Source organism: Homo sapiens, chromosome 12 (assembly GCF_000001405.40).
Source record: "Homo sapiens chromosome 12, GRCh38.p14 Primary Assembly".
Classification (NCBI taxonomy): Eukaryota; Metazoa; Chordata; class Mammalia; order Primates; family Hominidae; genus Homo; species Homo sapiens.
Window position 1 is genome coordinate 94,752,461 of NC_000012.12, and position 143,756 is coordinate 94,896,216.

General features: G+C 41.8%; 1 non-coding gene and 1 pseudogene across 2 annotated transcripts, besides 15 other annotated features; both read left to right on the top strand.

Moving 5' to 3' along the window:
• Positions 10,059-10,108: a silencer, noted in NCBI's record as "silent region_4731". NCBI's record gives its function as "represses an Ori minimal core promoter by ATAC-STARR-seq in GM12878 lymphoblastoid cells {active_cell/tissue: GM12878}" and the evidence as "EXISTENCE:reporter gene assay evidence [ECO:0000049][PMID:35858748]".
• Positions 10,429-10,488: an enhancer, noted in NCBI's record as "active region_6797". NCBI's record gives its function as "activates an Ori minimal core promoter by ATAC-STARR-seq in GM12878 lymphoblastoid cells {active_cell/tissue: GM12878}" and the evidence as "EXISTENCE:reporter gene assay evidence [ECO:0000049][PMID:35858748]".
• Positions 18,061-18,620: an enhancer, noted in NCBI's record as "NANOG hESC enhancer chr12:95164297-95164856 (GRCh37/hg19 assembly coordinates)". NCBI's record gives its function as "activates a minimal SCP1, AML or CMV promoter by ChIP-STARR-seq in naive H9 embryonic stem cells {active_cell/tissue: H9 hESC(naive)}" and the evidence as "EXISTENCE:reporter gene assay evidence [ECO:0000049][PMID:30033119]".
• Positions 63,351-63,990: an enhancer, noted in NCBI's record as "OCT4-NANOG-H3K27ac hESC enhancer chr12:95209587-95210226 (GRCh37/hg19 assembly coordinates)". NCBI's record gives its function as "activates a minimal SCP1, AML or CMV promoter by ChIP-STARR-seq in naive H9 embryonic stem cells {active_cell/tissue: H9 hESC(naive)}" and the evidence as "EXISTENCE:reporter gene assay evidence [ECO:0000049][PMID:30033119]".
• Positions 63,511-63,600: an enhancer, noted in NCBI's record as "active region_6798". NCBI's record gives its function as "activates an Ori minimal core promoter by ATAC-STARR-seq in GM12878 lymphoblastoid cells {active_cell/tissue: GM12878}" and the evidence as "EXISTENCE:reporter gene assay evidence [ECO:0000049][PMID:35858748]".
• Positions 65,581-66,100: an enhancer, noted in NCBI's record as "active region_6799". NCBI's record gives its function as "activates an Ori minimal core promoter by ATAC-STARR-seq in GM12878 lymphoblastoid cells {active_cell/tissue: GM12878}" and the evidence as "EXISTENCE:reporter gene assay evidence [ECO:0000049][PMID:35858748]".
• Positions 78,539-78,588: an enhancer, noted in NCBI's record as "active region_6800". NCBI's record gives its function as "activates an Ori minimal core promoter by ATAC-STARR-seq in GM12878 lymphoblastoid cells {active_cell/tissue: GM12878}" and the evidence as "EXISTENCE:reporter gene assay evidence [ECO:0000049][PMID:35858748]".
• Positions 78,739-78,948: an enhancer, noted in NCBI's record as "active region_6801". NCBI's record gives its function as "activates an Ori minimal core promoter by ATAC-STARR-seq in GM12878 lymphoblastoid cells {active_cell/tissue: GM12878}" and the evidence as "EXISTENCE:reporter gene assay evidence [ECO:0000049][PMID:35858748]".
• Positions 78,959-79,168: an enhancer, noted in NCBI's record as "active region_6802". NCBI's record gives its function as "activates an Ori minimal core promoter by ATAC-STARR-seq in GM12878 lymphoblastoid cells {active_cell/tissue: GM12878}" and the evidence as "EXISTENCE:reporter gene assay evidence [ECO:0000049][PMID:35858748]".
• Positions 81,339-81,840: an enhancer, noted in NCBI's record as "H3K4me1 hESC enhancer chr12:95227575-95228076 (GRCh37/hg19 assembly coordinates)". NCBI's record gives its function as "activates a minimal SCP1, AML or CMV promoter by ChIP-STARR-seq in naive H9 embryonic stem cells {active_cell/tissue: H9 hESC(naive)}" and the evidence as "EXISTENCE:reporter gene assay evidence [ECO:0000049][PMID:30033119]".
• Positions 81,841-82,340: an enhancer, noted in NCBI's record as "H3K4me1 hESC enhancer chr12:95228077-95228576 (GRCh37/hg19 assembly coordinates)". NCBI's record gives its function as "activates a minimal SCP1, AML or CMV promoter by ChIP-STARR-seq in naive H9 embryonic stem cells {active_cell/tissue: H9 hESC(naive)}" and the evidence as "EXISTENCE:reporter gene assay evidence [ECO:0000049][PMID:30033119]".
• Positions 81,938-82,053, top strand: MIR492 (microRNA 492). Its single transcript, NR_030171.1, has one exon. It is a non-coding gene; the product is annotated as a microRNA 492 (primary transcript).
• Positions 81,994-82,568, top strand: KRT19P2 (keratin 19 pseudogene 2; annotated as a pseudogene). The gene has a single exon (NR_036685.1). The product of NR_036685.1 is annotated as a keratin 19 pseudogene 2 (transcript).
• Positions 118,491-118,560: an enhancer, noted in NCBI's record as "active region_6803". NCBI's record gives its function as "activates an Ori minimal core promoter by ATAC-STARR-seq in GM12878 lymphoblastoid cells {active_cell/tissue: GM12878}" and the evidence as "EXISTENCE:reporter gene assay evidence [ECO:0000049][PMID:35858748]".
• Positions 120,675-120,794: a silencer, noted in NCBI's record as "silent region_4732". NCBI's record gives its function as "represses an Ori minimal core promoter by ATAC-STARR-seq in GM12878 lymphoblastoid cells {active_cell/tissue: GM12878}" and the evidence as "EXISTENCE:reporter gene assay evidence [ECO:0000049][PMID:35858748]".
• Positions 120,855-121,464: a silencer, noted in NCBI's record as "silent region_4733". NCBI's record gives its function as "represses an Ori minimal core promoter by ATAC-STARR-seq in GM12878 lymphoblastoid cells {active_cell/tissue: GM12878}" and the evidence as "EXISTENCE:reporter gene assay evidence [ECO:0000049][PMID:35858748]".
• Positions 121,475-121,574: a silencer, noted in NCBI's record as "silent region_4734". NCBI's record gives its function as "represses an Ori minimal core promoter by ATAC-STARR-seq in GM12878 lymphoblastoid cells {active_cell/tissue: GM12878}" and the evidence as "EXISTENCE:reporter gene assay evidence [ECO:0000049][PMID:35858748]".

Consider the following 143,756-nt stretch of genomic DNA (forward strand, 5'->3'; position numbering starts at 1 on the left):
GATCTGTTTGTCCCACCAGATTGTGAGCAGGACCTATTTTTTTGGAGCCTTATTAGCTAGGTGATCATGGTGAGCCTCAGTTTCCTCACCTGTAAAAGAGGATAGTCATGCACTCTTTCCCACCCACCAAAAAGGATGCTAAGGAGATCACACCAGGCAGTACTGTGAAGATTTTCTGTGCAGCATAAAGAAAATGATTTCAAATTCTATATCTGCCACCTAATCCTAAGGAACGAAAGGCAGTCACATCATCTTAACCCTTTGAGGCTCACAGTCAAATGATAGCTAACATTTATGAATATTTATGGACACTGTACTAGACAGTTTATATGCACTTCTCATTTTATCCTCATTACAAATGAATGGGACAGAATCTAGTATTATCCTCACTTTCCAGAGGCTCAGAAGACTAAATAGATTTCCCAAGTCTACACTGTTTCAGAATATGCTGCTGAGCACCCAGTGCAAGCCTCTTCCCATAAAAAAAATGCCCATACATACATCCACACAAAATAGTGCATACAATTTCCAAGTTCATGAGGCCCCTGAAGCCAAACTTCTTTTGATCCCTATTCTAGGCCTTGCATGCAGTAAAGTGAATTCTCCAGAGAAGCTCAAAGATTTATACACCCCACAGGGCTGGGAGGTTATGGGAATAAACTGTGTCAGCAAAAATTCTGGAGAAAACCTTGTAGCCTAGGAATGAGTTGTAAATCTTGAGGTCTCACTAGACACAGTTTCCTTGGCAACTTAAGTCACTGGGCTGACTGAAGACTCTTGGCCCAAGTAAGAGCCACATGGCATGAATCCTGTATTCTGATAAGCCAGGTGCTGGGAGAAGCTGGTAGTACTGCCAAACTACAGCCACCACCACCGACAGCCAGATACTTACTGGTATAGGCAGTTGCTGAAGATACTCACTGCTTGATGTACTTCATATACCGGAGAAACAACAGCTAAATGGAACATACGAGGCCTAAAGGAGCCAACGTGGGAGCAGGAATTGGAATTGATCAAACCATCTGGCCTGAGACTGTGCTAATCTCAGAATGGCTTTGGATGCAGTGAGGCATCACTGTGGGTGTGAAAGGTGTGTCTCACACTGAGCAGAGTGAGAGCCAACACTTGGGTCAGAGGGAATGGCGCAACACCACCCTCTGCAGAGGATTCCGTGGGATTGTGCCATGAGCCAAATAAGCAATGAAAACGTGAAAAGCAAACCGGTGAGCCAGGCTGCATTTTTCATTGTGGCACTGTGTGGGCAAAGCCTTGGAGACCACCTGGGAATGGGATAAGATGAGCCAAAATGGTTTCCATGGCGAATGCTCCCAAAATCAAGAAACAAAGGCTTGGGGAGAGTGTGGTGTCCAGAAAAGCTGCCTGCTGAGCAGTGCAAGCTGTGACGGTCCTCACACGGAAGATGATGGAAGCCAGCAACTCTCCAGATCCCTTAGAAGAGGAGAAACGGGATGCAGCTGAAGAGACTGGTTGGGGTGAGGGTAAGGGAGAGCAGAGAGAACTCCCCACCCCTGAGAACTGTCAAGCTTGGAACTAAGCTACCAAGGGGACACACACAGGAATGGTGCCACAGCAGCCCCTAAATGTCGGGGAGGCAGGCATTTTGGTGGAAACAAAGTTTATTTTGCTTTTTAAACAAAAGAGGTGATAAGGGTCCTCTCTCAAACATATTTTTTTGATGGTCCACAAGTTAAACTACCGCCAGTGCAAAACAGGAGAAAATTATGGGTCCACAATCCTTTATCTGCAATTCTGAAATCCAAAACGTTCTGAAAACAGAAATTTTTTTCCTAAGTGTGTGCAAATCATTTGGAAGCAAAATCTGACCTGAAATGACATGAAGTTATCATAATCTTTACTTATCCCCATCTAATATGAATATGTCTTACTGAAGACACATTAACATGTCTCATTGCAAAGTGCTAACCCCAAGTCCCACTGGAGGCGTTAGATAAGGTGTAATAAGCAAAGAATTTCCTCCAAAACTTGGGGTAGGCAAAATTGTGGACACACATCTCCTTTTCTACAGGTCAGTAAAAACAAAAGAAATGTTTGACCACCTGGAACAGAATGAATGTAATAAAAAAAGGAACCTACCAGATCTCTTTAGCCTCCAGGTCGGAGGATGGCTTTGGGGCAATCGATGATATAGGTGTCCTCATGGGGTCCATGAACCAGACTACCCTTCTGTTTCTAATTCTAAATTATAATTTACATATTGTGTTTAGTTCTATTAGACTCTAGCTTTGCACCCATATAAATCCAAAGCAACTCCAGATTTTTCATTCATGCAGTGAAATCTGGGAGACTCTCTACTGGGATGAAAATGAAAATATTTAATAGGTAATACTGTCATTGGCTCTCCTGCTCCCCCTCCAGGAGAATATGAACTGGTAAACTTGATCTCTTTCATTTCTAGAGATCTATGATTTTAGAGGGGGAGAATAAAACAAAGTTAAATGAAGATGATGTGTTTTCTTGGAGATCTGAATAGTGTTTTCTTGATGAACAAGAGAAAGGACTCCAGATTTCCCATCAAATGATCCACTTTTCCTGTTCCATAATAGAAGGCCCATTTGGCAGGTTAAAGGATAAGAAAGGAAGATTTAAAAGGGAGTACACAATGGAATACTACTCAGCCATAAAAAAGAATGAATTAATGGCATTTCCAGCAACCTGGATGGGACTGGAAACTATGATTCTAAGTGAAATAATTCAGGAATGGAAAACCAAATATTGGATGTTCTCACTCATAAGTGGGAGCTAAGCTATGAGGATGCAAAGGCATAATAAAGACAAAATGGACTTTGTGGACTCAGGAGGAAAGGGTGGGAAGGGGGTGAGGGATAAAAGACTACAAATGGGGTGCAGTATATACTGCTTGGGTGATGGGTGCACCAGCATCTCATTAATCACCACTAAAAAACCACCTGTTCCCCAATAACCTATGGAAATACAAAATTTTAAAAATAAAATAAAAGGGAGTACAGATGGCTTTTAGCCAAAAAGACCTGGATTCAAAGCCAGACACTACCACTTAATAGCTGTGTAACCTTGGAAAGTTTACTTCACTGTGGCTGAATATCATCTGCAACCTAGAGAAAAACAATATTTTCTTCATAGGGTTTTTACGAGGATTAAATGGCATGTAAAACATACCTAATACATGGTAGGCACTCAATATATGGTAGCTATTATTATGGCTGTTGCTAGATTCGGGAGTTGAACAGTGCCTGGCTTCACTTCTTATTTCACCAGATTGCCTGGCTCAGCAAATGCAGGGGATATTGACTTCATGAGCACAGAAACAGTGGATAATAAACACACATAGCAACAAATCACATCGGTAAACCAATCTACCTCAGCTAATAACTGCTTTCCAGGCTCCTGCATTTGCTTTGTTAGAGGAACTAAATAGTTCCTAATGGCTATGGAACGAAATCATTTAGAAGAGGGTGAATTTCATCAGCTTTAGAGTTTCTGTTGAGGGCAGTGTAGGAGACTGTGCAAAGCCACCTCTTTTTAAAGAAAGCTAAGCAAAAATAATCCATAAATCATGTGAGTACCTATTACAGGTGCTTATGTAACTTACCATGTTTTCTAAGGAGAGGCTTATTTCCCATTCATTGAGGTGACATTTACTGAGCATGTCCAATGTACCAGCTACCATATTAAGTGCTAGAACACAAAAATAAAAAGACATAGGCCGAGCACAGTGGCTCACACCTGTAATCCCACTTTGGGAGGCCAAGGTGGAAGGATGGCTTGCGCCCAGGAATTTGAGACCAGCCTGGGCAACAGAGCAAGATCCCATCTCTACAAAAAAATTATTTTTAATTTAGCTTAATTTTTAAATGCATAGTGGTGCATACCTGTAGTCCTGGCTGCACAGGAGGCTGAGACAGGAGGATCACTGGAGCCCCAAAGTTGGAGGCTGCAGTGAACCGTGACTGCACCATTGCACTCCAGCCTGGGTTACAGTGAGACCCTGTCTCTTAAGAAATAAAATAAAAATAGAAAATCAAAAAGACATGAGCCCTTCTCTCCAGGAACCCAGGCCTGTGGGCGAGTATGTATGTGTTTTTTATGGTCCATGCTGGAAGTGGTAATGAGAGAGGGGTGCACAGGATGATACAGGGTGACTATCCAAAATAGACACTTCCCTAATGTAAGATAGTTCCACGACGCTGGAATTATATACAGTGAACACGTGTTACTTTTAAAACTAGGAACAAAAAAATGTAAAAGGAGAAACAAAGAACTCAAAGTCCAGTGGTGGAAACAGATTATATAACAAATATTCAAATAGTGGGATGAGTACCAAAATTCAAGGACATCAGAGTGTTTTGGGGGGAGTATTCTTCCTTTAGAAGAAAGGAAGGGCATTCCATACTGCCTGGGGGTAAAGATGACAAGGCAGGTTTCCTTAAGAAGGTGACACTCAAGCTGAGACCTTGAGACTGAATGATTTGCCGGTAGGAGTGTGTAAGTACAGTTTCTCTAGAGGGCAATCCAGCAATATTTATTAGTATTTAAAATGTGCATACTCCTTGAACCAGATGTTCCTCTTCTGGTATTTCAGCTGACAGGAATGCCAGAAAACATATCAAAAGATCTCTGTAAAAAAGATGTTTATCACGTCAATGTAATAATAAAACACTGGAAATAACTTAAATGTGCATCAATAGGACATTGTTTAAATAAGCTATGGTGTAGCCATATGCTAGAACAATAGAGTCATGAAAAAAATAAAATTTATATATAGCATATTAAGTTTTAAAAGGTAAGTTACAGAATAATGTATCCTTGTTTTTGTAGAAATAATTTTACATATTTTTTACACATAAAAACGTTTGCATATAAACAGAAAAAGCCTGAGAAGATAAACAACAAACCATTAACACTTAAGGCATATCAGACCTGGTGGGGTAGGGGTGGGGAGAAGCAATTTCATTTTCTTATTTACTCTGTATTCACATTTTTTACAATGAGGATATCTTCCTTTTATATTTAAAAAATAATATTTTTTGGCTGGGCGCGGTGGCTCATGCCTGTAATCCCAGCACTTTGGGAGACCGAGGTGGGTGGATCACAAGGTCAGGAGTTCGAGACCAGCCTGGCCAACATGGTGAAACCCCGTCTCTACTAAAAATACAAAAAAATTAGCCGGGCGTGGTGGCGGGCGCCTGTAATCCCAGGTACTTGGGAGACTGAGGCAGGAGAATCATTTGAACGCAGGAGGCGGAGGTTGCAGTGAGCTGAGATCACGCCACTGCACTCCAGCCTGGGCGACAGGGCAAGACTCCATCTCAAATAATAATAATAATAACCTTTTTTTAAAAAAAAAAGTATACTAATTGGAAAGTTATGGGTACAAAACGACTGAGGTTTTAGAGAAGGCATCTGCTCAAAACAGCTTAGCACCGCTGGAATACAAGAGCCACATGAGTTCAGGAGACAGGACTGAAGGAAGACTTTGAAGAAGAAACAAATGTGGGGTGTTTCAACTAGGAGAGAAGGTGTTTCAACTTGAAGTGAAGGGAGTAAGAGCTGTGGGGCAGTGTGAGCAAACAGTAAAAGTACAAGAACTGAAGGATGGTGTTCAAAGATACGGGACACTGCAGAGAAAGGGGCTTCAGGAATTCTCAAGGGTGGGAAGCAGGTGTCTCATTCCACAGGACTCATCTGAGGAGAAGGGCATTCTTTTAAAGGAGAGCATCTGCGAAAAACCAAGTTTTCACTAAATATCTGCTCTACATTTCTTAGTTTGGCCAGAGAGAAAGTCAGAGCAAGAGAGAACTTTTTTTTTTTTCCTGAGCAGAACACCAGGGAATACAATGAATATTTTATTGAAAAATAAGCTAGATTAAATCATTAAAGTATCCATTTACTCAGAAATTGTTCCATTACAAATACCACTGGCACAGTGGAAAAGGGCCCTTTCTTTTTCTTTTTCTTTTAAATTTTTTTATTTCCATGGGTTTTGGGGGAACAGGTGGTATTTGGTTACATGAGTAAGTTCTTTAGTGGTGATTTGTGAGATTTTGGTGCACCCATGATCCGAGCAGTATACACTGAACCCAATTTGTAGTCTTTTATCACTCACCCCCTTCCTACCCTTTCCCCTGAGTCCCCAAAGTCCACTGTGTCATTCTTATGCCTCTGTATCTTCATAGCTTAGTTTCCATTTATGAGTGAGAACATACGCTGTTTGGTTTTCCATTCCTGAGTTACTTCACTTAGAATAATGGTCTCCAATCCCATCCAGGTTGCTGTGAATGCCATTCATTCATCCCTTTTATGGCTGAGTAGTATTTCATATATATATATATGAATTATATATATATAAATATATATGAATTATATATATATGAATTATATATATACATATATATGAATTATATATATAAATATATATATGAATTATATATATAAATATATATATGAATTATATATATAAATATATATATGAATTATATATAAATATATATATGAATTATATATAAATATATATATGAATTATATATATAAATATATATATGAATTATATATATATAAATATATATATATAATGGAATTCACAATGGAATTGCGAATTGTGCTGCCACAAACGTGTGTGCACATATCTTTTTCGTATAATGACTTTGGAAAAGGTCCCTTTCATCCAAGGCGAGTTTTAGACCAAACTGTGTTGTCCTCTACACCCCAGTTCCTCCTTTCTGGGTTTTCTTTCCTCTTGGTGGATCTCACTTCATCCCCTTTCTGGAGCTCAATCCTCCTCTCAGAAAGATCTAATGTAAAACATGTACACTTCTGTGTGAGTTTATAATCATTCTTCCCTTTCTTCCTTCCTTTCTTTTCATTTTTTTTTTTTTTTTTTTTTTTTGAGACAGAGTCTTGCTCTGTCGCCCAGGCTGGAGTGCAGTGGCACGATCTTGGCTCACTGCAGCCTCCACCTCCCGGGTTCAAGCAATTCTCCTGCCTCAGCCTCCCAAGTAGCTGGGACTACAGGCACGTGCCGTCATGCCCGACTAATTTTTGTATTTTTAGTAGAGACGGGGTTTCACCATGTTGGCCAGGATGGTCTTGATCTCCTGACCTCATGATCTGCCCACCTTGGCCTCCCAAAGTGGTGGGATTACAGGCATGAGCCACCGCACCCAGCTCCTTCCCTTTCAATGTATTTTAATTCTAGGCCCTATCTCTAAATAAAAAAATCCTTCATTTAGAGAGCCCATCTTTTTAAAAGGAGTTTTGAGCATCAGGTGACAGGTGGAAAAAGAAGGAGAGAGAAGATTCTTGGAGGCCACGCAGCAGAAGGTCACCTACATTTGGAAGCTGGTCCTCTTTTCACATGACTAAACCAGCAGTCCTCAACCTTTTTGGCACCAGGGACATAGATGAGGGGAGGGGAATGGTTTCAGGATGAAATTGTTCTCTATCATTATTAGATATCATATCATTATTAGATTATTAGGCATTAATTAGATTCTCATAAGGAGTGTGTAGCCCAGATCCCTCACATGCACAGTTCACAATAGGGTCCTCGCTTCTATGAGATTCCAATGCCACTGCTGATGTGACAGGAGGCACAACTCAGGCGGTAACACTTGCTCGCCCACCGTTCACCTCCTGCTGTGTGGCCTGGTTCCTAACAGGCCACAGATCGGTACCGGTTCATAGCGTGGGGGTTGGAGACCCCTGGCCTAAACAATGTAGGAAAGCCCCTCTCAGAACTATCTTGACCCAGGATCCATAGGATGAATTCTAAAATGTGGAAGGAGTGGGAGGAGGAGAAAATATTATTCTCTTGTACCACTTCCTTAAAACACATGAGCAAATGAACTGAAAACATGGCAATTTTCTCATTAATCGATTCTCGACAAGAAACTAGATAATTCTGCTGAAAAAAATATCCCTCTGGTGGTTAAATTATCTCTTCGGCTGTCTACATCCACCAAATTAACTCAAGAACTGTAACCTCTATTTCATATTGTGTTGTGTTAATATTACTGTGGCAGGTTTGAATGCAGAGGACCTGAGCACCTCACCATTCATCCCTTCTGAAAGGAGGGTCTAAAACCAATGCCCTTCTGGTCACTGAGGCGGGAGACCAGAAATGGCACAGTTCAAACACTGCCCCACTTTAAGCTGCAGCTTCAGTTAGGAAATGTTATGATTTCAACTGCTTTAAGTTGACTTTACATTTCCCAATCTAAAAATAAATAATTTTAAGGCACTTGGCAATGGATCGAGAGATGTATAGAAGGTTAATTTTCCTACACTACAAATATTTGAAATAACAATACAAAGATAAATAGACTGCAAACTTTTTTTAAAGTCTAACCTCACTTGTGAGAGTAACATGAGTTATCGTTTTTTTTACCTATCAAATGGGCAAAAAAGTTTGAAATTCTTTCCAGTGTGGGAGAGTATCTAAGAAAGCAGATGCTGGTAGGAGTATAGATTGCAACATTCTTTCAAAGTAATTTGAAATCTTATTTAAAACATTTGTCTAACATGCAGACCCTATGATTCAGCAATTCTGCTTCTAGGAATGCGTCCTAATAAACATGGACACAAAGAAATATGTACAAGACAATCTTTCTAGTGATGCCTATAATAATAAAAGCTACTAAAACCACAAATGTCCATTCATAATGAGCTGTGAGTAAATTATGTTATAAAATGGAATAGTATGCAGTCATTAAAACTGATAACACAGTTATTTTGATTTAGAAATATATTTATGTTATTAAAGAAAAAGGTAGGTTATGAAACTATATATTATATAGCATGTGATGTCACTTTTGTTAATACATACACAATGACCATAAATTAAAATGTGTTAAGCAATTTATACACACCTACACACACATATAAATCGAAAAAGTGTCTCTAATTCTCTTTAAAATACTCCAGCACAAACAGTATGGTATATAGGTGTATGAGTCTTAATTTATACTCTAGGGGCAGTTGCTTAGCATTTGAAAGACTTTAACAAAAAATTGGTATTTCCAAAAAAATTGGCTATTATAAGGCTTCGGCTGCCTTTATCTTTAATAAACATCAGACGGTTTGTTAATAAGCATAGTGGATATTAGAAATTATTTTGGATGAAAATAGGTGTTCAAAATACAGTTATGCACTGCTTAACTACGTTTCAGTCAATGGACTGTGTAGAAACAATGGTGGCTCCTTAAGATTATAATGGAGCTGACAAATTCCCATCCTCCTCTAGTGACTCACAGCCGTCATAATGCTGCAGCGTAATACATTACTCATGTGTTTGTGGTGTTGCTGGTGGAAACCAACCTACTACTCTTCCATTTGTGTAAAGTGTAGCACATACAGCTATGTACAGTACATAATACCTGATAATAAAACAACTATGTTACCAGTGTATGTATTTACTATGCTATACTTTTTATTGTTATTTTAGAGTGTACTCCTTCTACTTATGAAAAAAAGAGGTTAACTGTAAAACAGCTTCAGGCAGGTCCTTCAGGAGATATTCCAGAAGAAGGCATTGTTATCATAGGAAATGACAGCTTCAAATGTGTTATTGCCCCTGAAGACCTCCCAGTGGGACAAGACGTGGAGGTGGAAGACAGTGAAACTGATGATCCTGACCCCGTGTAGGCCAAGGCTAATGTGTGTGTTCGTGTCTTAGTTTATAACAAAAAATTGAAACAGTAAAAATATAAATAATAGAAAAAAGCTTACAGAATAAGGATATAAAGAAACTATTTTTTGTATAGCTATCCAATATATTTGTGTCCTAAGTGTTATTATGAACGTGTCAAAAGTTTCTTAAAATTTATTTTTAAAGTTACAGTAAGTTAAGGTTTATTATTAAAGAAAAAATTTTAAATGAATATAGTGTAGTCTTAGTATACAGCGTTTAAAGTTTACACTTGTGTGAGTGGTCACATTCACTTACCACTCACTGATTCACCCAGGGCAACTTCCAGTCCTATAAACTCCCTTCATGGTAAATGCCCTATACAGGTGTGCCATTTTTAATCTTTTATAACCCACTGTGTTTTTACTGTACCTTTTCTGTTTAGATATGTGTAAATACACAAATACCACCATGTTACAACTGCCTATTCAGTATGGTAACACTTTGTATTGGTTTTTAGCCTAGGAGCAACAGGCTACAGCATATAGTGTAGGTGTGTAGTAGGCTATGCCATCTAGGTTTGTATAAGTACACTATGATGTTTACACAATGACAAAATTGACTAACGATACATTTCTCAGACCATATCCCTGTTGTTAAGCAATGCACGACAGTGCAGTAAGGGCTCACTTCATGTCATCAACAGGAAACTGCAACTTTCAGTGAAACAACATATAGTGAAACTGATTTTGCCACAGGCTAATTGAGATCAACAAGAGCTAAGTTCTTATGGCATATTTCTGATCACAAAAAAAATCACAAAACTTCTAAATAAAAACCAAAACATTTATAATATTAAACACTGAAATACATGTGAGCTATACATACATTTAAGTAAGGTTAATAAACACAAGGAAGATAATTATTTGCCCAGTTATTCCTGTTTCAGGGTCAAGGGTAGCTGGAGCCTGTCCCGGCAGCTGAGGCTGCAACATTGGGACCCATCCTGGACAGGATACATCCCCTAGCAGGGTGCACTCAGACCCACACCCCCACCACACACACCCCTGCCACACACACACACACACACACGCTCTCTCTCTCTCACTCAGGCTGGGACCACATGCCAGTTAACCAAACATGTACATCTCTGCGATGTAGGAGGAAATTGGGAGACCTGGAGAAAACCCATGCAGATGTGGGAGGATGTGCAAACTCCACACAGACAGGGGCCCCAGCCAGGAACAGACTTTCTCATCAAGGTGATCATGAAATGACACCGATTGAAATGACATCATTTGAGGACTTGCTGTATATGGATCAGCTGGAAATGCTGTACAGGCCACTCCGCCTTCTTATGACCAGGGTGTGAGAATTCAGCAACGCCAGCAGCCTCCATCCCTCCAGTCTTACGTTATGGAGGATTCTGTGGCCTGCGTGACTCTAAGTAAAGTTAGCTCAATGCTATGGCTACAACACTGCTGCTGCACAGGCCACAGGAGAGCCTTTCATGCAAGGTGTTTGTCTAAGCGGCTGAAAGCTGGGAGCTTGGGCCTCTCCAGCGCAGTTTACAGCACAGGCTGTGTGCCTGCTTGGTCATGCATGTTTGTCCCCGTAGCAGGATTGGTTTGAGAACTGCTCTTGCTTTCTCCTTTCACCCTTACAGAGGTTGTGGAGTAGAGATCTGTCATCACTGGAGGCTCCTGGTATCAACCATACATAACCTATTAGCTGTGAACCACTAAACTGGCTTAGGTCAGTTTACCACAAAGGCTGTGTATGCCTGAACTTCAGCAGTGATTATCTACAGATGGTGGGATTATACAATTCCAACCCCCACCCCCCAACTCCCTTTGTGCTTATCTGTTTTCTAATTCTTCCTATAATATGTATGTATTTGTACAAGGTGGGTGGGTCACTTGAGGTCAGGAGTTCAAAACCAGTCTGGCCAACATGGTGGAACCCTGTATCTACTAAAAATACAAAAAAAATTAGCGGGGTGTGGTGGCAGGTCCCTGTAATCCCAGCTACTTGGGAGCCTAAGGCAGGAGAATCTCTTGAACCCGGGAGGTGGAGGTTGCAGTGAGATGAGATCCCACCACTGTACACCAGCCTGGGCAACAGAGCAAGACTCTGTTGAGAGAGAGAGAGACAGAGAGAGAGAGAGAGAGAGAGAGACGGAGAGAGAGAGAGAGAGAGAGAGAGAGAGAGAGAGAGAGAGAGAGGTATTATTTAAATAATAAATAAATAACAAGAGACTTAAGTAAACTGCACAGACAGCACTGTCACCACCTACTGGCAAAAACAGAGAAAGACCATTGTAGGTGAACGCTGACTGCTTAACAGCAGAGAAGGCGGCTTGCAGTTAGACTTTTCAGTTTCCAGTTGTTTTTAACTTCGAAGTATAACATCTGGATTTTAGGGAGGGGAGAAGATCACTCCTCTTGAAGCATGTTACCTTGAAAGAGTTCTGATTTTCAAAAGCAAAATATAGTTCTGCTGACCATGGTTTAAGTCTGAGAGAAAATCATAGTCCCTGCTATGTATCAGTTAGATACAGTAAGTATCTAACTATGATGCCACCGCAGGCAGCAGCTTCAAATGAGAAGCCAAAGGCTGATCATGGGTTATAACAAGTATAAGTCATTTTAAAGGTCTCGTTCTTTGGATGCTTCTAATTAGGCAGTTGCCAAAACTGATGCAATCAGTAAGGCCATAATCTCTCTGGTCTTATGATTTCTGCTAAATTTCTAATGGGGACCTAAGAGTCCAACCGCAGTTTGGGTTCTATAAGCAAAGCAAACTCGGCACAGACACAAACAGCGAGAAAGGCAGCAGTTACGACAATGTTGCAACAGGCTAACTTCTTTCCAGGCTGATGCCTGGGGCACAGGAGCCTCCCTGTGTCCAGCAGCACTTGAAGTGTGGATCCCTCCACAGATGACCTGCCTGTCTCTCCTCTGCCAACCCCTGTTCTCCTCCTTGCCCAACCTCTGACACCACCTATCTCAGAAAATGGGGAGGCTGCTGCCCCCCAAATGCTCATCCTGCCATCTAGGAGCCACTGCCCTCAGACCCCTCCCATCCCTATTCTGTCTCCAATGGAAGAAACTACTACAGAAACACCCTCCCCCTAGTACCCTCTACTCCCCCAACCATCTCGTTCTCCTATGACATCCCTTATACAGTGCTCACCATATCTAGAAATTATTTTCACAATCTTTTTTTTTATAAATATGATACTTGCAATCCCTATTTGAAATAAAGGGAAAACAACACACAAATGCTTTTTACTTTAGGGTAGTATGCATGACACATCTGCATTTGCACTGGGGACCAACACACACACACACACACACACACACACACACACACGCACACACACAAGAGTGGGACCAACTGCTCTCATATTATTCACACAGGAGGCAAACAAGATTTTACTGGCAACTTTTTTTTTTTTTTTTCCAGACGGAGTCTCATTCTATTGCCAGGCTGGAGTGCAGTGGCACAATCTTGGCTCACTGCAATCTCCGCCTCCCAGGTTCAAGAGATTCTCGTGCCTCAACCTCCCAAGTAGCTGGGATTACAGGCACACATCACCATGCCTGGCTAATTTTTGTATTTTTAGTAGAGACGGGGTTTCACCATGTTGGCCAGGCTGCTCTTGAACTCCCGACCTCCAGTGATCCACCCACCTCAACCTCCCAAAGTGCTGGGCTTACAGGCATGAGCCACCATGCCCAGCCAGATTTGGGGGCAATTTTTAAAAATCATCATCTATTTGGGGAAAAGATACTTTAATCTCAAAAAAGAACATGCTATCAGAATGACAATGAACCAACTTAGCTTTGGGAGAAACTCACTTCATTGCATTTACTTTGTCATGGTCCTGCACTAGTTTGGGGATGGACTCAGGAGTGCATCTTGGACTCTAGTGACCTTCTAGGTAGTTCCAAAACTTCAAACACTTCAAAAACCAAAATTTCAGTAATTCAAGAACCACTAATATATCATAACTGTACTACTATTTCCTTAATATTTCTCTTAAATATACTCACATTTTTACTTATATAGTTTTGTTTTAAAAGGAGACTTTGTGTCACTTCCATAAAAGAAAAATCAATATCATGTGTCACAAATAAAAGGTAACCTATGAATAATGCAATAGAAACAAAACATGTTATTGAAGTCCAGTTAGACAGTGTTGCTGGCTGAGGCCTGATCTCACTGTGTAGACCAGGGAGGCTGGCAAGTGGTCAGCAGTGATTAAAGACCATCATCAAACCATGCTTTTCTCTTTAATAACATCAGAGGGATTGAAAGTAAATTGAAAATAAAAGTACTTTCACTCAAGGTGATACAATATTATCCAGTGCTAGACTCAGGTCACATCTAAAGTCATCTCCAGTGGTTCATATCCCACTCTTAGAGTAACAAGAATCATGATACTTTGGTGCATGAATATTGCTAATTCATCCAGCCATTTGACACATTTATTGAGCATCTACTACACTCCGAGCACTGTACACAACAGAAGAAGGAATGAATAAAACAGGCATGGTATTTCTTGCAAACCTTCCAGTGGTGAAACATACATTAAACAAATGGTTACACAAATTATATTTGTGTATATTTGTGTTGTTTTACATACATGTAAGCATACTGTGTGCATATATCTGATATACATATTATATATATGTGTGTGTCTATATGCATCAATTTGGTAAGTGGTTTTGTTTGTTTTGAGATGGAATCTTGCTCTGTTGCCCAGGCTGGAGTGCAGTGACACAATCTTGGCTCACTGCAACCTCCGCTTCCCAGGTCCAAGTGATTCTCCTGCCTCAGCCTCCTGAGTAGCTGGTACTATGGTTGTGTGCCACCACGCCCAGCTAATTCTTTGTATTTCTAGTAGAGATGGGGTTTCACCATGTTGGCCAGGCTGGTCTCGAACACCTGACCTCAAGCAATCTGCCTGCATCAGCCTCCCAAAATGCTGGGATTATAGGTGTGAGCCACCATGCCCAGCCCAATTTGGTAAGTGTTGTAAAGGAAAAATACGAGACGTTATGGCATGGTTTCACAGTAAGACCGTCTTTAGGTAAGGGGCCAGTAAAGACATATAGATAGGAGGATGTAACAATTAAACTGAAGCCTAAAGGTAAACAAACTTTAGCATGTTGAAAGGGTGGGTAACCTCCACACAGAGGTAATGATGTAGAAAAGGTTTGGTTCCTTTGGGGAACTGGAAGAAAGATATGTGCTGAGAGGGCAGCAAGCAAGAGGAGGGTGGAATCAGTGGGCAGGGGGTGGGACAGGGGTGGCGGGGGGGAAGCAGTCTCCTAACCTTTGCCTAAAGGGACCAGAAACTTTCTAGTTCTCTGTGGAAAGATCTTCCATCTTTGTATATCACCCTATAAATGTTTCCTAAAGAAAAATCTGTCTGTTGTTTTCACACACTAATAAATCAGTTCAACACTTTTGCATCATGTGCAGAGGAAGTTTAATTCCTCCTCCATGTGACAGCCTCCAAGTATCTGGAGATGGCCAAGTGTTATTCCAGAACTTTCCCTTCCAGGATGAACACCGTCAAAGTTCCCATGCTCCCTGTTGTCTGTGTCCCTCTTAAAAGGAAGGGTGGCTGGGAGCAGTGGCTCCCACCTGTAATCCTAGCACTTTGGGAGGCCGAGGCGGGTGGATCACCTGAGGTCAGGAGTTCATGACTAGTCTGGCCAACATGGTGAAACCCCATCTCTACTAAAAATATAAAATTAGCTGGGCGTGGTGGTGGGCACCTATAATCCCAGCCACTTGGGAGGCTGGGGCAGGAGAATTGCTTGAACCCGGGAGAGAGGTTGCAGCCAGCTGAGATTGTGCTATTGCACTCCAGCCCGGGCAACAAGAGCGAAACTCCTCTCAAACAAACAAACAAAAACAAAAAAAAGAGGAAGGCAGATTTTCCAATGTCCATTTGTGTTATGGGACTTGAATTTCCTTCTCTGCATATTCTTTGTTTCTAACTGCCTTTCTGGAAAACACCCAATAAGTTATGGTCAGGCCTGAATTCCTTGAGAACTAGGAAATTCTCAAATGCATGCCATCAAAAATATTTATTTCTTCTTTCATGTCTCTTTCCTGCACCTTGGAAGGCAAATTCCATTCGTAGAGGGGAGGGAGGGGGCGCTAAGGAACTTTTTCAAATAATGGAATGATGGCGAACATTCATCTATGCTAAACTCAAAGACATGCCCAAAGTTTGTGATAGAAAATTTAAATACAATATTTACTATTTGAACTGATGTTCCATTTGTGGGTACAGGAATGCTACATTCAGGGAAGGTGAGAATAATGCAAAATCCCCACTCTTGACTGCTGTGGCTACAGACCCAGATTCCCCTGAAGTGAGGGCAGGGTACTGGGGTGGTGCTGTGTAAGCAGGGCACTCTGCCAGGCTCGGATCACACATCTCCTCTTTGAAACTGGTGTGGAAAAAGACACATGAGAGCTTCATGAATAATACAGCAGCCCTGACACGCTGAATGCACATTTCAGCCAAATATATGCACATTTCAACCAAATAAGTTGGTCTCTCCACATCCCCACCCTTTCCTCTCTCCTCCCTCCCTTCAGTGCTCTTTCACCACTTTCGCCAGATTTCTAGGTTTTCTTGCTGCCTCCTGTTGCAAAGTGAATTGTCCCAGGGAAGGAGGGCTAGCTTCCGGATTCCCCCCGTTGCACCTAAAGCCTTCTCCTCCTCTGCCGGCCTTCCAGCTCCCTGACTGCAGCATTGCCCATTAGGCTTCATCAGAGGAGGCTGTGTGTGGCCCAAGGGCAGCAGGTGAAATTCAAAGCAGACAAGTTGCTTCTCCGCATCAGTGCTGATATGTTAGAGGCAGGCAGCCAAAGAAAATGAATATAATAAAGAAAGTCTGGTTTAAGAGCATCTGTTGCTTTTCTTGGAAAATTCTACCCTTTACGCATTAGCCTGCCCATAAGAGCTCTACCTCTGCACATAATCGGAAGAAATAATATTCAAAAAAAGTTTTCAAATACGGGTGTAATAACAATGCAAACAGCATTAAAACTCAGCAGAGTGTAGTGCCGGACGCAAGGTTCTCTCTCATGGGGAGTGCCCCTTATGTAAAGCAGCAGGAAACTGTGCTGGCCATAAAATTACCAACTCCTGAGGGAAGAGACCACATCTGCTTATCTTTACGTTCCTTCAATGGTTGATGCAACGTACCGATTAGTTGTTCAACAAAATATGTTGCATGAATTTGATTCTTAAGAAGAATAACATATACAGGCACTGAAAATAGTTATCTTCTGGGTGGTAGAGCGAAGGTGATTTTTATTTCTGTCTTTGCCTTTTCCACATGTTCCTGATTTTCTCCAGTGAACATGAATATATTTAGTGAGAAAGTTATCAGTAAGAAGGAGATTTTTAGAATTGGAAGGGACCAGAGAAATTAGTCCAATTCTCTTATTCCTTACATGTGGAAACTGAAGCTCAGAGAAGCTAAATGACATGTCCAAAGCCATGTAGCTTGTTAAGGAGAAGGCTGAAAGAAAACTGAGGCCATTCATGTTTCTCGGCCTACTGCCTTTCTTCCCCTATACATATCCTTTGCCTTTCCTGAAAGACAGTTTAGGTGAGACTCTAATCTAATGTTTTGAAAAGGCTTGGACCCAATTTAAAAGCAAACTGTGCTATCCAGTGAGCTTATTCCCCACAGAAGACACTATCTTAGAAAATGCAAAGCATAATTTAAAAGTCATTAAGTAAAACATCCTCTGCTGCTGTGACAGCAAAACGTTCGGCCACTCCTTCATGACAGATGGCCCCATGCATTGACACACACCTCAAAATAGCCTCTGCAAGGAAGCTTAACATCCGAGAAAGGCGGAATAGTGAATGTCACAGAAAAGGGAGAGTTTGCTTGTGGGTTTGCATCTCCAGAAGTAAGAAGACTTAAGAGATATTTACTGTGGGCTCATCTTCCACCAAACTTTTATTGATGTGTGAACTTGAAACTTCTTATCATAAAAATTTCTAACATACAAAAGAGAGAATGTTAAAATGGATTCCATGTAACCAGAGTACAGCTTTATTAATCATTAACTTAGGGTCATCCCCCCAGCCACTGCCTCCCTCCCCATGGGTAATTTTGAAGTCAATCCTGAACATTATAACATTTTATTCATGAGTAGTTTAACATGTACCTCTAAAAGATAAGGACCTTTGTTTAACATAAACATTCAAATGTCATAATGCCTAAAAAATTGATAATAAATCCTTGATACAGCCAAATAACCCGTTTGTGCTCCACTTTTCCTGATTACCTCACAAAAATGTTTAAGGCTGGTTTAATTTGTCAGGCACTGTGTATTATCTCAGTTAATCCTGACAATAACACTATATGGGGGCTGTAGGTAGCCTGGGGGAGCAAGACACATGATCAGGTTAGAGATGTAGGTGGGAGCCTCACTCCCCCAGGCTCTAGACACACTTGACTTATTTTCTTTCTCCTTCAAAAGCCAAGCAGGTGCCTACTTCAGGGCATTTTCATGTTTATTTTTCTTCCTGGTCTTTCCATAGCTGTGAACTCCTCAGAGATCACCCCTGACTGCCCAGTCACTCTCTATTAAAATACCCTGGCTATGTTCCTCAAAACATTTGGTACTATCTACAATTCTCTTGTTTGTTTATCTGCTTGTGTTTCTTTCCAACAGAAGAGACGCTCCATGACAATCGGCTCCTCATCTGTGGAGCTGAGGCTTCTGTACCTACAGCCCTCAGCACAGCCTCTGGCAATGGTAAGTGCTCCATGGTTGTGTGATGCGTGGATTAACATATGCCTGCAAACACAACAGGTATTTGTTGAATGAAATAATGCACACACGCACACATGAGAAAAAGAACAGCCTTGTTTCTGCTGAGCTCCACTCTTGGGCTCTCAGGCACTTGGCCGAGGCCTTTAGCCAAACTGCACTTTTATTACTTTCTATTGTCAACGGCTTTTTATAACTACAAAGGCAGTATGTGTTCACTGTAGAAAATTTGGGAATCCACAACAAACACAAATTTGAAGATTCAAAGAGCCTAGAAATAGCCACTGTTGACATTGTTTTTATGCACATATTATGCAAAATTGGAGTCATGGGATTCTTATTGATTTGTGATCTACTCTTTTCATTTAACAATGTGGCATTAATATTTCATAGGTCACTTAACTCTCTTCTAAAATGCGTTGTTTCAAGGCTGCATTGCATTCCATTGTACGGCCAGACAAGGTTGTCAATAACACCACATTACGGGACATTTCACTTGTTTCCTTTTCTTCTTGGCTACCATAAAAAATAACAATAAACATTCTTGCGTGCTTATGCACATTTCCATTATTAGTTTCTCCAGATAGATTCCCATAAGTGGACTTGCTTGACAAATTGAAATACAAATTAGAGCATTTGTAAGTATTGCTAAATTGATCTCTAGAACAACTGCATCAATTAATACTCCCAGCATCAGTGTTTAAAGATGTTCATCTCCTTTTCCCTTTACCAACAATGGATGCTAATATTTTTTAAAAATCTATAACACTATAATCTATCTTTTTAATTAGATCACAGATTTCTTGCGAGCCCTTTCTTTTACTTCTGTATTACTCCCGATATATAGCAGGCACTCCTTGTGTATGGATAGATGAACTGCATGAATTTTGTCAAGGATTACCAGGAAAAACATTGAGCAACATGAACAAGTTGTCTTTTTCCTGTTTCAAGAGCTCTCCTGCCCAGTTTACATGCGCACCTGAGCACAGTCCTTCTTCCCTGCTAAACCTTGCTGAACGTCCTTTTGCCTTTGGTTTGGGAATGTTGGGCGCACATCCCACCAGATCCAGCTCTCCCTCCCATTTAGCTTCAGCAGAAGAGGTGGCAGAATTACTAATTTTAGCTGACATGATGTTTACTGCTGCAAGTATCACTAATTAATGATGTAACCGCAGAATAACAAGTCCCAGATTTCCCTTAGCAAAGCAAAACTGAGAGTAAACCCCACACTGGACCACTCCACAGCATCCGAGCCTACCAACTGGAAAGAGACAATCACCAGGGGCTCAATCTGACCCAGAATTTGTGCTAGGAGAAATTTAACCCCATAATGCCATGTTAAAGAGCTGCCTGCTACCCACTCACCCCATGTGCAGATCCCAGCTTGTCAGCCCTCAGGGAGCCCTCAGGGAATAGGACCAGGTCTTGTTTGTTGGTACAGCCCTGTGCCCAGCATTGCTTGACATATGGTAAATACCTATTAAACATCTGGTGAATACACAGACACCAAAGAGAGGGAACAGACGATGAAAAGATTCATGGAAGCCTGGGCAGGGAGAGGGCAGGGTGAGGAGTATTCTCTGATGTTCTTCATTGTCATCCACATGGAGTAGAGCAAATGGACACTCAGGGAAGAAACAGCTGGGGCCACAGCTGGGCAGCTATATAGCTTGTAAATTCTGGGATCTGGATTTGGTCTTAAGTCAGAAACAACTTCATTCCCTTTGCCTGTTCTATGCTGCCTTCCAACTCTAGAGAAAAATGTCTAATACCCTCCATCTGAGAATTTGTGTTCAATAAATGTTTATTACAATTTTAAAATTAAAATGTCTTGAATAATCAACTTATATTCCAGCTATTGTGAAGACGTTCTCACAGCAACATTTTCCCTGAAATGGCCCTTATATGCTAAAGTGGGCCCTATATGGTAAAAAAAAAATATATATATATGGAAGTGAGAACTATTGTCTGCCTACACAAATTGACAGTAAAATCATAGATTTTCTGGGCTGGAAAGACAGAGAACAAAATGAACAATAGACTCTCCAATGCATTTTTGTTTTTTAATGCACATCTTCTTTGGCTGGAGATAAGAGTTAACCATTTTAGTAACACTGAATGCCAATAACAGCTTATGTGCAAATACAGCAGAAGGAGCTATATAATTCATTTATTCATTTATTTGGTGTTAGACACTACGGAAACAAAAACAGTATGTTCCTCCCCATTCTCATGAAGCTTACTGTCAACCAGGGAGATCCACAAGCACTCTATCACAACAGCTAACAGAGGCCTGTGCCCACTGGGTTACAGAAGTGCTTTACCAGGCTTCTCAAGGAGGTGAGAAAAGAAGGAATTCAGAAAAACTGAGATGAAACAAGACTTATGCTAATTGAAAATATATTAATAATACTAACAGTTATCCATTTATTGAGTGGCCTACTATGAACGCAGTACTAATAACAATTCATTGATTACAGCATTTTGGGAGGTCAAGGCAGGCAGATCACCTGAGGTCAGGAGTTTGAGACCAGCCTGGCCAACATGGGGAAACCATATCTCTACTAAAAACACAAAAATTAGACAGGCACGGTGGTACGCGCCAGTAGTCCCAGCTACTCAGGAGGCTGAGGCGGGAGGATCACTTGAACCCGGGAGGCAGAGCGTGCAGTGAGCTGAGATTCCGTCACTGCACTCCAGCCTGGGTGACAGAGCAAGACCCTGTCTCAAAAACAACAACAACAACAACTACAAAAAAAAAAAAAAAAAAAACTCATTGAGGGGGAATCTATTATCTCCATTTTACAGAGGAAGAAACTGAGGCTTTGAGAGTTTAGTTTACCCAGCTCATAAGGTCCTAAACAAGAGAAGAACAATCTGGATTAGAGTTAAAAACTAGCATATAACAGTCATTGTCCCAAATGTCACTTGAAAAATAGGTGCACATCTTCTATTGAGTATCTATTGCTACATAACAAATTATCCCAAAAACTTAGTAGTCTAAAACAACAAATATCCTTTATCTCAAAGTTTCTGTGGGTCAAGAATTCAGAGACAGCTTAGGTGGGTTGTTCTGGTTCAGGATCACTCAGATTTGCAGTTCAGATGCCAATCAGGGCTGTGTTCATCTGAAGGCTTGACTGGGGCTGCACAATCTACTTCCAAGATACCCCACTCACATAGCTGTTGGCAGAAAGCCTCAGTTTCCTTGCCATGTGGGCCTCTCCATAGGGTTGAGTGTGAAGCCGTATGGCAGGTGGCTTCCCCAAGAGCTAGTAATCTAAGAGAGGGCAAAATAGAAGCCACAATGCCTTTTACAATCTAGTCTCCAAAGTCTAGCAATATCACTCCTTTAACTTTCTATTAATTAGAAATGAGTCTTCAAGTACAGCCCATGTTAAGGGGAAGAGAATTAGGCTCCATCTTTCAAATGGTGGAGAATTTGTGGTCATGTGCTAAAACCATCACTCTAGCTCAGACTGGAAACTAGAATTGAGTAGGGGGATCCTATCTGGAGAAAAAGGTTTGTGTTTCAAAAAGTAGTGGGTAGTAAATAAACTAGCTCTTGAGTGTTGAAAAAATAAGATGGTATCCACAAACCAGGCAAAGGAGGTTGCTCATCTACCAAGTGCATAAGTGGAATTTTTTTTTTTTTTTTTAGACAGGGTCTCACTCTGTTACCCAGGCTGGAGTGCAGTGGTACGTTCCCAGCTCACTGTGGCTTCGGGCTCCTGAGCTCCAGTGATCTTCCTGCCTCAGCCTTCTAAGTAGCTAGGACTACAAGTGTGTGCCACCACACCAGCTAAGTTTTTTTTTTTTATAAGATGGGGTCTCACTATGTTGCCCTGGCTGTTGTCAAACTTCTGGCCTCAAGTGCTCCTCCTGCCTCAGCCTCCCAAAGTTCAAAGTTCTGCATTACAGGTGTGAGCTACCACACCTAGCCATGGTGTAATACTTTTAGGAAAAGAGGTTGGCGGCTTGGTAAAATTCATAGTTTTAGGAAGAGAAACATGAAGTTTAAAAATACTTTTTGGTTATTAACTCTTTTTATTGTTTTCCCTGCCTTTGAGCAAAAATTCCTTTGAAAATGTCAATTTACTTATTAGATATGCCTTAAGAAAGGGGTTTGGGCTACAAAGACAGGTGGGAATTAGAATCTCTGGTGGACCAGAGGAAGTGGGGATGGTTGCAGGGATCAAAGGGAGGGAGCACAGAGGGGAGAAAAGGAAGAGCAGGGTCTCCTAGGTAAGCTGTTTCCACCAGAAATTCTCCTTCAGGGCTCTCCTTGGCATGTCCCAGACTTCTGAACATTCTGTGCTCTGTTCAAAAAAGGAAGGCTCTTCCTTTTCAGAGCCTAGATAAATTAGATAAAATGAACTTCCTAGCATAGAAAGCTGAATGTCAAAAAAATCAATTCACATGACCTTACCAATGCAAAATACAAACCATGAAATGGTCTTAACATATCGAAGGCAGCATTTGCACTGTGGAGAAAAAGATAGACAGCAAAGCCCAGAGCCAGCCCAGCATCGCCACTGAACGGAAAGCGCTGCGGTGGGGCCTGGGCTGAAACCCAAGCGCCATCTATAACCAGCTGCGACACCTTGGGAAAATTCATCTTTCTCAGGTGTGGTTTCCTTTTTGTAAAGATAGGGGTACTAGTAATTTCTTACAAGGTTGTGAGGGTTTAATGAGAAACGTAAGAGCTCAACGAATGTCAACTATCATTAATGCATGATAGGGACTAAGACATGAAGTTAGCCATTAGGAGTAAAATTAAAGAACATGTGTTCATTTTCTGCATCTCAATGTATGGTTTTATCTTGAACACTGTTCAGAAAGCAAATGGTAAATCACTGCACCTTCTCTCCCTCCTTCAACTTCCCTAACTTCCCATCCCTTCGCTCTCCAGGGAAAGGGGAGGGACCTCATCACTCAGATCAGACATGGAGAAACACAGAGAGCTGCTGTTTCCCGAATCCCAGCAGCATTTCAGAGGCGGTAAGTCCCGGGAAGGAGCCATGGCAGCGGCTTCCCATGGCTCCTGAATTCCGTCTTTCTGAAACCACGTGTGTGTGTGTGTGTGTGTGTGTGTGTGTGCATAGCAATAGCCCTATTCAACAGCAGCTTTTCCAAATCCCAGAAATTAGGCACAGGGGAGCCACTGGGGGACTCCTTGGAATTCTAGGGAAAGGGACCCCAGGAGAGGTGTAAAGGTTGGTAAGGACCCTCTCTGGAGCAAAGGGTGGGAAAATCATCCCCACATGGCTTTTATCTCCTAATCAAGCCTCACGTCTCAAACCACAGAGCAACACAAGCTCATGACCAGCAAGGCTGAGGTTGTTTCCAGCAGCACAGTTCTTGGGCCTTTAAGAACAGGAAAACCAATATGCATTAGAAGGTACATAAGAAGGTACCTGAAACACACTGATGAAAGAATAATTGTCAATTCCCATATTACATGGCCAAATGCCAGTAGATTAGATGACTGCTGTGGTCCCTCATACCCATTTTCCAGCAGGGAGCTATTGCCCAAGCTTGGTCAGAACCCTGCAGTCAGAAACAGGTTAAAATTCCCTTTCCAGATCTGGTCCTGTAGCATCCCATCAGGGAAATACTCCCTGATGCTCCTGAATACCTTGCCAGCCAAACAGGTACCTTTAGGCCCACACAGCCTTACCCATTTAATAACTGAAGCACTTTTCTAAAAGCTGCCAAGCCCAGTTTTATTAAGGGTCCAAATATAAAACCTTCATCAACTATTCATGCCTCTCAGGGGCTTAACTGGGACCTTTCAGAGAACAGTGTGAGAGACTCGGTACTTAGTCACAAACCCTGCCTAGGAAATCAATTTATTCTGGATTCTTGGAGGAAGAATAGAGCATGTTGCTATTTACTTTTAATAACAAAACCCCTTGGCGTCTCAAGCCCATCTCTTAGTCAAAGAGAATTGTTATTCATCATTACAGGGTAAGGTCTGACCTTAAAAGCCTGCCTCCACTGGACACATTCCTAGATATATACATGTCGGGGAACCTCAGATGGACCCTCCGTGGAGTCAGGAGAGACACCATCACGCACCCATCAGGCTTCTGTCACTGATTCAAGGCCATCAACTTCTGGCCCTTGTCAAGCAGCTGGAATTGTTTTTAAGTTCTCGCTGTGCAATACTTTCCTCAGCCTCAATAACCAACGCCACCACTCAGTGAGCCTTATTCTATGCCAGGCACTGCTCTAAGTCCTTTTGGGTATCATCGCTTTTGTTTTTCACCACTACCCTGAGGGGCAGGTTCTATAACACCCCCATGTTTTACAAATGCAGAAACTGAGATACAGGGGGATGGATAAGGAAGCTGCCCAAGGTCCCACAGCTAATTAAGTAGGAGAGCTGGGATCCAAACCCACAGTCTGGCCCCAGAGGCTGTATACTTGCTGCTGTGTTATTCAAACCTGTTTGCTGTATGGGTTTCAGGGTTTTTTCGTGCCATTTAAGGATGAAGCCCCTCTCTCCTTTGGCATCTTAGCAAAACACTGGTTTGGCATTAGATGGTAGCCATCTAATACTTGCTCAGTGGCCATGCCTTAGCTGTTTCTACACTGTAAAGAACTGCCACTTCATGATTCTTTTTTTTTTTTACTTAATGTTGACTCTTTCAGCTTTCTTACCCTAAATGGTATTCTAGTGATGATCAAAGCTTCATTTCCCTTAAGAAGCAGAATAAAATAGTAGAACATGGATTTTGAAGACAAAGAGAAGCCCTTCTACTACTTCAAGATGAGTTACCTTGGGCAAGAGAATTAACATCTCTGAGCCTTAGCCTCCTTGCTCATGATATGCAGGTGGCCATATTTACCTTTTAATATTATTATGAGAAAGAAAAGATATAAAGTATATAAATGACCTGTTACATGCAATAAAGAGTAACTCCCTGAGGTTCTTTCCTGTTCTAAAAGTCTGTAACTACCTTTACTGCTTGGGTGATTACATATCCCCAAGGAAGAAAAGATTTGGGTTTACTGGCTTGTTTCCATCAAAAGCATGTCTCTCGGGTGTAGAAAATCAACAGTTACTGACATCTACCAGTTCTGTAGTCTCATGCTAAATTCAGGGGACATACATTCCAGGGAGCAATCAGATGCACATGCGGGGGGAAGCTAACAAATAATTCCACAAGCAAATGACCAAGCAGGAAACCAGCACTGAGCAGGAAACTAACAGAAGGAGAAGATCCTTCCGCCGGCCCCTGTGTGAGGTCAGATAAGAGAAATTTTCAGGAAAGAGCAGATTGGGGCAGGCAGAGAAGATGAGGGGGGAAAAATCCAGGAATGGCAGAGTAGAAAGGAGGGAAGAAGGAAGAGAGAGAGAGGATAGAAAGGAAGAGAGCGAAAGAAAGAGAGAGAGCAGCACACGCAAGCACTAAGATCTGGAATGTAAAGATGGAAGATCACAAGATGTACCCAGTCAACAGTAAGACAGCTAGCTGGGCAGGAAGTCAGGATTAAATAATCAATTGATGGTGTACATATTGTTGCATTTTGCTTTACCACTTACCAAGTGCTCTACATGTGTAATCCTACTTAATCCTTACAAAGGCCACGCTAAGCCTATACTATCCCTATTTTTCAGTTGAGGAAACACTCAGAGAGACTCAGATTCACGATTTCCACAACCGATTCTCAAAATAATTCTGAGATGAGTAGGCAAGCATTATTTCCATTTCAAAAAAAAGGTCAATTAAGGCTCAGAGAACCCAATGATCCATCTCAGTGCTTCTCAATGCTAAAGGTGCAGCATCCTTTTTTTTTTTTTTTTTTTTTTGAGATACTGTCTTGCTGTGTCGCCCAGGCTGGAGTGCAGGGGCATGATCTCAGCTCACTGCAAACTCCACCTCCTGGGCAAGCAATTCTCCTGTCTCAGCCTCCTGAGTAGCTGGGATTACAGGCACCCACCACCACACCCAGCTAATTTTTGTATTTTTAGTAGAGACAGGGTTTCACCGTGTTGGCCAGGCTAGTCTTAAACTCCTAACTTCAAGTGATCCACACTGGGATTATAGGCGTCAGTCGCCACGCCCACCCAGCACCCTCGTTTTATAATTAATATTTATAATGCCATCATTATTATCTTCAAATAAAACAAAACTCAAAAATAATATAATAACCATAATTGTGACAACCAAAATTGTCCCCCACAAATATCCAAGCACCCACCAGGGGATAAGACGCTTCAGGCTAAAAACTATTCAAAGACAAAGGTAGGACCAGTCCTCAACCTTAGGTCTCCTTTCAAAGAAGGGCTCTTGAAAAGGTGGGGTGTGGCCACAGGGTGGAGGACACAGACCAGCAGAGCCATGACAGAGAAGGCTGGACATCAGCAAGGTCAGGCCTTCAGCCTCTTTCCCTCTAACGCTGGCCACCAGTATTGAGAAAATGATGGCATTTACATCACAACCACTCACCACCTCAGCTCTTTAATCTCTGAAACTCATCTTGCCGAAATGGAAATTAAGCACTGTCTTCTAAACCCTTTCACGGTACATATTCCATATGCCAGTTCTGATGCAAAAAACACAGGGACTTGAGAAGAATCACTTACGCTCTTCACAGCTAACTCAAATTAACTCATAGTACAAAACAAAACATCCGGAAACAAGACTTTTGTTTTAAAAGTCTGTGCAAGGCCTTGGATTCGATTTATCTTCCTCTTGGTCTAACCACTTGACAGGACTGATGGCTTTGATCAACCTGCCAAGAAAAACCAAAAAGACATCCAGAGCTCACATTCCAGGGGCGCCTGTGGGAGATTCAGGGCTGACAAATTGTATGCACAGATTCTCAGGAAGAAAAGCCAAACATCTTCATTCTTGAGGTTTAATTTATGTGATTTAATGCCATGTTAGCACGCTTGTAAACCTATGTCATGATCAATCAAGCAGGAGGCAAGACGTCCTTCTCTCAGTTGGCTGTGCCACATTGTTTTAGCAGACATTAGATAATAAAACAAAGCTACTGGCTGGGTGCGGTGGCTCACGCCTGTAATCCTGTCACTTTGGGAGGCCGAGGCTGGTGGATCGTGAGGTCAGGAGTTCGAGACCAGCCTGACCAACATGGTGAAACCCTGTCTCTACTAAAAATACAAAAATTAGCTGGGCATGGTAGCACACGCCTGTAATCCCAGCTACTCAGGAGGCTGAGGCAGGAGAATCACTTCAACCTGGGAGGCAGAGGTTGTGGTGAGCCAAGATCACACCACTGCACTCAAGCCTGAGTGACACAGCAAGACTCCATCTCAAAGAAAAAAAAAAAAAACTGCCATGAAGAAACTGCTGGCTCACATCCTAAAGTTCCACCTAAGTGGAATTATACATTCAATGAATGACTACAAAGCACCTACATAGCGCCAGGCGCTACGAGAAGTTTAACGACGTCCCTGGTCCTCCCTCCCAGGACCCCACAACCTGGTGAAGAAAATGTGCCAGGTACGCAGGCACAAGGCCCTGAGTGAGCGGCCCAAAAGGCAGTGAAAGCAAAAAGTCAAAAATAAATCCAATCAGCCTGGGCACAGTGGCTCACGCCTGTAATCCCAGCATTTTGGGAAGCTGAGACAGGCAGGTCACTTGCAGTCAGGAGTTCGAGACCAGCCTGGCCAACATGGTGAAACCCTGTCTCTATTAAAAAATATATATATACGAAAATTCACCGGGCACAGTGGTGGGTGCCTGTAATCCCAGCTACTTGGAAGGGTGAAGCAGGAGAATCTCTTGAATCTGGGAGATGGAGGTTGCAGTGAGCCGAGATTACACCACTGCACTCCAGCCTGGGCGACAGGGTGAGACTCCATCTCAAAAATATATATATTTTTTAAAAATCCAATTAATGTTTGGCTATGTGGTAACCAAAGCCAGGAATAGGGGGCATACATAAAATCCACAGAAACCACAGATTTAAATTAATTTAAGGTAAACCCTTTTCAGAATATTAACAGGTAGATCTCTCTCAATTAGCCTTTAACCACACCTTCCAACAAGACTAAGATTGACTTACTAGGCAGAAGGAAAGGGACTGTTGGTTTATCCAAGGTCAGCTGAGCAGCAGAGACCAAACACCAACTGAGGAAGAAGAGCCATGTGCAAAAAGGAGATAACTTTAGATGGAAATTCTAGACATACAGTGACATGGAAGCATATTACCTTGCCTACAAAGCAAAAGAGAGAAAGATTCCTATGCCAAGGGAAAGACAGACCCAAAATAGCTTTAAGGTTTGTTAAAGTCCTCTGATGCAGAGTTCAATTGCACTAATTCTGTCCTCATTTTTGAAAGAAGACATGCCACATTTTTAGGAAATGAATAAATATTGCCAAAATTTATTTTATTTCTTATAAACTTGGGAAACGTTTTTCCCTAAGTTTTTTCCCTGTATTTGCAATGACAAACTCCCTAATTTCTTCTCCAAAAAGACTATGGCATCCTATTTCATGGAGGGTAAAAAAGGCTATTTTGATGATATGACATCCACAAGGTGAGCAGGTGGAATGTGCAATAATGCCGCTAAAGTTTTTCCTTTTTAAACAGATTTATTAAGATGTAATTCACATACCATCAAGGGCATCCATTTAAGTATACAATTCAATGGTTTATATACATTTAGTATATTGCAACCATTACTATAATTTTGGAACATTTTCATCATCCTCTAACAAAACTTTATATTTATTAGCAGTCACTCCCATTTTCTCCTACCACCTGTCCCCTTCTCCTACCCTAAGGAAATACTAATCTACTTTCTGTCTTTATAGATTTGCCTCTGCTCAACATTTTATATAAACAGAACCATACAATATGTGGTCCTTTGTGACTGGCTTCTTCCACTTAGCATGTTTTTGAGGGTCATCCATGTTATAGAACATACCAGCACTTCATTCTATTTGTTGCTGAATAATATTTCATTATAGGGATATACCATATTTTGCTTAACCATTTATCAGCTGAAAAAAATTGGGATTGTTTCCACTGTTTTGGCTAATATGAATAGTGTTGCTATAAAGATTTGTATACAAGTTTTGTGTCGATATGTTTTCATTTGTTTTGAGTATAATATGCCCAGGAGTGGAACTGCTGAGTCATACAGTAAATTTATGTTTAGTTGATTTTTTTTAGAGACAGGATCTTGCTATGTTGCCCAGGCTGGCATTGAACTCCTGGGCTCAAGAGTTCCTCCCGTCTCAGCTTCCAAGTAGCTGGGATGACAGGTGCACACCACAGTGTCCAGCTATGTTTAGCATTTTGAGGAAGTGTTAAACTGTTTTCCAAAGTGGCTGCACGATTTTACCTTCCCACTAACAGTGTATGAGGGTTTCAATTTCTCCACATCCTCACCAACACTTGTTATTGTCCATTTTTTTATTACAGCCATCCTCATGGGTATCAAGTGGTATCCTGGTGTCATTTTGATTTGAATGTCCATAAGGACTAATGAATGACATTGAGCATCTTTTCATGAGCTTACCAGCCTTTGTATATCTTCTTTGGAGAAATGTCTATTCAGATCCTTTGCCCATTTTTAAATTGAGCTGTCTTTATTGTTGAATTGTAAGAGCTCTTTATATATTCTAGATACAAGTCACTTATCAGATATATGATTTGCAAATATTTCCTCCCAATGTATGAGTTGTCTTTTCACTTTCTTGATGATGTCTTCTGAAACACAAGTTTTTTATTTTGAAAATGTGAAAGGTTTTGAAAGTACTTAGTACATATCTTACAGGGGAGGTGAAATTAAGATAGGGGCATATTTGTACACCCATGTTCATAGCAGCATTATTCACAATTGCCAAAAGAGGAAGCAACCCAAGTGTTCATCAACAGATGAATGGATGAACAAATGTGATACGTATATATAATAGAATATTATTCAGCCTTAAAAAAGGAGATTCTGACACATCCTACAATGTGGATGAACCTTGAGGACACTATGCTAAGTGAAATAAGCCAATGACAAAAAGACAAATATCATACAATTCCACTTATATGAGATCCCTAGGGTAGTCAAATTCATATAGACAGAAAGTAGAATGATGGTTGTACAAAAATTAGAAGGGGTAAATGGAAAGTTATTGTTTAATGGGTACAGACTTTCTGTTTGGGAAGAAAAAAGAGATGAAAAGATGAAAGGAGATTGACAGCAGTGATGGTTGCACAACGTGATTGTAATAAATGCCACTGAACTGTACACTGGAACAGTTAAAATAATAAGTAATAAACAGATGAGGGGCCGGGCGCGGTGGCTCATGCCTGTAATCCCAGCGCTTTGGGAGGCTGAGGCAGGAGGATTACCTAAGGTTAGGGGTTCAAGACCAGCCTGGCCAACATGGTGAAACCCCATCTCTACTAAAAACACAAAAAATTAGCCGGCTGTGGTGGCAGGTGCCTGTAATCCCAGTTACTTAGGAGGCTAAGACAGGAGAATTGCTTGAACCCAAGAGGTGGAGGGTGCAGTGAGCCGAGATTGTGCCACTGCACTCCAGCCTGGGTGACAGAGCAAGACTCCATCTCAAAAAAAAAGTAAATAAATAAAAATAAACAGATGAGGGCAGTAGCTAGTTCCCAGTCCTCGGGTTTTAGCTTATCATTTGCTCTTCCCTGCTAACTTCTATGCCAATAAGTAAAATAAGCCAAAAGCACAAAAAGTAAACGGTTCAACTAATCCAAAAACAAGCAGCATACAAAGTTCAATGAAACAGCAAAATGTGAAAATAAATTCCTTCTGCTGACTCCCATATTTGTAGAAGGTCCATACTATGTGAAGAACAATGCTGAAGGTGGAGATTCAGAAACGCTTGAGATAAGGACTCTGTGCCCTAAAGGAATTTTCAGACCAGGAATATATTTTCAGTCCCGTGAATGGCACTCAGCCTAATTCGACCTGCATGCTTTTTGAATGGGAATCTTGTAAAGACTGGATTGAAGAACACTGCAATCAGAGTTAGACTACATCTAGGGAAGCTCTTGTTTCTTCTTCTTCCCTCCTCTGACATAGCAGTATATCTTTCAACTCTATGAAAATTTAAAGCTCTTACTCATCTGTTAAATATAAAAGGAGGATGATTATGCAATTTGGAATCCAGATAGTCATTTTTCTGAATGAGTTCATGCATATGCTTATTTACAACTATTTCATTTTTTCCTGAATGCACGTAAAAGATCACTGCAGCTTAACAGTATGCAAATCTATTCCTACTGTGAAATCATAACAGCAGCACCAGCCTGCTGAGAACTAAGAGGAAATGCCACATATGACCAAAGACTAAATTACCTACCAAATCAAGCCTTTGAAAAGCACAGACACATTTACTATGGAACAAGAATATGCAACAATAAGAAAAAGTTCTAGCAGAGGGATTAGTTAGAATAATACATGCCGAAAAGTGCTTTAAGAAGCAGAAACATCTTTTGGACAGACAGAAGTTCATTCAATAACTTAAACAATATTTATTAAGCACCTATTATATGCCAGGTACCATGCTAGGATCTAGGAGGTTAAAAATAAAAAAGAAGACTTAGTCCTTCCCAACCCTCTCCCAGAACCTCAGTGTCTACCATGGGGAAAAATAAGCAACAAATTCAATAAGATGTGATAAATGCTGTGATAGATAATGTACAAGATGCTATGAAAGCAATAGCATTATAGGATAGCATGGAGGGATCAAGGAAAGTTTGCTGAAGGAGAGGAGACCTAGGGTGTGTGGAAGTAGATGGGCGGGCCAGGCACAGTGACTCACACCTATAATCACAGCACTTTGGGAGGCCGAGATGAGAGAAGCACTTGAGGCCAGGAGTTCAAGACCAGCCTGAGCAACATAGCGAGATTTCATCTCCACCAAAAAATAATAAAATCAGTGGGGTGTGGTGACACTTGCCTGTACTCCTAGCTACTTGGGGCGGTGAGGCAGGAGTATCGTCTGTGCCCAGGAGTTCGAGGTTACAGTGTGCTATGACTGAACCACTGCACTCCAGCCTGGACTACAGGGCAAGACCTTATCTCTAAAAAAGTAAAATGAAATAAAAAATAAAGTAGCTGGGCAAAAAAGGTAGAGAGGGTCAGTGTTCTGTGGAGAAAGACTAGTATATGCAAGAAGATGGCTCCCCTACAAAAGTAAGACTTTGGGTTCCGGAGTCAGGAAGATCCAGGATAGAGTCCCACTCTACCACGTGTTAAGTAACCTTCACAAGCTAATTTTTTTCCAGCTCAATGTTCTAATCTGTAAAATGGAGATGGCAATTTTACCTCCTCATTGTGGATTAAATGAAATAAATACATAAGTAGAGTTCCATACACACAGCAATTATCATGAAGATAATATTTTTTAAAATAGGGGGAGTATAGCAAGAAAATAATTGAGAGAGTTACAAAAAGAATTGCATTTGATCCTTGCATTTTCCTTTGACTTTGGTCTCAAGTTTCAGCCTAACCGTGAAATATTCATGTCCAATAAATGATAATGTCTTAACCACTTCAACTGTTGATATAGTCTCTTTTATATGAGCACATGTATATCAGTTAGGATTAGATTCAGTTGAGTAACACAGACTCAAACTAATGATTTAAACAAAATAAAAATGCATTTTTCTTATATGTGAAAGTCCAGAGGTAGGCAGCACAGTGACAGGTATGCAAGCTCTGGTCCCTGAAATCTTCACAGAACCAAAAGCCTTCCAGCTCACCATTCCAACATCTTTAGAGTTTGGCCCTTCTTGTCATGATCCAATATGGTGGCTATAGCTCTAGTCATCACAACCATGTTCCAGGCAGCAGGGTGGAAGAAGGTATAAATAAGAGAGGGCAAAAGGCACACACCACTTTTTTAAAACAGGATTCCAAAAGCTACCAAACAATTCTTCTACTTGTAATAGTAGAATGTATTCTATTGGCCAGAACTAGTCACCTGGCCTCCTCTGGTTGCAAAGGAAGCTGGGAAATATAGTCCTTTTTTTCAAAGTGTATGATTTTCTAAGCACATGTGGAACCATCACATAACTAAAATAATGAACATATCCATCACCTCCAAAAGAGGAAATATAATCTTTATTCTGAATGGCCATGTGCCCAACTAAAACTTGTGAGTTCTAAGAAAAAGAGAATAGATGTTGGGATAAGAGTCACTGTCACAACAATTGATGTGCTAGAAACTCAAAGTACAGAAAGTAGGGTTTTTTGTTTTGTTTTGTTTTGAGACGGAGTCTCACTCTGTTGCCCAGGCTGGAATGCAGTGGCGTCATCTCGGCTCACTGCAAGATCCGCCTCCCGGGTTCACACCATTCTCCTGCCTCAGCCTCCTGAGTAGCTGGGACTACAGGCGCCCGCCACCACGCCCGGCTAAGTTTTTGTATTTTTAGTAGAGATGGGGTTTCACCATGTTAGACAGGATGGTCCCAATCTCCTGACCTCATGATCCGCCCGCCTCGGCCTCCCAAAGTGCTGGGATTACAGGCGTGAGCCACCGTGCCCGGCCCAGAAAGCAGGTATTTTTAAAGGAAGGCATTACTAAGTGCCCACTATGAGAAATCTGAAGAGCTCTAGATACAAAGATTGACACGAATATCAGGAAACCTGGTACACAGAGGTGAGCCACAAAGGAGATAAAAAGAGCTGTTGATAAAATGCATGAAGGTAACAAAGAAGGGGCTATAGGAAGAGGATGTGAAAGAAAGTTAATTGCTGCTTTTAGAAAGTAATACAGTGACCAAGTAGGCACATTCTTTGATTCCACAAACCCAATTCTTGCATTTTCTTCAACAGGAAAACAAACTTATGCACAAATATGTTTGCTGATGACCATTCAATGAGAAGAGAAAATAAATATTTAACTGGACAACAGGATAGACTTACTATACAAAACACTGTAGTATATTATACAGTCATTAAAAATGAAAACCATGTACAAGCAAAAACTTTGCCCTATGGAGTGAACAGAAAGTTTTTACTGATTATTATTAGATATACATTAAATGTATACAAATGAGGACATGAAGTTAAGTCATACGCACTCATCAGACCTCAATGCACACATCACTCTCTCAGAGCAACCTTCTAAGGCCTTGGAATAGCTCAGGTGTTGTAAGTGCTGATAGCACCGTTACCTTTCTTGGGGCCACGCAAGACCGTGTGTAACTGCAGTTTTTATCTGAACTTCTCCCTTTGGACTTTAAGCTCCTCGAGGGCGGGGACCTGCAATGGGCACCTGTGTTTTTTTCCCTGACCAGCATCCTCCTTTTTCAGTAACATAACCTTGATACCTTGGCTCCAATGATGGACCATACCCCAAGCCTGACCAATCAGCCCATTCCATGCTCTGGTTGCTCCATGCCACAAGCCTCCTGAGTGCTAGGTCCTTGTTCATCTTTGTCTTTCCAGGGCCTAGCACAGAACAAGTTTTACATAAATGTCTGATGTCCATGAATAGATGAATCGATGGATGCTCTTCTACCAACCCAGGTACGGAACAGAATTTGACTAAATAGATGTGTGGGTTGATGCTTTTAAGGAAAAATGTAGTGTTTAATGGAAAAATGTATTCAAAAGCAACAATTTATTTTGCTCAAGGGTCATTTAGACCCGGGCTCCAGACCTAGCCCCACTCTTTGCTAGATTGTGCCTCTGCGTAAGTCACACAAGTTCTCTAGGCCTGTTTATTCATTGGCAATGAAAATTACAATATCTACCTTACATGACTGTGTGCAGGTTACCTACACATGGAAACAAATGTGGTATGTACATACAGTGGAAGGGTTTAGCATAGAACCTAATACATGACACCTGCTCAATGTCAGTGGTGCTGTTATTATTATACCTGGGAATAGCTACAGGCAAATATAGAGAGACAGTGGGTGGGGATCTTCTCTTTGACATTTGTGTGTTTAGTATTCCCCTTGACCAAATGAAGTTATATTTAACTTCTCCTTTCTCACTTTCCTTGGAAATTTCACTGGGCTGTGGCTCTCTGTGTCTTAGAGGACAATTATTTATCTTCCAAAGTGATGCCTGGCTTATTTTATTTACCTGTGGTAGATTGGACAATTTAGGATCCATCTAGTGACCACCCCCGGTCCCCGCAACAATCACTACTCAGGAAGCTTGTCACCGGTAGGGCGGTGACCACACTAGGGCGGCTGACTATGCTAGGACAGTGCAGAGGAGGGATTTATTTTTTCCTTTTGCAGATAGATGGATAGCAATTCCAAAGCCAGGCTGGTTACCAGAAAAACCAAGGGAGCTTAAAGCCAAAACAACAAATAAAAACCACATCCCTGGGCCTCACCACCTGAGAATCTAATCCAGTCAGTGTAGGATGGGGCTTAGTGGTCTGTATTTTTAAAAAGCTCCCTGGGTGATTCTAAAGCTCCCCCAGGCTTGGGTACTAGAGAAATAAAATCAGTTTTTTCCCAATGTATGGGTTAATATATGGTCACTCCCAGACCAAGCATAGAGCTTTCACTTTTTAACACTGACCTGCTACATAGGGGCTCCAATCCTCAGCCCAGTGCAAAACTAGATGAGCTTTATATGACGTCACAAGGATTTTTTAAAAATATAAATAATTCTCTCTTCTGTTGTCTTGGAGAATATTTATTCAATCAATAGATAGCACAACGTTAGTTAAAATGACATATCATGTATGACTTTAACCAGAACTATAATTGGCTACAAAGCTGACTGTTTTGCATTTACCTGCTTTCCCTTCTCTGTATCACCTGATGCACCAGTAAGCAGTGCAGAGATGATGAAGCAAAGGAGTAACTTTAACAGGTAAAGAAACAACAAGGGAAAGAAGTAAGCAAACTGAATGATCAAAATTGAATCACCAGCTCCAGAATAACAAAGACTTAAAACTGCAATCTTTCAGAAAAGCTTTGTCTCTTTTGAGAAATTGGCATGCTCTCTCTTTTCCAAAAGTATGAGTTATGTACCTTATCATGTTTTCCTTTTTGCCACAGCTACCAGGAAGTTCCAGGTAAAATCAGTCAAAAGCTCTAATTTAACACTCTTGGATAGTAGTTTGGCATTTTCTTCTTTTCCATGGTCCTTTTCTCTCCTTTTTTTTTTTTTTTTTTTTTTTTTTTTGAGAAGGAGTCTCACTCTGTTGCCCAGGCTGGAGTGCAGTGGCATGATGTCAGCTCGCTGCAACCTCTGTCTCCCAGGTTCAAGCAATTCTCCTGCCTCAGCCTGAGTAGCTGGGATTAGAGGCATGAGCCACCATAACAGCTAATTTTTGTATTTTTAGTAGAGATGGGGTTTCACCATGTTGGCCAGGTTGTTCTCCAACTCCTGACCTCAAGTGATTCACCCACCTCAGCCTCCCAAAGTGCTGAGATTACAGGTATGAGCCACTGCATCTGGCCCTGATTTTCAATTTCTAGGTCCACTTTATTAATATTATTATTCATTGGTTGAGAAGTCACTCCAAATTTGTTTTAGGAAGGAGCAGGCTAAGTCAAATCAACCAACTCCCTGGAAGCTTTTTTATATTCCATCAACATAGCATACCGCCTAGCTCCTCCCAAGCAAGCTCATCAGAACTATCTACTGCTTAAAGCTCTTAGGACATGTACTTTTTTCCTAGGTTTAATTTGGTATTCAAAGGCCACAGCAAAAATTATATTCATTACAGAACAGACACTGCTTGGTGGCCATGCCAGCTGACACAACACCACCATCTCCTCTGGCAGACATTTTACCTTAAAGCACAAACACTGTGTTTCATCCTGATATAGGGCCTGTGGCTAGAAAGTGATTGTTATCATTTTCTATTCATGTGTTCTCAACAGAAAAAAAAAAGGACATTCCCTTATAATTCTCTATCACAGACAACTTCAAACCATCTTATGTCCCTTTAAATCACTGAACTAGCTGCTTTCATAAAGACTATTGATTTTCATCCTGCATAAATTATTTTACAAGATAGATAACAAAGGGAAAAGTACCAGGAGATTCAATAATTCTCTCTGGTTTTATTTAAGGGAAGATATATTCTCTTCCCTCTACAAAAACACATTGCTTTTCCTGTCCTCCCCGTGCCTTTCATGCTGTGAAAATCAGATAAGATACAAACATTCCAAACCCTGCAAAACACTAGATGGTTCTCATGAAAACCAATTATTATTTTAACGCATAGGGAGGATTTCTGACACATCTTTTGGTGGCACATTCATTTATTAATTTCTTTCAGTAAATATTTATCAAGCACCTACTATGTGCCAGGAACTATGCAAGGCATAGACCCTGCCCGCCCCTTTCCTATACAATGTCATTTTGGGGAGCACAAAGGGTTTTGTTCATAGCTGCTTTCCTGCTAGCATGCTGCAGTATGGCTGTGCCAGTTCCTCAATTGTTTAAATATTCTTGTACCTCAAGTCCCCTCAGCATCCCCTACCGACTGATCTCTTTTCCAGCATGCCAGACCTTCTGCTTGGATTTATGTCTGATCCAGCTGGGACCCCAGGGCATGCTCCAGCACTGTGGCCTTCAGCCCTTCCACGGGATAGTGCTGCTGGGTACCAGCTGATAGGTATCTTTAACAGATCCTCCTCATTTCAGGACTGGCCTATGGACCTAACACTGCACTCCCATTCACCTACCTCGCCCATTTCCTCCCATGTTCTCACACCAACTCCTCCCCTGGCCTAGACACAACAAGCTCTGCAGGAGACCAAAGACTTTCTCTCTTTATGTCTCAAGAGGATCAGGGTCTCCGTTTCTCCATTTTACTATCATTGAACAAGACCAGTTGGAGCTTTTGCCTTCCTCCCACCCAAGGTGATGTTCACAGTGTCCACTTTGTCAGCGGTAGCAAGCAAGTGAAGGGTGTCTTTCCTCTTACTATTTTGGCAAATGTAGAATCATCACAGGGACTCTGTTTAAAACGAAAATGTGCAATGAAGAAAAAGCAACTGTGGGTGACTAGGCAATCCACACCAGGGTTTGAAAATGATTTAAACCAGTAACTAGAACTTTGCATGGGCAGAATTCCAAACAGGAGAACTGCAGGGCGAGAGTGACAGGTGCCAAATCTGAGCAATAGTTCCTGCAATGATTATGCAAAGCACTGGCCATTCATGCTTTGATGGTAATGCACTCATTTCTCCAACTTCCAGCACACTAAATGCAAGTGTGGCTTAATGACGGCAACTGGATTGAAAGGTAATTGGGAGCTGAAAATAGAGACTTTGCCTCATTATCATAATTCTCTACCAGAAATGTTTGTTATGTCAAAAAGCACTTTTCCCTGGGCACCAGTTTAAAGGAATATCCATTAAAGATTTTAAGGGTGTAAGCATTAACAGTGTTTTTAAGCCATGAATGCTAAGCTTATACAAAATAGATATGAGGGACCTTGGATAACTGAATGTATTTCAGGCAAATAAGATGTGAGAGCAGTAAGTTCAAGCCATGAGTCTATTCTGCTCACCTGACTTCCCTCTAATATTTTTTCCACTCCCCTCATTTCCTTTCCATCTCCAATGCCCCTTCCCTATCTCAGGTACCCCCACCATACCTTGTATAACCTCTTGTAAGAGGCAAGTTGTGTTGAAGAAGAGAAAGAAACAAAAGCCTTCAACATTTCTTCTCTTCTGCCACTTCCGCACCTCTGACCAGCCCATGGTGATACCTTGGGGATGACAGTGATGATGGTGGTAATCATGACAGCAACTACTATAACGAATCTACTTTGTTCCAGACATGTTAAAAATATACTCCCTTGTTGAACAATGAGAACACATGGACACAGGGAGGGAAACATCACACACTGGGGCATGTCAGGGAGTCAGGGACAAGGGAAGGGAGAGCATTAGGACAAATACCTAATATATGCAAGGCTTAAAACCTAGATGACGGGTTGATAGGTGCAGCAAACCACCATGGCACATGTATACCTATGTAACAAACCTGCACATTCTGCACAAGTATTCTGGAACTTAAAGTAAAATTTAAAAAAATAAATGTTATATATATGTATATATATACATGTGTATATATCTCATTGCATATATATACATGTGTACACACATATACACATGTACACACATATACATATGTACATGTGTATATATACATACGTACATGTGTATATACACATATGTACGTGTGTATATGTACACATGTACGCGTGTATATATACATATGTACGCGTGTATATATACATATGTACGCGTGTATATATACATACGTACACATGTATATACACATACGTACACATGTATATACACATATGTACGCGTGTACACACACATATGTACACATGTGTGTGCACGTGTGTACGTAAACGTGTGTACGTACACATGTGTGTATATATACACACACACATTCTCCCTTATTTTCACAAGAAGTCAATAAGGAATAAATACTTTTAAAACCATTTTTGTTGTTGTTGTAAATAACATAAAATATGGCTAACAGCAGCTTCCATAAATAGGGGTCCATTTCCTTGCATAACAAGAAATCTGAATGTAGACAGTACCAGGGGTGCTTTGGGGAGACTCAATGATGGTAGGACACAAGGTTGGCACCTCTGTGATTCTCTTAGTCTTCCCCCTCATAGTCATGAAATGGCTGCAGCAGTACCAAGCATCGCATCTTAGCACGGCTGCGTGCAAAGCAGAGTGCAGGAAGCAGCACAGGCAGAGGTTCTCCTCCTCTACTTCCCTCGGATGTAGGAAACAAATTTTCTCCCAGAAGCCCCCCACCGCCACCAATTTCCCCTTACATCTCTTGAACCAGAAGACACTCACCTGTCTGCCCCTAGAACCAGGGGCAAGGCCCACCTTTCCCGAGTTTGGGTGACCTCTGCCTGGTTTTGCTAACAAGGAAAGAAAGAGTCATGGCTTTGTGGCAAATGACAGCTGCCGCAGTAGTATTCTCTGTAATCTACAGTGAGGTGACGCAACAAGCCAAAGCTTTATTCCACTGAGGGGCCTCCCTGCCTGCTGCAGCCCTCGGCTGAGATCCAGTTCCCTCCATCTAGAAGGCTTCCTCCTTTTTTTTTTTTTGTTAGTGCTTATTTTTTCTTAAGCTAACCATACTAAGTCTGTCGCCTGAACTGAAGAAGTATTCAAATTTCACCCAGGACCGTTCAGTTCTGCCCCCTCCCACTCATTTATAAGAACTAAGTCCAAATCAGTCAGGTCAAGAGCACCCCGAGGTGCAGACAGAAACATTTTGTGCAGAAAACAGCCGTTCCCTAACCAACTTGCAACAGGGCTGGAAACTGCTCTCACCAGGGTCACCAGGGGAGCTGCCATCCTGTTAACCGAGCTCCAGGAACTCACTGGCAACTGAGACATGGGGCAGGTAGAGCCTGACAAAAATGTCATCCTCAAAAACAGGAAGGGGCGAAACCCTTTTGTAGAACTCTGAAAATGTCAAGCGCCTGCTTGCACCTCCGTCAGGGTTAGATTGAATTTCACATTTCACTGCGGTAGGGCCCTGGAGGCACTGCGGCAGCGGGAGCAGGCGGTGAAGGTTGGAATCCCAAGGCTGACACTGCCGGTGTGGAATTCCTATTCCCTCTGTGCTTCATCATCCTTCACTGTAAAACAGACATAACAATGGAATCTATCTCACCGCATATCTTTTGAGAATTAAAAGACATAATATATGTTAAGGGATTAGAAAAATCTTTGCTCAATGAACATCAGTGTGTTAGCAATACTGGTAGCAACAATACCAGCAATAGAAACAAAACCAAATGGTCTCCCTGTAATGGCCAGGATTTATTTTAATGACTTAAAGGTACTAGCAAATCAGTCTCACTGTCACCTCAGTCCAGAGCTTGAAAGTCTAGCTACCTTCTCCCTAAACTCACTCAACAATGAGCAATCACCCCAAAACAACAAACAAGCATAAAAAGTAGAACATCTGATACCATGCAGTATCTTGTTTTAGTTTCATTTTATTCTTGGTATATCTTGTGTGAAATATTCCAAGAAATCAAGAGAATGTACATAACGTGTATCCACATTTTAAATAAAATAACAAAATACCTATGTACCCATCCCACAGTTTAAGAAATAGAATGATGACGCTGTGCATCCTTCCATGATTCCAGGCGCCCCAACCTTAATATGCAGGTAACCAACAATCTGAATCTTCAATTAATCATTCCTTTTCTTTTCTTCTTTTTTTTTTTTTTTTGAGTCAGGGTCTGGCTCTACCGCACAGGCTAGAGTGCAGTGGCACCATCTCAGCTCACTGCAACCTCCGCCTCCTGGGTTCAAGCGATTCTCCCGCCCCAGCCCACCAAGTAGCTGGGACTACAGGCATGCGCCACCACACCTGGCTAATTTTGGTATTTTTTATAGAGACAGGGTTTCACCATGTTGCCTAGGCTGGTCTCGACCTCAAGTGATCCACCCACCTCGGCCTCTCAAAGTGCTAGGATTATAGGTATGAGCCACTGTGCCCGGCCTCCTTTGCTTTTCTTTATACTCTCCTCGTCACATATATATGTATCCCTAAGCAATAAACCATCTAATTTTGCTATATTAAATTTTATGTCCATAAAAATATAGAGCAGGTATTCTTCTGTAACTTGCTTTTTCATTCAGCATTTGTTTAGTTTTATCCATGTTTACACACATAATTATACTTCATTCATTTTCATTGTTATGTAATAGTATTCGATTTAGGAATATACCACTATTTATTTACCCATTCTCCCATTAATGGATATTTGCCTTGTTTCTAGTCTAAGACTTCTCACCCGAGGATGGGCTTACACAGATCCTATTTAGGGTAACCATATAACTTACTGTCCTAATTGAGACACTTGTGGGAAGGAAAGAGAATGCTGTTAATAATGACACAAGGACAACAGGCATAAACAACTACACTGTATGGTCACCTTGTACACACTGAACATGTCTCAGGGCTTCTTAATTACTCCCCTAAAGTGCGGACTGAGACATTTAAGCCCAACTCTTCATAACTGATGGTGAATTCACATCTTAAATGCTGCTAGCTTCTCCATTCAGATGAGAACCCTGAAGGAAAGCCCAAACAATTAATTACTCCTTCTATCCCAGGAAGAAAAAAACAAATTCTTTAAGACATAAGACGGAAAAAATGCATGACTTCCCTGCCTCAGCCATCTCTGACTTTCACAGTTGATCATCACTGTGTGAAGAAAATTCTAGCTCCAATGATAACTGCAGCAAAGAGAAAGTGTAAAAGGCCTCAAAATCTGAGTCCTTCTCCTGAGTTAAGACGGGGCTAAAGGCCTCGCACCCACTGCCTCCTTTCATCTTTACCACAACCCTGTGTGGCAGGTGTGGGAAATGAAGCTCAGAGCTGCAGCAATGTGTTCCAGGTCACAGTGCACATAAGTGACAGAGCCTCAGTCACTTTGTCTAAGTAGGGAGCCGTATACTTTGTGATGCAAAGGAGTAAAAGGGGGTGATTTAACAAGTGCCAGGAAAACAGTTGTAAACTAGTCTTCCCCAGGCACACCCGGACATGGGACACCCTAGTTCTAACTTTACCATATGCACTTATTTTCCAAGAGCAGATATAAATGATTTGGGGGACTGATGAGATGTGGGACCCAAATCTCTAGTGTTGACACTCGTCTTGTGTGGCGATACACTGTCCTCGCAGAGGTCACAGGGTGTGCAAAGTCCCTCCCCTCTTCCTCCTCAGCAGACTTGCAATGCCTGGTGACTTCCCAGTGGCATCCTTCCATCCACCACAGCAGGCTGGAGAGGATCATGACTCGCTTCCCTGAAATTCACAATTAAACTGGAGAGGCACTCTTCCTCCCAAAGCAGCTCCTGCTGGTGGCTGCCAGCAGCAGTGTTATGTCGCTCTCACTGGAGCAATCTTCTTTCACGAGGCTGCGCACACATTCTCCAACGTGGGGGATTTGTAACCCTGTCCTTCAGCAGGGCCCCTGAAATCCCCAGCCTCGCACCTTTCTGCATGTGTGTGTGGCCTCTCACACACACACAAACACACACAATAGTTTTTTAAAAGAAATATTTCAGCCAGCCACAGTGGCTCATGTTTGTAATTCCAGCACTTTAGGAGGCCAAAGGAGAAGGACTGCTTGAGCCCAGGAATTTGAGACCAGCCTGGGCAACATAGTGAGACCCTGCCTTTACAAAAAAAAATGTTTGTTTTTTTTTTAATTAGCCAGGCATGATGGCATGCGCCTGTAATCCCAGCTACTTGGGGGCCTGAGGTGGGAGGAAAAGAAATATTTCAGATATGGAAAAATAGAGAATTATATAACAGCATCCCCTGGGCCTGAGCACATACATATCTTTTGCTATACAAAAATGTTCTGGCCAGGTGCGGTAGCTCACACCTATAATCCCAGCACTTTGGGAGACTGAGGTGGGAGGATCACTTCAACCCAGGAGGTTGAGACTGCAGTGAGCTGTGATTGTGCCACTACGCTCCAACCTGGGTGACAGAGTAAGACCTAGTCTCAAAAAAAAAGAAAGAAAGAAAGAAAAAAAGTTCTGTTCCCAACCACAACATTCACAGTGGCCCCAAAGGAGAAACAACACAAATGTCCATCAACAAACAGCAAAATGGTACATTGTGGTACAATCACACACATAAAGTATCATACAATAGGAATGCTGTCCAGTAAGAAAAATCCACAAATTGCTGCTACACACAATAAGGTAATCTCACAGTCAATATATTAAGGGCAAGAAGCAAAAACAACAAAGAATATGTGCGCTATAATTTCATATATATAAGTTTCAAAAACAGGCAAAAATGACCTATAATGCTAGAAATGAAGACTATTACTTTTGTGATTGAGGTAAAGGATATTGATTAGGAGAAGCCTAGAGAGTTTGCTTCTAGGATGTTGATAATATTCCAATTTTTAATCTGGATGTTAGGTACAGAGGTGGCAGCTGTGGTAATTCCTCAAGTAATATGCTTAAAGATGTGGACACCTTTCTGTATGTATGTTACACTTAAAGAAAAAAGGTTTAATTTAAAATAAATCCAGAATGAAAGCCTCTTTTAGTCAACTATTATGTTATTTATACCCAAATAATTATCTTCACTATCAAGCCATCTGTGTGACCTTTGGAAAATCACTTAATGATCTGTGTCTATTTCTTTTTTGGCGGGGGATGGAGTCTCCATCTGTCACCCAGGCTGAAGTGCCGTGGCATGATCTCAGCTCACTGCAACCTCCGCCTCCTGGGTTCAAGTGATTCTCTTGCCTCAGCCTCCCAAGTAGCTGGGATTACAGGCACATGCCACCACGCTCGGCTAATTTTTGTATTTTTAGTAGAGACGAGGTTTCGCCATGTTGGCCCCAGGCTGGTCTCAAACTCCTGAATTCCAGCAATCCACCCACATCGGCCTCCCAAAGTGTTGGGATTACAGGCGTGAGCCACCGCGCCTGGCCTTTTCTTTATCTGTAATGGCGTATGATGTATAGTGGTGATGTGAGAAGTACTTGATATAAATATGAAACATGCTTAGCAAGCACTTGGCACACAATTAAGCACCCAAAAATGTTAGCCATTTGAATTAGTGGTATTCTATCCACACCTCCCCTCCTTGTATTTGGGACTTATCTCCACTTATATCCTTCTGGACTGGGCAAAGGCATATTGAAACGAACAGGTTTGCCTATGTGTGTTTTGGGGTAGGAAGTGGAATGGGTAAATCCCTTCTGGAAGACAATCTGGCCATATATACCAAGAGCCCAGAAAATGTTTGTACCCAGTAATTCCATTTAGGAATCTACCCTAAGGAGATAAGACAAGTAAAAGAGATTTATGTGCTGCAATGCTGTTACTTATGTTATTTATGTACCATTGCATGTTATTTATAAAAGTGAAAAACTAGAAACATTTATTATATCAGGAAATAGTCAATAAAATAATGGTGATGAGCACTTTTAATGACATGAAAAGTTGAATATGAAAGAGATCTAACTATACCAATTTTTAAAATAATAAATACATATAAAGAAGATTAGAGGAAACTAAACCAAAATTTCAGCTAATTATCTCTGGGTGGTAGGATTATAGGAATTTAAGTTTTCTTCCTTATACTCTTCTGTATTTTTCAATATTCTTCTCTGAGTATATATTACCCTTAATAATGACAGATATAAATGTTAAAGAATTTCTATCCTCTTCCCCTAAGGCCTTTGTCTCTGTGGTCAAGGTGACAGCTGGCTGCAATCCATCACATTTAGGAAGGATGCTATACAATGAAATGTGTCTGAAGGAAAGTGACTGACAGGTTGGCAAAGTGCTTCAAAGATAAACCCCATGAGGAATGGCTGAAGGAACAGGGATGTGTACTTTGAGGAAGACTTGTTAACAGGACAGCTGTCTTGGAACACCTGTCATGTGGAAGAGGGATTACACTTGCTCTACCAGCCTCCAGATGTCGGAACCCTGACAATAAATCAAAGTTACAAGGAGAAAACAAGGGGAGGGTGAAGAGTATAGCTCAAGAAGCATCCAAGCTGCATGATCACAATATAAACTCCAGGTTTCCTTCCTGTCCAATAGTAAGCAGCTCCCCTGGAGGTGTCCAGTGAATTTTCTCGTTAGCATTTGGGCAACCACATGGCTCCATCCTGAGGCTGTGCTCTACCAGCCTCCCAGATCACAGCCTTCTCTGTGGACAAACCCATGAGTTAGGATCTCTGTATTCATAAGCAAACACCAGCCTGGGGATATGCAGGTTAATCCCTAACCCTTGTCCTTCAGCAAGCTCTTCAAAATTTACATAAATTGGTCTACTTTTCTCCATTTTTTCCACTTGACCATCTTAGTCTAAGTCGTAATCACCTCTCTTCCCTGTACAACTACAATGTCTTCCTAATTGGTTTCTCTCTTCTATTCTTGCTACCTCCACTCCCAATCTATTCACTACCTAGAAGCTAAAGTAATAGTTTTCCTAGGGTAAAGAAAAAAATCATTGACAGACTATAAGACTCAAAGTGGAGACTACATCTCCAGCCTTCACTGGATGCCACACCCCTTGCTTGGTGTACTCCGGTGAAGGTCCCCACCTTTTAGGGCCCACATTCATGCTCAACCTTTCCACCTCAGGACACTTGCACATGCTGAAACACTCTCCATCACCTTCAGAACCCCAAACCTCAGATGTCATTCCCTAGTTTTAATCCTATAATGGGATCCCAAATTGGGAAGGAGACTTTGTGTGGCTTATCAGACTTTGTGTGACCTAGCCACAGCCGACCAGTCTGCACCTACTATCTCTAGTCTCTTAACTAGGCTCAGTATGAATGAGCCTCAGCCTCACTGAGGAATGAGGGAGATGTTGGTGCATTTGAGGAACTCAGAGGCATGTACCAACATCCCCCTCATTCCTCAATCTTTAGGCATCCTGCTTCCTACGCCTGGAAAAATCTTGTGGCTAATTCTTGATCACCTTCAGGGCTCAGCATGAAATGTCACTTCCTCAGGAGGTCTTACCTTACCTCCAGATACTGGGTGGGTGTCTCTGGTGTGTGCTTACAGCAACTCTAATTATTCCATCAGAGCATTTTTTTTTTTTTACTATTCAACTGTAACTGTATTTCCTGCTATTTGGTAAACTATATGAAGGCAGGAATCACATCTATATTGCTCAGAACTGTTGAGCAAATGACTTTATTCTTTAAATATGACTTTCCCCCCATGAATGAGCATATTAAAGTCAAAAAGAACCCAGGAAAACCATAGATCTCAACAGGAAGCATTCCAATAAGTGGTATTTCTTCCTGGAATAATGAAGCAAATCTAGACTTCCGACTCAATTTCCCATGTCCTAAGGGAAGGTTCATGTGTTGTCATTTTTATTTTCACTAGCTGGCATAGTAATTATTCTTTACCAGCATTCGAATGCCCGGGGGCAATCTTCAGTAGGCACACAAAAGGATCGATAAGTACTAAAGAGACTAAAAAGATAAATAATATTGAATTCATAAAATGGCAGGATAAAAGAAAAGTAAATTAGGAAAACACTGGAGGATATAAGACTAATAAGCAAAAAATAAATCACCCACAGTCTGCTTCCCCCAAAAGCATAAGCAGCTGTTGTTAATTTGATAAAACTGCTTCATGTGAAAGACCTTCAGAATCCTAAAACCAGAGCCCTGGTCTGGACCTTGGTGTGGATTCAGGGTAGAAATACAACAAACAGAAGCCAGGAGACAGTGCCCTGTGTCCCCTTCCCTGCTCTACCTTTTGTCAGCTGGGAGACTTTGGACAAGTTACAAGTCTTCTCTGAATTTCAGTTTCTTTACCTAAGAAGGCTACATAAATTCATGTGGTAGAAAACTGCTAGTTCTCTACGCATTCTCATTCCCTTCTCCTTTCTCGGTAACGGAACCCGATTTTTAGCTGGGCACACTAATGTCCCATTAAAACATAACATTTCTCAGCCAACCTCTACAACTAGGAAGCCAATGAGATGTAAGTAGACCTGTTGGGTGGGTCTACTGGAAAGTTCTGAAAGAAGAGACTGGCCATTCATCTTCCCACTTCCTGGCACAGAAATGTGACTGATGGCTGAGACCTTTCAAACTGTAAAAACAAGAGCAGCACCAGAAAGGCCAAGAAGAAGAAAGCTGGAAGAAACTGGGACCCAAATGACCTAATGAAAATACCACAACACATTCTGGACTATCTACTTCTAAATTCCTTTATGTTAGAGAGAAATACACTGCTCATCTAGTTTCATACTGGATGGCTTCGTAGAAAGATTTCCCTTTATATTTGGCCCCAGTTGGCCTATTTGGGTACATTGGTCCTGCCTCTCTCCTCGGGAGCAAGACGTTCCATTCTGTCCTCCTTAGCGTGCCAGCCCCATGGATATTTAGAAACACTGGGAAGTGGTCTGAGAAAACCTGAGTTTCCATGGGATCTCGGGCAAGTCGCTTAAGTGCTCTAAGCCTTGTTGTTCATCCATAAAATGAAGGTTACTTCCTTTATTTCCCCAGAAATATTGTTTAGAGGAAAGAGCATAGGTTTCTGAGTTACATATGAATTCAAATTACTTAATGGCTATATGATCTTAAGCAAGCTACTTAACCTTTCTGAATTTCAGTTTTCTCATCTTTAAAATATCTTACTTCACAGATTATTATCTAAGGATTGGATGAGATATCAAACACGAAACACTTAGCCTAAAGACTTTTATTTGCAAGCCCAATACCTTACCATAAAATAGTAGTTACTGTCATCTGTTTTCATTTTGCAGTGTTGTATGTAATGGTAACAACAGCTAACAATCACTGAGCACTCATCGTGTGTCAGGCACTGTTCAAGCACTTTCCATGTATTAAGTCATTTAGTTCTCACAACAATGAGGTAAGTACTCTTATTATCCCCATTCTATAGATGAGGAAACAGAGACGCAATATGTTAACTGCCTTGCCAAGTCACACAGCTAAAGAGGGAAGCCAGACAGTCTGACCCCAGAGCCCCTGCTCCTATATTTCCAGCGTACACCATATTGCTTGCTGTCTGGGGGTAGTGTCATGTCTCCCCAAACAACATGCTAGCGTCCTCAGGGCAGAATCTGCATCATATATGCCTCGGTGTCCTCCCTGGTGGCTAACAGGGAATCTTACCCACCACAGGCCTCCAAGCACCAGAGAGAACTGAATGGCAGGTAAGTAATAACTGAGCCACTTCCTAAAATACCTGTATCACAGATGACCTTGAAGAAGACCATTTGTCCAATGAACCAAGGTATGCCTGAAGTGAAACACAGAGAATCCCTTTCACAGGGGGTGGAATATCCCTCCACCCGAAGTGCACCTCTTGGGTCCTCAGAATCAGATTCCCTAAAGGCTTAAAGGACTCTGGGAACAATTCTGGCCAATGTTTTACATGCTTCCAGAGTCTGAACTGAGTTTAAGGCCTCTGTCATTCATTCAAATTAAAAATGCCTGCCAGACAGAATGAAATGTGTCAGAGTTTGCCGGCCTATAGAGAGTCACCATTTCCTCCTAGGTGCTGACGGACAACAGCTTTCGAAAATAGATCTATTTATGTTGTCATGATCAAGAACACTGATTGAGTATGTCACTATGCAAACTGAGTGTGTCACTATGCTCGGGATGCAGCTGATAGGACACAAACCTCATTAGCACAGACTTCATTAATTTGGAATATGTGATCATTCTTAGTAATGAATTTTATTTTTTGTTATCCATAAAGAAAACAATATGCAAAATAAATGAAGAAACAAGACCAATTCATCTCTTCTACCAATATTCATTGTAAATCTAGCACCAGGGTGGTAGTCATAGATGTTATTTTGTGTAATTCTCATTAAAAGAGAACCCTTTAGTGCAGAAGGTAATGTACCCATTTTAAAACAAGTTAGAAGTCTGGAAAATTAAATTACGGTACATCCATACAATGAAATGCTATGCAACTATAATAAAACCAATGGAGTACATCAGCTGGTGCTAACATATTAACAAGAACAAATGCTGAATGAAAAAAAGCAAGAGGTGGAACCCTCTTTAAAGTATCTCATTTGTATTAAAAAACAATGAGAATAGATTATAATGATGTATACATACATAAATGGATATACAGTGAAATTCTCAGGAAGGGCAGTCAAGAAAAATGGATGGTCTAGGATGGAAAAGAAACTCATTTTTCACTGTACTTGTGTAACATGGAGTTCTTTACCATTTTCATGTTACTGTTTATATTAAACCTAACAAAAAGAGGTTAGCATTAATTATTATTTATTGGCCCATGCCTAGTGCAATGTCTGGCATATAACTGGAATTCCAGTGTTAATTGCATGAATGTAAAGAAATGATACCACTAATTACCATCTAAGCACATTTATCTTTTCTATTCATACATCAGGTCCCACCCTAACATTAAATGCAAAAACTCTCTGGAGTAAATTCAAGTTCCTGTATGTGCTTAAAGAAATACACTTGCAACAATTTTGAAAGATACTCTGTAATTCATCCTTCCCCTTTATGTTCCCCACTCTCTCCTTTCTCAAGCTCTGCTCTCCACACAGGCGAACACACACACACGCACACAGGCATGCAGAGTCAGGTAAACAGTTCACTGACCCAAAAAAAAGGACTGGAATTCAGAAATGTTTTACCGCTATTGCTAGAGGTTTGGTATGATCAATAATTTTTTTAACCACATGCTGATTTGAGAAAGTCTATAACCACACACTACCACTTCACTGGCACTACCAATTAATTTTCCAAGTATATTTTGAAAAGAGTTGGTGCAGATTCATTGGAAACAATCTGCATTATTCCTAATAGTAACCACAAACATGTTCTAAATAGTCAGAGCAACCCTTAAGCATCTTGGAGGTCTATGAACACTTACCTGCCAGATATCAAATTCGCAGGTATACCTGACACGTGCAGCTGCTCCCTCCCGCTGCTATCTCCCTACGCGAGTGACAGCAAGCCAGGGAATTGGAAACTGACAGTTTTGTTTTCTCAGTGCTGACAAAGGGGAACAAATTTCATATTTTCCCTGAGTGTGCAGTGTGTTGTTTTAAATTTTGTCAGAGTTTTTCCCCTAGTAGCAGCAACCAGGAGAAAAAGAAAAAGACATCTGGTAACTTCTTTAGAGTATGTCTTAACAGATCTGTTGGTGTGACTCCACTCATCTGTTTCATAAATAAAACGCAGGCAATGCCATCAATTAAAAATCTTTCTAAAGACGGTTTTAACAAGAGCAATATCCTGGAAACTACGGTCCCAATATCCTAATAATCACAAGAGCCACCATATATGGAACACGCTTGTGTACTGGCACTGTGGGGAGCACTTTATAAGCAAGCGGCAGCTTAATTCTCACAATTCTATTGGGTGCCATCATTATCCCCATTTTGCAGATGAAGAAACTGAGGCTCATTGAGATGAATTGGCCAGCACAAAGTCATACAGCTAGTGAGTGAAAGCGCTGGGATTCAAACCAGGTTTTGAAGAACTCCAAGCATTCTGGAGCTCTGTGTTCCATCTATGTTCAATGAGTTTATCTGACAAAAAAAAAACAGTAAGAATTAGAGGAACAAGGAAGGAGCCATTCTCTCTCTGCTCCAGAATTGATAGTCTATGACTTTCGGCACACAGGCCAGCTGTGGCAGACAAAACAGTAAGTCTGGCATCAGGAATCCCAGAATTGCCGTCCTGACTCTACCATGAACAAACCTGCTTGTCTCACTTAACAAGCAAGCCTTGTTCTCCACAGCTCCGAGATGAGGCAGCTGGATTACAATCTCCCTCAGCTTAAAAACTGCATCTACAAAGCCAGGCACAGTGGCTCATGCCTATACTCCCAGCACTTTGGGAGGCCGAGAAGAGTGGATCATTTGAGGTCAGGAGTTCAAGACCAGCCTGGCCAGCATGGTGAAACCACATCTCTACTAAAAATATAAAAATTAGCCAGACGTGGTGGTGTGTGCCTGTAATCCCAGCTATTTGGGAGGCTGAGGCAGGAGAATCACTTGAATCCGGGAGGCAGAGGTTGCAGTGAGCTGAGATCGTCCCATTGCGCTCCAGCCTGGGCGACAGGGTGGAACTCCATCTTAAAAAAAAAAAAAAAAAAAAAAAAAAGGTCAGGCGCCATGGCTCATGCCTGTAATCCCAGCACTCTGGGAGGCCGAGGTGGGTAGATCACAAAGTCAGGAGATTGAGACCACCATGGCTAACACGGTGAAACCTGGTCTCTACTAAAAAAATACAAAAAACTAGCCGGGTGTGGTGGCAGGCGCCTGTAGTCCCAGCTACTCAGGAGGCTGAGGCAGGAGAATGGCGTGAACCCGGGAGGCGGAGCTTGCAGTGAGCTGAGATCACGACACTGCACTCCAGCCTGGGCGACAGAGCAAGACTCCATCTCAAAACAAAACAAAACAAAAAACAAAAAAAACCCGCATCTACAAGGATAGGTGTATAGAAACATTTTGCTGGGATAGTAAAGCAGGACAAAATGGAATATAAGCCACATGGTGTACAATTGAGCATATAATGTCCACTTTGCAGAGAAAAACCCTGACAGATGGCATTAATCAGCAGTCAGCTTCCAATGAAATTGCACCAATGACCTCCAGTGCCCACTGCTAAATCCAGTGGTCAATTTGTGGTCATCTCAATGGGCTGATCAACAGAAATCCACAGAATTAACATTCTCTCCTCTTGAAATCTCTCTAATTGACTTCCAAGACACTAATCTCTACTATATTTTCCTCTTCCTTCCTGGATGCGCCTTCCAAGTCTCCTTCGCAACTTTGTCCTCATCTTCCCAACTCTTGGAGTGCTCCAGAATTGAGTCCCAGTCTTCCTTGTCTACAGTAACTCTCTTGGTGCTCTCATCCAATTTCACAGATTTAAATGCAATCCACACACTGATGGCTCCCAAATGTGTAATCTCTACCCCAGAACCAGACTTTTACATCCAGTTACCAACTTAACACCTCTGCTCAGATGGCTAATGGGCATATCATGCCCCCAAATGAGCTCCTGTATCTCCCCAACTCCACCCTCAGAGTCGTTTCAATAAACGGGCCCTCAGCCCTTCACGGTGCTCTTTGCAGTCCCAGCTTGTCTGCAGCCACCCCAGCCAGCTCCAGCTTATGCACTTACTATTCCCATGACTTGGTGACTTCACCAGGTATCCATGAGGCTCCCTCTCTCACCTTTCTCTGGTAATTATTCAAACATCACCTTTTCAGTGAGGCCTTTCCCTGATCATTCCATTTTAAATTGTAACCCATCCCTCAAAGCACCTTCTTTCCCTTCCCCTTGCTTTATTTTTCTCCATAAAAATTTCATCGCCTGATATATTTTATATTAGATTCATGTACTTCTTTATTGTCTATAATCCCCAACTAGAATGCACGCTCTAGGAAGAGGAAAGAGTTTGTCTGTCTTGTTCACTGATACATCTCTAACACTTAGAACAATGCCTGGAACATAGCAGGAATTCTTTGGGGGGAAATGATGTAATCTACAAGCATCCATGCATAGCCTGAGTACACCAGAGCATGCACAGTAGCCATTTCTCTCTGAATAGGAAAATGATGAAATATCTGTCTCAGACACTAGTTTCTTTTCCTCTTGTCTAAAAACTGAGGTCATTTTTGGATGTAAGAAGTATATATTGTAGTGCCCCATTTAGAAATCACAGCCCCCAAAGAACTAAGATAAAATATAATAATATCATAAAAATAACTTTAAAAAATAAATTAGAATCAGTGTGTTGTTTTCATGTGTACATTAATTTTTAACATATATAATATATGATATGTAGAGAAAGAGACATAAATATTTTTTCCATAAAATTGGGGAACTAGCCATGCCAGGATTTCTGTGGTAATCTTGAAACTGTCTTTATGTATCAACAGCCAATAATGTTATTTGTTTATCTATAGCTAGTTGTGTGTCTCATTTTTCTTTTTCTTTTTTTTTCATATTTGAAATCTTGTATTTCACCTACCACTACCCTGTAATGGCAAAGGATGGTCACTGAGTTAGTGGGTCAAAGCTCAGACATTAGCATCAAAGAGACTGGGCCTAATTCACAGATCCCATCTATGAGAACTCTGAAAACATTCTTGACCCCTGATTTCCTCACAGATTCACCATCCAGCAACATTTCTGTGAGGATCAGTGAGATAATCCGCATAAAACCCTTAGCACAGTGCTTGGCACACAGAAAGTATTCAGTATACATTAACTATTATTAATCTTCAGACCTTATCTGACATCTTTGGCTCTCAAAATTCAAAGGTCTTATTGATCTCAAATGCAACTCCTGCCAGCTGCAATTAAATACAGTCATGTGTTGCTTAACAGTGGGGCTTAATGGCAGGGCTACATGCCGAGAAATTTGTCATTAGGTGATTTCATCACCGTGTGAACATTCTAAAGTGTACTTACACAAACCTAGATGGTATAGCCTACTACATACCTAGGCTACATGGTATAGCCTATTGCTCCTAGGCTACAAACCTGGACAGCATGTTTCTGTTCTGAACGCTGTAGCCAGCTGTAACACAACGGTAAGTACGTGTGCATCGAAACATGTCTAAACATAGAAAAGGTAATGTATTGCCCTGCAACATTACGATGGCTATGATGTCAGTAGGCGATAGGAATTTTCAGTTCCATTATCTTATGGGATGACCATCCATTATTGGCCAAATTGTCACTATGTGGTGAATGACTGTATTCCCTTCTTCAGTTTATACCTAATGAAAATGCACCCATTTTCAGTAAACACGAACAAATCAAATCACCTTAAATGTCCTAACAATACATGTGAATGTAGGTTTTAAAGACAAAACTATTGAGGGTTAAGAACTGGCTGATAAGTAAATGAACCAAGTGTTCGCATCTGAAATGACATAGAAGGAGGTAAAGACCATGAAGAAAAGAGGAAAGAAAAATGCTATCTAGAAAAGGGGTGAAACGAAAAACGAATCAGAAGATATAGGTTCCGTGCTTACCAACGCATTCTTTTAAAACAGTGACAAAAATAATAAATAACGCCTACGTAGGTAGCATAGATAAGAGTGCCCAGCATTGTTCCAAGGGCATTATGTGTATTATTAGCCCATTTTGTCTTCACAGTGTCCTCTCAGTGGGTACATTATTATCCCTGTTATGGGGCACAGAGATAACATGTCCAGCAGCTGCTGAGTGGCACAGTCAGGATTGGAACCAGGCAGGGCAGGTCCAGAGCCCAAGCTCATAACCACCACGGGACATACATCCTCATGTATATTCCCTGATTTCAGAGAGAGAGGTGTGTGTTGTTATTCTTTGGGAAATTGCCCCTTTCCCTGACCCTATGTGGCTCTAGAAGGCTTGACTCTTCCCCTTACCCTATGTAAGCCACAAGTTATGGGGGCAAAGGTAACCCAATATGACCAGACAGGGTCCATTCTCTGAAATTTTTTTCTACTGCAGCTGGAAAGAAACTGTCCTTATCTTCCCTTGGACTGAGAGCTGTAAGGCTATGATCCCAAAGCAGCTAGGACCCTTTTGCCCCACTGCATGGAGGTACAAGGAAGTGCTTAAAGCATGGGCCTTTCCATGAACAGGGACCAAAATGAGAGATGGACAGACAGAAAGAGGGAAGGGGTAAGCTGTTTAAGTCTCTGGATCCAGGTATCCCTGAGGTCTGCTGTACCTCCTCCTTTCTAAATTCCATTTACCTGAGTCAACTACTTTCTACCTTGTTATTTAAGATATTAGTTTCTGTTGCTTATAGCAGAAGAATCCCAAGGAACACATTTAACTAGACATTTAATACCTCCAGGATGAGCTGGAGAAAACAACCTGCCTGCTAGACAATGAAGTAGGTTTATAGCTAAAGGAACATATGTTCCTAGACTGAACATGCATCTTCTGAGCACCCATCCTCTGTCCAGGACCGTGCTAGACACAGGGGAATCATGAGAAATAAGACACTGTCCTCGTTCTTGAGGAGCTCACAGTCTAATGTAAGAGGACACACATGAAAACAAATAATCACAAGACAGTGAGCTAGGTGGTTAATAGAGTTCCCGCCTCGGGGTCTTTGTATTTTCTGTTTCCTTGCTGGAAACACTATACTCTCAGACCCATAACTGTCCAAGGCTGGTATATCAGTTTGCTAGGGCTGTCATAACAAAGCACTACAAACCAAGCACCTTAAGCATCAGAAATTTATTGTTTCACAGTTATTAAGGCTAGAAATCCAAGATCAAGGTGTTGGCAAGGTTGACTTCTTCTGAGGGCTGGAAGAGAGAATATGTCCCACCTTTCTCTCCTAGCTTCTCGTGGATATCTTGGCCTGTAGATCTCTGCCTTCATCTTCGCATGCCATTCTCCCCATGTGTTATCTGTATCCAAATTTCTCCTTTTTCTGAGGACACCAGTCATACTGGATTAGAGACCCACTCTATTCCAGTATGACCTCATCATAACTAATTATATATGCAAGGACCCTAATCCTAAATCAAGTCATATTCTGAGGTACTGCGGACTAGAGCTTTAACATATTAATTTTTATGGGACACAATTCAATCCATAACAGCTAGCTTTGTCTTGCCATTCAAGTCTCAGTCCAAGTATTACCTCCACAGAAAGGCCTTCCCTGACCACCCAATTGAAAGAAGCTCTTCCCCAGCCACCAGTCACTCTACCTCATTGCCCTACTTGACTTTCTCCATGCACTTACCACTACCAGAAATCATCTCACTTGTTTGCCTTTGGTCTGCCTCTCTACACAAGAACATAAACCTCATGAAAGCAAGGACTTTGTCTTGCCCACTTGTCTCCAGAGCTGAGAGCAGTGCCTGTGACACATGGTGGTGCTCAATCAATGTCAGCTGAATAAATACATACATAAGTTAAATGAAAATCACTTGGCCATTCATAAATGTAATGCCAGGGAGTGCCACAGCTATGAATAAAAGTCAAGCAGGGTAAGAGGGTAGAGAAAGGTGTGCTGTTCTGAGTATGGCAGCCGGGGTAGGCTTCTGAGGAGCTGACACAGAAGCAGCAAGAGCGGTTTCAGTGAGAGTGAGGCTGATGGTCTGACTGGGGTAGGACCGAGGCATGAACAGGAGGCAAGGAAGTGGAGACAGCAAGGAGACATGCCATAAAGGGAAGCTGAGAGTGGGGGCATCTGCATTTACTACCCAGCACCTAGACCTTGACAGCTGGCAAAGACTTTGCCATGCCTGGGGAAATAGTTTTCACTTATTCCCGAAGTTTTTACAACAGCCCTGAAGCCCTCCCTTCTCTGTCCCCTGAACATTTTGTTCTTGTTTTGGCACTGTACTTCTAGAATTTCTGTGGAACTGCAAGCTTTCCCTTTTACATGGCTCTTTCCTCCTCCAAGGAACTCCTTGAGGGCAGGGACCCCAAGAGGTTCCCAATAGATATGGAAGGAAGGGAACTTCTGGCTGTTGCTTCTCCCTGTGGGTGCCCCTTTCTACTACAAAAAAACAAACAAACAAGTTTTATCCCTTTACAAACAAGACTTTGAGATCTGTGTGGTGAAAATTATAAAACATTGATGAAAGAAATTGAAGATGACACAAACAGAAAAGTATTCTGTGTTCATGGATCAGAAGAATCAATATTGTCAAAATGTCCATATGCCCAAAGTGATATGTAGATTCAATGCAATCCCTATCAAAATTACAGTGGCATTTTTCACAGAAACAGAAAACACAATCCCAAAATTTGTTTGGAGCCATAAAAGACCCCCAAATAGCTAACACGATCTTAAGCAGGAAGAATGAAGCTGGTGGCATCACGCTCACTGATTAAAAATTATACTACAAAGCTATAGTAACAAGACAGTATAGTAGTGGCATAAAAACAGACACATAGGCCAATGGAGCAGAATAGAGAGCCCAGAAATAAACCCACACATGTACGGTCAAATAATGACCATGTGGACAAAGGTGCCAAGAACACACAATGGGGAAAGAATAGTCTCTTCAATAAGTGGTGCCGAAAAAACTGTATATCCATGTACCAAAAAAGTGAAATTGAAACTTTATCTTATGCCATACACAAAAATCAATTCAAAATCGATGAAAGACTTAAACTTAAGACTTAAAACTGTAAAACTTCTAGAAGAAAACATAGGGGGACAGCTCCATTACATTCGTCTTGGCAATGATTTTCTTTTTTTCTTTGATACGATACCAAAAGCACAGGAAACAAAAGTAAAAACAAACAAGGGAGACTGTCCCAAACTGAAAAGATTCTGCACAGCAAAAACACAGCAAAACGAAAAGGCAACCAAAGGAATGGGATAAAATATTTGAAAACCATATATATATGAGGTATTAATATCTAAAATATATAACGAACTCATATACCTCAACAGCAAAAAATAATAGTAATAATATCCCAACTTAAAAATGGGCAAAGGGGCTAGGCGCAGGGGCTCATGCCTGTAATCCTAGCACTTTGAGAGGCTGAGACAGTAGGATCCCTTGAGATCAGGAGTTTGTGACCAGCCTGGGCAACACAGTAAGACCTTGTCTCTAGAAAAAACATTTTTAAAATTAGCCGGGAATGATGCTGTGCACCTATAGTCCGAGCTGCTCGGGTGGCAAGAAGATTGCTTGAGCCTCAGAAGTCAAGACTGCAGTGAGTTATGATTGTGTCACTGCCCTCCAGCCTGGGCGACAGAGCAAGACCTTGTCTCTAAGAAAAAAAATGGGCAAAAGACTGATATTTTTCCAAAGATGACATACAAATGACCAAAAAGTATACAAAAAGGTGCTCAACATCGCTAATCATCAGGAAATGCAAATCAAAACAATAAGATATCATCTCACACCTGTTAGGATGACTATGATCAAAAAGTCAAAAGTTAACAAGTGTATGGCAAGGAGGAAATTAACAATCCTTATGCATTGATAATGAGAATATAAATTGGTACAACCATTATGGAAAACAGTATGGAGTTTCCTGAAAAAAAATAAAAATAGAATTACCATATCATCCAGAAATCCTCCTTCTGGGTATATCTCCAAAGAAAATAAAATCATGTTCTCAAAAAAGTATCTGGATTTCACGTTCAGTGCAGCATCATTGACAATAGTTAAGATATGGAAACAATCTAAGTGTCTAGCAACAGATTTATGGATAGAGAAAATGTGCTATATATACACTGTGGAATATTATTCAGATTTAAAAAAAGAAGATGAAATCCTGCCATATGTGACAACATGGATGAACCTGGAGGACACTGTGCTAAGTGAAATAAGCCAGACACAAACAGACAAATACTGCATGATCTCACATAGATGTAGAATCTAAGAAAGCTGAACTCAGAAACAGAAAATAGAATGGTGGTTGCCAGGGGCTGGTCACTGGTCAAGGATATAAACTTTCAGTTATAAGATGAATAAGTCCTGGGGACCTAATAACAACATAGTGATGGTAGTGTATAACAATTTACACTTGAAATTTGCTAAGACAGTAGATAGATCTTAAGCATTCTCACCACACACATATGAAAAAATGGAACTGTGTGAGGTGATGAATATGTTAATTAGCTAGATTATGGTAACTGTTTTACAATGTGTGTGTGTGTGCATATCTCAAAACATCATGTTGTATACCTTTAATATACATATTTGTCAATTACACTTCAGTAAAGCTAGAGACAAAATAAACAAAAAATAAAAATCAGGCTTTCAGGAGTGATGTCATGCAAACTAACAGAGCAAGGAGCTCCAGGAGCTATCTCTCTACTGAAACAACCATTGACCTGGAAGGAGTGACTAGAATCAACTATTTAGGAACGGTGGAACCTAACTAGACACTTACAACAACCAGGGGAGGGCTTGATGAAGGGAGGGACTGCTGATCTTTCCTAAGACAGCAACATAAGTGAACCAGCTACCATTCCCATCACAGCTTTGAAGATAGCAGCCCATGTTCTAGGAATGGCTGACTCATACCAGAGTAGGTAGTGGGGACTTTCTCTTCCAAAAATTGATGTTGTACATTTTTGTTGGTCTAGCAGTGTCTGAGGGGTTGACGCAGACACCCACTTTGGTTTTGGCCCTCTTGGTGGCAGCAACTTCCCCTGGCAGCATCCATATGAAAATTTTAAGTAACAACTCCTACCCACTTTTCCCTTTTTGGAACCAGTAATTTAAAGAAATATTTTTCAGGTCACTGACTGACCACAGAGATAACAGAACAGAAACTTCAGTGACCACACAAAACAAGAAACACGTATTTGCAAAAAGAGTTTGGAAAAGTCACAAATTAACAGCACTAGCCCTTAATGGAAAAAAGTCAGCAAGTCCTGAGAAGTGGGAAAATGGCATTTCTAGAGTTATAATATTATAGTACTCAGAATTTCCAATTTTCAATAAAAATTTGCAAAGCATACAAAGAAATGGGAAAATATAGTCATTAACAAGAAAAAAAGAAATTTGTCAGAAATATTAACAAGCAAACCCAGACAATAGAATTACTATCAAGAGTGTTACATCAATTATATTAAATATGGTCAATGAGCTAAAGGAAACTATAGACAAAGAACTAAAAGGAAGTCAGGAAAACAATGTGTGAACAAAATGAGGATCTCAGTAAAGAGATAGAAATAATTTTAAAACCCTAGAAATTCTATAACTTAAAAGTACAAAAACTACCATGAAACTTACTAGAAAGGTTCAAGAGCAGATGTGAAAAAGCAGAAAACAGGATCAGCAAACTTGAATATAAGACAACCAAAATTATCCAATTTAAGAAACAGAAAGAAAAAAATATGAAGAAAAGTAAACAGAGTCTAAGGAACCTGTGAGACATCATCAAGTAGACCAACATATGCATTGTGGTGACCCAGAAGGAGAAGGAGAGAAAGAAGCAGAAAGAACTTTGAGGAAATAAATGCCAAAAACATCTCCAAATCTGATGAAAGAAATTAATATACAGATGCAAAAAGCTCGATGAACTCCAAGCAGGATAAACTCAAAGAGATCCACATAGAAAGGCATATAATTAAAGTGTGAAAACCCAAAGCAAATGAGAAAAATTTGAAAGCAGCAAGAGACAAGTGACTCTTCGTGTACAGAGGAAACTTAATGAAGATTAACAGCTGATTTATTATGAGAAACTATGGAGGCCAGAAGACAGTGGGATGACATTCAAAGTCCTCAAAGAAAAAAAACTTTGAACCAAGAATTTTATATCTGGCAATTCTATATCCAGTAATTCTATATCCAGCAAGTCTATATCCCACAAAACTATCATTCAAGAATAAAGGAGAAATTATGACATTTCTATATAATTAGAAGGTAAAGGAAATCATTACCAGTAGACCTGCCATACATGAAATGATAAAGGTAGTCCTCTGGGCTAGAATGAAAGAACACTAGACAATAACTCAAAGCCATAAAAAGGAATAAATAAATTGGCACAGTTAACTAAATAGGTAAATATAAAAGCCAATATTATTGTACTTTTGCTTTGTAACTATGCTTTTTTTCCCCAAAGTGATTTAAAAGGAAAATGCATAAAACAATAAATCTGTGTTAATGAGCACAAACTATATAAGGATATAATCTGTGGCAATAACAATATAAAGGAGGAAGGATGGAGATCTATAGGAGCAGAGTGTATACTATTGAAACTGAGGCAACATTAATCAAACTAGGTTGCTCTAAGTTTTCTTTCAGTTTGAAATGCTAATTTTAAAATAAAGTGTACAAGACATACAGTATCATGATGGAACAACTAGAAAAACAAGGCAAAAAACTGGAATCACCTTAAGTCATACCAGCTTTATCTTGGTTGAGCTGAAAATTTTTTTAGTGACTAGATCTTTTTCAGAAGTGCCGGAATAAAGAGGGGAGCATGTCAGACAGCTGGAACAGTATGGGAAAAGAAGAATGGCAGAAAAGATTTTTCTTTCTTTTCCCTCAAAGAGATAGGCTCTTTTTTGTGTAAGATTTCTCCAAGTACTTTGTATATCAAAGGCATTAGAGTATAATAGTTAAGAAACAGACTCTGGGCTAGCCTAACCAGGTTTGAATTTGGTTCTATCACTTACTAGGTATGTGATGTTGGTCCATCTCTCAACACTTACTTATTTTATTTGTAAAATGGAAATAATAATAGTACCTACTTCATGGGTTATTAAAATGTTAATGCCTGTAAAACACTGAAAATCGCTCCAGGTATATAGGTAAAGCCTAATAAATACTGGCTTTTACTATAATCATACAATCATCTAGATACCCTAAGTGGCACCAATGAGGACCTACCAAAGTCTATGGCTGTAGCAATAAAAAAATTTAAAAACTACTTACTCAATTTCAGAATCTAATCAATTAACCCATTTCTTACCAGATGTAGACAATTTCCACTTAACATCTATCTAGGCCAAGTATAACATCTGAAATATTTTGGTGCTTTAAAAAGGAAGTCTTCCATCAGAGTAATAATGCAGTTAGTTCTGAAAGCTTTTTTCTAAACCAGAATTGGAACATCTGTGTCTTTCTGTCCTTGCTGTTGACACAGGATCTACCACAGGACCAACTCCCATGATGTTATCTGGAAAGCCAAAATGTCTAGCCATATGAGATTTATTCATTTATGTATTCATTTGTCCAACAAATATTGAGTGTCTTTTATGTGCCAAGCACTGGGATATGGGAATATACAAAACAGATAAAAATCCAGGGGACAGTAGTGCAGACTTCACAGGGCTGTGGTGAAATTTAACTGAGTTAAGGAGATGAAAAGTACTTAGAATAACATCTGGCACATATGAAACATTCAATAAACATTTTTCAAAAACAAAACCTCCCAACATTGCTTTTGGCCAATTATTTCATCTAGAGAGTATCGCTAAACTGTGAAATCACACAATCCGTTAGACAAATGAATATTTAATCATTACAGCACACCAAATAGCAACTTGGATTTCGGGGGCATGGCACTTTCAGATTACAGTAAGGGCCGAGGTTGGCTGCTAGAGTTGGCTTCTCTAAGAAAGAGCTCAGAACCCTGCCTACTGACTTAAAATGAGTCTTGGTGCAGAATTTCCCAGAGACATTGGCTCCTATCCCCTCCCTCCCCCCTGCTTTCCTTTAAAGTTGATTCAAGCAAGGAAGCATGGGCTTTATGGCCAGGGCCTAATATGAGTAAACACAGGCCTCCAGGGCCCTGGCCCCTGCTCACCATGATCAATAACCTAGTCCTGGCCAGGTGAGGTGACTCACGCCTATTATTACAGCACTTTGAGAGGCTGAGGCAAGCAGATCACTTGAGGTCAAGAGTTTGAGACCAACCTGGCCAACATGGTGAAACCCTGTCTCTATTAAAAATACAAAAATTATCCAGGTGAGGTGGTGCACACCTGTAATCCCAGCTACTCGGGAGGCAGAGACATGAGAATCACTTGAACCCAGGAGGTGAAAGTTGCAGTGAGCCGAGATCACGTCACTGCACTCCAGCTTGGGCAACAGAGCGAGACTCTGTCTCAAAAAGAAAACAAACAAACAAACAAACAAGAATAACCCAGTCCTCAGTGTCAAATGAGTTCCATCACAGCCAAGCACACTGCCAGCCTTTCTCTTTCCCTCACGAGAGAACTCTCCTGCGCTCAGCTTTCCTCTCTTCATTTGCATTACAAAAAGCACACCTGACCCTGTTGAAAAGGGCATTTAAGGAGATCATCAAAGGGGCCTGTGGTGCTCCTTTCACAGCACATGATCTCTCTCCCTGATAAGCCCTCTCCCCAGCCTTAAGAAACCCACATTCGGGAGCAACATTACGCTACCAGCTGCAGCTGAGGGCTCTGGGTGAAATCGAGCCAGGGCTGGGGAACAACTCAAAAGTCATCTGAGAGGTGTGACACCTCCCTGGCGTCCAGACCCACGGCAGGCAGCCTACAGACTTTTTCTCTTTGACTTTTTAAAGTAAGATTTATGAAACCACTTTTCCTATCACGGCATAAGAAATGATAACTGCTTGAAGGATTATACCTCTTTGCCATTTGATGACATCTCTGTAAGTACAGGGAACTATGGGCTCTGTCATCTTTGCATCCCTAAAATCAAATTCAGAAACTGGCCCCCAAAAAGGCTGTTGAATAAATACATAAGTAAATTCCATTTTTATACTATCTACTGATGTCTAAAAATTCCAAATTAGAAGTTAAAAATCCTATGATAGATATCTAAAGGAGAACAAAGTAATCCAAAATTAATTATATATTACATGCTACCTAGGATTTTATGAAACTGAGCTCAATCTCAAAATTAAAGAACTGTACTATAGGCTGGGAGCAGTGGCTCACGCCTATAACCCCAGCACTTTGGGAGGCCAAGGCAGGCAAATCACTTGAGGCCAGGAGTTCAAGACCAGCCTGGCCAACATAGTGAAAACCCATCTCTGCTAAAAATACAAAGATTAGCCGGGTGTGGTGGCTGGGGCCTGGAACCCCACCTACTTAGGAGGCTGAGGCACAAGAATTGCTTGAACCTGGGAGGCGGGCCATGAGCCTAGATCGCACCACTGCACTCCAGCTTGGATCACAGAGCGAGACTGTCTCAAAAAAAAAAAAAAAAAAAAAAAAAAAAGAAAGAACTTACTGTAAAATCTGCTTTGCTTTGTTACTCACTCTTATGAATACAGAGCCAATCACTGGTTCTAGCCTCACTATTATGCTATATTAAGGGAGGAGACCACCCCTCATATTGTCTTACACCCAATTTCTGCCTCCAAATAAAGAAGTAAAAACTAAAAGGCAGAAATGAAATCCACAGGCAGACAGCCCAGCGCTGAGCCCTGGGCCTGGTAGTTAAAGATCGACCCCTAACCTAAGCGGTTATGTCATCTATAGATTCCAGACATTATATGGAAAAGCATTGTGAAAATCCCTGTCCTGTTCCGTTCTGATTACCAGTGCATGCAGCCCCCAGTCACGTACTCCCAGCTTGCTCAATCGATCACGATCCTCTCACGCGGACCCCCTTAGAGTTGTAAGCCCTTAAAAGGGACAGGAATTGCTCACTTGGGGAGCTCAGTTGTTGGAGACGTGAGTCTTGCCGACGCTCCCAGCCGAATAAAGCCCTTCCTTAACTCGGTGTCTGAGGGGTTTTGTCTGCAGCTCGTCCTGCTACAATATTACTGTATATATGTAAAATATGCTATATTACTATATTTTCTCATTTATAAAGTGGGAGTAAAAATAACAGCTACCTCATTGCATTTTTGTGAGGATTAAATTAGTTAACACATGTATAATAGTTATGGGACATAGTGACCACTTAAGAAATGTTAGCTAGTATTATTGTTGTTGTTACCAGGCACTGTTCTGGCTAACATTCTATTAGACCAAGTTAAATATTAGTTCATTTAGTTAATCTGCCCAGAAAAGTATTAATAGAAGCAAGTTGCCCATATAACCTGTCCCCTTGACAACAAAATTTGCCTTCTGAAAGCCATTAATGGATTCTCAAGGTACAAGAATTGCCTATGAATTGTTTACTTTTTAGAATATGATTTCCCCTTGAGGCAGAATATATATTTAACAGGTCCTAAATGTATACCAGAAAGAACTGAATCGCCAGCTTCACTAACAGGTTTCTCTAAAAAGAAAATCAGACAGCAATTTTACCTTCTGTTCAGGCCAGATGATGTTCCTAATCCTGCAAGGTCTGGGGTACTTTCATCTGATAAGAGCCCATGAGCTTCTGAGAGCTTCAAATGACTACTACTTAGGTTAAAAATAAGCACCGAGAAACAAAAACTGAGAAACAAAAGCAGAAGTATTTCTAAAATTGCTCTCTTCGCACTGTCTCGCTGCGGGTACTTTCCTGTCTCTCAGATCACTGACCTTCAGTCCAGCAATTTCCAGTGTCCTGCAGGCTGCTGATCCCAAGATGCTCAGCCACACAAAGGTGTTGCGGCCAAGTAAGGTTGGGGAACCCATACTATACTCCCTTTTGCCACAATACCTTTTTAACCAGACTCCTTTTGTGATAGTAGGTAGCTAGTTAGACCTGAGCAGGGCAGAAGAGGGCTCCCCTGCCCCACTCCAGGAGTGTCAGGCAACCACTGAGGTCAGGCAGTTGTTAACTGTCTCTCTAAAATAATAATTGGGCCGGGCACGGTGGCTCACACCTGTAATCCCAGCACTTTGGGAGGCTGAGGCAGGCGGATCTCTTGAGGTCTGGAGTTTGAGACCAGCTTGGCCAACACAGTGAAACCCCATCTCTAATAAAAATACAAAAATTGGCAGGGCATGGTTGCGGGCACCTGTAATCCCAGCTTCCCCGGGAGCCTGAGGCAGGAGAATCGCTTGAACCTGGGAGGCGGAGGTTGCAGTGAGCCGAGATCGCACCACTGCACTCCAGCCTAGGCTACAGAGCGAGAATCTAAATAAAAGAATAAAATAAAATAAAATAATAATTGGTCACAGCCAGCACCAGAGAAAGGCAGTCTCCCAATAGATAGAAACACCTGAAGCTGGGAATCAGCAGTTTCCTGATAAGATCTCAGGAGTTGGGCCAGTGGGCTCAAGCAAAAAAGAGGCAAAATGGCAAAGTTTAACTGGTATATGACCTTCTAGGAACATTCAACTGGTAAGAGAAGAATGCCTCGAGTGAGCATGCGTACAACTCCAGTAAACATACCGTGCATGCATCACTCCTAAGTGCTGGCAGCCACTGCGGATGCGGAGAGCCCACCCAAGGGAAGAATCAGGAGACAAGGGACACAAGCTCCTGGAAATATGACAACATATAAAATCCCAAGTCAATGGGGAATCCATGCACTTGATCTCTCCAGTCACCCCCTTGGCCCTCTTCCAAGTTCACTTCCTTTCATTCCTGCTGTAAAGCTTTTGAATAAACTTTCATTCCTCTAAAACTTGCCTTGGTCTCTGTGTCAAATATTTTCTTCTGAAGAGGGAAGAATTGAGGTTGCTGCAGACCTGTATGGACTCACCACTGCTAACACCTTTTTCAAGGAATATCTACTAGAATCTAGGTGTTGGAAATGCTGAAATAGTCTAAACTAACCAATTATTTCCACCTTAAAATGACTGTAGGCTCATTCACCTGGCCTGGCAAAGTCAGCACTTACTTAAAAGCAGATGGGAGAGAATGTTGACCCTATACATACCCACAGTCCCTGATCAACATACATTTTCATGAAGAGGTATATCTTGGATCAAGTCAAAAAGAAACTATCCCCGGATCCATCTGAGGTGTGTCCCATACTCAGGGAACACACCAAAAAATTCAGGAATGGCTCACAGGGAAGCATGATTTCAGAAGATCGGGAGCATAAGAAAAAGGAAGATGATGACACTATAAGAGAAATCCTATCAACAAAAGGAATATAATTCTCCTCCTGTTTTTTTTAAGTCAAGGAGAAGAATGCTGGTGCATTACAATCTAATTGGAACATGTCCAAAGTGATGGGAGAAATCCACTGACACCAGATTAAAGGAGTCCTGAGCAGAGAGGAAGCTGGATGGTGGCAGGGTCCTCGAAAAACTATCTCCAAAGACTCCAATCTCTAGAGCATTATCTTAGTTCTATGACTGGAAATTTTTTCCAGAATCCTCAATATCTATCTGTAATGTAAGGCTCCTTTTTGCTAGCACCAGAAGCTTACATAAAATTAGGCACTTGGGGAAGCATCTTGACCCCCTCATCAGGCCACCCAACCATAACTGCCCCAATGGCCAACAGGTGGGGATTATGGGAACTATAATTCAAGATAAGATTTGGGTGGGGACACAGTCGAACCATATCAATGGAGGAATACATGGATATACATGCAGAAATCTGGGTGGCTTTAATTCCTTCCATGAGGTCTTACAATCCTACCATCACTATAAACTAGCCAAAATTAAAATATATCTGGGCAGACAGGAGACCCAGATGGGTAGGAACTAAATATACAAACATTTCTCTCAGTAGAGAGAAAAACCAAGAAAAGGGAAGAAATAAGATTCAAAATGATCCCAAGAGGCACATCCTGGGGAAAACCCAACAAGATAAATATAGTAAGTCCTCAAAAGATGCTAGTTACTAGTATTATCATTAATGTTAAATAGTAATATTAACTGTAAATCCCTGCATTTATATTGAAGATAGCAATTACATAAGAAAAGATATTAGAGAACTGGCTTAGCCAAAATCCACAGGAGAAAATAAAATTTGCGTTTTGGCTAATCACAAGCCCAACACGTGTCAGCACTGCAATGTAGCTGATAAGTAACTAACACCACTGGGCAGCCCTCACCCAGAGCAAAGGAGCTAACAGGCTCACAAAACTCTCCCAGCCAGGCCATATCTGATGTGTAGGTTTGATTTAGGCACAAAAGATATAGACAATCGGAATTGCATCTAGCAAGAAGTGACTATCACAGCTGTAAGTCTGGAATCCAAATTAAACACAAAATAGTTGATAGAACAGGTGGCAACCATGGAAGTGATGGTTTAAGGTACTCTTCGATATTTGAAGAGCTGCCAATAAAGAATGGCACTAGTTGTTTTGTGTCACCAACGGGTGAAATTTACAGGGGAGGCTAAGTTAGGCTCCATACATAAAATGATTTTCCAATACTTAAAATTATCCAAGAATTGATCCCACGGGCTTGAAAAGTTTTAAGCTTTCTTTTTGAAAGTGCCTGGGAGCCAGAAGATTATCAACCAACAAGAGCAATCTAAGGATTCCTCTGGTGGGTGAAGGGATGCACTCTGAAGTTTCAAGGCCCCTTTCAGCATCAAGAATCTGCAATTCTATGGTTCTGACTATAGCTGAGCTTCATCAGATTAGTAGACAGAGCCCAGTGCTACCCTCTCCTCCCACTCATTTTTGCATGGTGAATGGTAAATATTCTTGGGGCGAGGCGCAGTGGCTCACGCCTGTAATCCCAGCACTTTGGGAGGCCGAGGCAGGCGAATCACAAGGTCAGGAGATCGAAACCATCCTGGCCAACATGGTGAAACCTTGTCTCTAAAAAAAAATACAAAAATTAGCTGGGTGTGGTGGCATGTGCCTGTAATCCCAGCTACTTGGGAGGCTGAGGCAGGAGAATTGCTTGAACCAGGGAGTCGGAGGTTGCAGTGAGCTGAGATCGCACCACTGCACTCCAGCCTGGCGACAGAGCAAGACTCCATCTCAAAATAAATAAATAAATAAATTCTTGGTAGACTCTGGAAAAAATGATCAAATAATACTTGTGTCTCCAATATTAACTAATTTGTGTTAAATACCCTTTTATTCTACTTAAACTCTTGTATTTCTTATCTGCAAAAGGACCTAAATGAGAAGATAAAGGTAAATTAACTCTGAAAACCTTTAAAGCAATGTAAGGGATATTTTTATAATTATTGATGTTTATCAATAAGTAGAGAAGCACTCAACTAATTTTTTAAAAAAGAAAAATTTGCATATAAAGCAGTCATTTTTCTTATCTGACTTCAATTGTAAATTGCTGAGGAAGGTCTAATTTCACCTTCTATCTCAAGATTTGGTAGCCAAAGTTACCAAAGGCCTGCATAGTTACCAAAGGCCTGAACACACAATTCCAGGAAGGTGCCCAACACAGTGTATTAGCAAGAGAACTTGGAGGCTGGGCTTTGCCTTCTGTCCTCAAACAGGAATAAATGTAGATCCAGGGAGAATGAAAGAGTAAAAATTGGGACATCTAAACTAAGAATAAACCAAAGAGACAGGAATATTTGGGTGCTAAGAGGCAAAGGCCAAACACAAACTATAAAAGAAAAAATTGATTAACTGGACTTCAGAATTAAAAGCTCTCTTCAAAAGTCACCATTAAGAAAATTAATTAATTACTCTACATATTTACCAGTGAAAGAAAAGGAAAATGAAATGCAAGCCACAGATGGGTGAAAATATTTATAAATGATATCTGATAAGGCACTTATATCCAGAATATATAAAGAACTCTCACAACTCAATAATAAGACAAGGAACTCAATTTAAAAATAGGCCAGGCCGGGTGTGGTGGCTCACGCCTGTAATCCCTGAACTTTGAGAGGCCAAGGCAGGCAGATCACCTGAGGTCAGGAGTTCAAGACCAGCCTGATCAACATAGTGAAACTCCGTTTCTACTAAAAATACACAAATTAGCCAAGCATGGTAGAGCATGCCTGTAATCCCAGCTACTTGGGAGTCTGGGGCAGGAGAATCGCTTGAACCTAGGAGGCAGAGGTTGCAGTGAGCCAAGACTGTGCCACTGCACTCCCACCTAGGTGACAGAGCAAGACTTCACCTTAAAAATAAATAAATAAATAAATAAAAATAAAAATAGGCCAAAAATTGAATGGACATTTCACCAAAGAAAATATATAAACAGCTGAGTGGGTTCCAAGATGGCCGAATAGGAACAGCTCCAGTCTACAGCTCTCAGCGTAAGTGACCCAGAAGACAGATGATTTCTGCACTTCCATCTGAGGTACCGGGTTCATTTCACTGGGGCTTGTCAGACAGTGGGTGCAGCCCAGGGAGTGTTAGGTGAAGCAGGGCGGGGCATCGCTTCACCCGGGAAACACAAAGGGTCGGGGAATTCCCTTTCCTAGCCAAGGGAAGCCGTGACAGATAGCACCTGGAAAATCGGGACACTCCCACCCTAATACTGCGCTTTTCCAATGGTCTTAGCAAACAGCACACCAGGAGATTTTATCCCACGCCTGGCTCGGAGGGTCCCAAGCCCACGGAGCCTTGCTCACTGCCAGCACAGCAGTCTAAGATCGAACTGCAAGGTAGCAGCAAGGCTAGGGGAGGGGCATCTGCCATTGCTTAAGCCTGAGTAGGTAAACAAAGCGGCCCAGAAACTCGAACTGGGTGGAGCCCACTGCAGCTCAAGGAGGCCTGCCTGCCACTGTAGACACCACCTCTGGGGGCAGGGCATAGCTGAACAAAAAGCAGCAGAAACTTCTGCAGACTTACACGTCCCTGTCTGACAGCATTGAAGAGAGTAGTGGTTCTCCCAGCACGGAGTTTGAGATGTGAGAACGGACAGACTGCCTCCTCAAGTGGGTCCCTGACCTCCAAGTAGCCTAACTGGGAGACACCTTCCAGTAGGGGGCCGACTGACACCTCATACAGCCAGGTGCCCCTCTGAGACAAAGCTTCCAGAGGAAGGAATATTTGCTGTTCTGTAATATTTGCTGTTCTGCAGCCTCCGCTGGTGATACCCAGGCAAACAGGGTTGGAGTGGACCTCCAGCAAACTCCAACAGACCTGCAGCTGAGGGTCCTCACTGTTAGAAAGAAAACTAACAAACAGAAAGGACATCCACACCAAAACCCCATCTGTACGTCACCATCATCAAAGACCAAAGGTAGATAAAACCACAAAGATGGGGAGAAACCAGAGCAGAAAAGCTGAAAATTCTAAAAATCAGAGCGCCTCTTCTCCACCAAAGGAACGCAGCTCCTCGCCAGCAATGGAACAAAGCTGGACGGAGAATGACTTTGACAAGCTGACAGAAGTAGGCTTCAGACGATTGGTAATAACAAACTTCTCTGAGCTAAAGGAGGATGTTCAAACCCATCACAAAGAAACTAAAAACTTTGAAAAAAGATTAGACGAATGGCTAACTAGAATAAATGCGTAGATAAAAGCTTAAATGACCTGATGGAGCTGAAAACCATGGCACAAGAACTATGTGATGCATGCACAAGCTTCAGTAGCCGATTCAATCAACTGGAAGAAAGGGTATTAGTGACTGAAGATCAAATGAATGAAATGAAGTGAGAAGAGAAGTTTAGAGAAAAAAGAGTAAAAAGAAACAAACAAAGCCTCCAAGAAATATGGGACTATGTGAAAAGACCAAATCTATGTCTGATTGGTGTACCTGAAAGTGACAGGGAGAATGGAACCCAAGTTGGAAAATACTCCTCAGGACATTATCCAGGAGAACTTCCCCAACCTAGCAAGGCAGGCCAACATTCAAATTCAGGAAATACAGAGAACACCACAGAGATACTCCTCGAGAAGAGCAGCTCCAAGACACATAATTGTCAGATTCACCAAAGTTGAAAATGAAGGAAAAAATGTTAAGGGCAGCCAGAGAGAAATGTCAGGTTACCCACAAAGGGAAGCCCATCAGACTAACAGCAGATCTCTCAGCAGAAACTCTACAAGCCAGAAGAGAGTGGGGGTCAATATTCAACATTCTTAAAGAAAAGAATTTTCAACCCAAAATTTCATATCCAGCCAAACTAAGCTTCATAAGTGAAGGAGAAATAAAATACTTTACAGACAAGCAAATGCTGAGAGATTTTGTCACCACCAGGCCTGCCCTACAAGAGCTCCTGAAGAAAGCACTAAACATGGAAAGGAACAGCCAGTACCAGACACTGCAAAAACATGCCAAATTTTAAAGACTATCGAGGCTAGGAAGAAACTGCATCAAGTAACGAGCAAAATAACCAGCTAACATCATAATGACAGGATCAAATTCACACATAACAATATTAACCTTAAATGTAAATGGGCTAAATGCTCCAATTAAAAGACACAGACAGGCAAACTGGATAAAGAGTCAAGACCCATCAGTGTGCTGTATTCAGGAAACCCATCTCATGTGCAGAGACACATATAGGCTCAAAATAAGGGATGGAGGAAGATCTACCAAGCAAATGGAAAACAAAAAAAAGCAGGGGCTGCAATCCTAGTCTCTGATAAAACAGACTTTAAACCAACAAAGATCAAAAGAGACAAAGAAGGCCATTACATAATGGTAAAGGGATCAATTCAACAAGAAGAGCTAACTATCCTAAATATATATGCACCCAATACAGGAGCACCCAGATTCATAAAGCAAGTCCCTAGAGACCTACAAAGAGACTTAGACTCCCACACAATAATAATGGGAGACTTTAACACCCCACTGTCAATGTTAGACAGATCCACGAGACAGAAAGTTAACAAGGATATCCAGGACTTGAACTCAGCTCTGCACAAAGCGGACCTAATAGACATCTACAGAACTCTCCACCCCAAATCAACAGAATATACATTCTTCTTAGCACCACATCACACTTATTCCAAAATTGACCACATAGTTAGAAGTAAAGCACTCCTCAGCAAATGTAAAAGCATAGAAATTATAACAAACTGTCTCTCAGACCACAGTGCAATCAAACTACAACTCAGGATTAAGAAACTCACTCAAAACCACTCAACTACATGGAAACTGGACAACCTGCTCCTGAATGACTACTGGGTACATAACGAAATGAAGGCAGAAATAAAGATGTTCTTTGAAACCAATGAGAACAAAGACACAACATACCAGAATCTCTGGGACACATTTAAAGCAGTGTGTAGAGGGAAATTTATAGCACTAAATGCCCACAAGAGAAAGCAGGAAAGATCTAAAATGGGTACCCTAACATCACAATTAAAAGAACTAGAGAAGCAAGAGCAAACATATTCAAAAGCTAGCAGAAGGCAAGAAATAACTAAGATCAGAGCAGAACTGAAGGAGATAGAGACACAAAAAACCCTTCAAAAAAAAATCAATGACTCCAGGAGCTGGTTTTTGGAAAAGATCAACAAAATTGATAAACCGCTAGCAAGACTAATAAAGAAGAAAGGAGAGAAGAATCAAATAGATGCAATAAAAAATGATAAAGGGGATCTCACCACCGATCCCACAGAAATACAAACTACCATCAGAGAATACTATAAACACCTCTATGCAAATAAACTAGAAAATCTAGAAGAAATGGATAAATTCCTGCACCCACACACCCTCTCAAGACTAAACCAGGAAGAAGTTGAATCTCTGAATAGACCAATAACAGGCTCTGAAATTGAAGCAATAATTAATAGCCTACCAACCAAAAAATGTCCAGGACCAGACGGATTCACAGCCGAATTCTACCACAGGTACAAAGAGGAGCTGGTACCATTCCTTCTGAAACTATTCTAATCAATAGAAAAAGAGGGAATCCTCCCTAACTCATTTTATGAGGCCAGCATCATCCTGACACCAAAGCCTGGCAGAGACACAACAAAAAAAGAGAATTTTAGACCAATATCCCTGATGAACATCGATGCAAAAATCCTCAATAAAATACTGGCAAACGGAATCCAGCAGCACATCAAAAAGCTTATCCACCATGATCAAGTGGGCTTCATCCCTGGGATGCAAGGCTGGTTCAACATACGCAAATCAACAAATGTAATCCATCATATAAACAGAACCAAAGACAAAAACCACATGATTATCTCAATAGATGCAGAAAAGGCCTTTGACAAAATTCAACAGCCCTTCATGCTAAAAACTCTCAATAAACTAGGTATTGATGGGACGTATCTCAAAATAACAAGAGCTATTTATGACAAACCCACAGGCAATATCATATGGAATGGGCAAAAACTGGAAGTATTCCCTTTGAAAACTGCCACAACACAGGGATGCCCTTTCTCACCACTCCTATTCAACATAGTGTTGGAAGTTCTGGCCACGGCAATCAGGCAGGAGAAAGAAATAAAGGTTATTCAATTAGGAAAAGAGGAAGTCAAATTGTCCCTGTTTGCAGATGACATGATTGTATATTTAGAAAACTCCATCGTCTCAATCCAAAATCTTCTTAAGTTGATAAGCAACTTCAGCAAAGTCTCAGGACACAAAATCAATGTGCAAAAATAAGCATTCCTATACACCAATAACAGACAGAGAGCCAAATCATGAGTGAACTCCCATTCACAATTGCTTCAAAGAGAATAAAATACCTAGGAATCCAACTTACAAGGGATGTGAAGGACCTCTTCAAGGAGAACTACAAACCACTGCTCAACAAAATAAAAGAGGACACAAACAAATGGAAGAACATTCCATGCTCATGGACAGGAAGAATCAATATTGTGAAAATGGCCATACTGCCCAAGGTAATTTATAGATTCAATGCCATCCCCATCAAGCTACCAATGACTTTCTTCACAGAATTGGAAAAAAACTACTTTAAAGTTCATATGGAACCAAAAAAGAGCCCACATTGCCAAGACAATCCTAAGCCAAAAGAACAAAGCTGGAGGCATCACACTACTATACTACTTCAAACTATACTACAAGGCTACAGTAACCAAAGGCTACAGTAACCAAAACAGCATGATACTGGTACCAAAACAGAGAGATAGACCAATGGAACAGAACGGAGTCCTCAGAAATAATACCACACATCTACAACCATCTGATCTTTGACAAACCTGACAAAAACAAGAAATGGGGAAAGGATTCCCGTTTAATAAATGGTGCTGGGAAAACTGGCTAGCCATATGTAGAAAGCTGAAACTGGATCCCTTCCTTACACCTTATACAAAAATTAATGCAAGATGGATTAAAGACTTAAATGTTAGACCTAAAACCATAAAAACCCTAGAAGAAAACCTAGGCATTACCATTCAGGACATAGGCATAGGCAAGGACTTCATGACTAAAACACCAAAAGCAATGGCAACAAAAGACAAAATTGACAAACGGGATCTAATTAAACTAAAGAACTTCTGCACAGCAAAAGAAACTACCATCAGAGTGAACAGGCAACCTACAGAATGGGAGAAAATTTGTACAACCTACCCATCTGACAAAGGGCTAATATCCAGAATCTACAAATAACTTAAACAAATTTACAAGAAAAAAATCAAACAACCCCAACAAAAAGTGGGCAAAGGACAAGAACAGACACTTCTCAAAAGAAGACATTTATGCAGCCAACAGACACGTGAAAAAATGCTCATCATCACTGGTCATCAGAGAAATGCAAATCAAAACCACAATGAGATACCAGCTCACACCAGTTAGAATGGCGAAGTCATTCTAACTGTTCATATGGACCAAAAAAGTCAGGAAACAACAGGTGCTGGAGAGGATGTGGAGAAATAGGAACACTTTTACACTGTTGGTGGGACTGTAAACTAGTTCAACCACTGTGGAAGACAGTGTGGCGATTCCTCAAGGATCTAGAACTAGAAATACCATTTGACCCAGCCATCGCATTACTGGGTATATACGCAAAGGATTATAAATCATGCTGCTATAAATATGCAAAGGATTATAAATCATGCTGCTATAAAGACACATGCACACATATGTTTACTGTGGCACTATTCACAATAGCAAAGACCTGGAACCAACCCAAATGTCCATCAATGATAGACTGGATTAAGAAAATGTGGCACATATACACCATGGAATACTATGCAGCCATAAAAAAGGATGAGTTCATGCCCTTTGTAGTGACATGGATGAAGCTTGAAACCATCATTCTGAGCAAACAATCGCAAGGACAGAAAACCAAACACCGCATGTTCTCACTCACAGGTGGGAACTGAACAATGAGAACACTTGGACACAGGGTGGGGAACATCACACACCAGGGCCTGTCATGGGGTGGCGGGAGGAGGGAGGGATAGCATTAAGAGATAGACCTAATGTAAATGATGAGTTAATGGGTGCAGCACACCAACATGGCACCTGTATACATATGTAACAAACCTGCACATTGTCCACATGTACCCTAGAACTTAAAGTATAATAAAATATATATATAAACAGCTAATAAGCACACGCAAAAATGCTCAATATCATTAGTCATTACAGAAATGCAAATTAAAACCACAATGAGATACTACTACACACCCACCAGAATGGCTATAGTCAAAACGACAGACAATATCAAGTGTAGAATGGGATGTGGAGCAACTGGAACCCCCTCATACCCCAGAGATGGGAAGGTTAAATGGTACAGTCACCGTGGAAGGCACTGTAACAGCTTTTCAAAAGGTTAAATATACATCTACCATATGTCCCAGGAATTGCAATTCTAGGTGTCTACCCAAGAGAAATAAAAACATTTGTCTACACAAAAACTTGCATACAAATGATTATAGCAGCATTATTCATAATAGCCAAAATGTAGAAACAACTCAAACGAACATCAACTGGTGAATGAGTTAACAAGATGTTGTATATCCATATAATGAGATACTCAGCAACAAAAAGGAACTACCAATGTACATTACAACAGTGAAAAGGGTCAAAAACATGCTAAGGGAGAAAAAGCCCGTCACAAAACCCTATATTAAATCATTCCACTTATATGAAATTTCTAGCAAAAGCAAATGTATGAAGATAGAAAGTGGATTAGTGGTTGCCCAGGACTGGGGGTGGGAGAAGAGACTAACTGCAAGTGGGCACAAGGCCACCTTGTGCTGTAATGGGCATGTTCTATAAACATGGATTACGGAGATGATTGCACAACTCTACAAATTCACTAAAAATCAATGTATTTACAATGGATGGACTTTAGATATGTAAATTATACCTCAGTAAAGTTATGGGCTCAGTTCAGAGGGCAGATCTTCCAGTCATATTCATGATGAGTCACAGGCAATCCAAAGATAGAAACAAAATGGAGAGAAAGAATACATTTCCTTCTTCTTCAATTTTATTTATCAAAAGCACTTTCTTCAGGTATCTCAAAATTTAAAGCTATAAGCCAGGCACGATGGTGCACACCTGTAGTCCCAGCTACTCTGGAGGCCAAGGCAGGAAAAACGCTTGAGCCCAGGAGTTTGAGATCAGCCTGGGAAACATAGCAAGACTCTATCTCTCTTTATTATTTTTTTAATTAAAGCTAAAATACCCAGATCTCTTTTTTTAATTATTATTAATTTCTGAGACAGAGTGTTGCTCTGTCATCCAGGCTGGAATGCAGTGGCACAATCTCAGCTCACTGCAACCTCCGACTCCTGGGTTCAAGCAATTCTCCTGCCTCAGCCTCCGAAGTAGTTGGGATTACAGGCGCCTGCCACCATGCCCAGCTAATTTTTGCATTTTTAGTAGAGACAGGGTTTCATCATGTTGGCCAGGCTGGTCTCAAACTCCTGACCTGAAACGATCCACTCACCTTGGCCCAAAGTGCTGCAATTACAGGCATGAGCCACCATGCCCGGCCCCACATCTGTTAAAATATGATTTTGCAGGCAGTTTGCCTGGAGGTTAAGGGTTGGAACTGTGGACTCAATCTGTGTGTAAAACCCAGCACTCCTACTTACTAGCTGACTTTAGCATGTTACTTAGACTGAGTTTCAGTTTCTTGTTCTGATACAAAAAATTAATACATACTACAGAGTTGTTTTAAACTAGCACACTATCTATTAACAGCACATGGTAAATACTCAACAAATGCCGATGTTATTTTTTTATTATCAACACATCATCATTACCATCACTATGACTGTAGTTTCCTTGGGAGACTTGAAAACTTGACTGATATGTGTATGTTCCTAATGTACATTTAGTGCTTCATCACTGCTATATTCAATTTAATTGACTGCCCAAACATAACCATGTTCCCTTATAACCCTCATTCCTTATCTTAGGGACCTTATACTTTGAAATAAAATCCCTGGATCATTTCACTAACAGAACAAAAGCTGTGCTATTCCCTGGCTAAAGCAAGATATTTTCCAATTCAACCATAGGAAAAAAACATTTTTAAAAGGTGCAGTTTTTGTTTGTTTCTAGGATAGGAGAACTGGACAAAGAAAAAATGTCAGCATCTCCTCAGAGAAGCCTGGCAAACAGGGGAAATAACACTAAACAAAGAAAGCCATGTGCAGAGGACCTGGCACAGGAACACAATTGCCAGGCCTTGCACCCGAGAATCACCAACACCTGCAGAGTAAAGCAACGGGCCACGTACAGTGCTGACTGCTTCCTGGGTGACAGCTGAAACCCAGCCAAGTTCAAAAACCCCTCATTGTGGGTGTGTGTTTTTGCTTTGTAACATCTATATGAAAAGGGAAGGGAAACTGCATGGGGTAAACTTTCTATTTTGTAAGACAAGCGTCTTCTTGTTCTCTTTTTCTTTTTCTGGTCAGTGAGTGGAAGGACAGAACCCTGGAAAAATACCTGTGCACCAAGCAAGACAACCCCATCACTGATGTCAGGAAAAGCAGAGCAGTCACCTCTGGCTTGCCCAGCCCACCTCACTCGCCCACCAGCACACACTGCGACTAAAGAACCCCACTTTAGCTGACTGGAGCATTCTTCCAGCCACACACCTCAAAGATCATCTGGGAAGAGATACCACAACACGGCAGGGGGCCGGGTGCCTGTGCCAGGGAGGGACACATGCTCTTCACTCCCCACACTTGCTGGTGAGCCACAGAAGCCCTGTGACCTCAGCACACTCAAGGGAAATATGTCATGGGGCTTACCCTTCATGAGGACCGCTCTAACTTAGCATCCAAGAAAACCTCACAGCCCCTGTGGGGACTTCTCCTGGGCACCACCTAGCTCCTGCCTTAGTAAAGTGTGGAGAAAACCAACTTCCTCACAGAAATGTCTTTTAGAGCCAAATGTAAGTGTCCCTGAAATCAAGTAGACAATGATATTCCTATCATTCTGGGCCTGTCCTTGAAAGTTGTCTCTGTTGTTTTCTTTCCACTAGAAAGTCATAGACCCTGAGACCCAAAAAGGCCCACAGGGATCTAGAGAGGTGAAATAACTTACTAAAGGCCACAGAGGATGGAAGTGGCCAGGCCAAGACTAACACCCAGCTTTATCCACAAAATCTGGAAAATGCTATCAGGCTATCTTCGACCCAGAAAAGAAGCGCTCACAAGAAGAATATCAAGGGAGGCTAGTCCAGACTCTGCAGCTAGTGTCAAAGTTCAAATCCAGTTCTGTCCCTTACTAGGGCACGTAACCTGGGCAATTTCCTTAACTTCTGTTTTCTCTTCCATTAATAAGAGGATAATAACAGCATCAACATTACAGAGCACTCCAAGCATGAATGTATCAATACCGAGAGTTTCTATATGACTGATCATCCTCCTCCTCCTCATCATCATCCTAAAACAGACAGGGGAATGAGAGTAAAGAAGGGATGATAGGAAAAAAAGGTAGAAAGTGAGTGTATGGTCACTAAATAAGTAGAGCATAATTTAACTTCAAAAAATTCAAAGACATGTCTAGGGTCATATCCACAGGGGTTAGTGAGAACATAAAAGCAAAACGTATTATAAACCATTAGGTACAGTATGGCTCCAACTATGTTAAATATTCATACCCACATGTATATACATACTTCCAGAAGAAAGTGAAATAAAATGCATGAAACATTAATTCTCTGGGCACTGGGATTAAGGTTGATCTTTATTGTCTTCTTTATTACTTTTATTTCCCAAATTTTCCACAACAGACATATATTGCTTTAGAAATCAAAATAAATGTGGGTTTTAAAGGCTGTTTTTATTTTTTTATTTTTATTTTTATTTTTTTGAGACAGGGTTTCACTGTTACCCAGGCTGGAATGCAGTTGTGCGATCACAGCTCACCGCAATCTCCACCTCCCAGGCTCAGAAGCAATCCTCCTGCTCCAGAGCCCCCACCACCCATAGCTGGAACCACAAGTGCATGCCACCACACCCAGCTAATTTTTGTATTTTTGAAGAGATGAGGTTTCATCATGTTGCCCAGGCGGGCCTTAAACCCCTGGACCCAGAGCCATCTGCCTGCCTCCGTCTCCCGAAGTGCTCACAGGCAGAGCCGCAGCGCCCAGCCCAAGGCTGTTTTTTAAAAGAAGAAACTTGATACCAGGCCAGGCCTCAAATGGCAAAAGGGCTATTAGGTAGAATCCCAAGAGGCAGGGGCTGTGTTTACTCAGACAGCCAAGGGGGAAGTGCCTGTGTCTGGGAAGAGAACAAGACTTAGGGGGAAGGGGGAAGCTTAACCACGAAGCTTATGCCTGAGAGCATCAGGCCAGGGAAGGACTCTGTAAAATAGGAATAAATTCCAAAAGAAAATAAAACAGAAGTGACGACATCAGCAGTCCCTAGTTAAAAGAAGAAGAAGAAGAAAGAGAATCCTGGAGCAAGCCTCTGCGCAGATAATTTTTTTTCCCTGGCTGGAACAGAAGATCAGTCACCAAAACTAAAAAGCAAAAGATCCAAGTGGCTGAAAAAAGGAATTATGGGCTCCCACTGGGGACAAGACTTGCCTGGAAGCCCATCTGAGGGCTTGCTGCCCTATCCTTCACATCTGAGATTATCCCCTGATCCCAGCCAAGACCAGGGATTTCCTGCTTTTTGGCATCCAGATGCGAGAAATAGATCTGCTGACTCTGAGATCACTGACTGACACTAGCCAGGGCCCAGAGAGAACGCCGCCGTGGGGTCTAAGATCGAGTTCACCTGGCATCTTTCTCGGCACGTATCTTCCTGGCTTGTCCTCAGTCTCCACTCCTCTCAGTTTGAGTTCCCACCTCACCTCTTTTGCAGAGATTCCTTGTAGCTCATATGAAGGAGTGGACAGAAGACACAGAACAGATAGCAGAGAGAAGTACTGGGGGCCTCCCAGCTCTTGTTCAGGGCCCCACTTTCCTCTGACAAGCATGTTAAGGTTTATCCAGATTATCCCTCCAGTTCCCCTATTTCACAGATGAGGGAAATGAGACAGAAAAAGGGGGACTGTATGTCTGTGCCCATCAAAGTCAGATGAAATGATACACTGTCTTAAGACCATCTGATTCGGGACCTTGCCTGAGGTCACAAATCTTTGTAGTGACAGAGCCAGGACAAGCACATAACTATCCTAATGGCTGCTCCTTCCTTCAGCACTGTGGCTGCCTACGAGCTGGACTGCAGTCTCTACTGCTCACTAGAAAAGTTCCAGTCCCCCAGCAGGCACAGGGGCTCCAGCAGCCGCGGCGTGTCCTTGTCCTCCTTCGGGGGGCTACAGCGGCATCCTGTCTGGGTCCAACGGATTGCTTGCGGGCAACGAGAAGCTCACCATGCATAACCTCAACAACTGCCTGGCCTCCTACCTGGACAAGGTGCACGCCCTGGAGGCAGCCAACAGCAAGCTGGAGGTGAAGCTCCGTGACTAGTACCAGAAGCAGGGGCACAGGCCCTCCCACAACTACAGCCACTACTACAGGACCATCGAGGACCTGCGGGACAAGATTCTTGGTGCCACCATTGAGAACGCCAGGATTGTCCTGCAGATCAACAATGCTCAACTGGCTGCAGATGACTTCTGAACCAAGTTTGGTTTGAGTGTTTGGGTGCTGGATGAGGTGACCCTGGCCAGGACTGATCTGGAGGCACAGATCAAAGGCCTGAAGGAAGAGCTGGCCTACCTGAAGAAGAAGCATGAGGAGGAAATCAATGCCCTGAGGGGCCAAGTGGGAGACCAGGTCCATGTGAGGGTGGATTCAGCTCGGACCTGCCAAGATCCTGAGTGACAGGCAAAGCCAATATGAGATCATGGCCAAGCAGAACTGGAAGGATGCTGAAGCCTGGTTCACCAGCTGGACTGAGGAACTGAACCAGGAGGTCACTGGCCACATAGAGCAGCTCCAGATAAGCAGGTCTGAGGTCACTGACCTGCAGTGCACCCTCCAGGGTCTTGAGATTGAGCTGCACTCGCAGCTCAGCGTGAAAGCTCCCTTAGAAGGCACACTGGCAGAAACAGAGGCATGCTTTGGAGCCCAGCTGGTGCAGATCCAGGCACTGATCAGCAGTATTGAAGCCCAGCTGGGCGATGTGCGAGCTGATGGTGAGTGGCAGAATCAGGAGTACCAGCGGCTCCTGGAGCAGGAGATCGCCACCTATCGCAGCCTGCTTGAGGGCCAGGAAGATCATTACAACAACCTGTCCACCTCCAAGGTCCTCTGAGGCTGCAGGCTCTGGGGCCTCTGCTCTCCTCAAAGCACGTCTCCTGGGTAGGAGGATGGGAAGGAAGAGACCCTTACCCCTGGTTCTTCCCCTGACCTGCCAGCAAAATTTTATGGCTCAAGGGAAGAAAAAAAAAAAAAAACAAGAGCAAAGAAAAGTTCCAGTCTAATCCCCAGGCTCCTCTTGGGCAAATGTCAACACATAAAATGATCCAGAAGGCCAAGTCAAATTACGGTGTAATGGACAGGGGTGCCTCTTCACATTGCCTAAGGGACAACTATAACAGAAAACATCTCAGTCAAAAAGGTGACCCTGGGCCAGGCGCGGTGGCTCACGCTTGTAATCCCAGCACTTTGGGAGGCCGAGGCGGGCGGATCACGAGGTCAGGAGATCGAGACCATCCCGGCTAAAACGGTGAAACCCCGTCTCTACTAAAAATACAAAAAATTAGCCGGGCGTAGTGGCGGGCGCCTGTAGTCCCAGCTACTTGGGAGGCTGAGGCAGGAGAATGGCATGAACCCAGGAGGCGGAGCTTGCAGTGAGCCGAGATCCCGCCACTGCACTCCAGCCTGGGCGACAGAGCGAGACTCCGTCTCAAAAAAAAAAAAAAAAAAGGTGACCCTGCAATGTGGATTGCCAGGACCCACAATGAGCCAGAGGGGTTGGCACCTTTTCAACACGGGCCTGCATTCCTGCAGGTCCAGATCCCAGAGTGTACTGTATCCAACGTGCCTGTGGCTAGCGTGTGTCTACAGACTCTGGAACCACACTCCTTGGCTTCCAACCCTGGCTCCAGCACATACTCTGTGACTTTTGGCCAGTACATTAACCTTTCTGTGTCTCCATTTCTCCTTCTGGAAGGTAAGCATTAAGTATCTCCTATCTTTAAAAGTTCCTAAGAAGTCTACATCCTAGGCCACCCTATATGTGCACACCCAGCAGCCCTTTCTGTCCCCTTTGAGCCCAATCTGAGGGAGGACAGGTCCCTCTCTCAGCCTCAGAAAGTGAATGATGATGGGATTCAACCTTTTCTTTGGTTTTCTCCTTCTCTTTGGCCAGTGACAAGTCAAAGGCAAGAATAACTCGGTTCTCACTAAACAGGGAGGTCAGCAGGGAAACTTTCCTTTCCCAATAAAAAGACATAGGTTTGGCCAGGTGCGGTGGTTCACACCTGTAATCCCAGCACTTTGGGAGGCTGAGGCAGGCGGATCACCTGAGGTCAGGAGTTCAAGACCAGACTGGCCAACGTGGTGAAACCCCGTCTCTACTAAAAATACAAAAATTAGCCGGGCATGGTGGCACATGCTTGTAATCCCAGCTACTCGGGAGGCTGAGGCAGAAGAATCGCTTGAACCTGGGAGGCAGAGGTTTCAGTGAGCCGAGATCATGCTACTGCACTCTAGCCTGGGCGACAAGAGCAAAACTCCATCTCAAAAAAAAAAAAAAAAAAAAAGACATAGGTTTATGCAAAGCGTATTAGGCCATTCGTGCACTGCTATAAAGGAATACCTGACACTGGGTAATTTATAAAGAGAAGAGTTTTAACTGGCTCACTGTTCTGCAGGCTGTACATGCATGGCACCAGCATCCTGAGCACAGCTTCCAGGGAGGCCTCAGGGAGCTTTTACTCATGGCAGAAGGCAAAATGGGAACAGGCATGTCACATGGCATGGCGAATGAAGGAGCAAGAGTGAGTTGGGGCAGAGGTGCCACAAACTTAAACAACCAGATCTCCTGAGAACTCACTCACTATCACTCACTATATCAAGGACAGCACCAAGACATGAGGGATCTGCCCCATGACCCAAACACCTCCCACCAGGCCCCACCTCCAACACTGGGGATTAGATTTCAACATGAGATTTGGGCGGGGACAAATATCCAAACCATATCACACAAAAGAAGCCTTTTGACCCTTCCACTGCCTTTAGTGCTGCTATAGCAGCCATCTGCCGCCATGGGGAAAGAGCCAGGAAGGCCAAGAGGATCTCAGCCCTGAGCACTAACACTGTCCTGGTCTCTGTGCCCAGGCCAGCCTCCACTTATTCCAAGGATGACTGTGAGGAATGTGGACCCCTGCTTGTTTACAGTACTGTTGGATAACTCTTCTTTTGCTTGTGGCCAAATGCCATCCTAATAGGTCAACTGTATAAGTTTATTCTCATTAAAAAAAAATAAAATTTAAAATCATGTTCTCCAAAAAGTTACTGAGTAAAAGTGATGTCGCAATATCAGTATGACTCATGGCATTGATTTTTGTTCGTTTGTTTTTTGTATTTTTCTGAGACAGAGTCTCACTCTGTCTCCCAGGCTGGAGTCAGTGGCGCAATCTCGGCTCACTGCAACCTCCTCCTCCCGGGTTCAAGCGATTCTCCTACCTCAACCTCCTGAATAGCTGGGACTACAGGTGTGCGCCACCATGTCTGGCTAATTTTTTTGTATTTTTAGTAGAAATGGGGTTTCACCATATTGACCAGGCTGGTCTCGAACTCCTGACCTCGTGATCCGCCCGCCTCGGCCTCCCAAAGTGCTGGGATTACAGGCATGAGCCACCATGCCTGGCCGGCATTGTTTTATACACACACACAGATACAGAAATATAGGGATGTGTGTGTATATACATTATATATACACACACACACACACACACACTATATATGGGTGTACATGTCACATATATTTCCTAGCTTTTTCCACTCAGGCGGCCTTGAAGCTGTGATGTCCCTACAGCAACAAGCACACTTAGTATCTGGATCTTGGTTTCTAAATACCATCCTCCAGATGACCTCCAAGAGACCAGTGTTCCTTGAAGAAATGGCTGGCTCAAGAACTGCAGCAAGGAAAATACAAGATGAACCTGGACATCTTAGAATGCCAGAAAGCAAAGGAGGTGCTTTTTTTAAAAAGGAAAGGGTGAGAAAAGGAAAAAAGAAGAAAGATGGGGCATGTCAAATGGACGTATAAGCCAAACTGAAGGAGTTCCCAATAGCCAAAGCTGGAACAAATTAGAGGGAAAAAAGGGGGGATAGTAGTATAAGATCATAGAATAAAACAAATATCTGTGAGCCTATACTGAAATAAATAAGTGACTAAGTAAATATAGCAAAAGGGACAGATCTTCCTTACAAAAGAATTCCAATTAATAATTATAGAAAGAATTAGGAAAATAGAAAATCACCTGTATTTCACTGGAGCAGAAATGTTTGCCCTAAAAAAAATTATGGCCTTCAGTCTTCCTGGGAATGATCAGCTGTTGCACTTTCGGTGACAGCAGGATTATGGACATTAATACAGAACTTTACAGTTTATAAATTTTTTTTTAAGAAAGAAAAGAAGAAATCATGATTAAACACCATAGTAATAACTGCTTTAACAAGATCCACTGATGAAGATAAAATTAATGTGTGAAACTTTATGGAGAAACATTATCTGCACAACCTTAAAATATCTCCTAGCTGAATACTAATACAAATATTAATTACTGTGGTGGTTTTAAAATATGTCCACAGACTCTTTGATACTCCTCCATGAGGTGGAACTTAATCCCCCCATGCCCTGAGTATGGGCTGGACTTGGTGATTCCTCTCTACTTAATCAATGATGGAAAGGGAAAGACAGTAACCTTACAGTAGTGAAACCTAGCAGACATGAGACATCACCAGTACCAAGCCATCTTGACATCATGTACTCCTTCAAAGGACGCAGTGAGAACAGCGTATCACCTGAATCGTATTTGTCCCCAAAGTCCATAACCTCAGTCTAATCCTGAGAAGACACTAGACAAACCCAAATGGAAGAACATTCTATAAAATGCCTGAACACGACTCTTCAAAAGTGTCAAGGTCATACGTCTCAAGCCTTTTAGTGTTGTTATAAAGCAACATCTGCATGCTTGGCTCATGGTTCTGCAGGCTATTCAAGAAGCATGGTGCCAGCATCTGCTTCTGGTGAGGGCCTCAGGCTGCTCCCACTCATGGCAGAAGGTGAAAGGGAACTGGTGTGTGCAGAGATCACATGGTGAGAGGAGAAGCAAGAGAGAGGAGAGGGGCCGGGCACGGTGGCTCATGTTTGTAATCCCAACAATTTGGGAGGCCAAAAGGGGAGAATCTCTTGAGCCCAGGTGTTCGAGACCAGCCTGGACAACATAGTGAAACGCCATCTCTACAAAAAATAGAAAAATTAACTGGGCAAGGTGATGCGTGCCTTAAGTCACAGCTACTCGGGGAGTTGAGGTGCGATGATCTCTTGAGCCCAGGAGGTTGAGGCTGCAGTGAGCCGTGATCACACCAGTCCACTTCAACCGGGGTGAAAGAACAAGACCTTATCACAAAAAAAGAGAGAGAAAGAGAGTACAGGTGCTAGGCTCTTTTTAGCAACCAGCTCTCATGGGAACTAACAGAGTGAAAACTCACTCATTACCACAAGGACAGCACCAAGCTATTCACTGGGGATCCACCCCCATGACCCAAACACCTCCCATTAGGCACCCACTTCCTACACTGGAAATCAGATTTCAACATGAGATTAGCAAGGGTCAAACATCCAAACTATAGCAGCCATATAAGACAAGGGAAGATGAAAGTATCATACATCGGAGGAGACTAAGGAGACATGACAACTAAATAAAATGTGGATTGGATCCTGGAACAGAAAATAACATTCGAGGAAAAACTGGGAAAATGTGAATAAAGTATGTAGTTAACAACTAAAGTTAACAGTGTTGTACCAAGGTAAATGTTTTCATTTTGATGAACATACCATGTTGTTTAAGATACTCATATTAGGCTAGGCGTGGTGGCTCATGCCTGTAATCCCAGCACTTTGGGAGGCCGAGGTGGGTGGATCTCCTGAGGTCAGGAGTTCGAGACCAGCCTGGCCAACATGATAAAACCCTGTCTCTACTAAAAATATAAAAATAAGCTGGGTGTGGTGGCACGCGCCTGTAATCCCAGGTACTCAGGAGGCTGAGGTAGGAGAATCGCTTGAACCCGGGAGGTGGAGGTTGCAGTGAGCTGAGATCGCGCCACTGCACTCTAGCGTGGGCGATAAGGTGAGACTCTGTCTCAAAAAAAAAAAAAAAAAAGTGTGAAAACTAAACCAAACAAAGCAATGCTCCAAGAAGATGCAGCACGTGTATCCTAAGGCTTCAGGTTCCCATAAAATCCCTGAGGTTGCCCAGACACCCCCAGTTTGGGATGCATCAGAGCCTCTCTCACTAATGAATACCATAGCCATGATGACCATGCATCCAGGAGGAACAGCATGTATCCTCTATTTTCACTGGAGGCTGTACCCCAAGGGTCTTTCCTAATTACCACTGCTGCGAGGACCTGGATGAAAAGTGATAAGCCCCCAAGCATGGCAAGGCTCTAGCCTGTTGCTTCTGGCTATGGTCCCATCACTCAGCACTTTGAAGACCCGCATAGAATGAGTTATTAACACACCCAAAGAACAAATTCTGAAAGTGCATCAATATTAATTCATTTACAGAGAGGTTTTGCTTTCTCCTCTCTCTTTCTTGATTAAATGCTTAGTGCTTCCTCAAGAGATATGCTGTCACGAAACTCTCAACAAGTCATGAATGAGAAGAAAAGATAAAATCTTCCCCATCACCTTAAAGGAAAGCATTTATTTAAAAGTTCTCATCAACCAGACGCAGTGGTTCATGCTTATAATCCCAGTGCTTTGGGAGGCCAGGAGTTCTAGACCAGCCTGGGCAACATAGCAAGAGCCCGTCTTTAAAAATAAATAAATAAAAAATTAGCTAGGTATGGTGGCATATGCCTGTGCTCCCAGCTATTCAGGAGGCTGAGGCAGGAGGGGAGCCTGGGGTGGGAGAATCCACTTGAGCCCAGGAGTTTTGGGCTGCAATGAACTATATGATTTTGAGACAAAGTGACATTCCGTCTCAAAAAATAAAGTTCTCATCACCTAAACGTATGCCTTTTAGTTCATATTTTATTTGTTTAATCTTTGGGTAAGACTCTTGTTGCTGTTTTCTTTCTTTTTAAGATGAAGTGATAGATTGCTTGCAAAAATGGCCCCAAATCCTCCATCCCACTCCCTTGTATCCACACCCTTTACTCAGTGTGATTATGTGGCTTCTTTCATCAAGGGAGACAGTTTGTTTACCAAACCTTGAAGCTGGGATGGCCATGTGGATTACTTTAGCCAACACAATGTGGCAGACAGAGTTGGTAATGTGCCAGTTCCTGAACGCAGGCCCACGAGGCTCTGCTCTCTTATGCTCCCTCTCAGAACCCTGCTTCACAGCCATGAGAACAAGTCAAGGCTAGCTGCTGGAGAACGAGAACACATGTGGTATAAAGATGAGCCAGCCCAGCCAAGAAGACAACTGCCCACATGGGCCCAGCCTACATTGCTTGCCTGCAGAACCATGGGCTAAATAGTTATGTCACCACATTTTAGGATAGTTTGTTATCCAGCAAAATCTAACTGATACAATTGAAGTGTGTGATTTTAGTGCTGTTAATTATTCTGATCTTAAAAGTATTACTAATTGGAGAAAGTCAGAAAATACAGAAAAGGAGAAAACCGCCCATAATTTATCACTAGAATAAAACCAACATTCTGGTGGTGTTTTTCCCCAGTCTTCAGTATATTAGTGTGACTGAATGAAAATGAAATCCACTTAGTTTTAATTCCGTATCTTTCTCCTCCCACTGAAAACATTCAATAGAGCTTTTCTTATGCCATTAGTGTCTGAAAACGTAATTTTTAATGGTTTAAATATTCTATTTATCATGGATGTACAATAATTTAAACGTGTGCATATGTTTCTGTAGTTTCTATAATTAAATAATGAAATTATTTATTCATTATTGTAAGTATTATTGTTCATTTGAGTACAGAAAGCTATGTTCAACTCTGTGCTTATTTCTTTAAAATAAGCTTCTAGAACTGAAATTCTTGATTCAACGAGTATAGACTGCTAGTCAAAGCCAGTCCCCCTACACACACACACACACACACACACACACATACACTTCTTTGCTGGCAGAGACACATTTTGTTCCATTGTTTACCCTGCGTTCTACCATGTGCTCAGAGTGAGGAGCCTCTCCCCAACAAGGAAGAGAAAGGAGAATCCTGATAGTCTAAGCTACTAGCTAAATCTAGCCCACCACCTGTTTTAGTATAGGCCATTTAATGCAATTCTGGCCAGTGAGACATGAGAGAGGTCTTTTGGGAGCTTTTGGAAAAAGCTTTTCTTTACAAATACCCATGCAAGAAGGAATGGTTCCTTTTCTCAACTCTAGAGATGAGTGTATAAAGATGCAATGCCCGGAACTGATGCAGCCATCCTGACCATGAGGACTTAAGTCTATGGGAACAAACTGATATACTCAGGATGGCGGAGAAGGAAAAGGAAACACTCATGTCCTTTGTGATGTTTTTGAGCTGCTGAATTTCCTGGAAACACTCCACCTCTGGACAGTGAGATGATAAACCTAAACTTCTTTCTGTGTAAACCATTTTTACCAGGTTTTCTGTTCCTTACAGCCTAAAGGACAGGGACTCTTTCAAGGCTTTCTCCACACATTACCAAACTGAGCGCATAGAGAGATTGTAGCAATGAACATTTTCTGCAGAACTACATGGGCTTAACATAAAATTTACAAAATAACTTGGAGAAAAATAATACATGTAAAATATTCAATGTTCTAATATCCACAAACCTGATATCTCCTTTGTTCAAAATTTTAAAAAATATCTCCTAGTAAATTCCATTATTTACTTAGTCCAGCAATGTGCTGTGAGTTTTTCTAAAGGTTTTACGCTTTTTTGCTGTTATTATAACTAGAAGCATTTTCTCTATTATATCTAACAGATTGTTGCTGGTATATAATAAAGCTATTATTCTTCATGTATAAATCCACAACTTTACTGAGTTGTCAATAAGTTTAGGAGTGTTACCATACATTTGTTTCTTTTTTATTGTTATGTAATTATGTTGTTTATTTTTTAAAAACTTTTTACTTCCTGCTATCAGCTATATTTCATATGTTTCATGCTTTATTGTACTGACAAGAAATTCCAGAATAATAAATATCATCTTAGTTTTTTTATTTTAAAGGGAATCTCTAATGTTTCACCATTGAGTATGACATTAAATACTGGTTTAAGAGATATGTATGTGTGGGTGCACAGACATACAAAATTTATTTTTTGGTTTATAATATACATAAATCATGTAAAAAATCTTATTTTTATAAGAATTATATTTTTTAAATTAACGACAGGTACTGAATTGTCAAATGTAATTTAGGAATCTATTGTGATCATCATATAGTTTATCTTAACTGAAACTGACCAAAGAGTCTAGTTACAGACTTCCTTTAAAAAATTCATATTCCTAGGATAAAATGTTACATATACATCCTGAATTACTCTTTTATGAGCATTTCTTTTTGAACTTTTTCATGTGCTTTATCCGGTGTTTTATTCATATGATTTGGATAGTTCTTCTACTAGAGTGTGATAGCACTCATAGAACAGGGGAATTATCTCATATCTGGAACTCGAATAAGCTCATTAGTAAAATTGGAAGAGCAACCCACGACCCCATGGTAAAAGGACAAAATTCCCAATAGATGAAGTTAAACGATTTATGGAGGAAGGGAAGGCAGTCCTTTGAAATGCTAGTATTACCATGGACATTTCTTTTTCTCTTTTTTCTTTTTTTTGAGACGGAGTCTCACTCTGTTACTCGGGCTGGTGCAGTGGCATGATTTCAGCTCACTGCAACCTCCACCTCCTGAGTTCAAGTGATTCTCCTGCCTCAGCCTCCCAAGTAGCTGGGATTACAGGTGCCCACCACCACGCCTGACTAATTTTTGTAATTTTAGACAGGGTTTCATCATGTTGGCCAGGCTGGTCTCGATCTCCTGACCTCAAGTGAGCTGTCCACCTTGGCCTCCCAAAGTGCTGGGATTACATGCGTGAGCCACCGCACCCAGCCACAGCTGACATTTCTGACGGCTTTGCTAGATACAGTCCTTGCCTGGAGGTTCACTTTCCCTTTGTAGCACTTCACCAACTATGCTGTACTTTCCTGATGCTGAGAGTTGGCCATGGCTGGTTTGTTTTATTTTGTTTTCCTACTGTACCAGAAATACTGCTCCATGTTTTCAGACAGTGTTATATAGGAGGAGAGGAGGAGAGAGTTTCTCCATTTCTGAACACAGGACCACTGCCTGTCCATTTCCCACCATCCCCATGTGTATCAGTTATCCAGTTCACAATAATGCTGTGCAAAAGTAATCAGAGGACCTCACTAGCATACAGCAGTAAGGGCTCATAGCTCAAGTGTCTGGAGTGGTCAGTTAGGTGGCTCTGCTGATCCTGGCTGAGATTACTGGCCCTGGAGTAATTACCACCCTGCAATCAGCTGGTTCTTTGCTGATTTAGGAAGTCTTTGGCTGGGAAGTTTAGGGTAATTCAGCTCTGCTCTGAGAACATCTGCAAGACAATGGTGTATGTGCAAGAGAGCAAGCAGGATCATGCAGTCTCTTAAGACCTGGGCTTGGAGCTGGCATACCCTCCATCACTACTACTGCATCCTGTTGGCCAAAGCCAATGTCAAGAGGCCAGCCCAAGCCAGGCGCGGTGGCTCATGCCTGTAATCCCAGGACTTTGGGAGGCCGAGATGGGCAGATCACCTGAGGTCAGGAGTGCGAGACCAGCCTGGCCAACGTGGCGAAACCCCGTCTCTACTAAAAATACAAAAATTAGCCAGGCATGGTGGCATGTGCCTGTAATTCCAGCTACTCAGGAGGCTGGGATAGAAGAATTGTTTGAACCCGGGAGGTGGAGGTTGCATCAGTGAGCCTAGATCACGCCACTGCACTCCAGCCTGGGCAACAGAGCAAGACTGTCTAAAATAAATAAATAAACAAACAAACAAACAAATAAATAAAGAGGCCAGCCCAGGCTTGAGGGGTGTCTCTTTAGTGAAAAGAACTGCAAAGGCGTGGATCCAGGGAGAGGTGGGGAACTGGCCGCCCTTGCAATCTACCACACCGTATCCCTTCTCCGTCTTCAGCTACTTCTACACATCAGTGATCCTGCATCTTTTCCTCTCACATCTTCTCTCCACCATAGTGTTTGGCCACAAGTTACCCCTCCCCTGCAGAAAAGACAGTGGCTTTCGTTAGCCCAGCACTTTAGCTGTCTCAGAGACCCAAAGGAGTAGCTGGGCCTTCCGGTCAGGGTAAGGAACAAGAACTGCTAAGTGAGCTGTTCAAGGCTCTCTCAGGTGGGAAGGGCTGGGGGAAAGAACACAGTCTCCACGGCTGGGTATGACTCAGGGAAGAATGGCCGTTGGGGAGCCATGTTCCACATCTCCACCTTACAGTGAATCAGGAATACAGAAAATCAAGGTTGAGGCTATACACAGTAACACTCACTAGTGGCACAGCTTTGTCCACATCAGCAAGTCTAAGTGCAGGCTCTGCTGTTGCTAACTGCCTGACCTCGGGCAAGCCTTCTATCTCTTAGGATATTTAAAAAACCAATGGGTTGGACGAGTCTCAGTGAGCCTTCCAGCACCAACCTTCCACACCTATAGATTTTATTTTGTTAACAAACCAAACTCTCTTCACACATATTCATTCTTCATGTCAACTTGTAGTACGACTATCTGCTCACAATTTTAAAAATCAGAAGAAACACCAACAACAGCATAACCTTCAACCCAACTTCTCCAGATGAGTATCACACCACCTCAGGTGAACAAAGGCGGGCTAAGATTATTATTCTATCAAAGCAGCTTCATGTAAAGAAAGAGAATGGAATGTGTACATTTTTCAGGGCAGTGCACATTCATCTGTGATTGAAGAATGATTCAGATCTGTTTCAAGCAATAATTTAATTTTTCACAGTGAAAATTATCATTTCCCCAATTTTCAGTTTTTTTAATTCAACTTATTTTTTGAATAGGTGATACATGTACATGGCTTTAAATTCACAAGCTACAAAATAATATAAAGTTTAAAAGTAAGTTTTCCTGTCACTCCTGCCCCTATGCAATTCAGTTGCTCTCCTCAGTGACAACCACAGTTACCACATGCTCGGTACATACAATAAGTGCAAGTGCATGTGTATGCAGGTGAGCAAGCATGTGTGCACACACACACTATTCTTTTTTTTTTTTTTTTTTATAGAGTCTCATTCTGTTGTCCAGGCTGGAGTGCAGTGGCATGATCTCGGCTGCATACTCCGCCTCCCAGGTTCAAACAATTCTCCTGCCTCTGCCTCCTGAGTATCTGGGACTGTAGGCACGCACCACCATGCCTGGCTAATTTTTGTATTTTTTAGTAGAGATGGGGTTTCACCATGTTGGCCAGGCTGGTCTTGAACGCCTGACCTCAAGTGATCCACCCATCTCAGCCTTTCAAAGTGCTGGGATTAAAGGCGTGAGCCACTGTGCCTGGCCTGTTCTTTTTAGACTATAAATGGTATTATCCTAAAAACATTATTTTCCATCTTGCTTTTTTCCCTCCTAATATTATATCGCAGACATTACTTCATAAAGAGTAGCCTCAGACTTTTCAAAGACTGTATCATATTCTGTTGTATAGCTATTCTATTTAACCAGTGCCTGAAAACTAATGAATATTTACGATGTTTTTGGTATTTTGCTCTTTTAAACAATGTTACCATGAGTACCTTTGTACACAGGGCATTTTGCACAGGTGCAAGAATATCTGTAGGATAAATTCCTACATAGTCACTCTCTGCACAACCATGTATTCATAACTTAGATACAGCCAAACCACTTCCAGAGACACTAGACTGGGGTTGCAAACTATATCCCACAGGTCAAATCTAGTCCACGAGCTAAGGATATTTTTATGTTTTTAAAGAGTTGTTTTAAAAAAAAGAAAAGAAGAAAAAGGAGAGGGAGAAGGAAGAACATGTGACAGAGACCTTATGAGGCCTTCAAATATTTACTATCTGGCCCTTTCAGAAAAACTTTCCTGAGCCCTACACCAATTTACAGCCCCATCAGCAATGTATAACAGTGAATGTTTTTCCACTATTTCCATTCTAATCTTTGTTCAAATTAAGATTTAAGGTAATGCTTCAAGTTTTGTTTCAGTTGAAGAAAATAAGGCACTCATAAAACACTTACATCATGGCACTATGATCTTTCCAGGCAAAAATATGGCTTGTTCTAGGACACAAACATAAAGCGACACTTGAACTTCTCGCCTCACATTCACAGGTGGTGAGAAAAGGTTAGAACCTCCAACTGTTAGAACCGGAAGGAACTTTAAAGGTTATCTGATGTAAGAGTTACAGATTCTGTGTACCATTAAAATTTCAAAACAAATTTAAAGGATTAAAACAATGTTGTCAATTTTTTATGTTGCCAATAAAGTCATTAAAAAATAAAAACAGACTGGGCACGGTGTCTCACGCCTGTAATCCCAGCACTTTGGGAGACCAAGACGGGCAGATTGTCTGAGCTCAGGAGTTCACGACCAGCCTGGGCAACACGGTGAAACCCCGTCTCTACTAAAACACAAAAAATTAGCCGGGCATGGCGGCATGCATCTGTAGTCCCAGCTACTTGGGAGGCTGAGGCAGGAGAATTGCTTGAACCTGGGAGGCGGAGGTTGCAGTGAGCCAAGAGCACACCACTGCACTCTAGCCTGGGTGACAGAGCGAGACTCTGTCTCAAAACAAAAACAAAAACAAAAACAAAAACAAAATCCAACCACCATCTACTTCTTTCACCATCACTTCATAAAGGAATTTAACATTAAAAGTAGGGCATTCCCAATATTAGAATAAAGGAGAGTCCATTACATTAAATATACTTACCTTCACGAAAAGCCAAACACATCACCATTTTCCTTCTGCCTTTGCTTCACATTGAGGAAAACTCCATGTCAAACCCATGTGGAAACCAACTTCACTGTTTCCTAAACAATCAAAAGACCCTATACCCAAATGAATGCTCAAGATTCAATTCTGGGCTGGGCACAGTGGCTCATACCTGTAATCCCAGCACTCTGAGAGGCCGAGGCGTGTGGATCGCACGAGGCCAGGAGTTCAAGACCAGCCTTGCCAACATGATGAAACTTTGTCTGTACTAAAAATACAAAAATTAGCTGGGCTTGGTGGTGCATGCCTGTAATCCCAGCCACTCAGGAGGCTGAGGCAGGAGATTCACTTGACCTGGGAGGCAGAGGTTGCAGTGAACCAAGATCACGCCACTGCACTCCAGCCTGGGCGACAGAGTAAGACCCAGCCTCAAAAAAAAAAAAAAAAAAAAAAAAGAAAAAGATTCAATTCTGATGACAATGAATTTATGGCAGACCTAGAACTAGAACCCAGGACCTATGTCTGCCAATCCCCCTAAATTTTCCCCTACACCACATTCTCCACATGTCCCAAAATCACAAAACAAATGACCAGCATAACTGGTCCCACAGCACCCCAGCCAGTCTCTTCCTTCCTACATCACTGCTCTTCCCTCTCAAGTGTGATCGCTTATCTCTCAGCCAAAATGTGTTTTCAGTCCTCTTCGCTGGGAGGCAGGGGAGCAAAACAACAACAAAACTGGACATTTTCTCTCTTCTTAGTAGCTGGAGAATCCTAAATTCATGCAGACTCAAATGGCAATCACCCATTCATTCTAAATGTGTTTTTCCCCCATCAATCCTTATAAATAGCCTCCACCTCACTCTCCTTTGCTGTGTAAGGTGGAGAGGGACTGGGGTCCCTGGAAACACATGCATGAGCTTCTATGGGCACTTAAGCATCAACCCAAGGGTCTTCCAGATGGTTGACAAGAGGCATCTCCTACAGCTTCTTCCACAAGAAGAACCAAAATAGCGAGTAGATAGTCACACTTCAAATAGATCATCTAAGACAGACCACTGGAATTCAACAGAGAAATGACAGGAAACATCTAAAGCAGGGAAGGAGACAGAAGCAAGGCAGCCTACTCTGCCAGGGTGGGCCGGCATCCAGGACAGGCTTCCCAATGGAGAGAAAGGGTAAGTGCCACATTCCCACCACGGACTCCTGCAATCTTAGCCACAAGAGAGCCCCTCCACTCTGGGGGGCCCAGAGACTAACCTAAGGCACTGCCTGGAGACTGTGCAACCAGAGACATTGCTCCAGACGGGGAACTCATGCTGGGTCCCACAAACCCCAAGTCTTAAGCACCTACAGCACAGTGCCACTTTGAAAGCCCAGCTCCCACCAGACTGCAACCAGTCCCGGGCCCAACAGCCCCTGCATCTCCACATCCCCGGAGTCCCACTGACATTTCTCCCCCTCAGCCACCATTGCAGGGGCCAAGAAGGCAGCCACTGGAAACAACTCGACCCAGTTTTCACCCCCTGCAGAGAGGCAGCTGTGCATTTTCACATGCCCCAGGACAATTCCACTGACCACAGCTAGTCATGCAGGTAGTTATGGGCCAAAGCTAGTGAAGTACACATCCCTCAGACCCCTGCCTATGGCTGCTCCCACTGAAAGCAACCCTGCCCTCCCCAGTAGCAGGGCCACAGCACACAGGCTGCTGCCTGCACCTGGCCATTTCCCCAGTGGCCTATAGGGATCACCCTACCCCTGCCTGGCTGTGGAGCCAGTGCCTACACACGCCACCAGGGGTGGGACAGAGGACAGCTTGACTGGGATTTATCCCAGGGATGCAAGCATGGTTAACATATGCAACTCCTCACATAAACAGAATAAAGGACAAAAACCACATGATCATTTCAACACACGTAGAAAAAGCATTTGATAAAATTCAATATTCCTCCATGATTAAAAAAAAAAAATTCTCAACAAACTCGGCCTAGAAGGAACATACTTCAACATAACAAAGGCCATATATGACAAACCCACAGGTAACATCATACTGAATGGGGAAAAGCTGAACGCCTTTCTTCTAAGAACTGGAATAAGACAAGGATGCCTACTTTTACCACTCCTATTCAACAAAGTACTGGAAGTCCTGGCCAGAGCAATCAGGCAACAGAAAGAAATAAAAGGCATCCACATCAGAAGAGAAAACGTCAAAGTGTCTCTCTTTGCTGATAATATGATCTTATAACTAGAAAAACCTAAAGACTCCACCAAAAAACTCTTAGATCTGATAAATAAATTCAGTAAAGCTTCAGGTACAAAATCAACACACAAAAATCGGTAGCATTTCTATACACCAATAATGAACTTGCTGAGAAAGAAATCAAGAAGGCAATCCCATTTACAATAGCTATAAAAAATAGAATATCTAACAATAAATTTAACCAAGGAGGTTGTCTTAGTCCATTTGTGTAGCTACATCTGAGGCTGGGTAATCTATAAAGAAAAGAGGTTTATTTGGCTAATGGTTCTACAGGCTGTACAAGAAGCACAGCACCAATATCTGCTACTGGAGAGGGCTTCCCGGCTGCTTCTACTCATGGCAGAAGGAGAACGGGAGCTGTTGTATGCAGAGATCATATGGTGAGAGAGAGGAAGCAAGAGGGAGGGGAAGAAAGCACCAGGCTTTTTTTAACAAGTACCTCTTGTGGGAAATAATAAAGTGAGAACTATCCACCCAGGAAGGACATTAATCTATTCATAAGGGATCTGCTCCAATGACCTAAACACCTGCCATGAGGCCCCATCTCCAACATGGGAAATAAATTTCAACACGAGGTTTCGCAAGTCAAATATCCAAACTATAGCAGAGGTAAAGGATCTCTATAAGGAAAATTACAAAACACTGATGAAAGAAATTAAAAAGAACACAAACAAATGGAAAGACATCCCATGCTCAAGGATCAGAAGAATTCATATTGTTAAAATAAACATACTGCCCAAAATACCAACATCATTTTTCACAGAAATAGACAATCGTAAAACTCATATAGAACCATAAAAGAGCCCAAATAGCAATACTGAACAAAGCTGGAGGCATCACACTACCTGACTTCAAAATATATTACAAGGCTATAGTAACCAAAACGGATGGTATTGGTATAAAAACAGACACAGAGACCAATGGAATAGAATAGAGAACCCACAAATAAATCCACATATTTGTAACCAACTGATTTTCGACCAAGCCTCCAAAAACACACATTGGGAAAATGACACCCCATTCAATAAATGGTGTTCAGAAAATTGGATTGCCATATGCAGAAGAATGAAACTGGACCACTATCTTTCAACATATATAAAAATCAACTCAAGAGAGATTAAAAACTTAAACATAAGAACCAAAACTATAAAACTGCTAGAAGAAAACATAGGAAAAACACTTCAGGACATTGGTCTAGGCAAGGGCTAAAACCTCAAAAGCACAGGAATAAAAAAAAAAATAGAAAAATCGAACTATATTAAACTAAAAAGCTTCTGCACAGCAAAGGAAACAATCAGCAGAGGGAAGAGACAACCTGTTGAATGGAAGAAAATATTTGCCAACTCTTCATCAAACAAAGGACAAATATCCAGAATATACAAGAAACTCAAACAACTCAACAGTGAACAAACAAATAAATAATTCCATTGAAAAGTGAGCAAAGGACATGAATAGACATTTTTTAAAAGAGGATGTACAAATGGCCAAGAAGTATATGAAAAAAAAAAATGCTCAACATCACTAGTCATCAGAGAAATGCAAATCAAAACCACGAGATCTCTTACCCCAGTTAGAATGGCTATTACTAAAAAGACAAAAAAATGCTGGCAATGATGTGGAAAAAGGGAACTCTTACACACTATTGGTGGTAATACAAATTAGTATATCCATTGTGGAACAAAGTTTGGAGATTTAAAAAAAAAAAAAAACTAAAAATAGAACTATAGTATGATCCAGCCATCCCACTACTAAGTATTTATCCGAAGGAAAATAAATCAGTATGTCAAAGGGTAGGTACGCGTGCATTGCAGCACTATTCACAATAGTTTATTGCAGCACTATTCACAATAGCAAAGATATGGAATCAACCTAAGTGTACATCAATGGACGAACGAGTAAAGAAAATATGGTATATATACATAATGGAATACTATTTGGCCATAAGAAATGAAATCCTGTCATTTGCATCAACATGGATGGAACTAGAGATCACTATGTTAAGTGAAATAAGCCAGGCACAGAAAAACAAATACTACTCATATGTAGGAGCTAAAAAATAGTTGATGTCATGGAAGTAGAAAGTAGAATGATAGACACTAGAGGCTGGGAAGGGAGAGGGCGATGAAAAGAGGTTAATGGGTACAAACCTAGACTTAGATAGAAGGCATAAGTTCCAATATTCAAGAGCAGAGTACGGCCAGGCACGGTGGTTCATGCCTGTAATCCCAGCACTTTGAGAGGCCAAGGTGGGAGGCTCATAAGGTCAAGAGATCGAGACCATCCTGGCCAATGTGGTGAAACCCCATCTCTACTAAAAATACAAAAATTAGCTGGGCATGGTGGCATGTGCCTGTAGTCCCAGTCACTCGGGAAGCTGAGGCAGGAGAATCCCTTGAACCTGATAGGCGGAGGTTGCAGTGAGCTGAGATCGCGACACTGCACTCCAGCCTGGTGACAGAGCAAGACTCCATCTAAAGAAGAAGAAGAAAAAAAACTAGAGTAGGGTGACTGTAATAGTTACAAACCATGTATTGCAGTATTTCAAAATAACTAGAAGCAAAAACCTGAAATGCACCCAACACAGAGAAATGATAAATACTAAAGGTGATGGGTACCCTGACTTGATCATTACATATTCTATGCATGTAACAAAATATGACATGTACCCCATAAGTATGTAAAATATCATGTATCCATTTTTTAAACCCACAATCAAAAAAATAAACAAAAAAGAATTAGCTTCCCCTGAAATTAAGAGCCAAGGATACTTCAACGGGCTTGGATACAGAGCTACCGAAACACAGCATCTTTATCAGATCCAAGACCTGGCCTTCCTCTGCCCTCCCTGGTGCTCTTTCATCCAACATTTGGCTTTCTTCTGTGTGCATGGCACCATTCATTTGCTCCTGTGGCTGCTCATGTATCTGTCCTGACATAGGAGTCAGCCTCATTTTGTGCCATCTACCACGAGGGTGCAACCCTCCTTCTAGTACAGCTATGTCAGCCCCTGCCACTCAGACACCCAGCCCCTGCTCTGTGCTGCTAGGCACTATGGTTTCCAGCTAGCCCTGCAGCTAAAGCTAAATGATGCTCTGGACTGCAAAGCTTCCCATAGTCCTTCCAGCATCATAAGAAAAATCCATTTGAGAGCAGTGAGCATTGACAATAGCTTTAATAAATAACAGTGTTGGCTCAATCTGCTCTATTTTCAATTAAGATTTTAGCTCTCACACAGCAGGGTTTTAATAGGACTCCTAAGCCTAGGAGTAGGTCATTGAGAATTTATAACACCTTTTTTAATGAACCAAATAGCAAGACTTTTGCCGCCATCCCAGGTTGCTTTTGTATTTGTTTTTAAGTCTTCTTCTGTCTCCCATTGCTCCAAAACATAGTTGAGGACATTTTCCTCTCATGAAACTATGTTACTCCTTCCCCACTAGTAATTACTACCTCAGTTTCTTATTCCCTTACAAAGCTTTTTAATAGGACTAGTAATCCAAGGGAGAAACTAATTAGTAGATGGAATTTTTCCTTGTAATATGCTGTGGTCAAAAACATGCAAATTCTCACCAGGATCCCAAGAAATGAAACACATATCCCAAGAAGACTCAATATAGGAAAGGGGAGATGTGATCTCTCTGCCAATACTTCATGTTTCCCTCAAGATGACTTCTGCAGGTTTTGGCAGCAGGCTCCAGATAACATCACATCCCTATAAATCAGCTCCGCCGTGCAGATGTGATTTAGTTAGTTATTCCCAGGAACAACAGGAGGTTGATTTGGACTTCATATTGGAGGTAAATGAAGGGGCCAGCCTTAGAGACTCTGACCTCTTTGTTGTGGGACAGAGGGACTATCTTGCTTACTACACCAAGGTATTAGCTTCCTGGCTTGAAGTTTGTATTCCAAGATGTGTCCCACTGAAGAGATGGGCAGGAGATGACAGGACTCAAATACGCCTTCAGAGTCATGAAATGGTGGACATAGAAGAGGCCACAGGGGTTATCAAGGAAAACAGCGAGTTAAACGGACACATGAATAGAAGAATGGTGAATGAAATAGGACAGATATGTATGCATAAATTTTCCCAATGTCAAGGTTTGTGATATGCCACATGCTTGGGCCTTTTTTCAACCTTTCCACTCATTCAACAAATAGTTATTGTGTGCCTAATGGGTACCAGGTTCCCAACAGTACTAAGCACTAGGGAAATGGTGGTGAACTAGACTCTTTTTTTTTTTTTTTTTTTTGAGACAGGGTCTTTCTCTGTCACCCAGGCTAGAGTGCAGCGATGCAATCATGGCTCATGGCAGTCTCGACCTCCCAGGCTCAAGCGATCCTCCCACCTCAACCTCCCGAGTAGCTGGAACTACAGGTGTGTGTCACCATGTCTGGCTAATTTTTAAATTTTTCTTGTAGAGACAGGGTCTCTATATGTTGCCCTGGCTGGTCTCAAACTCCTGGACTCAAGCAATTCTTCTGCCTTGGCCTCCCAATGCGCTGGGATTATAGGCGTGAGCCACCACGTTTATCCAACATTTCTCTTTTTTTTTTTGAGACAGGGTCTCGGTCTGTTGCCTGGGTTGGAGTGCAGTGGCATGATCATGGCTCACTTGATGGCATGCCTTGACTTCCTAGGCTCTAGCGTTCTTCCCACCTCAGCCCCACAAGTAGCTGGGACTACAGGCACATGCCACCACGCCCGGCTAATTTTTGTATTTTTTGTAGAGACAGGGTTTTGCCATGTTGCCTAGGCTAGTTTCAAACTCCTGGACTCAAGTGATCCTCCTGCCTTGACCTCCCAGAGTGCAGGGATTACAAGCATGAGCCACGGCACCCGACCGACATTTCTTCACATCGCTTACAGTCTAGAGTTTACAGTTTAGTTAATAAACAAAATTACAACTGCTGCCCATTAAAAAAAACAAAACAACAACAACAACAAAAAAACGCATGTCAAATGGTTGGAGAAGGAAGAGTTTAATACATTTACTGATATTCTGAACAACTGAGAATTATCATAGATAGAATAAAAGGGTTCTCAATTTATCAATAAGTAGACTTACCTTAACTACTTTACATATATATATGTAAACCAAAATAACAATTCTATTCATTCAGAAAATGTTTATTGAGGACCAGCTATATGCTAGTCACAAAGTGACTGACAAAAGTCCTGTCCTGGGCAGGGCACAGTGGCTCACGCCTGTAATCCCAGGACATTGGGAGGCCGAGGCAGGTGGATCACTTGAGGTCAGGAGTTCGAGACCAGCCTGGCCAATATGGTGAAACCCCATCTCCATTAAAAATACAAAAATTACCCAGGCATGGTGGCACATGCCTGTAATCCCAGCTATTTAGGAGGCTGGGGCAGGAGAATGGCATGAACCCGGGAGGCAGAGGTTGCAGTGAGCTGAGATCGCACCATGGCACTCTAGCCCAGGCAACAGAGTGAGACTCTGTCTCAAGAAAAAAAAAAAAAAAAAAAAAAAAAATCCTGTCCTTAATGAGCTCATAATCTAAATAAAAAGATGAAAAAAACTAACAAAGAGCTTCAATATGGGTGACAAAGTCTTTAACGAAGGATGGAAAAATTCTGAGAGAATGGGGTGGGGCAGGTTATTACCTTATTAGGGCTGGGAGGAGGGCAGTACTTGGGACTTGAAGCTGAGCCTTGAAGGGTGAGTGAGGTGATACCAGAAGGAAGGAGTTGAGGAGTCCCTTTCAGATGGAGGGAACAGCATGTACATTCCTAACTGAAAATAGTGCCTGCTGGGTGGGCAGGGAGTGCATCTGGGCAGCAGCCAAAGAGAAGCCTAGAAAGGGAGACAGAGGCCACACCCTGAAGGACTCTGTCGGCCCTGACAGTGTGGCTGGACTTGATCTTGTGGGCAATGGAAGGCCACCGCTGTGTCTTGACCGACAACATGATTAGATCTGCATGTCGGAAACGTGGTTCTGGCTGACCTAACATGTACTTCCTCCATCACTGAAGTTGTGGCTGCAGATGGAAAAACCAGAGGAAGGGAAATGGCCCAGGTGAGCAACGTTGGTGAGGTGGCAGAAGGAGAAGCATCTTCATTTTTTCTTTCAACTTTGATTCCAATGAAAGAAACATATCTAAAAAGAGTTTATCCATTATGACTCAGTCTGATCTCTTCATAAACACTAAATCCTACAATCATATTACAAGAGGAATAAAACTGCTTGACCTAGTAATTTCTTGTTTTGAGACAGGGTCTTGCTCTGTTGCCCAGGCTGGAGTGCAGTGACTCACTGCAGCCTCAACCTCGTGGGTTCAAGCCATTCTCCTACCTCAGCCTCCTGTGTAGCTGGGACTACAGGCACACAAGCCACCATACCTAGCTAACTTTTAAATTTTTTTGTAAAGACAAGGTCTCACTATTTTGCCGAGGCTGGTTTTGAACTCCTGTGCTCAAGTAATCTGCCCACCTTGGCCTCCCAAAGTGCAGGATTACAAGCATGAGCCCCAGCCCCTGGCTGATCTAGTGATTTCATTAAGGAATTCCCAAGAAAACAATCTAGATGAGAGAAAATAATTTTTCTCAAAGATGTTTTTAACTATGCTACTTAAAATAGCCAACAAATGAAAATAATCCAAACATCTAAAAATAAAGGATGGTTAAGCCAAATGTCATCTATCAACATGACTAAATACTACATAAACATTAAATTAACTACAGCCATGCATGGGAATGTGTATGGGAGCAAAAGCAGACTCCAAAACATGATATGCACAACAGCTACAAGCTTAAGTACCTACTATGTGCCAGGCCCAATGCTAGGTTCTGGGGACACAGAAATACACCAGACAAGGTCCCTGTCTTCTGAACTCACAGTTCACTAGGAAAGTTGGACTCACACAATTGTAACAAGAACAAAGCATGGCACAAAGAGAGCCCAGAGGAGGAGTTGCCCAACTTAGAGCCAACACACAAACACAACACAAATGTGAATGTTCAAGTCTGCAGCAGAATCACTCATCAATTATAAATTTTGATGACCCCAAACACATACTTGTTAATTTTGTGGGTCAGGTGTGGTGACTCACACTGTAATCCCAGCACTTTTGGAGGGTGAGGCAGGCAGATCACCTGAGGTCAGGAGTTCAAGGCCAGCCTGGACAACATGGTGAAACCACGTCTCTACTAAAAATACAAAAAAAATCAGCCAGTCATGGTGGCATATGCCCAGCTACTTAGGAGGCTGAGGCACAAGAATCGCTTGAACCTGGGAGGTGGAGGTTGCAGTAATCTGAGATTGCGCCACTGCACTCCAGCCCGGGCAATAGAGCGAGATTCCGTCTCAAAAAAACAAAAATTGTTAGATTATCCCGGACATGTAAAACCTAAGATGAGGAACACTCAAATCCCCAAGAATATTGCATGGAGCCTTTTAAGAGTCCTTGGATGCTAGTTTGAGAAACAAAGATCTAATAGCAGGAAGGTGCCTGTATTCGTCCATTTTCACACTGCTATAAAGATACTACCTGAGACTGGGTAATTTATAAACAAAAGAGGTTTAATTGACTCAGTTCTGCACGGCTGGGAAGGCCTCAGGAAACTTAGAATCATGGTGGAAGGCAAAGAGGAAACAAGGCACGTCTTACATGGCAGCAGGAGAGAGGTGGGGAACTGCCAAACACTTTTAAACCATCTGTTCTTGTGAGAACTCACTATCACAAGAACATCATGGGGAAAACCACTGGGGATTACAATTCGAGATGAGATTTGTGTGGGAACACAGCGCCAAACCAAATTAGCTCCAGTGGACAGGAAGGGAGACAAAGGCCCAATAGCATCTGGCTCCTGATTAGGGTCAAGAGGGAGGAAGAGTCAGAGATGATGTCAAAGTTTGAAGCCTCTGCATCTGGAAAAATGGCAACAGGGCTCCCTGATATAAGAAACCTAAAAGAAAAGATCAGGTTTGAGAGTAAGAATAAGTTCTATTTTTCATATATTGAGTTTAAGAAACATTAGAGAGTAGGAAAGTGGTGGTATTCAGGAATTTGCTGAAAATTATCTCTGGAGACTTGGAGACACAGAGTAGAGACCCAGTATCCAAAGACATCTTCCAGGCTGGGCGTGGTAGCTCACGCCTGCAATCCCAGCACTTTGGGAGGACGAGGTGGGAGGATCACTTGAGTTCAGGAGTTCAAGCCCAGCCTAGCCAACATAGTGAAACCCCGTCTCTACTAAAAATACAAAAAAATTAGCCAGGTGTGGTGGTGTGTGCCTGTAGTCCCAGCTATTTGGGAGGCTGAGGCTGGAGAACTGCTTGAACCCGGGAAGCGGAGGCTACAGTGAGTGGAGATCATGCCACTGCACTCCAGTCTGGGTGACACAGCGAGACTCCATTTCAAAAAAAAAAAAACAAAGTCATCTTCCAGAGATAGCTGAAGCTTGAAATGGATGCTGCACAACAGGTATGAACACATCCAACTGCATTATTACATGTACAAGATACTCTCCTGTTAGTCCCTCACATATTTGTTAGGCATCTACTTACTTTCAAAGGATTAGCTCCTTAAAATTAATAAAAACAGGGATATAGTATAAAGGATCAGAGTGAATACATTGATCTCGTATTTTTTCCATGGGAAAAATTCTCTACTTTTATAACGAATACAGTTTGAAAGATGATTTGATTTTAAAAAGGATTAATATTAAAGCTTATTTTTTCTACAGTGATTTATTTCATGATCATCTTCCTTCTAGCCTGTGAACTTCCAAGATAAGGACTGTGGAACTATGCCTTATTTAAATTGCTAACAAGGTACCTGGAAAATAGTAAATACTTAATATTTGTGGTAGAAGTTTTGTAAACAGAAGAATACTTTGTTGTGGCTCTCAAACATCAGGAAGTTGCAGAGTACTATATGAGAGCATTTGTGTGTATGTACATACTACTGAATTCTACTGCGGTAAACAATCTGGGCTTCCAGTGTGGAGGTGGATGCTTTCATTCATTTGAAATCTACAATTACTCACATGTAAATTAGCAGCAATGCAGAAAATGTGAGAAATTCAGAATTAGTTTATCTTTTTAGAACTACCGAGATTCTTTTTGTGTTTGTGATCTATATGTGCCAACACTACAATTGTGTTATTTCCAGAAATAACTCAAAAAGACATTTTCAATGATGAGTTTTGAGTAGCAAAACTGGAAAGGATATTGTCAATCTGTTGTACATTTATGATGTGCACAATCTAGACTTTCCTTCACAAATATGCTTCAATGCACAGAAGAAGGTGAAAACAACACCATAAATCTCAGGGCTGCAGAGGGAGAGCTGAAGGGGTAAAAAACGCAATTGGAGTTCATTCACCAGGTTGGACAATGAAACACCAGCTCTTGCTCTGCTTCTACTTGCTGAAACAGACGTCCCCAAGAAGATAAAGGGAAGATACTTTGTACCCTTCCTGACCCTCTTTCTTCCTATACCTTTATTGTTCATGAAGACAAATGGTATGAAATTTTAGTGAAAAAGTCCAAGCTTGGGTTGAGGGAAGTATTTGGTTTACTTAAATCCATTGCTGAGGTTTATGGAACATATCAGAGCTTCCCAAAGTCTAAAAAATTTAGACTTCTAGGTCCTATCATAGAAATGCTGATTCTGTAAGTCTGGGGTGAGCCTGGGAATTTGTATTTCCTGAAAGCCCCACTCACTTCCACAACTGATTCTAATAACCAGCCCAGTTTGTGAACCATGAACGAGAGACTACACTCAGACTTGGCAAACATAAACTGTCTCACTTGATTCTGACAAATCAAGTGCATGTCAATCATCTCTATTTCACAGATGTGAAAAATAAGTCACAAGCCTGTATGCGTCAGTTTAGAGGTCATAGTGCAATGCTGCCTCCATTACACCATTATTTGAGCACCAAATTTCTGAGCATAGGTGAACTCTAACCTGATCTTGGGTCTCATCTCACAGACTATTCATGCAACCAACCAATAACTGTGGTGTGCCTGAACAGTTCTTGCACCTGTCCATAGTTCAGAGAGACCTCTGCATCCCAAATAACCACTATTCACTACATAAGCACTAAAAAAATCCATTCAAATAGAACTTCAATAAATTTGTATTAGAGCACACAGCTTGTAATACTCAACTAATTTCATTTTATAACCAGTAATGAGAAATTATCTGAAAATGAATAAAGAAAACAAATAGATCTTTCCAAACCCACTTCTGTAAAGGAAACAATATCCTTGCCCTTACTACTTCTGTAACATTCTGCTGAATGCTAATTGCTTTATTTTAATTTTAATGCAAAATTCTACATTTCTGATTAATGCAACTTACCAGGATCCCAAAGAATAGAAATGAGATCCCATGTCATCAAGAAAGGGTGCCATGAGCATCAAGTAGAGGTGTGTGAGGGAGAGAGAGAGGAGGCAGCAAGTGATGAAGGCGGAAGACTGAAATGTCCTGGTTTCAGTTGGGTTTCTGGTTTTCTATCCATGTCACTCTGCATTACCTCCTGAATAGGTAGACGGACTTTGGCAGAAAAGGATGGCTCACATACTGGAAAACAATTGCACGCATACCTGGAATACATTAGAGGAATCTCTAATGCTTTAGGGCAAAGGGTGGCAAATTACAATCCACCGGCCAAATCCAGCCCATGACCTGTTTTCGTATTATCCACAAGCTAAGGATGGTTTTTACATGTTTAAATGATTGAAAAAAAATCAGAATAATAGTATTTTATGACATGTGAAAATGATATGAAATCCAGATTTCAGCATCCATAAGTAAAGTTTTATTGGAACACAACCACATTCATTCATTTCATGTGTTGTCTATGGTTGCTTTCACATTTTAAGGCAGAGTTAAGTCATTGCAATAAGAGACCCTATGGCCCACAAAGCCTATATTTCCTATCTGCCTCTTCACAGAAAAAGTTTGTGAACTCCCATTTTAGGGCAAAGGAGGGGTGTTAGGTTACTTCCTGAAAACTGACTCTGACCTAGCCTTAGTTTGCTGAATATGAAATAAAATACTGAACTTAGAATCATCTGAAATACATTTCCTTTGATATTGACCTGTAAGGTATAACACAATCTAGTTATCCCTGCCTGAGTGTCCCAGTATTGAATTGAGACTATTCCTGTGGCTTCTTAGCCCAAAAACAGGGGCGGGGAAGGCCTTCTGCACATTCAACTCCATTACTGGAATGATGAACGCATAAAGAGAGGAGCCCAGCATACTAACCCAGCAGAGCCCTCTGCACAGGCTGCGTTTGAGCCTTCCTTTTAGCAAAGGGAATAGGTAGCTTTACCCTGTCAGCAACTATCTCGAGCACTGCTGTCATTTTCCCAGCATTGATATTCAAAAATCAGAACTGCGGGCCGGGCGCAGTGGCTCACACCTGTAATCCCAGCACTTTGGGAGGCTGAGGCGGGTAGATCACGAGGTCAGGAGTTCAAGACCAGCCTGACCAACGTGGTGAAACCCTGTCTCTACTAAAAATATAAAAATTAGCTGCGCTTGGTGGTGCGCACCTATAATCCCAGCTACTCAGGAGGCTGAGGCAGGAGAATCGCTTGAACCTGGGAGGCGGAGATCGCAGTGAGCCGAGATCATGCCACTGCACTCCGGCCTGGGTGACAGAGCGAGACTCTGTCTCAAAAAAAAAAAAAAATCAGAACTGTGGCATGTAAAACATAATTCAGAGTTGAATAGCAGGAGCCGCTGTCCTCCCTTCTGCTGAAGGCAGGAGGGAAGCTTGTCAGAGTCCAGACAGTTCTGGTCTATTAGCAGCAGCCTAATTTTTGCCATCTCTGAAGGCAACACAAATTACAAAGCATTCGCTACTGTTGTACCAGTCAACTAATTCAATTGTCAGAACATTTCAAACCCCATAATTTGGATGGGAAAGAGAGGGAGAGCCTTGCTCTTATGAATTGACTGTTGGACTATTCCATGTCACAGCTTGCTTGGGGGTGAGAATAAGAAAATATTCTCTATCAGGAAATTAACATTTGTAAGTACCCTGGAAAGCTAAATAATAAGCATAATGGTTTAGAATGAAAGTAACCAAAGCGGTTCATTATTAACATTGCAAGTAAACATTTTAATTTGTGGCTTTGCTACACACATGGATTGTTGGGTCAACTGTTAGAGTATTTTCACTCATCTTTCAAACTACACATAATTCAGTCCTCTTTGCCAGTGTTTTTACCTAAACCCTCTGTGAATGACACTTTCTAGTTTCATGATATAACTAGTCCTTAGATTCCAAGGTAATAAAGGCGCCCTTCTACTCAAAAACTTCATGGGCTTATTTCCCTCTTGCAAACTTAAGTATGCTTTAATGAGCCATTACACTCATTTGAATTCCAGCTCTGCGAGGGACTAGCTGGATGTGTACGGATCCAAAACCTCATTTCCCTGAGCCCCACTCTCCACCTGAGAAAATGAGATTAATGCCACTACTTCAAGTGGTGGTTTTTGACTCAGTAAATTTACTTTAAAAACCATTGAATTATACATTTAAAACAGGTTAGTCTTACAATATATGAATCATTCCTCAAGAAAGTTATTAAAATTTTAATTTGAAGAACTGCTCAAGACCAGCCTGAGTAACATAGCAAGACCCCACCTCTAAAGAAAAAAAAAATTTTAATTGTACTTAAAAGAAGGCCGGGCATGGTGGCTCACACCTGTAATCTCAGCCCTTTAAGAAGCTGACGCAGGAAGATCACTAGAGGCCAGGAGTTCCAGACCAGCCTGGGCAACAAAAGAAGACTCCCAACTCTACAAAAAATAAAAATTAATAATGTGATTAAAAGTAAAAATAAAAAGAGGCAGCCATGAACAATAAACTATCAGTGAATAAAGCAAGAGAGGACTGTCTGCAGAATAAAGAGTGCAATTGTAAGATAAAGGAAAACGTGCTGTTTGAGCAGAAGAGACCAGGAGAAGGTCAGAGTAGCTAGATCATGCTTGAGGAGAAAAGATGGGACTTACAAAGAATGTGTTCAGATGCCATGTCCTGTTTAAAATTAAATTCCCCTGACACCACAACACCTCTCTCCTGTCTGGAAAAGTTAATTACCTTTTTTCTAGGCTGTATTTTAGATATGTTTTTGCTAATGCAGTCATCACACTGCATGGTAACTATTTGTTTAAAAGTCTGATCCTCAGTAAACTAAGTTCTTACGGCTCAGGGGCCATGTGTTTTGGCAGCCCTAGTCCATAACTCAGCCCAAGAATGTGAGATAAATGAATGAATAATTTTGTTGCTTACTGCAAAAAGGAAAAAGACGGTTTTGAAGAGTCAGTGAAATATACATATGTATATGCAAAACGTGTGTATGTATTAGCACAATGCCTTGCACATAGCGATCATTAAGTGATTTTTTTATTATTACTAGTAAAACATGCCAAGAACTGCACTACAGTTCAAGTCAATTTTGAAGCAAGTTTGGTCTAACAACAACAACAACAAAATGTTCGAACGCATGGAAAATAAGTAGACCTAAATTTAGATGATCCCCTGCCCTATTACTAAGGTTTAAAGGCCTAGATATGGGCCAGACTTCAAAAAGCCTCACAGAACCATCTACAATTTGAGATCAGAATCCTCCACATTCACTGTTAGCAGCAATTCTACTCTCACTAAACCTTGTGCTTGCAGGCTTGTCGCCATTTGAGTAGCAGTTGATGGGCTTTCTGAGGATTCGTTCTTCAAGATTTTGGTCTGAATAACAGAGGAAATGGATAAATTCCTGGACATACAACCTACCAAGACTGAAACAAAAAGAAACGGAAAACCTGAACAGACCAATAATGATTAATGAAACTGAATCAGTAATAAAAAATCTCCCAAAAAAAGAGAAACCCAGGACCAGATGACTGTCTTGTGGAAACCTACAAGACTTATAAAGAAGAACAACACGAATTCTTCTCAAAGTATTCCAAAAAATTAAAGAGGAGAAAATTCTTCCTAATTCATTCTATGAGACCAGCATTATCCTGATACCACAACCAGACAAGGACCCAGCAAAAAAAAAAAAAAAAAAATAGAACTACAGGTCGGGCATGGTGGCTCATGCCTATAATCCCAGCACTTTGGGAGGCCAAGACAGGTGGATCACCTGATGTCAGGAGTTCAAGACCAGCCTGGCCAACATGGTAAAACCCCATCTCTACTAAAAATACAAAAAATTAGCCGGGCGTGGTGGCGGGCACCTGTAATCCCAGCTACTCATGAGGCTGGGGCAGGAGAATTGCTTGAACCTGGGAGGCAGAGGTTGGAGTGAGCAGAGATTAGGCCATTGCACTCCAGCCTGGGCAACAAGAGAGAAACTCTGTCTCAATAAATAAATAGATAAATAAATAAATAAATAAAAAAATAAATAAATAAATACTACAGGCCAGTATCTCTGATGAATATAAATACAAAAATTTCTCAACAAAATACTAGCAAGCTGAATCCAACAACACGTCAAAGGGATTTATCTCAGGGATGCAAGGATGGTTCAACACACACAAATCAATAAATACATCAATAGAATAAAGGACAAAAACCACGATTATCTCAACAGATACAGAAAAAGCATTTCATGAAATTCAACCTCTCTTTATGACAAAAACTCTCAACAAATTAGGCACAGAAGGCACATACCCTCAACATAATAAAAGCCATAGATGACAAGCCCTCAGCTACAATCATACTGGAAGGCTTTTATGAATCCCTCAGACTAGGTTAGGAACACCCACTACAGTCCCCCAGTAATTGATCCTTCCTTTGCAACCATATACGCCACAATTCATGGTACTGCTTAACTGTCTTCTCAGAGCCTGCAAAGTCTGCAAGATCAGAGCCATGCAGAGCTTGCTCACCCACAGTGGATTCCTAGCACACAGAAGGAAGTCAATGTTAAAATATGTGTTTGAGGAGTGTCACCACATTACATTTAGTCTACATGCCAACACCTATGAAACAGCTTCAGTTCTTTCCTTCAGCTTGAAGATATGCACAATTCTAAACTCAGAAAGTTACATATTATCTGCAGTATTCATATTTTATTCTCCTGATGCTTTGGTGAATGCTGTCTCTCCCACCAGAGCAGTTGATCAAAAGAAGCAAGAGGTGGCAAGCCTCAAAACTAACCAGCTTGATTTTTGAATCTTTTTTTTAAGCCCCATGTATTTTTCCACAGTGTCTCACCTCAGTTACAAGGGAGGCACGATGCCCAAAATCTTGTCAGAATTAAAATTATTAAAGTAGAAAGCCTTTTGGCAAAAGAATTTAAAGTTCCTATTTTGTGTGTATGCTGGGATTTTCAGCCGAAATCACAGCTGGGTGTACTCAGCCACTGCCAGGGACAGAGGCTGTGTGTAAGTTTACCAGCAGTTTATCTAGAGCAGAAGCTCTCAATTTTAAACTCCCAACCTTCCATCCCATCTTTTTTTTTTTTTTTTTTTTTTTTTTTTTTTTTTTTTTTTTGCATAAATATAAGAGCACAGACTCTGGCGCCAGAATGCCTCATTTAAAATCCCTGCTACATCATTTATTGGCCATGGTATGTTGGGAAAATTACTTAGCATTCAGCATCTAGCTTCCTCACTTGAAAATGGGAATAAAACAGCACCTATTGCATAGGTTTGTTGCGAGGATTAGATGAGTTAATTACATGAAAGGCGCTTAGAGTAAGGGCTGAGTAAATATTAGCTATCCTTATTATTAAACACAGCTGGGGCATAGGAATACATGTGGAGGAGAAGGGATGTGAAACAGAACAGAGAAGACAGCAAAAGTAATCTGCTGTGTAATGATGAGAATGGAGCACTTTCCACAAATTATCACAGACCTCAGGAAAACCTTTCAGTGCAGGTTAACCCGTCCAAGCCACATAGCCAGTAAATAGCCGTGCTGGACTTGAACCCAAACAGTTTGTCTCCAGAGATCCCATCCTGAACCACCAAGAAACACTGTCTCCCATGATCACACTTTCCCCTTTAGGGAAAGGAATTCCTGGGTTGTGAAGTGAAGCAAAAGGACGTGAGGAATGAAAAGAAAGAATGGATAAACAAGAGAAGGCCAGACTCATCTGTTTTTTCCATTTATAAGAGGTAAAATGACAGGTTTCCCTTTATCATCCCTTCACAGTCATGAAAGAGCCCGCTGTCTCTGCAGACACTTGGCTTTGATTTCAGTAGGCCAAGTTGAAATCAAAACCACTGTTAAAGAATTCAAGAGATTGACAGATCCTTTTCAACCCAGCAAGATCCAAATGTGAAATAGAAATGATGGACATGAAGTACAAAGGGTAAGCAGGAGAACAGTGGATGGGGTCATTAGGGACACCGGAATCTCACCTGTGTTTAGAGTGGCAAGACTAGCAGAGGTGCTCTAGAGTCAGAAAGACAAAGGATTCAAATCCTAGTTTGGTTCTGTATTACCAGAAAAATGACTTAACCTCTCCAAGGATCATTTCTTTCATCTGTAAAATGGGGATAAGAACATCTGCCTCTCCATGGATAAACCACTTTGATACAGTTTCCAAGAAACTGGGAGACAGGCACTCACGCTGGTAGATGTGTAAACTGGTTCAATCTCTATGGATGCAGTCTGGTAATACTGCTCTTTTTTCAAACTTGACAAACTTATATAGCGCTTAAAATGTGCCAGGCACTACACCAGGCACTTTACAAATAGTATTTGATTCTTGAGGCACGTTGTAAAAATGGTGGCAATGATTCCCTTCACCGTATCCCTGCATCCCTGACCTTGGGGAGTCTCCTCTTACACAGATTCTGAGCTTGACTCTTGCTTTGGTCAATGGAACAGCAGCAAATGTGACACATGCAGAGGCTTGACAAGTGCTTGAGCTCCGCCCTCCTGGGCTACTCTATGGAACCCTGAGACCACCATGTGAAGTAGCTAGGCTACTGGAGCATGAGAGATTGCATGCTGTCCCAAATGAGTCCCCGATGACCAACACAGCTGTCAAGCACCAGATATGTGAGTGAGGTCATCCTAGACTGCCCAGCCTCCAGCAGACCCACAAGCTGACCACAGAAGCAGAACCAGAAGAGCCACTCAACCAACCCACAGATTTGTGAGCCAAGTAAAACGGTTATTTTTTTAAGCCATGATGATTGGGGGTGATTTGTTGTACAACATAAACTGAGAGAATCCTCATAACAATCCTATTAGGTAGCTACCATTATTATCCCTATTTTGCAAATAAAGCAACTGAGGCAAAGAGGGGTTAAGTGACTTGCACGACATATAAATGGCAGAGCCAAGACTCAACTCCAAGCAATCTGTCTACAGGTCTGTGCTCCTAACTCCTACACTATGTTGCTTTACCTACTAAAAATACAAGTATTCACATCACTTGACCCAGAAATTCCACTGCTATTTATCATACAAATACGCTTGCACATATGCAAAATCATGAATATATAAGATTATTCACTGCATCATTGTTGATAATAGCAAAATACCAGAAAAAAAATTCTAGTGCAGGCATACCTCTTTTTAGTGTACTTCCCTTTATTGAACTTCACAGATATTGTCTCTTTTACTAATTGAAGGCTTGTGGCAACCCTGTGTCCAGCAAGTCTATCTGCACCATTTTCCAACAGTATATGCTCATTTCATGTCTTTGGGACAATTTTGGTAATTCTCCCAATATTTCAAACTTTTTTATTATTACTATATCTGTTATGGTGATTTGTGACCACTGGTCTTTAATGATACTATTGTAATTGTTTCGGGGCACCATGAACCATACTCACATGCAATGGTAAACTTAACTATATAAATGTTGTGCATATCCTGACAGCTCTATCCACCAACACTTCTTCTCTCTCTCTTTCCTTGGGCCTCTCTATTCGGAGACACAACAATATGGAAATTAGGCCAATTAATAACCTTACGATGGCCTCTAAGTATTAAAGTAAATGGAAGAGTTGTCCACCTCTCACTTTAAATCAAAAGCTAGCAATGATTAAACTTAGTGAGGAAGGCATATTGAAAGCTGAGATAGGCCAAAAGCCAGGCCTGTTGCAGTGAATGGTCAGCCAGGTAGTAAACGCAAAGGAAAAGTTCTTGAAGGAAATTAAAAGTGCTACTCCAGTGAACACATGAATAATGAGAAGTCAGTGCCTGGCTTCATGGCTTCAAAAGACAGGCTGACTCTCCTGTTAGGGACTAATGTAGCTGGTGACATTAAGTTGAAGCCAATGCTCCTTTACCATTCTGAAAATCCAAGGAGATTGATGTTGTTTTTGTGCCTGCTAATACAACATCCATTCTTCAGGCCACAGGTCAAGAAGCAATTTCAACTTTCAAGTCTTATTACTTAAGAATACATTTTGTAATGTTATAGCTGCCATAGTGAGCCCCCGATGGCAAAATAAATTGAAAACCTTCTGGAATGGATTCACCATTTTTACATGCCATTAACAACATTCTTAATATGAACATTTACAATATCAACATTAACAGGAGTCTGGAAGATGAGTCCAACTCTTATGAATGACTTTGAGAGGTTCAAGACTTCAGTGGAGGAAGGAACTGCACTGGAAACAGCAAGAGAACCAGAATTAGAAGTGGAGCCTGAAGGTGCGACTGAATTGCTGCGATCTCATAAAATTTGAATGGATGAGGTTTCTTATGAATGAGCAAAGAAGTGGTTCTTGAGATGAAACTACTCCTGGTGAAGATGCTGTGACATTGTTGAAATAACAACAAAGAATCAGAATTTTACATAACTTTAGTTGATAACAGGCAGGATTTGAGAGGATTGACTCCAATTTTGAAAGAAGTTCTACTATAGGGAAAATGCTATCAAACAACATCACATGCTACAGAGAAATCTTTCATGAAAGGAAGAGTCAATCACTGCAGCAAACTTCATTGTTGTTTTAAGAAATTGCCACAGCCACCCCAACCTTCAGCAACCACCCCGCTCTAGTCAGTAAGTAGCCTTCAACACTGAGGCAAGACCCTCCACCAGCAAAAAGATTATGACTCACTGAAAGCTCAGACAATTGCTGGCATTTTTTAGCAATAAAGTATTTTTATTTAAAATATATACAGTGTGCCGCAAGGCGCGGTGGCTCACGCCTGTAATCCCAGCACTTTGGGAGGCCGAGGCGGGCGGATCGCCTGAGGTTAGGAGTTCGAGACCAGCCTGACCGAGGTGGAGAAACCCCATCTCTACTGAAAATACAAAATTAGCCAGGTGTGGTGGTGCATGCCTGTAATCCTAGCTACTCAGGAGGGTGAGGCAGGAGAATTGCTTGAACCCAGGAGGCGGAGATTGCAGTGAGCCGAGATCGCGCCATTGCACTCCAGCCTGGGCAATAAGAGCGAAAATCCACCTCAAAATAAAATAAAATAAAATATATACAGTGTGCTTTTTTAAACAATGCAATTGCATACTAATAGACTACAGTGTAGTATGAACATAACTTTTATATGCACTATGAAACTAAAAAATTGTTTGATTCACTTTATTTAGATATTCACTTTATTGGGATGGTCTGGAATCAAACCTGCAACATCTTCGAGTTATGCCTGCATATTCACATTTACAGCTATAAAGAGAACTTGGGGCTGGGCGCAGTGGCACCACACCTGTAATCCTAGCACTTGGAGAGGCCGATATGGGAGGATTCCTTGAGCTAAGGAGAGTTCAAGACCAATCTGGGCAACAGAGTGAGACCCCTATCTCTACGAATAAAAAAAATTAGCCGGGTGTGATGGCACGTGCCTGTAGTACCAGCTACTCCACAGGCAGAGGTGGAAGGATCACTTGAGCACAGAAAGTTGGGGCTGCAGTGAGGTAGGATTGCGCCACTGCACTTCAGCCTGGGAAACAGAGCAAGACTCTGTCTCAAAAAAAAAAAAAAATATATATATATATATATATATATATATAAAGAGAACTTCATAAATCTATAAATACCAATCTTGTATGAGAGAAAAATGCGTGGTGAAGAAGAGTATACTTATATGCTACCATTTGTGCTTTTAAAAATGAAAAGCATGAATATATAACTGCTTATATATGCATAGATTATTTCTAGAGGGACAGAAGAGATGAGTTAACAGCAATTGCTTCTAGGAAAGGGAACTAGCTGTCTGGGCAACAGAATAGGAAGGCTTATTTTCATTGTAAGCTTTTGATAGCTTTTAAATTTTATACTATGTAAATGTATCACCTATTAATTTTTAACTTAAAAGGTTGTTATGAAAATGAAGGAAGCCAGTAGATGCGTGGCACAAAGAAAATAATCAATAAATAGTAGCTACCAGCCTGGACAACATAGTGAGATCTCGTCTCTACAGGAAATTAAAAAATGAGGCAGGAGGATCGCTTAAGCCCAGGAAGTAGAGGCTGCAGTGAGCCGTGATGGTGCCACCGTCCTGCCACCTGGGTGACAGAGCAAAACTCTGCCTCAAAAAAAAAAAAAAAAAAAAAAAAAGTAGCTACCATTATAATTATTCTCCCACAACTGCTTTCTAACTTTTTCTAACACAAATAATTTTTTAAAGCAACCAATCCTCTGTAACTCCTGGCTTGCATGGAAAGAGTTCATTTTGGATTCAAAAATAATGAAGGAAATAGGAAGGAGCCATGTGAAGACGTGAAAGAAGACCCAACCATGGGGTTCTCTGGTGTTCAAAGCCCTGGACAGCATGGTATGCACAACATTAGCCGTTTGTCAGAGTCCATTTGGGCTGCTACAATCAAATCCCATAGACTGGGTGACTTATAAACAACAAAAATGCATTTCTCACAGTTCAGGAGGCTGGAAAGTCCAAGATCACAGCCCCAGCAGATTCAGCGTCTGGTGAGGGCCCAAGTTCTGGTTCAGAGATAGTGTCTTCTCACATCATGGAAGGGACAAGGAAGCTCTCTGAGGCCTCCTTTATAAGGTTCTGCCCTTGTAACCTGATCACCTCCCAAAGACCCACCTCTTAATACCATCACCTTGAGGGTTAGGATTTCAACATATGAACTGCGGGGACAACAAACATTCAGACCACAGCTTCTCTCTTCAGAGCAACCCAAATACTGGGCATCTTCTGTGCTCCTACTCTGTACATTCCCTACACACCTTCTCTTTCATTCAAGGACACCAAAGGAAAGTAATTACTTTTGATTATAATAGTGTGTCTGCACACTCTCTCTCTGCAGTTACTGATCTGCCACAGTTGAAGGGCTGCCACATGCATCTGCCAAACTGCCAAATTATATGCTTCTCCAGAACCAGACAGGGTCTGGGGCAGAAACAAAAAGTTTGTAGGCAACAGAGTGTAATGTCAAGAGCCAGGGCTTTGGAGTCCAGCAAACCTGGGCACAAATCCTGCTCTATTTTCCTCATAGCACTCATCACTATCTGAAACTACATTATTTGTACCTTTGTTTACTACTTTATTATCTGATTTCTCAGTTTGAATGCGGCCTCCAAGAGAACAAGGCTTTTGTATGTCATGTTCCTCACAGTATTCCTAGAGCTCAGAACAGCGCCTGCACATAGTAGGTGCTTAATACACGTCTTATGGAGGTGGGGGCTGAGTATTTAAAATGCAGATTGCCAAGCTCCAGTTTCAGAGATTCTAACTCATTAGGTTTGAAACAAAGCCTAGGAATCTGCATTTGCAGCAAGCATCCACCTCTTTCATCCTAAGGCAGGTAGTAGGCAGATCACATGTTAAGATACTCTGGTCAATGCCCTCCATCTCCAAATCGTGATTCTCCCTCTAACACGCATTTCTACGGATCCCATCCAGGCTCTTTTCTTTAATTACCCTGAGGCACTGAGAGTAAAAGGAGGTTGCTGACCCCTGAATTTGGAGTTCAAACAAGTAACCTCACCACGGCCAGTTTCCATTTCTGCTGCATGCCAAACTAGCTGGCCAGCCTGGCTGGAATCCTGTTCTCCCCAGAAACACCTGAGCAGGTCTGGACTAGCTCCAAAAGTATAAGCCAGGTAAATTTCCGTGTCAGCTCATTGAGAGACTTTCCAGGGGCAGCTGGGGCCAATTCACATTTGCTCTATACTCCCTCCAAAGACACCCCCTTCAACACACACACACAGAACACTTAATTCTGGTACCACCAGCCAAAAGGGGCCCGAGTTCCCTTGGGAGCAGCCCAGCCGCTGAGAGGCGGAAATCTCTGAAAGGGCCACTCAGATGACCAAAGCAATAGGCGCCTACGTACCTTACAACAAGCCAACCTCAAGTTCCAACCTAGAGAAATGCATGGACTCTGGTGGGAGAGTCTTATTCCGTTTTTGTTTTCTTCTTTTTTTTTGTTTTGTTTTGTTTTGGTTTGGTTTTCTTCCATTTCTTCTCAGCCTTGTCTCTTCAGAAAATACCCCTCCACCCCTTCCTTGGCGCGTAAACTGTCTTCAGGGTGGCCTTAGGAGTTCTGGGACAATGTGGAGGGTACCCAATAGGATTTCCTTAAGTTTCCTCTACTGCTTTTCCACACATATTAATGCTGAGATCCTGTATTTGATTAAAGCACCTTCCATTTCCAAAGTTAAAATACAAACGGGTCTGGTAACTTACAAAGTCGCCAGCATCTTCGTGTCAATTAACTTCCCCAGACAAGTAAGAACGAGCTGCACTAGGGCCTGCGCTCTCTCCGGGGCTAACAACAAGCAGCACCAGTCCCCCAAGCTGTCCCTGGAGGTGGAAGAGCCACTGCAGCTGAGCCTGTTTATTTTTCGTTTTTCCACAGGCAGCCTTGGCTGGAGGGTGGGGGTGAGCGCGGGCTCCCTGGCACCTGCCGGTAAAGCAGCAGCCGCAGCCCCCGAGGGCGCCCCAGGCCAGGAGCTGCGCGCCGTCGGCGGGCCGTGCCTGGAGGAGGCTCGCGCCTTCCAAATGCCGGAGTGCAGGCATCCTTCCTCTCCCCAACCCCAGCCCCGGCCTCGACCTGTCGCCCACCTGGCCCGGACCTGGGGCTGGCTCCGTCTCTGGGGTGTGCGCCAAGGGAGCCCCACCGACGCCCAGCAGAGCTGCCCGGGCTCCCAAAGAAGGACCGGGGCTTTGGGCAGAATTCTGGCAGCCAGGCGGGCGTCAGGGGAGCCGGAGAAGGGGCTCGCCAGCAGGCGTGGGGCGGAGTGCCGGGCGCAGCCCACCTCGCAAGCGCGGGCCCAGGGCTCCGACGTGCCAGCGCAGCCCCGAAGAGTGCGGGCCCGGGGTCCCCGCGGCGCCCCTTCCCCTCCTCAGTCCCCCGGGGGCGACCGCGCTCCCCGCCGAGGTCCGTCCCCGCCGCACCCTCACTATTCCCGCTGGGAGGACCCCGGCGCACGCCCCCGCCCCCGCACCCCGGGGCGACGGCGCACTCACCCTCCGCATGGTGTCTGGGCCGTCCGGGCGGGGCTCGGCGACTTGGGCGCGAGAAGGGCTGGGCCGGCGGCGACGCTCGGCCGGCCGGGAGCTCCGCGCTGCCCCCTCCTGCACACGCCTGCGCCGCGGCCGCCAAGCCGGCGGGGGCGGGGCGGGGTAGCGCTGGCCGCGGGGTCCCCGGGGCTCTCCCGGGCTGCGGCGGAGGCGCGGAGCCGGCCAAGGGCGCACTGAGCTCGCGGAGCTCCGGGGCCCCGGGGCCTTTCTGCCGCCGTCGCAGCGTCCCCGCCTCCTCGGGCCGCTTCGCCCCTCTCCTCTTCCTCGAGTTCTGGCCCCACCAGGAGCGGAGCGAGTCTCCGATGCCTGCCCCGCGGCCCCCAGAACTGAGCTGGAGAAGCTTTGGGGTGAAAGCTGGGCCCACCCTACAGGGACCCCAAGTTTGCGGAGCAAGAGTGGATTGGCGGAGAGCGCAGATGGCAATTCTCACCCGCCTTAAAAGTACCACCTTAAAATTCTCCCCATGGGATGGGAAGGTGGCCCGCTAATGTCCGTTCCTACTCTTCGTTTTCTTTTTAATTTTTCAGACAGGGTCTCGCTCTGTCCCCCAGGCTGAGCGCAGGGGCGCGATTTCGGCTCACTGCAGCCTTGCGATTCTCCCAGGCTCAAGCGATCCTCCCGCCTCAGCCTTCCCAGTAGCTGGGACCACAGGCGAGTGCTCCACTACGCCCGGCTAATTTTTGTATTTTTATTCTTTTGTAGAGACTGGTGTCTCGCCATTTTGCCCAGGCTGGTCTCGAACTCCTGGCCTCAAGCGACCCTCCAGCCTCGGCCTCCCAAAGTGCTGGGATGAGAGGTGTGAGCCAGTGCGTCGGCCCTTTACCATTCTTTAGATTCTGCGATTGTTTTTTGAAAGTCCTGAGCATTCATAAAGCTTTCCGAGGAGGGGTGGGAAGAGAGTTAAGAGCGGTAAACAGCAGATCCACCCGGGGCTGGAGGAAACACCGTGGAACAGAGACCGTCTGGTCTCATTCAGGTGAAGGAGCTCGGCAGGGGAAGAGGTCAGCATCCCCATTCCAGCGAAACCCACGGGTTTTCCTAGCAGTCCCCTGTGTGCACAGCTTTCTCTTCACAATCGACCTCCACCCCAACTTTTCCAAACAACACGGGAGCCCATCCCCAAATGCTAATGCTTCTGCGGGAAAAAAATGAGAAGGGGGAAAAATGTATTCCCCAGATCATGAAAACGCTGCACACCCTTGAGCTCAGAATGCAGGATCTAAATCCGCAAGAACAGGATGGAATGATGTGGGAAGGTCTTCCAGGAAGAAATCTGATTTTATTCTGCTTCGACTGCTGAACAAAGTAAATCAAATAGCACGGAACTCAAGGCAGCCTGAATTTTGTGTAGAAAAAAATATCTCTTGTTTGTCAGAGGATCCTTTGAAAAGCATCCAAGGACGCTTGTGTTTCCAAAGCGGCTGTGACAGGTATGCAGGCAGACAGCAGTGGGAATGCAAAGGCTTGTGCCGGGTAAACACTTCTCATGAGTGTTTCAGCTTTGGCATTGCCTTTATGCCAGTTATTCTGGCAGATCACCACTGCCAAAGAAATACCTTTATAATTTTCTAACATTGATTGTCAGCAGCACTATAGAGACCGTAATATTACACGAAGTACCTTAATGATCTAATGAATAAAAACATTTTGTCTGGATTTCTCTTTGGTGCCTATCAGCACAGATAGGGGGAGGAGTGACTGATGTGTGAGGGGGAAATGTAAGAAACGACAATTAATGACACTTGCTATGTCCCTTTTTTACTTTATCTTATGATCTGTATGCAGTGGGTTTTTTCCTCCCTGGATATATAATCTCTTCTGATTGAGCTTTTATGTTTTTGCCTTTCTTTGGGAAAATAACAATGTTAGTAAGTGTACTTCTGAGCCATACCTGTCTTATCATTTCAATCCACACAACTCTATGAAGTACGTACTGGGATATTATGGTTTTTTTAGAGGGAGATACTCGAGCTCAGAGAGGGCAGGTCATTTGCCCGAGATCATACAGCTTGTTAGTGGCACAGCCTGGATTTCAACTCAGGCAGTCTGACACGAGGACCCTCTCACTTAATGCCCATGCAATACTGCCCTCCTCTGCTTCATAGAAAAGGTGCAACTGTGTAAAGGTGTTCCTGGAAGTAAAAACGTGAGCTTTTGTCATAGATTAGTCACTTGACATCTCAGAGCCTTAGCTTCCTCATCAGTAAAATGACAACTTGGACTAAATAGATGCATTAAAGGCCTAGCCAGAAGTAAAGTTCAAGATTTAGAGTATTACTATGTGAGTATTAGAGTATCAGTATTCTTGCTCAGCATTGTAAGAAATCTTAACCTGGAGATACAGTGTTAGCCACTTCATTGGTTTGTGTGATCTCACCACAGCGCCTTGTTTTAACACTACTTGTGCTGCTTTCTACAACATTACCTCTTCCTGCTCCTTCTAATTAATACTCTTTGCTTTGCAAATGTGATATCTAATCAATTTAATGTTCTTTTTTTTTTTTTCTTTTCTTTGAGACGGAGTCTTGCTCTGTCGTGCCCAGTCTGGAGTGCAGTGGCGCGATCTCGGCTCACTGCTACTTCTGCCTCCTGGGTTTGAGCAATTCTCCCACTTCAGTCTCCCAAGTAGCTGGGACTACAGGCACCCACCACCACACCCAGCTAATTTTTTATATTTTTAGTAGAGGCAGGATTTTACCATATTGGCCAGGCTGGTCTTGAACTTCCAACGTCAGGTGATCCACCTACCTCGGCCTCCCAAAGTGTTGGAATTACAGACGTGAGCCACCGAGCCCGTCCTAATGTTCATTTCTTACTAAACTTGAATAAGACTCCTGGTGTGGGGGAGGGGAGTCAGTTTCAGTTAAGTAGTTGTTAGGATGATCTTGAAGTATTAGTTAGCCTGAATCATTTTTAAATTCCCTTCAGAAACCAAGAATGTTATTCAACTGTACCAAATAAATAACAACACGTCAGTTGCTAATGGAACACGGTCACACTGGCCATCTATGGAAATCCTCATGTTTCCAATGCTCTCATTAACTACCCTGAAGAATCAATTTAAAAGTAAAACTAGATTGAATCAGATTTCCCCCTTTTTTATTCCAGGGGGAGGGGGAAAGGTCTTTGTTTCTTTCATATGTTTAAAGAATCTTCAAAATATTTTAATGATAGAGTTGTCTATCTGTTTCATATTATCATATCTCCATTAGCCTTCTAAACTCAGCCATATTATTTGATTCCTTGAAAACCATCTAATGTTTAAGAACACTATATTTTCCCCTTTTTTCTTAATTGTTTAACTTCTCCACCAGTCACAAACACTGTTATTCAGCCTTAATTTTTTTTTTTTTTTTTTTTTTTTTGAGACAGTGTTTCACTCTTGTCACTCAGGCTGGAGTGCATAGGCACCATCTCGGCTCACTGCAACTTCCGCGTCCCAGGTTCAAGCGATTCTCCTGCCTCAACCTCCCGAGTAGCTGGGATTACCGGCACCCACCACCACTCCCAGCTGATTTTTGAATTTTTAGTAGAGACGATGTTTCACCATGTTGTCTAGGCTGGTCTCAAACTCCTGACCTCAGATGATCCACCTGCCTCGGCCTCCCAAAGTGCTGGGATTACAAGTGTGAGCCACCACACCTGGCCTATTCAGCCCTCTTGATCTGCAGGCTGGATTCATAGGTCTTCATCTTAGTACAGTAGGAAGTATACTGGCATCAGGAGGTCAAGCTTACTTCTTTCATTACCTATTAAGGTAGATAGGCATTTGTTATAAAATTGAACAAAAAGGAACTAGTTTACAATTTTACATAAATAGTAAAAGAGAATAATTTCTTCTTTTCGTAGATAAGAAATGTTATCAACTGGCATAATTTCTTACCAGTCTGTCATCCTCCATTTAGAAAACCATTAGTAATTAAATGTTGTTTTCCTTTACCATGTTCCTAAATATGAATCCTTCATAAGGCATCTATTAAATACCTACTATGGGGCGGTATACATTATTGATTAAATCAATCCATATTTCCCTGAGAAAGACCAAGAAAAATTTCAAGGAAACATGTATCACAGCTACATGCATTGAGTACTTTATATGTTCCAGGCACTGTGAAAAGCCATGTATCAATCTGTTTCATCCTCACAAAACTCTGCAGGATTGTTGTTAGTATCTTCTCCATATGATAGACTATGAAACTAAGATTTATCGAGATGAAACACCTTGCCAAAGGCTGCATGTTTAATTAGTGACACACTTCTGGCCCAAATCTGACTCCAGAACCCAAGAGATTGACCAGTGATAGGTGGATGTTAATGTATCACACAGACTTCTCTCTCCGGAATTTCTTCAAAGTGGTGAAAACGTGAGCCAAGAATTTTATATCCACTAAAACTGACTTTCAAGTATTTATACTAGAATAAAGTGACATTAGTTAAGAAAGAATTCTTAAAGGAGATGAGTTCTTAGCTTGAAAAAATATAAGATTTGAATGGGAAGAGTGAAGAATATTCTTTTTTCAGCCTCTCAAGTAGCTGGGACTACAGGTGCATGCTCCCACACCCATCTCTACAATTCTTTTTGTTCGTTTTGTAGAGATGGGGTCTTGCTATGTTGCACAGGTTGGTCTCAAACTCCTAGCCTCAAGTGATCCCCCAACCTAGCCCTCCCAAAGTGCTGAGATTACGGCATGAGCCACCATGCCCAGCAAGAATATTCTTCAAAGGGTACAGTGGAATGAGCCACAAAGTAGAGGTGGTGAGTCAATAAACCATTCTTAGGGAACCCTGGGATGTGTGACTTTTTAATTTTTATTTTTTATTCCAATATCACAGTCACTTAAGGATATTCTGGGTCCTTTATTTTGCTGTAGGAGGTCTGCGTGGTTGCTATGCTATTTCTTTTCTTGCCCTTGACAAGGCCTGTTCAACTTCTCTGAACCACAATTTAGGGGCTTGACATTCTATTGATCTTTTTTTTCTTCTTCTTCTTTTTGTGGCCTGAAGATGCAGGGTAGAGTGGGAAAGAACTTACCTAGAGCTGTGTGTCGCCTTTATCATAGGAATTTAGTTTCTTCTTTCTTCTAAAGCTCTGTGCCAGAGTTCAGCCCTTAGTGGATATTTAAAAAGACAAAATTCACCCGGACTTGCACCCCTAGTGCTACTTATATATTTAATTCCATGCTCCTTTTTAGTCTTCGTCCAAATGCATGTCCATCTGCAATCTATTTACACAGCTATCTCTCCTACTAGACTCTGAACTCCTTTAAAGAAGGGACTGTCTTAATTCTTACATCTCCATGGCCTACCCCAAAATAGGTGTGCTTGGTACGTGTTTAATAAACGAATTAGTGATGTTTAAACCATATTATAGTCTGCTGTTTTCCCTTGGTTAATGTTTCCTATATTTTACATAGCCTTAATAATTACCTTTATTGGCTGCTCAATATGCACATCTCAGTGATATATTATCATTTAACCTTACCTCATGTTGCCATTTGCATTGTTTCTACTCCTTTGATTGAGCCCGAGAGTTCAAGACCGGCCTGGGAAACATAGTGAACTCCATCTCTATAAAAAATACAAAAATAAGCCAGGTGTGGTGACACGCACCTGTAGTTCCAGCTACTCAGGAGGCTGAAACAGGAGGGTCACCCGAGCTCGGGGAGGTTGAGACTGCAGTGAGCCGAGATCACGCCACTGCACTCAAGCCTGAGTGATAGAGCGAGTCCCCATCTCAAAAATAAAATAAAATACTCCTTTGAAATTCCCTTGAGTTAGTAAGTAGGGATATGACTTCATATTAAGAAGGATTTGGAGGATGAGAATGTGATTAAATGGTCTAGACGTAGGAAGATAAGTTAGGAGGCTAACCTCAGTCACACAAAATGGAACTGGTGAAGGAACCAAGGTCAAGATTAGGATGGTGATTGTGGAAATGGAAAGAGAAAATCAATTTCTACATCCACTGCCAAAGCTGGGAAGATGTAACAAGGGATTTACCCTATATAGGGCTAAAAATATGACAAACAGTGGGGACATTGTCCTATGATGGGGAGCGCTATTTTAGCACCATGGACAGCTCCCAGGTTATCAGGTATTCGTTCTGGGTGGTATGGAACCATTATTGCTGTCCGTGATGGTGCCTTTTAATAAAAAACATTAAGTAACATTTTTGAACATATAACTAGTGAAAGCTTTACATACATTTATTAATTCTCATAACGAAACAGGCACGTAAAGATTACATAATGTCGCCCCCAAAATCATACAGATAACAAGTGGCAGAGCTAAGTCCTGAGTCCAGGTAGTCTGGGTTTAAAACCCACTACGCCGGCCAGGCACAGTGGCATAATACCAGCAATTTGGGAGGCTGAGGCGGGTGGATCACCCGAGGTCAGGGGTTTGAGGCCAGCCTGACCAACTTGGTTAAAATCCATCTCTACTAAAAATACAAAAATTAGCTGGGCGTGGTGGCGGGTGCCTGTAATCCCAGCTGCTCAGGAGGCTGAGGCATGAATATCGCTTGAACCCAGGAGGTGGAGGTTGCATTGAGCCAAGATCATGCCACTGCACTCCAGTCTGGGCAAGAGAATGAGACTCTGTCAAAAAAAAAAAAAAAAAAAAAAAATTTACACCATACTGGAAAAGACACTGATGACAAACTATGATTATATAGTTATAAAGGCTATATCTTTCCAGCTTTGGCAGTAGATATAGACACTGTCTCCCTTTCCATTTCCAAAATCGCCATCCCAGTCTTGACCTTGGTTCTCTCATCAGTTCCATTTTGGTTACATTGGAACTAAGTTTTGAATGACAAATGGAATTTAACTACAGTCCAGATGGCCAATAGGCTACCTGAAGCCCTGTGTTGAGAAGGGTTCTGAGTTCTAATCTAGGCCCAACAAAAAGCCTCCTGTGAGCAGTTAGCAAATGTGATAGAGAGTGATAGGAGACCTCAGGCTAGGAAGGTAGGTAAGCCAAATAATAAAGGGTCTTGGATGTGAGGAAGGAAGTTTAGACATTTTTCCTAAAAGTTTTAAAAACCCACTGAAGAGTTTTAAGCAAGATATGGCATTAGGATGAGATTTGCATTTTTTAAAAAATAATCCTAATAATTTCACGGTAAAGATAACAGAGTAAACCATGATCACAGATTCTCCTTTTCCTAATACCTGATATAACGAAGAAAAACTGTAGCTCAGAAAGAGGACAACAAACTCATCTGAGATAAGGTGAGATGGGGGCCAAGGAGACTTCATCCACACTATATAACAGTTACAAAAAGATCTGGTTGGAGCTGCCCATATGAAACAAGATTAAGATGAAAAGATGACCATGTACATGTGGTACAGTCAAAAAAGGGTGGAGTGGGGAGGAAGGAAGATAATGTATGCACTGTGAAGAAACCAGTATGGAAGAAAACATAAACCCATGAAACACATCCTCCAGGTAGTGCTTTGAACTATAAATGCCTCAGAATATGAACCTGGGTAAATAAGACCTCAAAATTGAGATGAAAAAATGACCGAGAGAGCAAAAAGTTGTCAGAGCTAAAGAAATGAATCAAAAACTGAAACAACACCATTATAGACCTAATATACAAATTAGAAATGCCAAATAACAGGAAAGACATGATTGAAAATTGAATTAATGGATAGTAAAAGGTTTACGATAATCATGGTAAATGCATAATTTGCCACAGAGGGAGTAAAGTAATTAGGGAGAGGATAATAAGAGAACTAAGAGAAAATCAAACATAAGATTCTTGGTGTCCCTAATTGATGTAGATAATCCAATAAGTGTAACAAAATATGCATTTAGACACATAATACAGGAAGAGTTTTTCCAAAATGAAGAAAGAACTGAATCTGCAGAGGAAGATTTATACTGTATGCCAGACAAAAAGTACTTTAAACAGACATCAAAACATAGTCTGGTTAAGTTAACAATTTTCAAGGGAAAATAGTTATTTAGGTATCTAGGCAGAAAAGGCAAATCATCTATGAACGTGGGGGTGGGTGGGGATAGAATCAAAACAGATACGAACATGTCCAAAAAACCTCAAGCTAGAAGACAATGAAACAATGTCATCAGCCTGGACAACACAGCTAGACTCTGGTCTCTACAAAAATATATTTTTTAAAATCAGCTAGGTGTGGTGGCACACGCCTGTAGTTCTTGCTACTTGGGAGGCTGAGGTGGAAGGATTGCTTGAACCCAGGAGGTTAAGGCTGCAGTGGGTCATGATCACGCCAGGGCACTCCAGCCTGGGTGACAGAGTGAGGCCCTGTCTCTAAAAACAAAACAAAACAACACACACACACACACACACACACACACACACACCATCTACCTAGCTTGAAGAGAGAAAAAGTATGACCTAAAATGGTTACACATAGCCATCTGCAGGTATTCTCAAGCATAAAAGAACTCACGGAGTAAAACACACGAGCCTTCTTGGGGAAAAAAAAATCCAGCCAATCAGGAGCAGGAGATGAATGAAAAAAAAAAATCAGGAACAGAAGACACCAAGGTAAAAGGTAAAAGTGCTGATGGTCAACAGTTCAGTATTTAAATAGAGAACTAAGATTAAACAACTGATGGAATTCTAGCAGTGGAATAAATTGAAAATGTTACAAATTCTGACAAAGTAAAAATAATAGAAAGATTTTTAAAATTAGGAGGTGAAGGAGAGTGAAAGGAAGTGTGAGTGCTAATTACTTCATCGTCTATCTGCAGAGAACCAATTGAGATCATCCAAAATTGAAACATAAAAGAAACACTCAAACTTCTTAATGATTTCTGCAGTTTTTTCTTAACCTCAGGCATATCTTAGTAACTTCTCCCATGATGGAGGAAAAAAAAGGGTTATCTGAAACTGAATTACTTCAGTTTAATTATTTTTTATTGTGTTAAAGTAAAACAAACTTAAATTCAGTAATTAAAATAACCTTGGTAGTCATAAAACTCTCTCTCTCTCTCTCTCTCTCTCTCTCTGTCTCTCATCTTCTACCTTTATATATAAATAGAGAGGCTTTTTGAATTATGTTAATACTCATTTCTGGGTGGTGAGATTTTGAGACGTGCTGCTTTTCTTTTTTGTACTTTTCCATATTGCTTAAAATTTTTTTTAAGGAACAGATATCATTTTTATTTAAAAATAATTACTTTTTAATGATAAATGAATATGGCTCCTAAGTATAATTCAACATGGAAAGTCATCCATGATATATTGCTGAGTGAAAAGGTTGGTTTAAAATTTCATCTGTAGTATAATCTCATTTAGGTAAAACCTACATATCATACATGCTTACGTGTTCATTAAAAAGTCTAGAAAGATGAACACCACAATGTTAACAGTATTTATTTCTAAAGTTGGTGTAGAGAATTGGGCTTATAATTTCTCAGTATCATTTTCTAAACCTTTTTATTTAAAAATAAAACAGGCTGGGTGTGGTGGCTCACACCTGTAATCCTAGCACTTTGGAAGGCCGAAGCGGACGGATTGACTGAGCTGAGGAGTTAGAGACCAGCCTAGGCAACATGGCGAAACCCTGTCTCTACTAAAATACAAAATATATATATATTAGCCGGATGTGGCAGCACGTGCTTGTAGTCCCAGCTACTTGGGAGGCTGAGGCAGGAGAATTGCTTGAACCTGGGAGGCAGAGGTTGCAGTGAGCCCAGATCATGCCACTGCACTCCAGCCTGGGCAGCAGAGCCGAGATAGTGCCATGGCACTCCAGCCTAGGTGACAGAATGAGACTCTATCTCCAAAAAAAAAAAAAAAAAACAGATGGCCAGGAATGGTGGCTCATGCATGTAATGTCAACACTTTGGAGGACTGTGGTGAGAGGATCACTTGAGGCCAGGAGTTTGAGACAAGGCTGGGCAACAGAGTGAGATCCTGTCTCTATAAAAAAATTGTTTTAATTAACCAGGTGTAGTGGTGTGTGCCTGTGGTCCCAGCTACAAGCAAATGCTGAGAGATTTTGTCACCACCAGGCCTGCCTTACAAGAGCTCCTAAAGGAAGCACTAAATATGGAAAGGAAAAACTGGTACCAGCCACTGCAAAACCATACCAAATTGTAAAGACCACTGACACTATGAAGAAACTGCATCAACTAACAGGCAAAGTAACCAGCTAGCATCATAATGACAGGATCCAATTCATACATGACAATATTAACCTTAAATGTAAACAGGCTAAATGCCCCAATTAAAAGACACAGACTGGCAAATTGAATAAAGAGTCAAGACCCATTGGTGTGCTGTATTCAGGAGACCCATCTCATGTTCAAGGACACACATAGACTCAAAATAAAGGGGTAGAGGAATATTTACCAAGAAAATGGAACGCAAAAAAAAGCAGGAGTTGCAATCCTAATCTCTGATAAAACAGACTTTAAACCAACAAAGATCAAAAAAGACAAAGAAGGGCATTACATAACGGTAAAGGGATCAATGCAACAAGAAGAGCTAACTCTCCTAAATATATATGCATCCAATACAGGAGCACCCAGATTCATAAAGCAAGCTCTTAGAGACCTACTAAGAGACTTAGACTCCCACACAATAATAGTGGGAGACTTTAACACCCCAATGTCAATATTAGATCAATGAGACAGAAAATTAACAAGGATATTCAGGATTTGAACTCAGTTCTGGACCAAGTGGACCTAATAGACATCTACAGAACTCTCCATCGCAAATCAATAGAATATACATTATTCTCAGCACCACATCACACTTATTCTCAAATTGACCACATAATTGGAAGTAAAACACTCCGTAGCAAATGCAAAAGAATGGAAATCATTAACATTCTCTCAGACCACAGTGCAATCAAATTAGAACTCAGGATTAAGAAACTCACTCAAAACTGCACAACTACATGGAAACTGAACAACCTGCTCCTGAATGACTACTGGGTAAATAACGAAATTAAGGCAGAAATAAATAAGTTCTTTGAAACCAATGAGAACAAAGACACAATGTACCAGAATCTCTGGGACACAGCTAAAGCAGTGTTTCGTGGGAAATTTATAGCACTAAATGCCCACAGCCCCACAGGAGAAAGCAGGAAAGATCTAAAATTGACACCCTAACATCATAATTAAAAGAACTAGAGAAGCAAGAGCAAACAAATTCAAAAGCTAGCAGAAGATAAGAAATAACTAAGATCAGAGCAGAACTGAGGGAGATAGAGATACAAAAAAACTCTTCAAAAAATCAGTGAGTACAGGAGCTGGTTTTTTGAAAAGATTAACAAAATAGACCGCTAGCCAGACTAATAAAGAAGAAAAGAGAGAAGAATCAAATAGACACAATAAAAAATGATAAAGGGGGCATCACCACTGATCCCACAGAAATACAAACTACCATCAGAAAATACTATAAACACCTCTGTGCAAATCCATTCACTTTTTAAGGTTTGCAAAATAAAGATTTATAATTCTGCATTTCTTTTTCATTCATTAATTGAAATGCTTTTATAAAGAGGTAATTTCCCCCCATTGGTTAACTAGTATTACAGTTTATACAGAAAAGGCAAAATAAAACCTTGATTCTATGCATTTCTCTCCCAGTTTTCAAGATAATGAATTGGTTCCCTATCATCTTCTGAAGGTGAACAATCTTTTAAAATATTCATATGAATTCACGAATTTAAACACTTTTGATAATTTTAATCAATTACAATTATTAACTTCCATGAAAACTCAAATTGTCCTGTTTTTGGCCAATAAGAGCCCCTTCAATTTGGCTTCTCAGGTTTTTTTTCCCCATGTACCTAGATATGTTTGATATTTTTCTTGCTACTGAGTATAACAGAATGCTCTAGGCTCATCTCATACATTTTCTGTCCCAGATAGAAATCAACCATTTCTCTGAAAATTATCAGTTTTCCCAGGAAGTCTTCATTTCTCTTAGTGGTAAATAGTGTTTCAAGACCAGGATCTTGGTACTAGGAATGCTCCTGGCTGCTGACTTGGTCAGAAATTTTAGGCCTCTTCAGGGGACAGAGCTAAACTACAAGACTGTCTATATAGATAAAATCTATAAACTATATACTCTCTCTAGCTAGTATTATGTGATATATATCATGCTAACAGCAGCAATTCCAAGTCATTCTTGTTTTTATTTAGCCTCTTATGTATTATATCTTCTTCCAGATGAGACTCCTGGTAGTTCGAGACCAGCCTGGCCAACATGGTGAAACCTCTCCTCTACTAAAAATACAAAAAATTAGCTGGGCGTGGTGGCAGGCACCTGTAACCCCAGCTACTCGGAAGGCTGAGGCAGGAGAATCACTTGAACCTGGGAGGCAGAAGTTGCAGTGAGCCAAGATCACACCCGTGCACTCCAGCCTGGGGGACAAGAGCAAGACTTCATCACAAACAAAAAAACAAGACTCCTGGTTCTTAAGAACACAAGTGATGATAGAAGTAGAATATCCTATAATTACTTATTTATTTATCACACAACTCTTTCAGAATGGCAATACTAATACACTAAATATTACTACTGAGAACATTTAAGAACATTTTTGTATTTACTCTCCCTATTCTGCTGCCTCATTTTTTAACTTTAATTTAATTTTTTTTTTTAGCAACAGATCTCACTCTGTCACCCAAGCTGGAGCACAGTGGCATGATCATAGCTCACTGCAGTCTCAAGCGCTTGGCCTCAAGTGATCCTCCCACCTCAGCTCCCAAAGTGCTGGGATTACTGGCATGAGCCACTGTACCTGGACTTAATATTTGCACTATATTACATTATCTGATCATTTACCCATTACATGATATCCTGTTTTAACACTCACATAGTCTTAATTTAAAAACAACTGTATTTCTAATTCTCACCACCAGTTTCTGTTGTGTGAATCTTATTCTCAAGTAGAATCCTCGGGAACTGTTAATAGGAACAATATTTCTTAAGTTCTTACTGTTGATAACAGTTTGTCTATTGATAACAGTCATCGAGTGCTTAAAAGTTTACAGAATAGAATGAAACAATTACCTTTTATTTAAAAGCCACTAAAAGATATTAAGAGAATGACAGAAGAGATGAAAAAAATTTACTGAATATAAAGTTCTTGGCTCACATGTTCTTTTTTCTTAAGTATCTTAAACATGTTAAGATATATTTATTGAGTATCTTAAATACATTAAATATGTTATTTAATTTTCTCATGAGGTAAATCATTGCTCTCAAAAATTCTGGTGTTGATATAATTTTTTTTCCCTCGCTGTTTCTGCTTAGATGCTCAAAGGAAATTTTTCTTCTTTAAAGCAGAGTAATTTTATTGGAATATGTCTAAGTGCTGTCAGTTTCAGTATGATATTCTCCAGTGTGCAGCATGTTCATTCATATATAGCTTCAAATCTTTTTTTTTTTACTTCAGGGAAAAATAATTTTTAATTTATAATTTTAGAATGCATTGTTTTCTTCCTTTGCTTTTTGTCTTCAGGGATTCCTGTTATCTCTATCTTGGATCATCTTCTATCTTGAATATCTGTCACTTTCTCTTGACAGATATTCCTGTCAGATAACAAAATTCCTGTCTTAATTTCTTTTTGACTTAAAAAAATCTGCCTTTTCACATTCTGTTCTTCTTTTTTCACTCTGTTGCCCAGGCTGGAGGGCAGTGGCATGATCTGGTCTCACTGCAACCTCCGCCTCCCAGGTTCAAGCAATTCTCCTGCCTCAACCACCTGAGTAGCTGTAGCTGGGACTACAGGAGTGCACCACCACACCCAGCTAATTTTCGTATTTTTAGTAGAGATGGGGTGTCACCATGTTGGCCAAGCTGGTCTCGAACTCCTGAGCTCAAGTGATTCACCCACCTCAGCCTCCCAAAGTGCTGGGATTACAAGTGTGAGCCAACACACGTGGCCCACATTCTATTTTTCTGTTGGATTTATTTGTCCTTAGTTTTCCCTTTAGTCTTCATTCACAAAGTTTAGTCTTCATTTCTTTTATTTCTAATTCTTTCTTGAAGTTTATCACCTCATTTAAAATTATTTTTTGTAATTTGATTTATGTTATTTTTCATATCTTCTGTTATTCTCTTAATATCTTTTAGTGACTTTTAAATAAAAGGTAATTGTTTTGATCTATTCTGTAGACATACCTTGCTGTGTGGTTTTGTCTGAATGGATGTTGTTTTGTTTCACATATCTTTTATTCATTTTTCAGAGACAAGGTCTTGCTGTGTCACCCAGGCTGGACTGCAGTGGTGCAATTATAGTTCATTGTCCCACCTCAGCATCCCTAGGACTACAGGCATGTGCCAACCAATTTTTTTTAAATTTTTTGTACAGATGGGGTCTCACTATATTGCCCAGGCTGGTCTTGAACGTCTGGCCTCAAGTGATTCTTCCGCCTTGGCATCCCAAAGTGCTGGGATTACAGGCATGAGCCACCACACCCAGCCTCTTTTATTCTTAAAATAACTTTGTGTGGGATTTGGTCTTGAGACTTTTTATTGCTTATTTTTTTATGTAAAACTCATTTTCCTGAAACCCGAGAAAGAAGTGTGACCGAAGGTAATATTTCTAACTTCATGGAACTCCCTTTTCTGATATTTTTATAAGAAGCTAAAAAATATACTGCAGCTTGTTTTCTGAGATTTCCTGGTCCCTTTCTTTTTACCACTTATATCTGTTCCCTCCCCCCGCCAACCCCCCCACCCCCCCCACCCCACTTACCTCCACCCCTTCTCTACTGCCTACTTCCACAGTTTCTCTTCAAGGTAGAAACTTTCAGTATCCTGAAAGGGATCCCTGGCTGGTCAGTTTTAAGAGTTCTAGGAGCCGGACTGCTCCAGCTCCTTCAATGTTTTTACAGCAAACTCCTTCCACTCACCTGCTATTGGAGTTGGCAAACCTCTTCCCAGTTACAAATGCTGTCCTCAGCTTGGCCTGCCATGCTTTCCAGTGAACGACTGTTGACTATTTGGGGATTCTCTTGTTCTCAGATCCATCAGAAGTCCCACAGAGAAAGCCCCTGTGCTTTCTCCTGCACAGATGTTAGTACCATGCAGGTCTTTGTGGATCTGGGAGTTTGCAGGGATATCTTCTCACCAAGTTTTGTTGTAAATGTGTTCATGGGTTTTTGATTTGGCTGTCTAGTTGTTCTGTTTTTATTTGGGAATTCAAAGAAATTCCAAATACTACGCTGCAGCTATTATCTTCCCAGCTCACTTTATTTTAAAAATATTTTTACAGCAATCATGTTTCTCTGGGGGGAAAAGCAATAATATTTCCATTTTTGGAAAAAAAAGATGCACCTGGCCACATTCTATTGGATGGCTTTGAGGGATTTAAACAGATACAATCAGCTGATATGAAGTAGCACAGCTGTACCATTGTCAAAATATTTAAATACTTTCATTCCAACTAGAAAGTAGCCAGTGCTCCAACCCCCAATGCCTGTTTCTCAACTGTCCTTTCCCTAGGTCCCCCTGACTGAAGTAGAAGCTAAAGAGTCAATGTCTATCACAAGGGGGGGTCCTGTGGGCTCCTGCTCCAGCTCAATGGCTGATTGGTCAAAGCCCATGCTGTAATGTTGGTTTAATACTTGGAATATCACCTCTGAGTAGACTCCATGAGATTTGGAGACAGTGTGGGGGAGGTGAAAGTGAGGGTTTACAGGCCTTCTGAATGGGCCTCAGCAGAATATTTCAACCAACATTTATTAAGCACCTCCTGTATGCCAGGCACTATTCCAGGCAAAGAAGGTGCAAAGACAATAAGACAACGTTCTTGGCCTTGGGGCAACCACAGTCTAGTGCTCTGTCTTTGGGGCTACTTATCCTCTGGAAGGATGCCAATTTCACTGAATTGCATTACAGAGCTCAGCCTCTGAGCAGAAATGAGAAAAGAAGAAAAGTGCGGACCTAATGGCAAAGCTCTTACTGAAGCCATGACCTAAACAAGCTCAAATCTCTCTACCTTTGGAACAGTGACTGCTGTAAGAGGCCTGGCAGCTAATTAAAACATGTGGTAAATAAGCCAAGCAAGGAACTCTCTGTCCTTGTACACAATGATTCGAGCGGTCTCCTTAGACACAAAAGCCTGTATCCTTATCTATGGAGCAAATCAACTATTAAACGATTCATGTTCTGTGTCCTCAGTGGACTGCAATGCTTTTTTTGAATGAGGAAAAAGAGACCTGGAAGGAAATCTGGTTGGAAACACAGTGTTTGGCTAAATAATAACTGCAGTTTTTCTCATAAAAGATTTGTACCCTGAGGAGTGCAATGCATTTGAGGAGATGCTCTGATTTTTGTTTGCCCAGTTACTGGAAGCACAAATCACTCTGTAGAGGGTGGAGTGGAGGGGCTGGGATCAAATGGGACTAGCTGTTTACTGTCAGAGCCCAATGCCATAAGGGAAAAGTTACCTCAACACCCTTATTTCCCCAAAGTTAATAAATTCCAATTAACCACATTTATTAAGCAAATATGTATTAAGCACTTACTGTGTGTCAACTGTAGTCCCTGCTATAACCAAATTCCACCTTAACCATCAGGAAAATTAACATGCAGAAACCGGCTGGGTGTGGTGGCTCGTGCCTATAATTCCAGCACTTTGGGAGGCCAAGGCAGGAGGATTGCTTGAGTCCAGGAATTTGAGACTAGCCTGGGCAACAAATTGAGACCCCATTTCTGCAAAAAATAAAAAATTAGCCAGCTGTGGTGGCACGCACCTGTAGTCCTAGCTACTCGGAAGGTGAGATGGGAGGATGGCTTGAGCCTGGGAGGTTGCGGCTGCAGTGAGCTGTGATCATGCCACTGCACTCAGCCTCAGCAACAGCTCAGCCTTGCCTCTGTAAAGAGGTATAGAAACCCAGTGGTTCCCAAAGCTGAAGTAATGCTTAAACAGGAATCAGACGTACATTATGAGTAGGACATTATTGTTTATACCTTCAGTTGTGACTTCCGAGAGACTGATCACAGTCAAGACAACTTGATTAGTCTGTAGGAGTTCATGGGGCATTTGGGAACCCCTACCTCAGAGCAAGAAAAACAGGCCCTATAAATTATCATCTGACAAAATGAGAATGTTATATTGGCAACTGCTATCATTAACTTCTAGTAATGTAGCAATTTTCAACGCAGGAAGGGAATGTATCAAAAACCTTGGTGGGAAGGCAAAGGAAAAATAAAAGGTGCTTTTTCAAATTACACGTCCCCTCTTAATAGATTTGTGTATGTTAGTGGTTAAGAGCACAGGTTTCGGAGTCAGACTGCTTAAATGCAAATCCTGGCTCTAATCCTTACTAGCTGTGTGACTCTGGTTAAATTAGATAGCTACTGCATGCCTCAGTTTTTGCATCTGTAAAATGGGAATGATGACATTCATGGTATCATACAACTGTTTTGAAGATGAGATGAGTTAACACATGTAAAGTAGTACTTAGAAAAGTGCCTCCCAGCTGGGCTTGATAACTCATACCTGTAAACCCAGCACTTTGGGAGGCCGAGGTGGGTGGACTGCTGGAGTCCAAAAGTTCAAGGCCAGCCTGGACAACAAGGCTAAATCCCATCTCTACAAAAAGTATGAAAAATTAGCTGGGTGTGGTGCCATGCTCCCAGCTACTCGGGAGGCTGAGGAGGAAAGACAGATTGAATCCGGGCAGTGGAGGTTGCGGTGAGCCATGATCACACCACTGCACTCCAGCGTGGGCAACAGAGCAAAACTCTGTCTCAAAAAAGAAAAAAAAGTGCCTCCCTCCCAGGTCTTGTCCCACTGCTGCCTCTTTCTGACCTACATCAACCATCTTAGTGAGTGTCCCAAATCTCAGACCCTGATAGAATCAAGAAGGGGAAGGAATCTTGGAGGCCAGCTGCTCTTATCCATTCAGGAATCCTCTCTCTGAAATCTTGGCCACATCATCTTGAACGTACCCTAATGAGAAAGTTTCCTTCCCGCTAAAACACCCGTTACATCTCTGGACACTTGAAAGGTCTTCTTTGCATTAAGCTAGAGTCTGTTTCCCTGTTTCCTCTGCCTGTTGGAATCAGAGATAACAAGGTGATTCACATCCTTTTCAATGATGGAGGCCACAAAGGGTATGCATGAGGGCTGTAGGGACAGCTTGCATGGATTGAACCTCAGCTTCACCATTTATCGGCTGTGTGATCCCAGGCAATGTAATCTCTCTATGCCTCAGATTCCTCATTTGCAAAATGGGCATCCCAATACTACCAATCTCCCAGGGTTGTTGTGAGGATCGAATGAGGTAACATATTTAGAGCTTGGTACCTAAGACTCAGTCCATTTTATCATGATGCTCATGCTGTGGATAGCCCCTCAGCATTTGCTTCTTCAGGCTACACATCCCTAATTCCTTCACTTGTTCCTCAACCAGTAATTCCCAACACACCTCACCCCTCTCCTTTGAGTAGCTCCAGTTGCCAGTGTTCTTATTTATTTCTTCATTTATTTATTTATTCATTTTCTTTTTCTTTTTTTGATACAAGGTCTTGCTCTGCTGCCCAGGCTGGAGTGCAATGGCACAATCACAACTCACTGTAGCCTCGACCTTCCTGGGCTCAAGCCATGCTCCAACCTCAGCCTCCCGAGTAGCTGGGAGTGCAGGTGCACACCACCATGCCTGGCTAATTTTTGTATTTTTTGTAGAGATTGGGTTTCGCCGTGTTGCCCAGGCTGGTCTCAAAATCCTGGGCTCAAGTAATCTGAGTAATCTGCCCGACTCCGCCTCACAAAGTGCTGGGATTACAGACACCCCACCAGTGTTCCTCTTTAATTATAGTCGTGTGCTGTGTAATGACATTTTGGTCAACAACAGACTGCTTATACACAGTGGTCTCATAAGATTATAATACTGCATTTTTGCTGTACCTTTTCTATGTTTAGATACACTAATACCATTGTGTACAATTGCCCACATATTCCGTACAGTAACATGCTGTACAAGTTTGTAACTTAGAGCAATAGGCTATACCATATAGCCTAGGTGGGTAGTAGGTGATACCATCTAGGTAGGTTTATGTAAGTGCCCTCTATGATGTTGGCACAATGATGAAATAGCCTAATGACACATTTCTCAGAACATGTCCCACTTGTTAAGCAACACATGACCGTTTATCCCCAGAACTGAGCCCAGGACTTCGGTGGGCTGTGGTCCACAAAGATCAAGATGTGCCATCCTCTCCCCAGCTTGGTTGTTTATTCATTCATGTATTCATTCACAAATGATGTTAAGAGTCTATATGTTTATTAAGCGACCCTAAGAGAGAATTGGCTTTTTTTTAGTGCACTTATCATACTCTTGACTCAAAGTGAACTTGCAGTGGGCTAAAAGAAGGGTGAGTAAACTCTTCTGTAAAGGGGCAGATAGTAAATGTTTTAGGCTTTGCTGTTCATATGGTCCCTACTGCAACCACTCATCTCTGCTGTTGTCACACAAAGGCAGCCACAGACAAAATGTAAAACTTCATTTACAAAAATAGGCAACTGCCTGAATTTGGCTATGAGCCATAGTTTGTCGACTTCTGAACTAAAACATAACATAAATGTGTTATTTTTCCACCTCTCACCTACTGCCTCGTGTTTGCAGTTGGCGGTTGTTGTTTTAACAGAGTGCAAGTCCTTTCATTTATCTCTATTCAGCTTTATTTCATTGGTTTGCCCATTCCTCTACCCTGCTGAGATTTTCCTGAGCCCCGATTGTGCCACTGACCAAAGTAACCCGTCTCTCTTAACCTTGTGTCATCATCTGCCAATGATAAATGTGCCTTTTTATATATTTATCCAGGTAATTGATTAAAATTTTGAGCTGGAAAGATCTGAGCACAGAGCCTTAATTTTTGCGACAAGCAATGTCCCTCCTTGTAAATTCTGTATATTGTTCAGGACTCAGTCCAGTGCCACTTCTTCCAGGAAGCTATTCTTACAGCTGCTCTCCCTTCCCAAGCCACCCTGTCCAGTCTGAGGAGGGTGCCCTTTGAATGTAAGTCCATCCTACCTTCCACATACCTCTACCCTAGCACTACCACTGCCCTGGAATTATGCCTCCTCTGTTAGACTTTGTACTCTGTTCCAAATCATGGCACAGAGTAGGTGCTCAACAAATGTTGCTAGAATTAATGAATAAAGGAATGAATGAATGAATGAATGAATGAATGTGTGGTTTCATGTATGGGTCCTGCTTAGCATCTTCCCTTCATCAAAAGTTACTTTTGGGGGGCTAGATGCAGTGATTCATACCTGTTATCCCAATACTTTTGGAGGCTGAGGAGGGAGAATCACTTGATGCCAGGAGTTTGAGACCAACCTAGGCAACACAGCAAGACCCCATCTCTACAAAAAAGTTTTAAAAATAGCTAGGCGTGGTGGCAAGCACCTGTAGTCTTAGCTCCTTGGGAGGCTAAGACAGGAGGATCTCTTCACCCCAGGAGTTTGAGGTTACTGTGAGCTATGATTGCACTACCACACTTCTGCCTGGACAACAGTGTGAGACCCTATGTCAAAAAAAAAATTACTTCTTTCTTGTTGCCTTCCTTTGATCAGCAGCTTGGTTACTGGAATTTAATAAACTAACTGGAGAATGGTGTAAGTGCAAGATAACAGCTCAATGTACCATCTCTATCTCTTCCCAGATTGCCTGGGAGGTTATGTTTTAGAAGAGTGTCCAATGTCCTTATCTCAAAAGTCTAAATAACATGGCAATTTTAGGTGCTATAGGAAAGAGATTTTGGAAAGAAAGGTGAATACTTTATCATCCCCATCTAATCATACGGCACTGTGTTCTCCTTATTAGGCTTTTGCATAAGAAAAACCTGAACACAGCTTCTCTGAAGAATATGTATAAATGTTTGTGGATTACAAATAATATTAATAAACACCATCTGCACCCCTTAGAGTGTTCCAGGCTTGTCCCCAGAGAGTCTCTAACAAAACAACTCTTAGTCTCATCTTTAAAACCAATATCATGCTGTTCAATTACCAGGAAATGCCTGTCTCAAAATCCAGCCTCATCTTGAGAATAAACAACAATATATAAAGATAGAATTGGTGTTATATTGTTGTCATTGTTAATGAATTATTGAAAATTATTGAGGGTCTCATTCACACTGGTATTGGGGTAGATGAATCCTGTACCCCGAAGTACTTGGAGTGACCTAACTCCTCTTTGGTTAGAAATTCAATAGGGAGTTTCCTTTGTCACTAGTAGTTGAAAACTGAGGGTTAAGACCTGGGATTTATTTCCCAAACACAGATCACTCAGCTCCTTGACATATATTCTACTTTTTTTTTTTTTTAAATTAGAGACAAGGCCTCACTATATTGCCCAAGCTGGTCTCAACCTCCTGGGCTCAAGTGATCCTCCCACCTTGGCCTCCCAAAGTGCTGGGATTACAGGCATGAGCCACCACACCTGGCCCAAAATATATTCTACTTTAAATCAGAGTAAGGGGTGCAAACTGGTGGCTCCAGGGCCAAGTCGAGGTAGGAGCTATGTACAGTGTTGTCTTCTTTCCTCCCTTGCTCCCTCTCTCCCTTCTGTCCTTTTTTTATGTATAATATTTGAGCTAGATTTTCTTTTTTCTTTTTTTGAGATGGAGTTTCGCTCTTGTTGCCCAGGCTGGAGTGCAATGGCGCGATCTCAGCTCACTGTAACCTCTGCTTCCTGAGTTCAAGTGAGTCTCCCGCCTCAGCCTCCCGAGTGGCTGGGATTACAGGCACCTGCCACCATGCCCAGCTAACTTTTTGTATTTTTAGTAGAGATGGGGTTTTGCCATGCTGGCCAGGCTGGTCTGGAACTCCTGACCTCAGGTGATCCACCTGCCTCAGCCTCCGAAAGTGCTGGGATTATAGGCGTGAGCCACCCCGCCCAGCCTAGGTTTTCTTTTAGCAGAGCATGCACCCTCTTATTCATCATAGTTTCTTCCATTCCCTGTTGCCTGTCCTACACCAGGTAGCTTTACACATTTGAATTATTATTTTCCTGGCCCCTGAAGACATTTGAGTTCTGTTTTCAGAACACTGAGCAATTTGCAAAAGGGAGGGATATTTATAACAGTTAGTATTTCAGAGCATTTACTAAGGACAGGCCGTGCACGAGAGGTACTTTCCACATATTATTTCACATATCCTACATCTTTAGGAGGCTAAGAAAGATGAACTAGTCCAGAGCCACAAAGCTGGTAGATAGCGGAGGCAGGACTGATAAACAGAGCCTCCCCAGAGTAAGCCACATTACAACACATGACAGTGTGTGCTGTTCTGAAACAATCACACCTGGTCGTCTTCTTAAAAATTTAAAGAAATAATTACAGAGGCTTCAACTCAGCAGCAAACTACAACTGGATCTGAAATTTAAAACTTAGAAAAGAGAAAAAGCAGAAAAGCCCCAGAGCAAAACTGTTAAAAAAAAATTACCCGCGATGGCAGAAATCCTAAATAAAATGAGAACAAGAGGTTTTTCTAGGCTGCTTTTGAACTAACTGTTCTTGTGTGCATGTGTATATATACTATATTTTGTT